Raw genomic sequence first — 120,446 nt, 5'->3', positions numbered from 1 at the left:
CTTACGAGCTAGATTACGTTGCTTGGAATTTCAAGTCAATGAGTTTATTTTTGTAAATAATCGAACACAACCTTTACGAGCTAGATTAAGTTACTCGAGATTTCAGGTCAATGGATTTTTTTTTTTTCCTCCAACACAACCCTTACGAGCTAGATTAAGATGCTCGGGATATCAGGTTAATGGGTTTTTTTTTTTTTTTTTTTTTTTTTGTTAATAATCCAACACAAACCTTACGAGCTAGATTAAGCCGCTCGGAATTTCAAGTCAATGAGATTTTTTTTGTAAATAATCGAACACAACCTTTACGAGCTAGATTAAGTTGCTCGAGATTTCAGGTCAATGATTTTTTTTTTTTGTTTTTTTGTTAATAATCCAACACAACACAACACAACTCTTACGAGCTAGATTAAGATGCTCGGGCTATAAGGTCAATGGGTTATTATTTTTTTTTTCTTGTTAATAATCCAACACAACCCTTACGAGCTAAACTAAATTGCTCGAGATTTTGTCTTTTTTTTTTTTCTAGAAAGAGAGGAAAAATGTGATAAAGCACAAACCAATAATTATGTCTTTTGAAATAAAATTGATTTTTCATTTTTTGGTCACATCAATACATTTTCATTATGGGTTTCTTTGAACCTAAACAAAATTACAAAATTTACACATCTAGAGAGAGAAATGCCTAGAGGGAGAGAGACCCATGTGACATACTTTTCCAACAAATCTATTAGGGTTTTGGATCCCAATGAAAATAATAATTAACTTTTTCCAAAAAGGTCATTTATCTTTTTAATATATGAGGGCTTTCCACCATGGTTTTGTAGGGTATTTGTGTAATTTCACATTGTAAAATCATCATTGCGGTACGTGTTAATCAACATAGGAGACTCGAACAGCTCACATCTACCACAAGGTAAATTACTGTTCGTTTTATTTGGAGAACGGAGGGATTATAAAGATTCTAACTTTTTTTTTAACGGATGAATCTTTCTTTGACTGATTAATGTGTAATGTTTCGAATTTTTAATATATCTTGGAACAGTCCTAAAACACTCACGGTATTGTTATGAATATGTAAAACATTTCTAGTAGATGCGTTTTAAAATCGTGAGGTTGACGGCGATACGTAATGGGCCGAAGTGGACAGTATTTGTTTATAGTAGGTTTGAGCTGTTACAACTGATATCAGAGTGTGATATCCCACATTAGTTGGGGAGGAGAATGAAACACCATTTATAAGGGTGTGGAAACCTTTCCCTAACAGACACGTTTTAAAGCATTGAGGGAAAGCCCAAAGAGGACAATATCTGCTGGCGGTGGACCTGGGCCGTTACAAATAGTATCAGAGCCAGACATTGGATTATGTGCTAGTGAGGAGCCAGACATTGTAAAATCATCATTGCGGTAAGTGTTAATCAACATAGGAGACTTGAACAGCTCACATCTACCACAAGGTAAATTACTCAAGAACGGAAGGATTCTAAAGATTCAACTTTTTTTTTTTAACGGTTGAATCTTTCTTTGATTGATTAGTGTGTAACGTTTCGAATTTTTAATATATCTTGGAACAGTCCTAAAACACTCACGGTATTGTTATGGATATGTAAAACATTTCTAGTAGATGCGTTTTAAAATCGTGAGGTTGACGGCGATACGTAATGGGCCGAAGTGGACAGTATTTGTTTATAGTAGGTTTGAGCTGTTACAACTGATATCAGAGTGTGATATCCCACATTAGTTGGGGAGGAGAATGAAACACCATTTATAAGGGTGTGGAAACCTTTCCCTAACAGACACGTTTTAAAGCATTGAGGGAAAGCCCAAAGAGGACAATATCTGCTGGCGGTGGACCTGGGCCGTTACAAATAGTATCAGAGCCAGACATTGGATTATGTGCTAGTGAGGAGCCAGACATTGTAAAATCATCATTGCGGTAAGTGTTAATCAACATAGGAGACTTGAACAGCTCACATCTACCACAAGGTAAATTACTCGAGAACGGAAGGATTCTAAAGATTCAACTTTTTTTTTTAACGGTTGAATCTTTCTTTGATTGATTAGTGTGTAACGTTTCGAATTTTTAATATATCTTGGAACAGTCCTAAAACACTCACGGTATTGTTATGGATATGTAAAACATTTCTAGTAGATGCGTTTTAAAATCGTGAGGTTGACGGCGATACGTAATGGGCCGAAGTGGACAGTATTTGTTTATAGTATGTTTGAGCTGTTACAACTGATATGAGAGTGTGATATCCCACATTAGTTGGGAAGGAGAATGAAACACCATTTATAAGGGTGTGGAAACCTTTCCCTAGTAGACACGTTTTAAAGCCTTGAGGGGAAGCCCGAAAGGGAAAGCCCAAAGAGGACAATATTTGCTAGCGGTGGACCTGGGTCGTTACAAATGGTATCAGAGCTGAACACCGGACTATGTGCCAACGAGGAGGTTGTTCCCCGAAGGGGAGTAGACACGAGGCGGTGTGTCAATAAGGGGGGTGGATTTGGCAAGGGTCCCACATCGATTGAAGAAAGGAACGAGTGCCAGCGGAGACACTGGGCCCTGAAGGGGGGGTGAATTTGGCGAGGATCCCACATCAATTGGAGAAAGGAACGAGTGTCAGCGGGGACGTTACATAAGTCTTGAGGGGAAGTCCGAAAGGGAAAGTCCAAATAGGACAATATCTGCTAGCGGTGGGGGTCTGGGCCGTTACATAACTAGTATCAGTGCTGGATATCGAGTGGTGTGCCAGCGAGAACCCTGGTCCCCAAGGAAGTGGATTGTGAAATCCCATATCGGTTGAAGAGGAGAACGAAACATTTACTATAAAGATGTAGAGACTTCTCTCTACTATACACGTTTTAAAACTGTGAGATTGACGTTTAACGTTTAGGCTTTTAAATCAGATTTAAATCTAAAAGTTATTATTTTCATTTTTAATTATTGTTCTTTAAAGAGGCCCAATAATTCATAATTGTTTTGGCCCAGCTTTGGTTAAAGTGGATTATGGGCCATTGAAATGCATGTTTACATAGAGGAGTAGGGGTATAATGGGAAATTGGCCGTTGCCATTCAAAATTTCAAATTGAATTTAGGTTAAATTAACCAATAATTAAAAAAAAAACACCTAAAATTTCTACTTTATCTCCAAAATACCCCTAAATTTTTAAAGTAGCTTTGTTAGATCGATAAGATATCAACGAACAAAACTAAATTTAAGAGATTGACTCGACCACTATTAGTCTACAAAACCCCGAACTTCTTTAATAGCAAATTAGTATTACAAATAATTAAAACTTGTCGAGAGCGTTCATTCCACGTATAGGTTCTTTTGGTATTTGCTCGGGTTCTGAAACTTGAAACTCAAAACGTATGTTTTTAAAACTATGGTGACGAACAAACAAATTAAATTAAAAACTTAGATTTCATAATAGAAAATTTGTTTATTTATTTTTAAATTTAACTTAAAATTCAAATACATCTATTTAAATCATAAATATTAAAATTAAAAAAAAAACTAAAAATTAGATATTCAATTAGACAATGTTCAGCCATACTCTTGGAAGAACCTACTCAGACAGAGTATAAAGAACATTTTTGACTGAGAATGAGATTATATTCGTCGTCCCATCTCACTTAATATAAATATATTAATTATATTAAAAATTAAATTAATTAATTTTGAGGGGATAATTATAATATTTAAATAAAAAAAAATTATGATATTAATTTATTAGAATATTTTAATAAAGATTATATAGAAAAATAAAAATAATTAGTTTTTTTTTTATATAAAAAATAATAATAAATAAATAAATAGGTGGCTCGGAAATTTGAAAATATGGATTTGTTGGGTAACCACCGTTCCTTCAACGTGTCTCCTCCAATGAAAGAGCCCAAAACTGCCAAATCATTCGACGTTTCTTATTCCTTCTGCGATGTTCGAGACTCCATTTCTTTTCCAAGTCTCTCGCGTTGTTTCTTCTCTTTTTCTCTCCTCCTCCTCCTCTCTGGCTGCGAGGAACCCATTTGAAGAATGCATTCATTTGGGTATCGAGCCAACGCTTTGGTGACCTTTGCGGCTACCATACTTGCTATCATTTGTGGTCTGGCTTCGTTTTCTGATACCCTTAAATCGCCTTCACCCACGGCACAAGTTCAGGTCTCTCTTATCTCTTTCTGGGTTTTTGTTTTCTCTCTTCCTTTTCGATCTGTGGCTTGAATTCTCTTGGATTTTGGTTGGTTTTTTATACTCATTTGGTGATTTGATTTGATACCCATTAGGTTTTGAGTATCAATTGGTTTCAGAATCAACCTAATGGAAACGATGAGGTATGGTTTCATTGGCTTTTCTCTTTGGGTTTGTGGAAATTTGTGTGAGGAGAGGGATTTTGAGGTTGATTGTGTAGTTGATTTCGTTTTGAGAACGTGCTGAGATTTACCATCTTTTGGAGTTCATGGTTTGTTCTTTGTTGTGATGAATTGGGAGATTCTTGTAGCTGAAAATGATTGAAAATGGCTGGGGAGAAGACCCAATAGGTTAGTGTGAGATCCCACGTCGGTTGGAGAGGGGAAGGAAACATTCCGTATAAGGGTGTGGAAACCTTTCCCTAGTAGACGTCGGTTGGAGAGGGGAAGGAAACCTTCCGTATAAGGGTGTGGAAACCTTTCCCTAGTAGACGCGTTTTAAAACCGCGAGGCTGACGGTGATACGTAATGGGCCAAAGCGGACAACATCTACTAACGGTGGGATTGGGCTGTTACAAATGGTATCAGAGCCAAACAGAAGACAATGTGTTAACGAGGATGCTAGACCTCAAGGAGGGTGAATTGTGAGGTCCCAGGTTGGTTGGAGAGGGGAACGAATGATTCCTTATAAGGGTGTGGAAACCTCTCCCTAACAGACACTTTTTAAAAATTGTGAGGCTGACGATGATACATAACGGGCCAAAATGGACAAAATCTACTAGTGGTGGGCTTGAGTTGTTACAAATGGTATCAGAGCCAAATAAACACTAGGCAGTGTGCCAGCGAAGACTCTAGGCCTCAAAAGATGGTGGATTGTGATATTTCACATGGGTTGGAGGGAGGAACAAAGGATTCCTTATAAGGGTGTGGAAACCTCTCCTTAGCACACGCGTTTTAAAAACCATGAGACTAACGGTGATACATAACGAGCTAAGGCGGACAATATCTACTAGCAGTGGGCTGTAGCTGTTACAAATGGTATCAGAGCCAAACAGACACCAAGCAATGTGTCAGCGAGGACGTTGGGCCTTAAGGAGGGTGGATTGTGAGATCCCACGTTGGTTGGAGAGGGGACGAAACATTCCTTATAAGGGGGTAGAAACCTCTCCCTAACAGACGTGTCTTAAAAACCGTGAGGCTAACGACTATACGTAACAAGCCAAAGCGGACAATATCTACTAACAGTGGGTTTAGACCCTTAAAAAGGGCCTCCTTCAGTTCTTCACAGCACTTTTTTCAACCAATGTGCTTAATAACTCGCTATAACCAAAGAAAAGTAGTCAATATTTGTTGTTGATAAGGGTAAATGAGATTCTTTGCTAGAGCAGCTAATGAGCTTAGAATGTGCCTTCTTGTTGCAGGTTAGCATGACTTTAAACATATCAGCAGACTTGCAGTCATTATTTACATGGAATACAAAGCAGGTGCAGTGGCAACCTATTATTCTCCTCTTTCTTTCTTGTGTTCTCATAGTCCTTAGCGGTCTGGTTGGTTAACTATGATTAGGCTCCTCTACTACTAAGTCATTCTCCCCCATTTCTCATACTTCTTTGTTTAGCTTGAAGTTAATAGTGTTTTAAGGAGCAATTAGATTAGATGACGATGTTCTTTCTCCAATTTCGCTCGCTTGGAATCAGGTTTAAATTCTAGGCCCTCCTCCCTTTCTCGTTTACTGAGCGAGGAAATGAACCTCTACGACAAATATATGATAAGGTAACACCTAAAAGGGACAGTCACCGTGTAGAGAGCAGCTGAAAGAGTTGTATTTTCCTCCATCTTTCTTTCCCATTTTGAGGATCGAAATTTCTTGTGTTGTGTCCGTGCCTAGTTAGATCCTAATTCGGCTACCTCTCCCCAAGGCCGAACACATTTTGCATAGGGTGATCACTGATCATTGGTGGCTTCTTGCCTTCATTTGTGCAACAGGTTTTTGTGTTTCTAGCTGCTGAATATGAAACCCCAAAGAACTCCTTGAATCAGGTCTGTCTCTATTTCCTATTACAATATGTTCCTAACCTGCTTTTGAGTTTCGTCTCTTTGAGCAACCTCGACGTGACCTTCTAAATTTCCGGAATTTCATTTACAGATATCACTCTGGGACAGTATCATACCCTCCAAAGATAGCGCCAAGTTTCGAATCCATACTTCAAACAAGTATCGGTTCGTCGATCAGGTTCGCACCTCCGATCCTTTAGCACAACTTTGCCAACCAATCTATGATGATTATAAGCTTTATCCTAGAGTGACAAAGTTTTATTTCTCCTTATGCAGGGGAGCAATCTAAGAGGTAAAGAGTTTAACTTAACACTGCACTGGCATGTCATGCCAAAGACAGGGAAGATGTTTGCAAACAAATTGGTCATGTCTGGATACCGCTTGCCACAAGAATATAGATGAGCAAACTTCTCCATTGATATGTAATTTCTGAACTAAGTTTAACACAGGCTTTAGCATCAGCTTACTCAACAACATTAAAGAACACTGAACATTTTCCAAGCCATGAGTTCATCAGAAAAAGAGTCAAATTTAGCGTAATCAAATGTCCATTGACCTTTGTTCATTAATGCTGTTCTAATCTTCGAATGCCTATGTTTAAGCTAATGAAGCAGCTCATATTGGCTCAATGATCTCTACAAAGTCTAGACAAGAAAGGGGTGATGCTATGTAAAGTACATTCTATGGAGATTGAGAATTGGATCTATTTTATTATCCATTGAATCAAAGGGAGGAAGGTAAATTACCAATATTCATGGCTGAAATTCTTTCATCACAGCTCCTTCAAGAATCCCATCGATGCCAAAGTTAACTAAGAATTGTTGAGGATCAACGGGGCCAGGTAGCTGAAATGAGAGTGAAAACTCTCCTGGTGGGCACAGGTTGTGGGTTACCATTTCAAACACTTGAGAATGCTTTTTCACTGTTCTTTCACCTGTTGTTGTAACTCCTTGTATCACTACTCTGCCATCCTTTTCAACTTCACAGTTAAATTCCTCTGAATCACAATGAATCAAAAGTCTTGTCAATTTATGACAGAAAAGAACGGAAGAAAAAAGGATTGAAGTTGTAAAATTTGATTTAAAACGATCTCAGTTACATCCTTGAAGTTGACAGCTAGATCGACTAAAGTGATATTCATCCCATCTATCAACCAAAAACGAAACATTGTCTCTATCATTTATCAGACATATCATGTCAAACATATTATCTAATAGACGTTTCATATCAACATTTTACTAACAATGTTAATAAAAGAAATAATTCAAAATTGAAAGAAGTCAACATAGCTAAGTGGTAATTAACATCTACTCCTTCCCTTGAGGTTGGAGGCTTAAATCCCGACATGCTACACTGCATTTGTGGGTACTAAATAAAATAAATGAATGAAAAACAATGATCGAAGTAAATATTATCAACAAGATTCATATATAGAGAGGAAGAAATGGTTCGTGCATCAATTTCCTCAAAACCAATTTTTTCCAAACCAATTTTTCCCCCTAAGATGTGAAAACCTTAACCAAACCAAGAAGTAAGAAAATAAGAAAATGTATTTTCAAACAGTAGAATCATGTAACAGCGCTAGCAGATATTGTCTTCTTTGAGTTTTTCCTTTTGAACTTTTTTTCAAGGTTCTAAACCACGTCCACTGGAGAGAGGTTTCACATCCTTATAAGGAATGCTTCGTTTTCCTCTCCAACCAACGTGGGATGTCACAAATCAACTTTCAAAGTAATTTCTAAAAGATATGTTCAAACAGGACTCATCGATGGGTAATGATGGATGCTCTTGTAAGATAAACTGAGCAGATGCAGTAGTTATATAAGAAGATTCAGAGCATCAAAAGAAACTTACTTCCACCTCTTTTAACGCCAGGAAGCGACACACGAAACAAGTACGAGTCTTCACATTCCCCAATGTCCATCAATCCAATTATCGGTCCAACGTGCCCCATTGCTGCAGTTCCAGTCAATGCAAATCCTGTATCGTTAGCAGCTACGAGACTCGCCCAATCTTCTTCACATGGTTGTCTGGGAAGAAATAGCATTGCTGGACCAAATTTCTTCTCCTCAAGATTACAGTCATATTTAGTTTGAGGAGGTGTCAAGCTACCATTATATGAACCACTACGAACAGAGTCATATTGCAACTCATCTTTAAGAGGAGAGAACTCTTTATTTGATGTATTATGATTATCTGTAGATTCAACATTGGGCGGGACCTTACGAACCGAAAAATTGTGCGACCTTGCTGCGTCTCTATCCAAAAGGAAGTCATTGAGCCCTGTTAGCCTCTTGAACCTTTCAACATCCTCAGAGTTGAGATAGCTGACATCTGGGTTATGGATAAATGAAAGGTTCTCGATAAACCTATACCAGTTCTTGGACCGAGAATGGGGATGGAGTTCGGGTGGAAACAGATCAGGAAACTGAGGAAAACTAATATCTCGTCCTTGCGCAGGGAACTTCCCTTGGAAGAACTGGTGCAGTAAAGACGTTTTCATAATAAGAGATTCATCAGCCTTCCTCAAAACATAATAAAAGATGCGCTCTACTTCCACCACCTTTATTTGAGATCCAGCAAGTTGATCAGAAGTATAGGGAGGCAATGCCGCAGCAAGCCTCTGCAGAACTGACTTCAATGGCCTTTCACCTTTGAGGTCAGGCCCAAAGTAGATACCAGCGATTAAATACAAGAGAAAATGTTGGTCACCATCTGGTGTTTTAGTTGGCATAACAGTTAAGGGAGATTTTGAATCCTGGGGAAAGCTACCATCCATTGCAGTAGCAGACGCCAAATAGAACCTACAAACAAGAAGAAGTTGCAAATTGAAATAACAGGTAAAAACAAGATAAATTGCAATCATCTGGAAAGAATGCCCCTTTTATGTCCCTCCCTTCCCACATCCTCATATGCATGGATCCATACTAACATACAGTAAAGGGCTAACCAAAAATCCACCCACCTTCTTGTTCTAAGCCTAGAACATGAATTTGATTCTAATATCAATGGAGGGTCAAAAGACGGGGTGAAAGACTAGACAACTTCAATAAAACCCACGAGCGCTTGCATATGAGGGGGGAAAGCCTTTTTATCGTATTGGATATCCAGAGTTATCATTGTTAAATCAAGTACTATATCGAGCGAATATATGGATTTGACTGGCAGAAGTAAGCAGCTATCCAATAACTTTCTAGGATCTAGAAACATTAGAGAAGACATCACCATGTTGTTGAGGATTGTTGGGCGGGAGTCCAATATCGACTAATTAAGGAGATGATCATGGGGTTATAAATAAAGAATACATCTCCATTGGTATGAGGTCTTTTGGGAAAGCCAAAAGCAAAGTCATGAGAGATTATGCTCAAAGTGGACAATATCATATCATTGTGGAGGTTCGCGGTTCCTAACATGGTACCAGAGTCATGCCCTTAACTTAGCTATGTTAATAAAATACTCAAATGTCGAACAAAGAAGTTGTAAGTCTCGAAGATGTAAAAAAGTGATTCAAGTGTCGAACAAAGGATGTAATTTGTTCGAGGGCTCCATAGGCATCAGGGGAGGCTCTATGGTGTACTTTATTCAAGGGGAGGATGGTTGGACGGGAGTCCCACATCGACTAAATAAGGGGATACATCCCCATTGGTATGAGACCTTTTAGGAAAAGCAAATGCAATGCCATGAGAGCTTATGGTCGAAGTGGACAATATCATACCATTGTGGATGTTCGTGATCCTAGCATGACAACTACCATTTTACAATTACAGATTTGTATTAACTCCTTCCCACATTTACTGACATCCCCATCCCCAAATTTTCTAGGAACTAATACTCAACCATTAAGCTATATTCATGTTCGTGTAGCAAAAGTGTTTAAGTCATGAACTCCTTTTGAGTCCAAAAGTTCAAATTCTCATCCCCGTATATACTAAAATAAAATGATTACAGATCTATTTTAACCACAAAGGCCACAGTAAACCTAATAGATAATAGAAAGTTCATAATTCATCTGTCATTACATAATTCAAACAGCCACGATTTAGGCGTTACACAGCCCGACTGCCATTCTATAAACTGCAATCAAATTACTCTATCTTACCAATCACTAGCAGTACATCAATTCTAAAATTCAACCTATACCAAGCTAAAAGTATAATTTGTATCAAAATTCATCCATACCAACGGCTTCCTTCCTTTCTTGGACAAAGAAAAGAGTATCTATCTACTAAGTTCTAGAATCAGCTTGAGCTAGCTTACCGAGAACATATTATCAAATTTAGCCGAAGTGGCTCCAAAACAATATTGTGAGATCTCAAATTGATTGGAGAGGGGAGCGAAGCATTCCTTATAATGGTGTAAAAATCCCTCCCTAATAGACGTTTTTTAAAACCTTGAGGGGAAGCCTTGAAGGAAAAGTCCAAAGAGGACAATATCGGCTAGCGGTGGGTTTGGTCTTATAAGGGTGTAGAAGCCTCTCCCTAGTAGACACGTTCTAAAATCTTGAGCGGTGGGTTTGGCCTTATAAGGGTGTGGAAACCTCTCCCTAGTAGACCATCTTCCTAGTAGACGCGTTTTAAAACCTTGAACGGTGGGTTTGGCCTTATAAGGGTGTGGAAACCCATCCCTAGTAGACGCGTTTTAAAACCTTGAACTGTGGGTTTGGCCTTATAAGATTGTGGTAACCTCTCCCTAGTAGACACGTTTTAAAACCTGGAACAGTGGGTTTGGTCTTATAAGGGTGTGGAAACCTCTCCCTAGTAGACTATCTTCCTAGTAGACACGTTTTAAAATCTTGAACAGTGGGCTGGCTTTATAAGGGTGTGGAAACCTCTCCCTAGTAGACGCGTTTTAAAACCTTTAACGGTAGGTTTGGCCTTATGAGGGTGTGGTAAGCTCTCCCTAGTAGACGCGTTTTAAAACCTTTAACGGTAGGTTTGGCCTTATGAGGGTGTGGTAAGCTCTCCCTAGTAGACGCGTTTTAAAACCTTTAAGGGAAGCCTAGAAGTAAAAGCCTAAAAAGAACAATATATGCTAGCGATGAGATAGGGCAGGGCAGTTACAAATATTCTCCCAGATGCATAGACTTTCCGATTGAAAATGTGGAGATTATACAATTTGGCCCTAATGTTAAACTAAGAACACACGGTGTTTTTTCCAAAACCCAGCAAGCAAACATGGCTCATAATAATCCAAAATGGGCTCAGCTCATCCACAAATCTAAACTACTTCCTATCCAATTATCAAGCCAGTATCATTCGAATTCAACAAGACAGTCATAGCTAAGACATTCGCAAGTTCAAAGACGAATGAGGGCATTCATTAGGTTCCATTCAAATTCCGCCAAACCTTACCTGATTGGAAGGAATCAAGACATGAGATAGCTTAAGCAGGCATTTCGAGGTCAGCAGATCGAAACACAGGCGCAATCAGTACCAGATCATAAAAATCCCCAAAAACTCCGAATTACCATCGATTCCAAGGCAAGACTCAAGAACAGAGCATCCGTATCAAAACCTACGGAGAAATGGTTGAGGTTGCATCAAACAAACAATAATAGAGCCGCACAATCGAGCAGTGGAAGATCGAAAGAAAACTTACAGACGAAATGTTGAAGAAAAGTTCAAGAATCCACCGGTGAGGAATCTTTCGATTAACCAACCACCGATTTTTCGTTACTAGATTTTGGCTACAATCAATCAATTAAAGACTAAATAACTCCCCACATCAAACCCATTTCACAATTTCACCTAAATTATCTCATTTCTTCCTTGTCTTCTCTTTTCTCTTTTATTTATTATGTTCTTTTTCTTCTCTCTCCTCTCTCATCTCACCATATAGCTTGAGAGCATCTTCAATACTATAATGATTGTTTGTCTACAATTAGTTCAATTGGTCTAACAAAACTACATTTGAAGTTGAATGACGTTCACAGTTTTAAAATGCGTTTTTCTAGAGAGATGAGGTTTTCACACCCTTATGTGGGGCCCAACATCTACGAGGGAAAGGAGGTGTCCACACTCTTATGGGGCCAGCGTTTACTAGGGAGAGAAGGTTTTCACACTCTTATGGGAGGACATTAGTGAGAGGAGGTGTCCACACTCTTATGGGGCAAGCGTCTACTAGGGAGAGGAGATGTTCACTCTAATGGGTCAGCGTCAAAGAGGAAAAGGAGGTTTCTACACCTTTATGGGAGGGCCAACGTCTACTAGGGAGAGGAGGTGTCCACACTCTTATGGAGGCCCGTGTCTACTAGGGAAAGGAGGTTTCCACATCCTTATGGGAGGGTTAGCGTCTATTAGGGAGAGGATGTGTCCACACCCTTATGGGGGCAAGCGTCTACTAGGGAGAGGAGGTTTCCACATCCTTATGGGAGGGCCAGCGTCTACGAGGGAGAGGAGGTTTCCATACCCTTATGGGACCAGCATCTACTAGGGAGAGGAGGTCTTCGCACCCTTATGGGAGTGCCAACGTTTACTAGGGAGAGGAGGTGTCCACACTCTTCTTATGGGGCCAGCCTCTACTAGGGAGAGGAGAGGAAGTTTCTGTTAGGATCGATACCAGTTGTTAGGATCGCACAACAACGCACACGCTCGATCTAGATGAACACAAAGAAAATGATAGAGAGAATTTGCAAGGAGAACTTGGCTAAAAGGATTTTGTATTGATGACTTCAGGTATGTACAACAAGAGAGAGTACAAAGAATAGAAAAGTACATTTTCAAAACTCTACCGGACCAGATATATATATGGTATAGTTTATTATATATAGCTTTACCAGATTTAGCCATCTACTATATATAGCTATTTACCATATATAGCTTTACCGGATTTAGCTTTACCATATATAGCTTTACTATATATAGCTTTACCAAATATAGCTTTACCGGATATAACCGTTGACCAAGCTATAAATAAGTATCAGGCTCCATAGCCTAACAATTCTCCCCCTTGGAGACTGATCTAGTCAACCAAGAATTTCACTCTCAAACGACCATGAGCATCCACTGCACCATACCAATTGAGGTTTTGCACAACCTCAATATTCCAACATCAATACATTTTGTCAACATGTTTGCTGGATTCTTTGCACCCTCTATTTTCTCAAAACACATCACCATCTTCAACTAACCTCCGAGTGAAATGGTATCGCCTTCTGTGTTTTGAATGATAGACCGGGTTCCTCGCCAACAGCATGAGTCTCAGGAGTTTCTTGAGTATCTGCTACAACATCACTATGTGAATCTTTTAGCAACTCAACCTCAACTCCCACTTGCTTCACCTCTGGTTTCTCAGCAAGAGTCTCAGGAGTTTCTTGAGTATCCGCTACAACATCACTCTGTGAATCTTTGAGCAACTCAACCTCAACTCCTACTTGCTTCACCTCTGGTTTCTCAGCAAGAGTGTCAGGAGTTTCTTGAGTATCCGCTACAACATCACTCTGTGAATCTTTGAGCAACTCAACCTCAACTCCCACTTGCTTCACCTCTGGTTTCTCAGCAAGAGTCTCAGGAGTTTCTTGAGTCTCCGCTACATCATTCTGTGAATCTTTGAGCAACTCAACCTCAACTCCCACTTGCTTCACCTCTGGTTTCTCAGCAAGAGTCTCAGGAGTTTCTTGAGTCTCCGCTACATCACTCTGTGAATCTTTGAGCAACTCAACCTCAACTCCCACTTGCTTCACCTCTGGTGTTTCAGCAAGAGTCTTCCGGCCCATGCAACCTCCTCTGGAGTTTCAGCGACGCTTCCAGCCGACGCAACCTCCTCTGGAGTTTCAGCGACGCTTCCAGCCGACGCAACCTCCTTTGGAGCTTCAGCGACGCTTCCGGACGACGCAACCCCCTCTGGAGCTTCAGCGACGCTTCCGGACGACGCAACCCCCTCTGGAGCTTCAGCGACGCTTCCGGACGACGCAACCCCCTCTGGAGCTTCAGCGACGCTTCTGGACGATGCAACCCCCTCTGGAGTTTCAGCGACGCTTCCGAACGACGCAACCCCCTCTGGAGCTTCAGCGACGCTTCCGGACGACGCAACCCCCTCTAGAGCTTCAGCGACGCTTTCGAACGACGCAACTCCCTCTGGAGCTTCAGCGACGCTTCCGGACGACGCAACCCCCTCTGGAGCTTCAGCGACGCTTCCGGGCGACGCAACCCCCTCTGGAGCTTCAGCGACGCTTCCAGACGACGCAACCCCCTCTGGAGCTTCAGCGACGCTTCCGGTACTTTTCTTCAATTCTCTTACGGTCTTTGTGAAGCTAACTCGTTTATGTTTGCTCATAACACAGTTCTCACAAAGACTCATAACAATCTCCGCATCAAATACACCTTGTTCATAGCCGACGGTTTTTCATACATATTTGACAGCGCCTTCATCAGATCTGACGTTGTCTTCTCCTTGATGATGTTAAACGCCACGTTTCTGGATAGCGTCAACCGGATCATCCCTAAGGCTTGTCGATCCTTGAGCTTCCACTGTTCCGTGGTCATGGTATCCGGCTTCACCCCCAACAGAGGTTCGTGAAGATCTTTCTGGTACAGATAATCTTCAATCTGCATCTTCCAGAAACCGAATCGGATCCATCGAACTTCTCAATTCCAATCTTTGAACTTTCCATCTTCACAGATCGTGGTGAATTTTGCCTTGCTCTGATACCAGTTGTTAGGATCGATACCAGTTGTTAGGATCGATACCAGTTGTTAGGATCGCACAACAACGCACACGCTCGATCTAGATGAACACAAAGAAAAGGATAGAGAGAATTTGCAAGGAGAACTTGGCTAAAAGGATTTTGTATTGATGACTTCAGGTATGTACAACAAGAGAGAGTACAGAGAATAGAAAAGTACATTTTCAAAGCTCTACCGGACCAGATATATATATGGTATAGTTTACTATATATAGCTTTACCAGATTTAGCCATCTACTATATATAGCTATTTACCATATATAGCTTTATCGGATTTAGCTTTACCATATATAGCTTTACCAAATATAGCTTTACCGGATATAACCGTTGACCAAGCTATAAATAAGTATCAGGCTCCATAGCCTAACAGTTTCCACACCCTTATGAGAGGGCCCGTGTCTACTAGGGAGAGGAGGTGTCCACATCCTTATGGGAGGGCCAGCGTCTACTAGGGAAATGAGGTGTCCACATCCTTATGGGAGGACCAACGTCTACTAGGGAGAGAAGGTTTCCACACCCTTATGGAGGCCGAGAGGAGGTTTTTCACGTTCTTATGGGAGGGTCAACGTCTACTAGAGAGAGAAGATTTTCCACACCCTTACGAGAGCCCAACATCCTTGGGCTTTGATCTCATTTGTAATAACTCAAACCCACTGCTAGTAGATATTATCCACTTTGGCCCGCTACGTATCGTCGTCAGCCTCGCAATTTAAAAACACGTCTACTAAGTAAAGATTTTCACATTCTTATAAGGAATGCTTCGTTCTTCTCTCTAACCGATTTGAGATTTCACACATACACACCTCCTATTATGTAATCATACCCCATAGTGCGATTGTAGTATGCACTCGTATTCACCCGATTTTAATTTGTTTTAGTTCAATAACCACTTGTTTTTAATACATTTTTTGTATGTGTTTTTTTTTCCGGATCACGCCTTTAACTTAGCAAAAATTTCAATAATTTTAACTTCTAATGTTTATATAAATTCAACTCCCACATAAAACTCATGAATAAATAAATAAATAAATAAATAAATAAAAAATAATATATATATATAACCGCGCGAGGAGGATGCGAAGGGACGAACTTGACCGTATTCATCTCAGCCCAATGCAATGCAATGTCGCTTATAAATTCATCTCCCATTGGCATTTCTCCTTGTCTTTAATACTGGATTTGTTGGCAGAATCGGAACTCCCTTTTCCGAAGTCTCCGGCTAATTTCCGATGACTTCTCCGGCTAGGTATATTCTTCTTCTGACGTTCAATGTAACTATGGTGTCTGTATCTCTGTATCAGTTTTTAATCATCGGTTATTGCTGCTGTGGGGATTTTCTCTTTTCTAATTACTGTCTTCCGTTTATTGGCACTTGAACATTCTATTGTTGAAGAAGATAGGTGTTAGGTCAAGGGTTTTTGGTGATAATGAGGAATGAACTGTAGTTACGGGTTTTAGAAGAGTTGATTGAAATTTTGTGTTCTATTTGTTTGCTATTGAATGTGTGTATGTGTAATGGTTATTTTTCTGTGTTCTTGATTTGAATTGGTGCTTAAGAGTGGAAATCAGGGGGAAATTTGTAGGAGATTTTGGCGATTTTAAAATAGTTGAGGTTCTCGGTAATGGAAGTTCGTGGACGAGCTTTAACTTTTCTCATCTATGGTTCTGATTGTATTTTGAGACGAGTTCTGTTCTTTGGTCGGTATGAAATCGGATTGAACGTAAGTGCTTGTTCATGGCTCTTCTTTTTGGACCTGAACTATGTACTTCACGGGTTCATGAGTTTTTCTTCTTCTTTTTTTCGGAGAAGCTGAATTTTGGTTGACTTAATGGTTGATTTGAGCATGTAATAATAAAGGATTTAAGGAATGAGTTCAAGTCATGGTGGCCATCTGTTTAGAATTTAACAAGTGGTTTCAAATGGTTGTCTCTTAAGATTTGTCAAGGTGTGCGCAAGTTGGCTCAAAGATTCATAGATGTGAAAAACGAAAAACACCTTAGTTATGTCCAACAATCTTACGTTTTTAGAAAAATAACACCGAGAGGAGAGGAAGAAGAAGAAAAAGAAGGGCCTACTTGAGTTGAGTTATTGCCAACACTCTTACGTTTTTAGATATGTTAACCTTTTCTTAATCACATGATAAACACCTTAGTTGTTGTGTGTTACACCTTCCTCCATCTTGAGAATTTCTGTTTGTTGCTGTCTCGTTCTCTCTCTTGGTCGTGTAAACTCTCCCAGATGTCCAAATTCACATAATATCCTATTGACAGCTTAGGCCAGGCATTACAGCATTTGATAGCCCAAGCACATGATTAACCTCGTGGCAATTTTTTTAGGCATGTGGCACACTCTTTTGTACCTGTCCTTGTAGTTGTGAGATCCCACATCGGTTGGGAACAAGAATGAAACATTCTTTATAAGGGTGTGGAAACCTCTCCCTAGCAGATGTGTTTTAAAAACCTTGAGGGGAAGCCCGAAAGGGAAAACCCAAAGAGGACAATATCTGCTAGTGGTGAGGTTGGACCGTTACAAATGGTATCGGAGCCAGACATCGGGCGATGTGCCAGTGAGGAGGCTGAGCCACGAAGGGGGGTGGACACGAGACGGAGTGCCAACAAGGACGTTGGGTCTCGAAGAGGGGTGGATTGGAGGGTCCCATATCGATTGGAGAAGAAAACGAGTTCCAGCGAGGACGCTCAGCCCCAAAGGGGGGTGAATTGTGAGATCCCATATGGGTTGGGGAGGAGAACGAGTCATTTTTTATAAGAGTGTGAAAACCTCTCCTTGGCAGATGCGTTTTAAAAACCTTAAGGGGAAGTCTGAAAGGAAAAGCTAAAAAAGGACAATATCTGCTAGGGGAGGGCTTGGGTCATTACAGTAGCTTACTATCGAGGCATTCATCTTTGTCTTCTTATATTAGTAACGTGAATAAATACTCTGGAAGAAACAAGTCCATTAAGTGAGTCCTCTCTGTGACATTTTGGCTTCAGTCTGAGAAAAGTTTATTTACGCTTGAGAAATTTATTTTTTTCAAAGAGGTTATGTTTGTCAAGAGAAATTGTTAGAAATGGCTGTCAAAATCTGCCCTTCGTTCTATCACAGCTCATCTTCTATCTGTTGTTTCGACCACATGAACTGCACCTCGGTGAAGAAAGGAAATCTTTAAGACTAAAATATCCTTTCTTTTTCTTACTATTTTTCTCTTGAAAATCTGTATGCATTGGAATAATTTGACCAAATAGGTTATGCCTAGATATTTCATGATATGTTAGCATACTTTCCAATCTTTTATTTTCTATTTATAATTATACTTTGGTTCATTATAAGTCATATATCTCATATCACGGTGGTGATATCTTTTATGCTCTTCTCCCCCCACCCCCGCCTTACATGATGAGCTCGTCACTTGCACATAAACACTATATCACATACACGCAAGAGGGTAGAAGTGTTAGATTGTATTAGATGTCTGTCTCCCTCCTCAAATGCCCATTAGAACACCTCCAAGACCATCAGTATTGGTTCAATTTGGAAGTGTTTGTTATATCTTTTGTAGCGTAGAGTTTAAAGAACCCCACCTCCAAGTGGTGGCCCTAGTTATATGAGCTTGGATGCTTGGAGATATCTTGGTGTCCCTAAATGGAAAATTTAGGCTCTGTTTATAACCATTTGGTCTTTGGTTTTTGAAAATTTGACTAAGAATTTAAATATTTTTTTTGAAGGAAAATTTGACTTGGACTGTTAGAGTGATGCTTTAGCACCCTTTTTATTAGGAAAAGAAAGGATCTTAAAGACTCATCCTTCATGTCTGTTCAATAAACGGTATAAAGGAAAGCCATCAGACTATGTTTTGATCATATTACTGTCTTGCAGGGCTGAGGACACAAGAAAAAATGAGGCAGAGCCATTAAGTCTTCGTAACCAGATTCTCGATGTGGCTCCCATCAATAGCATGCCATATATTGGTCCACCTCTACCACACAGCTACATTCCTTCTTCTCCGCAAGCAGAAGATCCTGAGGCTGTGGTGAACGTTGGGCCAGCTATGGTATATTGTCCTCTGACAACCCGTCAAGAGTGGGACAATATTGTATCTTCCACCAAAAGCGGGGTTGCCCTCACTGGCACTGCAGCCATGGGAAAAGTTGGACCAGTTATCGGACGTGTGGACATCGGTGAGGATGACAATTCGTACTTCTTCCGTGTCTCTCTTCCAGGGGTGGCTAGAGATCAAAGTGAGTGTTTGTTGAAATCAATCAGTTCTCTCTCACTTACTCTCCTACCATAATGTGCAGCTGTTAATGTTATCCTACCAATATCAGCACAAGATTGTTCTTATATCTGTTGTTACATCGTCGCAATCATGTCGATTCCTGTTTCGGTGCACATGAAAACTATCTATCTGACCAGACTATTGTTTTATGGCAGCAGACAGTTTCAGCTGCGACATGGACCCGGACGGGAAAGTGAAAATAATAGGAGTAACGACGACAGGCGAGAACATAGTATGTAAGAATTCACAAGTGTTTCGGATGCAGTCGAAAAATCTATGTCCACCAGGTCATTTCTCTATCACTTTTCAGCTACCTGGTCCTGTCAATAACCTGCAATTTTCTGGTGCTTTTGGGGCAGATGGGATTTTAGAAGGCAGTGTAGCTAAAGGGTGATCGACAGGCTTAAATAGGGGGGGTGAGGCCTTTCTGTTAAGGAAACAGGTCTATTAGGAAAGAACTTAATTTTTGCTCTGATTCCCTAGGAGATGCTTTGGAAGGACCTGCTGAATTTTCTCAACCAAGCTCCTAGAGAACACCTCAATGCTATCGAATTTGTAGTTTTGTTGAAAGATCTGCTGCATAGAGAACGAGTAGGTCAGGTCATTTTACATCTTGGTTCGAGGGCTTGGCCTAGCTTACTCAGCGCTAGTTCGAGATTGGCTAAGCAACCCCTTTGAACCTGGAGAAGGTGAGACGTCAGGTCATTTTACATCTTGGTCCAGGGGCCTTGGCCTAGCTTACTAAGCGCTAGTTCGAGATCGGCCAAGCATTCCCTTCGGACCTCATTCCTCTCTCTTACCCTCTCTCTCTCTCTCTTTCTCCCTCCCACTTATTGATTGATTGAGTACTATCATTAGTAGATCCATTTTGGATTATAATCAATTTCAAGTAAACCCATCATCAAATTGTGGTGAAAAAGGTGTATTGAAACCATTAGGATCGAATAGTTGACATTGAGATTGATTGACTAGTCTCATATGATTCAATTATTTTTTTTTATTTATCAATTTTCTTAGCTTGGGCTTGCACGTTTACATTCATTTAGTTCAATAACACATGATAGAGTAGATTCATATTTCAAACTTTGCTTGGTCGAGAAAAAACGACAATTTAAAATAATTTTTGTTTTAGGCGAATATTAGATCCTTACCCTACCAACCTTTACATAATTTTTATGTAATGTTCAATGTATGTGTTTATTTGGTCTTGGATTTTCTACTTTTGGTATTGAATTATATATTCTTGGTAGATATATATATATATATATATAAAATGAAAATTTTATAACGTAATAAATGAAGAATAAACAATTTGATTGCCTAAAAAAATTGAAACATTGGTCCCATAATTAATTTCAATATTACTTATCATAATTAATAAAAAAATCAATAATCTTAATAGTATTAAATGAGGTAGATAATCATAATTAGAGGGTAAAATGGTCAGAAAACATAACTAAAAAATTTAACAAATCCAAATGAATTTTTTAAAAAAATAAAGGTTTTTTTTTAAGGAAAAATAAAAAATAAAAACAGCACAATTAATTTTTGTAAAAATAACAATTTGTTAGGAACGAAAGAAAAAAAGGGGAGTTTTAACCTTTATTGAACCTCTTGTTTGGCAAGAAATTAGTATTACTTTATTTTATATGATCATCGACAGATGTTTGAGAAGAGCATTGAAAGTACTAGAAGTCAAGCTGTTAAATTAGCAGCTTTTTCAATTCAACGACGTGCTTCGCTCACTGTGCTGCCCGGAGCTGCGGCACCCAGAAAAGAATTGGAGCTTCTTGTACTGAATTTCATTGGAAAATAATGGAAGTCAAAGCAAGAGCTCCTGGGAAAATCATACTCGCCGGTGAACATGCCGTCGTCCATGGATCCACCGCCGTCGCAGCTTCCGTCGATCTGTACACTACAGCTTCAGTTCGATTGCCAAGTTCTTCAGGTATTCTCTCATTTGGGTTTGACTTTTATTTGGGTTTTTGATACTGAAATCTCTGATTTGGTGGGTAAATTTGCGGATTGTTAGATTCTTTTGTGTGGGTTATCTAATTGATTGATACCCATATGAACATTGATGATAATTCTATGGTTTTTCGATCAATCGCATTTCGTTTTATGGGTTTTAATGCCTGTTTTTGTGTAAATCTGGGTTGGAATCTGATTGTGTTCCTATTTCTAGTTTTCTGGGTGTTTTTCTTGTTCATGTTGTATTCATATTCACATTTCTGTGTTCTTGATTTGCACGTCTGAAAATTGATTGAAACTCCTCCTTAGTATTCAAGAAAAAGGAAGAGAGACAAGGAACTTAGATGCAGATTTAAATACTGTTGAAGATGTCCGAACAGCTCTACCTTTGTGATCTCTACTTCTTTGATCATTGCATATCAAGATTGTTTTTCTTATGATTGGAAAATCTTTGCTTGTGAGATCTCAAATTGGTCGGAGAGGGGGAACAAAGCATTCCTTGTAAGGGTGTGGAAACCTCTCCATAGTCGACGCGTTTTAAAACCTTGAGGGGAAGTCTAGAAGGGAAAGTCCAAAGAGGACAATATCCGCTAGTGGTGGACTTGGGCTGTTACAAATGGTATCGAAGTCGACGGTGTGCCAACGAGGATGTTGGGCCCCCAAGGGGGGTGGATTGTGAGATCCCACATCGGTTGGTTGGAGAGAGTAACGAAGCATTCTTTATAAGGGTGTGGAAACCTCTCCCTAGCAGACGCGTTTTAAAACTTAGAGGTAAAAGTTTAAAAAGGACAATATCCGCTAGCGGTGGGCTTGGGCTGTTACAAATGGTATTAGAGCCAGACACTGGGTGGTGTACCAACGATGGCGTTGGTCCTCCAAAGGGGGTGGATTGTGAGATCCCACATCGGTTGGAGAGGAGAACGAAGCATTCCTTATAACGGTGTAGAAACCTCTTCCTAGCAGAAGCGTTTTAAAATCTTAAGGGGAAGTCCAAAGAGGACAATATCTGTTAGCGGTGGGTTTGGGCTGTTACAAATGGTATTAGAGCCAGACACTGGGTGGTGTGCCAGCGAGGACGTTGGGCCTCCAAAGGGGGTGGATTGTGAGATCCCACATCGGTTGGAGAGGGGAACAAAACATTCCTTATAACGGTGTGGAAACCTCTCCCTAACAGACGCGTTTTAAAATCTTAAGGGAAAGCCCAAAAAGAACAATATCTGCTAACGTGGGCTTGGGCTGTTACATTAAGCATCTCATTAACTTAAGTGTTTGTGCTCACTTTTCCTCTTCCATTTACATGCTTTGTTATATCAGATAAGGATGATACTGTGAAACTCCAAATGAAGGATCTGGCTCTTGAGTTCTTATGGCCAACTAGTAGAATCAAGGAAGCTTTGGGTGGATTTGTTGGTTCAACCTCAACTCCCACATCATGCCCTGCAGACTGCTTGAAATTGATGGCATCTCTGGTTGAGGATCAAAACATTCCCGAGGCGAAAATCGAGCTCGCCTCTGGAGTGTCTGCATTTCTTTGGCTCTATTCTTCCATCCTAGGGTATGCATTTCATTACTGAAAGGCTTTATATATGTTAGCCTGTGCACACTTCATTTCACTTTCTATGCTTTCAGATTTGTGCCTGTTGATGTGACCATTACTTCTGAGCTTCCTCTTGGATCTGGCTTGGGATCATCGGCCGCGTTTTGCGTTGCACTTTCAGCTGCTCTGCTTGCTTTATCAGGTTCTGTAGATGTCGATCGGGAACATCGAGGATGGATGGCATATAAAGAAGATGATCTTGTGTTGTTGAACAAATGGGCTTTTGAAGGTGAAAAGATAATCCATGGAAAACCTTCTGGGATTGATAATACAGTGAGCACATATGGTATGCAAAATCCATTTTCTTTAACATAATCTCTCCACATTTTGTTCAATTGATTGTTTTATATTTGGTCACTACGTGAACTTCATTACTAGTCTTTGAAGTAAAGTGAACTGTTGCACTTGGTATGCAAGAGAAATAGAGACAATTTGTGAGATCCCGCCTTGGTTGGAGAGAGGAACGAAACATTCCTTTAAGGGTGTGGGAACCTCTCTCCAGTAGACGCGTTTTAAAACGTGAGGTTGACGACGATACGTAACGAGCCAAAGCGGATCATATCTGTTAGAGGTGGGCTTAGGCCATTACGAATGGTATCAAAGCCAGACATCGAGCGGTGTGCTAGCGAAGATGTTGGGTCTCCCTCAAGGGGTGTGGATTGTGAGATCCTACATCGGTTTTAGAGGGGAACAAAGCATGCCTTGTAAGGGTGTGGAAACCTCTCTCCATTAGACATGTTTTAAAACTATGAGGTTGACGGCGATACGTAATGGGCCAAAGCGAACAATATCTGCTAGCAATGGACTTAGGCCATTACAAAAGGTATCAAAGCCAGATACCAGACGGTGTACCAACGAAAACGGTGGGCTCCCCTCAAGGGGGGTGGATTGTGAGATCCCATATCGGTTGGAGAGAAAAAAGAAGCATTCTTTTTAAGGGTGTGGAAACCTCTCCCCAGTAGATGCGTTTTAAAACCATGAGGCTGACGACGATACGTAACGAGCCAAAGCGGACAATATTTGCTAGCGGTTGGCTTGGGCTATTACAAATAGTATCAGAGCCAAACACTGGACGGTGTGTTAGTAAAGATGCTAGGCTCCCCTCAAGGGGGGTGAACTATGAGATCCCACATGGGAAACGAAACATTCCTTATAAAGGTGTGGAAACCTCTCCCCAGTAGATGCATTTTAAAATCGGGAGGTTGACGGCGATACATAACAGGCCAACTGTGCTACAGGTTTTATTTTTTATTTTTTATTTTTCGAGTAAAATCATATCATACTATCACTTGTTTGTTCATTCAAAGTTGAAATAAACAACGTCAGAAACTCTTATGTATCAGGCAGCATGATCAAGTTCAGGTCAGGCAGTTTGACCCTCATTAAATCCAATATGCCACTGAAAATGCTCATTACAAACACAAAAGTTGGAAGAAACACAAAGGCTTTAGTTGCTGGTGTTGCAGACAGAACCATCAGACATCCTGATGCCATGAACTTTGTGTTTAACGCTGTCGATTGTGTAAGCAAGGAAGTATCGATCCTTATTCAGTCACCGGTCGATGACGACGTTTCCCTAACTGCGAACGAAGAAAAGTTAGCCGAGTTGATGGAAATGAATCAAGGTTTACTTCAGTCGATGGGCGTAAGCCATGCAACTATCGAAACCGTCCTCCGAACGACATTGAAATACAAGCTAGTCTCCAAATTGACAGGAGCTGGAGGTGGAGGCTGTGTTCTTACACTGTTGCCTAACCGTATCCTTTTTCGGCGTAAACGAAATCATAGGGATTAAATTGAAACGAAAACAAACTAGGTAGACGAAAATGATATCTTAACCGACATTCCATATGTTGCATTGTTGTTATTGTCATTACAAGTTTGTGTTTTCTTAACTTTGTGAAACAGTACTTTCAGGGAAAGTTGTTGATAAAGTAATTGCAGAGCTCGAGTTGTGTGGATTCGAATGCTTCATTGCTGGGATTGGAGGAAGAGGGGCGGAGATCTCGTTTGGTGATTCATCTTGAATTCTCGAGTTGTTCTTTGAATGAAATAAACTCTTTTCCTTTCGTTCCTTTTATTAAGACTCGTTAGTTGATTACTCCATGCATGTTACTTGAAGATTTTTCAAAATAATAGTTGCCTTTTCAAAGGGCTATATTTGGCCTAGGTTGGTCGAGATTTTTAATTGACTTGTCTTGAATTATTGAGAGGAACACAATCTCCATTGATACAAGGTTTTTTGGGTAACTAAAACCAAAGCCATGAGTGCTTATGCTCAAAGTAAACAATATCATACCATTGTAGAGATTCGTAGTTCCTAACCTTTCGATTTCAACTAAAAATGTGTTAAGTTTCTCTCTCAACATAACAACTGCTATCAGATTTAGGTTCTAATCGACAAGTTCTAGCTTTAACTCGAACAAATGAATTCTATCGTTTCAAAATCGAACTCTTTGAATTCGTAAACACAAGTACATGAGCATTATTCAACAAGGCGTTGGAGGTTCGAATTTCGTTCCTTGTATTACAAAAAGATCTTTAAATTGCTTTCATTTGGACCATTTGCTTTGATGAAATAACCAGGAACATATGCTTCAAAAGGCAAGTTCATCTCTTTTTTTCCTTTTTTAGGTGTGCTTGCCAAGATATGCCTTGACCTCAGCTTTACTAAAGCTATCCTTGTCCCTTCCCATTCTGGACATCTCAATACTCAAGGACATTTTTGTTCCATATCAAAGAATAAGATTTTCGATCGACATGTCAAACATTTCACAAAAGACGATGTTGAACTATCGACAAGATCGTTCTCCCGAAGACGAATCCATCTACAACGTGTCAAAATGAAGTAGATTGAGCATATAATATGTGATTTGACACAAAGAACAATATCAGTTCATCCATTTTCTTGATAAATCAATTGACAAAATCTAACTAAATGAACAAGTTAATCCGATATTCGAATGTTTACCTTTCGAGCTTCGAGTATCATTAAGGATGAGCCATTTTTTATTCTTTCTTGTTCTTGTTCTTGTTCTTTAACCTTTTTGCCGGGATCCAATGGCAGCAAATACGTGAACCAGTAGGGACCGGAATTTCAGTACCTTCACTGCCAAGGCAAAAACATAAAAGAAATGAAAAGAACAGCACAGGCAATACTCAGATATAAAATGATTGATTCTTTTATTTGTTTGCTCAAACTGCCATGGCTTTCCTGAAACATTGCCTCAGCCTCTGTGCTCTTCTGCACTGCTTGCTTTCTCTGTTGCATTTAGTGAACGGTGAAGGTTAGCTCTCTCTCTCTCTCTCTCTCTCTAAGTTTGTAAAACTCATTGACTGCACAGAAGTACAAAATCTGTGGTTTTTCCCATACCCTTTTCTCCCTGTCCGGGATAGTCCCTTGTTCCACCGTTCGGGTCTACTTACAATAAGCCAATTAAGAATTCGGGTCTACTTACAATAAGCCAATTAAGAATTTTCAGATGTACTAGTACTAGCAAGTGCATCTTTGATGCATTCATCGATTCTCCCGAGAGGTCACAATTACTGCACCCTTTTCTCTAGGTCCTGGATAAGCCTTTGTTCCACAGTCTGAGTCTATTTACAACTAGCCAATTAAGAATTCTCAAATGTATTAGTACTAACAATTGCGTCTTTGATGCATTCATTGATTCTCCCGAGAGGTCACAATTGCCGCACCCTTTTCTCTAGGTCTGGGATAATCCTTTGTTCCACCGTCCGAGTCTATTTACAACTAGCCAATTAAGAATTCCCAGATGTACTAGTACTAGCAAATGCATCTTTGATGCATTCATGGATTCTCCTGAGAGGTCACAATTACCGCACCCTTTCTCTAGGTCCGGGGTAATCCTTTGTTCCATAGTCTGACATTTACAACTAGCCAATTAAGAATTCTCAGATGTATTAGTACTAGCAAGTGCATCTTTGATGCATTTATCAATTCTCCCAAAAGGTTACAATTACCGAGAACAAACATATTAATGACGAGTAACACATTTTTGCTATTCTACTAATACATGTACTTGCTCTTTTATTCTGCCGAAGCCTGCATAAGGACGTCATCTTTCTAGGCACATTCATCAAAGAAATCAAAGAAATATAAAGTGTGAATAAAGTCGGTCAAACTTTCTTTTCATAATGATGAATGACCTTCTTTTCATAATGATGAATGACCTTTTTCATGTCTGATGTGATGTCCCACATTGGTTGGGAGGAGAACAAACCACCATTTATAAGGGTGTGGAAACCTTCCCCTAGCAGACCCGTTTTAAAGCCTTGAGGGGAAGCCCGAAAAGAAAAGCCCAAAGAGGACAATATCTGCTAGCGGTGGATCTGGGGCGTTACATCTTCATTAACTGATGAGTGAAACTTCAATACCTGTCTACCTGCAGTTGATTTAGAAGAGCTTTTCAAAGGCTTTAACATCTACAAAAACTCACAAAGCCAGTTGTATCTCAACAAAAACTCCAAAGCACAATGTATAGCAGAACAAATCGCGAAGAAATTGTACAACCAACTGCCTTGCAGTCGAACCATCGACGGTGACGCCCTTTTGCCATCGAACCAAAGCCAACTTCCATTGTTCACTCATTACTCAAGAAAGTGCCAAGTTAACCTCAATCATACACTAGACGCTGTTATTTTACCCATATACGTGCCTAACTCAGAAGCTGAGCTTGTGCTTGCTGGCTGCAAACATTCTCAGGCTTCAAAGTACTTGGGTAATACAACTTATACAAGGGTAGGCCTTGCAAAAAATAAAGATTGTTTGGTGATTGCTTTGGGTACTGATGCACTTGGTGGAAGCTATTCTGCTGGTGTCTCTCGGATTCAAAATATCGGTCGGGTTTATTGCTTGGGATTTATTGTTTTCGGGGTCATTTCTTTGTTTTGGTGAGGATCAATAGCGCTTGTTTCCTTTCATCTCCTACATGTTACGATTTACGTTCAATGAACGTCTCAAGGAGTCAGCAGACACCTTCACTTTATACAATATGGAACAGCTTGAAGAATTTATTTCTTTATCTTCTTCCTTTCTATTCTATAGCTGTACATCATTCGGTCAACTTACTATAATAGCCCAAGCCCACCGCTAGCAGATATTGTTCTCTTTGGGCTTTCCCTTTCGAGTTTTCCCTCAAAGTTTTAAAACATGTATGCTAAGGAGAGGTTTCCACACCTTTATAAGTAATGTTTCGTTCACCTCTTCAACCGATGTGGATCTCACAATCCACCCCCTAGAGGGCCCAACGTCCTCCCTGGCACACCGTCTAGTGTTTGGCTCTGATACCATTTGTAATAGTTCATCCCCACCGCTAGTAGATATTGTCCACTTTTGGCTTTCCCTTTCGAGTTTTCCCTCAAGGTTTTAAAACACGTCTACTAGGGAGAGGTTTTCACACCCTTATAAGTAATGCTTCATTCACCTCTCCAACCGATGTGGATCTCACAATCCACCCCCTAAGGGGCCCAACGTCCTCCCTGGCACACCGTCCAGTGTTTGGCTCTGATACCATTTGTAATAGTCCAACCCCACCGCTAGTAGATATTGTCTTCTTTGGGCTTTCCCTTTCGAGTTTTCCCTCAAGGTTTTAAAACGTGTCTGCTAGGGAGAGGTTTCCACACCCTTATAAGGAATGCTTCGTTCACCTCTCCAAACGATGTGGATCTCACAATCCACCCCCTAGAGGGCCCAACGTCCTCCCTGGTACACTGTCCAATGTTTGGCTCTGATACCATTTGTAATAGTTCAACCTCACCGCTAGTAGATATTGTCCTCTTTGGGTTTTCTCTTTCGGGTTTCCCCTCAAGATTTTAAAACGTGTCTGCTAAGGAGAGGTTTCCACACCCTTATAAGGAATGTTTCGTTCCCCTCTCCAACCAATGTGAGATCTCACACTTACAGAGCGGTCTCTTATCATTGGAAAATGGGGAATAGAAATGCAGCAGCCTAATAGAATCTGCTTTAAATCCCAAGAAAAACATCTTATGATAGAAAGCTGAACCAGTGCCCATATCGAGGAAGGAAGTAAAAAGTGAAAAAGTAAACAAAAGAAGAAACCCCAACTTCAGAAAAGAACCTGCTGAGCAGCCAAAGGGAAATAAATAAAACACATGGAAGGAAACACATGAAGAATCCTCCGGTACGATCATAAAACGATACTATAACGAAGCTTAGATACCGATAATCCCCCAAAAAAACAACCAGGAAGATCAAAATCATCAAAAGATAACGAAATCGAAAGATAAAATATGAATGCCTATTGATAGAAATCAGAACTACAACACAGTTTTGCTTGCTTGTATTGTGCATCACCTAAACTGTTTGGAATATTGTGCATAAAATAAATGAACTTGAAACACCTTGAGAAAAAGAAACCCAACACTCTTCCTTAATCAAATGAGCAAGAATATATCCCAGCAGGTCCACGTCTATACAGTTCATTGTTAGACGAACACGACTCTCCACAATGGTATGATATTGTCCACTTTGAGCATAAGCTCTCATGGCTTTGCTTTGGGCTTCCCCAAAAGGCCTCAAACCAATGGAGAGAGTATTCTTTGTTTATAAACCCATGATCATTCCTTAAATTAGCCGATGTGGGACTTTCATCATCCAACCGTAGAGAATAGTTAGAGAATAGTTCAGAAATGTCTTTGCAATTCCAAATCTTGAGACAATTTTAGAACTGAGGTAGGTGGGATTTCATACCTATACGCCTTTACAGGAATGACTAATGAACACATAAATTGTAATATGGAAAGCTTATACCCTTCACGAATAAAGCAAATCAATATTGCTAGAACAAGCAAATTCTAAAGAGATCAGAATGGAAGAACCCAAAAAAAAAAGGATAAAAAGAGACAAGAACCTCGTATTCTTTGTCCAAGCAAGCCTGATGCCTTCTCCTTGACCCTCCTGCAGCTGCATAATGGCCTTGCCCTCCCACAAACTTGGCTTCTTCCTCTACAGTGTTGCCCATGGCTTGCTGCTATTGTCGTGCTCAGTACATGGCGATGGACCTAATGGACCTAAAGACACACAAACATATATGAGCTTCATAGTTCCTTGTCTTTGATGGGTTCTTTCCTGTTGAGCTGTTTTACTGATAATTCCCCATTATCCATAGACATCATTTGTTATTGTTGAGGATTATTGGGAGTGAGTCCCACATTGGCTAATTTAGGGAATGATCATGGGTTTATAAGTGAGGAATACTATCTCCATTGGTATGAGGCCTTTTGGGGAAGCCCAAAGCAAAGCCATGAGAGCTTATGCTCAAAGTGGACAATATTGTACCAGTGTGGAGAGTCGTGATTCCTAACATGGTATCAGAGTCATGCCCTAAAACTTAGCTATGTTAATAGAATCCTCAAATATCGAACAAAGAATTGTGAGCCTCGAAGGTGTAGTCAAAAGTGACTAAAAGTGTCGAACAAAGGGTATACTTTGTTTGAGGGCTCCAGAGAAAGGAGTTAAGCCTCGATTAAGGGGAGACTGTTCGAGGGCTCCATAGGCCTTAGGGGAGGCTCTATAGTGTACTTTGTTCGAGGAGAGGATTGTTGGTTAATTTAGGGAATGATCATGGGTTTACAAGTAAGGTTCTCTATTGATATGAAGCATTTTGGGAAGCCCAAAAGCAAAGCAATGAGAGCTTATGCTCAAAGTGGACAATATCATACCATCGTGAGTTAATTTAGGGAATGATCATGGGTTTACAAGTAAGGTTCTCTATTGATATGAAGCATTTTGGGAAGCCCAAAAGCAAAGCAATGAGAGCTTATGCTCAAAGTGGACAATATCATACCATCGTGAGTTAATTTAGGGAATGATCATGGGTTTACAAGTAAGGTTCTCTATTGATCTAAAGCCTTTTGGGAAGCTCAAAAGCAAAGCAATGAGAGCTTAGCTCAAAGTGGACAATATCATACCATCGTGGAGAGTCGTGATTCCTAACACATAGTTCCTTGTCTTTGATGGGTTCTTCCCCGTTGAACTGTTTTACTTGTAATTCCCCATTAGCCATAGACATCATTTACTATATGCTATCTATCTCATAGAAACTCATACCTAAATCATCCATCATTTGCAGTGAAAGAAGACGTACTTTTCCAAGCCATGAACAGCTACAGAAAGTCCATAAAACTTACCCCCATGAACAAGAACTCCAAAGCAGGCTGCCTAGTCAAGCAAATCGCTTGGGACTTCGACGACCAGTCGCCCCTCAGCATCTTCCTCAGCGGCTCCACCATTGCACCAAGCAACTTCTCCCAACTACCTAGTCTACCCGACTACCTGTCCAAATGCAAAATCGAGCTCAATCACACAAAAAATGGCCTGATTTTGCCTCTCCATATCCCCACTTTGGCATTGAATCTTGTTCTCCATGAATGTACAAATTCCCAAATGGCTAAGTACTGGAGCAAACCAGAATTCACGTCTGTCGGAATTGGGTGTTTTGAACAATGGGTAGTGTTCGCTTTTGCCACCGATTCGCCTACCGGAAGCTTTTCTTCTGCCGTGAATTTGTCTGATTTGGGTCTTCGACATTTTTACTTGGTGTCATCCGTGCTGTTGGGGTTGCTTCTTCTCTCTGGTTGAGGACCGTTTTCCTTTCCATCTCAAACGACATGTCGGTCGCGTTCTGGAAATTTCAAGGCATTTCAAGGCATCCTACCACAATAATTACACTTTTTTCTTTATTTTGTGTTCGTTTTTAAAGTGTTTTTCATCAAATAATTGTTATCCTAAAAGGAAAAAAGACATTTTTTAAAGCCTTAAATTTTACTTCTCATACTAGGGGTGTACATTCAACTCGGACCAACCTAACTCGAACTATAAGAATTGGATTGGATTGGGTTGGATTAGCATTTCGAGTATGATTAGGTTCATTTTTCTGAACCCGAACCGAATAGGTTCAGTTTTGGGTTCGTGGGCAAAACTTTCGGGTTGACCCGAGCCAAAATAAAATATATTAATGGTGGATAAATAAAACTTAAAAAAAAAACTTGACAACCCAACCCGAACCCAACCTAAAAATAGAGGGTTGGGCTAGGTTACCAATCCAATCAACCCGAACTTTTGGGTTGGGTCAAAAAAATCCTTCAACCCAATCCAACCCAATCCAACCCGTACCATGTACCCCTATTACTTAATTTTAAAATAATTTTCATTTATTAATAAATATATTAAGACTTAAACTTAATTTTAAAATTAAAGCATTAATTAGACCGATTCAAAACTCAAATATCACAACTAAATACTCATATATATTATGTTAATATTTGTTCTAATAGTTTCATAGACATACAAATACAAAAAATTACATATTATAAAAAATGTAATGCTAACTCAAAACCATATATTACATAATTTGATAAGAGTAAAAAATAATATATGAGTACATAAATTCACAAAAATATTTTTCGTTTTATCGATAAAAATAAATTAAATAAATATATGATTATTTATTTATTTAATAATATAATCAAAGTTAATCCAATAAATAATTATAAATAATCAAATTATGATAGGATAATAATTAATAATATAATCAAATTTAATCTAAATTATGATAGGATAATGATGAATAATATAATCAAAGTTAATCCAATAAATAATTATCGTAATTAATTAACTAATTATATTTACACAGGTAATCACATTCCTTTAATTATTTTTTTTTAAATTTTTTACAAATGAATTAAGTAAATATCTCAATAAATTATTATTGATTTATTCAATTAAATAATTAATTATATTAACTTTTTTAAGGTAATATCAATTAGTTAATTACATTCAAAATATAACTAATAGACAAAATTAAAAGCAAAGAAAGGAAGAGACAAAAATATGGTGCATATGAAGTGTTGAAAACTGTGTAACAAACATGGGTCCGACTTCCATATGCTGAGGGTTGAAAATTGTGTAATAAACATGGAGTCGGCTAGCCTAGGCAAATGTTGAAAACGGTAAATAAAACCAAGGTTCGGCTTGCCTATGCAAGTGTAAGTGTTGAAAACTGTATATCAAACTTGGGTTCGGTTTGCCTATACAAGTGTAAAAACTATATATCAAACTTGGGTTCGACTTGACTATGCAAGTATTGAAAATTGTATATCAAATCTAGGTTCGACTTACCTGTGCAAGTATTGAAAACTGTATAAGAACATGGGTTTAACTTGCTTGTGCAAGTGTTAAAAACTATGTAACGAACATGGGTTCGACTTGCCAGTGCAACACACATGAGCTTAGCTAGTCTATGCACGTGTTGAAGACTTTGATGCAAGTGTTTGAATTATATAACAAACATGGGTTAAGCTTATCTGTGCACATATTGAAAACTATGTATCAAACATAGGCTCGACTTGCCTATACAAGTATTAAGAACTATGTAACACACGGGTTTAGCTAGTCTATGTAAATGTCGAAAACTGGTAACAAACATGGGGTTCGACTTGTTTATACAAGAATTGAAAACGGTATAGCAAACATGAGTCTAGTTAACCAAAACTTCAAACTAAACGGCTCTTCATAAATGAGAAAACTTCAACCTCCTAAATATGATATAATAGGAACAACATTAACATGGGTTCTGTTAGGGTATGTCTATTTCCGTCCAACAAAACTTCAAGCTAAACGGCTCTTCAAAAACGAGAAAACTCCAACCTAAATGTGATATAATTGGAAGATGGAAGGAATTGGAAGAATATGTGTGTACTATGTTTGGAATTTTGGATAACAAAATTCCTCCTCCACTGGTTGCCACATGTAATGTCCACAACAATTCCCGGAGACAAAACTTAAGAGAGTAACCTGCCCACTATTTTTGCTTAGTAAACAAGTAAATCAAGAGTCCAAAGTCCTCCTTCACTGAAGGCCATCTGGAATATCCACAGAAAAACCCGGAGACAAGAATCAAGGTCGTATCCTCTCCTCTACCCTTTATAAAGAATCAAACTCCCCAACACTCAGCCACTCACCACAGCACAAATCCACCAATGGCTTCTTCTTCTTCTTCTTCTTCCTACTCTCTCTTTGGCGTTTTCGCCATTGCCTTCCTCGTCTTCGTCTCCTCCCCTGTTCTCTCCTCCAAAGGTACACTTTCCTCTCCCTCTCTCATGCTTTTCTAGGTTCGTGTTTCTTTCAGTTTTTCATTTGGAAATTTCTTGTTGAAGGGTCACTAGTAGATACATGTATGAATAGATACACGTGTTGAAGGGTCACTAATAGATACATGTATGAGTAGATACACGTATGAATAGATACATGTGTTGAAGGGTCACTCGTAGATATATGACTAGATACATGTGTTGAAGGTCACTCGTAGATATATGACTAGATACATATGTTGAAGGGTCACTCGTAGATACATGTATGATTAGATACATGTGTTGAAGGGTCACTAGTAGATACATGTATGAATAGATACATGTGTTGAAGGGTCACTCGTAGATACATGTATGAATAGATACACGTGTTGAAGGGTCACTAGTAGATACATGTATGAGTAGATACATGTCTGAATAGATACATGTGTTGAAGGGTCACTCGTAGATACATGTATGACTAGATACATGTGTTGAAGGGTCACTAGTACATACATGTATGACTAGATATATGTGTTGAAGGGTCACTAGTAGATACATGTATAAATAGATACATGTGTTGAAGGATCACTAGTAGATATATGTATGAATAGATACATGTGTTGAAGGGTCGCTTGTACATGTATGAATAGATATATGTAGGTTCCATTAGTTCCTAATTAAATAGATGCATGACTTTTTGGATAATGAATGGTAACCGGGAATGTCCCAAATTACCTATATGTATGTTGGTATTGGTCGAAGAAGTAGAAAATCAATCAAGCATTCCTTCGTAGTTTTATAAAGTTCTCTTCTCTCCAAGAATTCTACCAAATTTCTCTGTTGTCACCGACATTTCTATATATATATATATCAGAATTTCTAACAGAACCAGAGCTGGGGATTGAAAAAACCCAGAAAAATGCATTTTTCTTTAGGAATTTATATGGAAATGACAGTCTGAGCATTGAAGCAATCAAAAACCTTCCAATTTTGGGAACATAACAATGAATTTGTTCCTTCATTGCTATCAATCTGTACAAAACTTGTAAGAATATCTTAGAGAATTGTTTTTTAATCCAATCTGATACAAAATACTTCTCTATTTCATAGGGATTGTTAGATGATCACGACTCTTTACAATGGTATGATATTGTCCACTTTGAGTATAAGCTCTTATGACTCTGCTTTGGGCTTCCAAAAGACTTCATACCAATAGAGATAGTATTCCTTGATATTATAAACCCATGATCATTCCCTCAAACAAAGTACGCCTCCCCTTAATCGAAGCTCGACTCCTTTTTCTTTTGGAGTCTTAGTCATTTTTTACTATGCCTTCGAGGAGGCTCGACTCTTTTTTCTTTTGGAGTCCTTTGTTCGACATTTGAGGATTTACCAATCTATTGGCACGACTAAATTTAGGGCATGGCTCTGATACCATATTAGATCAACGCGACTCTCCACAATGACATGATATTGTCCAATTTGAGCATAAGCTCTCATGACTTTGTATTAGGCTTCCCCAAAAGGCCTCGTACCAATCGAGATAGTATTCCTTGATTCTAAACTCATTATCATTCCCTAAACCGATGGGTGACTATATAAGTACTTCAAATGAAATTAAATCTTTTGATTAAGAAAATTAAAAACAAACAAACAAGCTCTTCAAACATGGAGGACAACAGTCTGCAAATGAATGCTCTGAAAAAAATTTGCCAATTACCTGACTGCAGTTGAAGAAGATAAAGAAAACCTTCTGCAAGGCCTAAACGGCTACCGACAAGCACAGAAGCTCCCGCCGTTTGAAAAGAACGCAAAAGCCTACTGCATCGCAGAAAAAATCGCCGAGGTAGACAAGGACCATCCCTGCAACATTACCACCGCTAATTCAACCGTCACCGCACGCCACCTCTCGCAGATTGAGAATTTCGAGCATTACGCCGAGAAATGCAAGGTCGACCTCAACACCACCGCCGACGCCATCGTGATGCCGGTGTGTGTACCGGATATGGTTGAGCCTATGCTGCTTGCCAACTACACGCAAACGCAGTACGCCCAGTATTTGAACAATTCCAAGTTCGTCGGCGCTGGCCTCGGCGTGGACGTTGACTGGATGGTGGTGATTCTCACCACCGCAGAGCACGGTGGGAGCTTTGCCGGCTCCGGCGCCGGGTCGGTGGTGGCTTCAATGGGAGCGCCGGTGCTGGTGGTTCTGTTAGGGCTTTTCCTTGTGGGAAATCTGTGAGATTGTGAAAGTGTTCTCAGATTTGGCGCCAATGTTCGTTTCTTGGTTTGCAGTTTGTTTTGTATGTAAACGACGTCGTTTCATTTTGAAAGTGTAATTTGATTTTTATTTTATTACAAAAAAAAATATATATATATATATATATATAATATTCGGTGTCTAATTCTTTTTTTTATTATTTAATCTCTAAACGAGTAATTTACAAAATTAACCCTTCAAATTTCAGAATTTTATTAAATTTAAATTTTAAAATTATATATAATAAATTATTTAAAAGTTTTAAATTTTGTATGAATTAAATTTATTGTTTACAAAATTAAAAATTAAAAATTCAAATATTTGTTTTTAACTAGAAAAGTGTATTTATTTACCTAATATATTTATTATTTTTTTTTATATAATTACTTTGGTTTGATATTTTTTTAAAAAAAAATAGTTGTTATTTTTAAAAATTGGTGTTTATTTTTTAAATTTAACTCGAAATTTTAATATTATCTAGAAAAATAATAAGATAACAATCTTAATTAAAATAAAAATTTAATAATTATTAAACGGGTACAAACTTTCAAGTTTATATTATTTTAATTTTAAGCTTAAAAAATTAGACGTATTGGTGCGTTAATTTAATATTTATCAATTTATAATATACTTACTCGTAATTATTTTACGAATTTTTTAAATAAAAATAAATTTAATTTTGAAATAATTGAGAGAGAAAAAATGAAATAAATCGAAATATTAGAAGAAAAAAAATTAATTTAAAGGCTAAATATAAGGTTAATTTAAGATTTATAAAAATATAGGAAATTAAAACGTAGAAATTAAATAAATGTAACGTAGGGGAAAATTATATTTTATAATTTAATATAATGGGTGGAAACAATGGAGCGCAGTTAGATTCACTCTGTATATTCCGGCTAAAATGCGCGGCGTGCGCATTTGTTGAGCGTCAAGCTCCTGAATCTCAATTCAACCGACGCCGACGGTGAGAACCGGGTAGACAAGGAGGGAATCGGAGGGAATCGGAGGGAATCGGAGGGGAGGTTCTTCGCTATGGTAGACGAGGAAGATGATGAGAATTTCGGCGACTTCAAATTCGGTATGAATCATCGCAATCAGATCAATAATCGAGCTTCTTCCACGAGCATCGATGATGATGATGATGATGACTGGGGCGATTTTGTCGACCATTCCTCTCAGATCGGCGTTGGTTTCGATCTCTCCGGTGGTGTCCCCCATGCCCATCCTTCTCCTAATTCGAACGTCTCCGACATGGGTACGAAGATTCAGTGGGCGAAGCCTCAGGGGGCTATTCCGCTTTCGATTTTTGGTGAGGAGGAGGAAGAGAAGGAGGAATCGGGATCCGGTGGGGTTGGGTTTGGAGAGGAGTTGTTCGTTGGAAAGGAGAGTGGTTTGGCGAAGAAAGGAGGGAGTTTAGGGGTTGGGGTTCGGATTGATGATCTGATTGCGAATTTGTATAGTTCTAATCAACAGATCGAAGCCGGAAGTCAGTTGAAATCGAACATGGCGTTTGATCCTTTGAACTTCAATGATTCCTCGAGTATGAAAGCTAATGGCTCTGATTTGAATGTCAATGGCGTTCATTCGTATGCGAGCCAAACGAACTTTGATGGCGATTCTTTGAATTTTGATGGTAATGGAGTGAAGTCTAATGGGTTCCATCCCGACTCGACCAACGTCGGTGAGAGCATTGAGGATGATGTTGAGGAGGTGGATGATTTTGATGGCTGGGAATTTAAGGCTGCAGAATCGATAACGCCAATGGAAGATCAGCAATCTAAGGTAATATCCTTTTTCCCCTTTCTAACGAGGTTTAAGGCTTTTGTTCTTGGCTTGATAACGAACAAAGGAAGTTGAAATTGAACTCCATGAATTGGTTTGGTATTCAATGTATGGGAATGGAAGTACATCTTTTTCTGGGCATCAATGTGTTAAACGTAGGAGCTAGTAAAAAAAAAGTTCAAAGCAAGCTAGAGCACCTTGGAGAGTCGAGTCGGTCCCTCTCAATGTTGGTTTTCCATTTGTTTTTTTTTTTATTACTTTTTGTTTTGATTGCTTTCAAATTCAAATGGCTTTGGACTCGAAGAAGGGGAGCATGGGACATAGTGGTGAATGGATTCAGGGAGGAGGAGATGAAGAAGGAGAAAAAGGCGTTATTCACAATCTACCAAGGAGTAGATGACGCCACGCTTGAGTGGATCGCCCTTGCAAAGTCTTGGTTGGTTGGGGTTGGTTCTTTCCCTAAAAAAGAACGAAAGTAGGATTCGCTAACCTTTGGCCGGAGTTATTCACACCAATGCCATACTTCTTCAGTCTCATGCTCCTATAAGACTTTTAGAGACTCCACCCATTGTAATAAAAAAGGAGTGCAGCCTATTCGTCATGTTCAAGCTTTCAAGCCCAAGAATAGCCAATTGGAAAGACGGTATGAAAAAGTGTTTCTAACTAGTAAGGAATAAGTTCATCTTGAAGGACCTCTATCTCAAAACCCCCAGATCAGATAGGAATTTCAAATTCAGAGTCAGAGTTTTGTTTTCATTCACTTGATTAACGTTAAAATAACCGTAGGAGCTACTCATTTCGGTAACTATACCGGGAAGAACTGGTTTTGAACCATTTTATCTGAAGATGGAGCCTGCAATGCTAATTGAAGGCGAAATTCACGCCGGTATTGTTAGAAATATACATAGTTCTGTTTGATTTTAGTTATGATATGGTATGAGCATAACTTTTAACTTATATTGAAGACTCCTAGTCCTTAGAGTCTTCCATAATATGTCTATATCTATGAACTGCTATGCGTATAAGAGAATGATACTTTAAGATTGACATTCAATAATCTGAAGGTTGTCTATGAACAGGCTTTTGAATTTGCAATCAATGGACATTACCACGGAAATTCAAATGTGCAATCAAATGGAGCTGTTAACAACATAGCCGAATGGGACTTCGGTTTTAGTTTTGATTCGCGTCCTGCAGTCCAGCATAGCAACTTATTAAACTCGCAAAATAAAAATGGTCAGAATGATCTAAATAATGGTTTAAATCCCTCTCCAGTTGATCGGAATGCCAAGGGTGATGTACGTGTGTGGGATTTCAAGGATGCCTTTTCTGATGCATCAGAGTATAAGTCGGTGAGTTGGTAGGAATGTTTTAGTATTGTATTGAGAAGGTTAAGGTATTTAATAAATTCAGTTATGCCGTACTTTTTATTTTCTTTGTAGGAAGCGTCAAAGCCTGTTGTCGTTCCTCCTTCTAATGGTGTAACTCCTGATGGGATTTCTCTCAAATCTAGTGAACGAAAAATTGACTTAAATTTCAATCATGATTGGGGGAAAGAAGACAGAAAGGTTTTGAATGGAAACCACGATGGCAACTTCCATGAAACCGGGAAAGATAATGAGAATATTTGGAATTTCAAGTCTGCACTTTCAGATTCTGGATCAAACAATAAGGTATTTTTGGCCTGTCATATTCATGATATTTAAGTTCCATTTTTCTCTCTAATCGAAATTGATGTTCCACGTCTTACTTTGGCTGTAGGGAGAGCCAGTTGAATCTGTCTCTGGTCTTGAAGCTCCTGCTTTTGGTTTCAATAATAGTAGTCAGGTGGTTGCTCATACCTCCTGCTGTATGATAAATTGCTATGGTGTTGTTTTGTTTCATGTAACGTCGGAAGTTTTTTTGTCATAGAAAAGGATGATTATGCTTCATAATGCATTAAAATTAGTGAGAAGCTGTCAATTTATTGTTTTTTTATAAGGGTGCTTCTGCACTTTGGGGCGGGTACAAACTTTTAGAGAAAAAGGGATTCTTCTGCTCTTGCTCAGATTCTTAAAGAGAAATTACTGATCCTATCATGGCAACGTACAGCGTGTGCTCGATGAATGTATATATTAATGTCCAAAAATATAGCTGCATATTCTAAATCTATAAACCATATTTTTTTTCCTTTGCATTCTAGATGGGAAAGTTTCTTCTAGTTTTTATTCTTGAAGTTTGAGGTTATTTCGTGTTATATCGATTATTGTTGTTGGGGTCGTTTTGTTGCCCCCCCAAACCTTGTAATAGTAAAGACTTTATATGGATGATCTAAATATTCATGTTCTAGTTCTGTGCACTTTACCTTCTATGTGGATGTAATATCCATGTCGAAATCCACAATCTTACTTTGTATTCTACCTTCATTGTTTTATATCTTGTCAAACCTTGAGTTTCCATGTTCGATTGTTTCTATAGACATATTGTGCTTTGGGCTGTAATGATCGGTTCCTTCTATTTTTTATTACAGAGGAATTCAGAATTACTGTACGGTCCCGGAAAAGCCTTGCCCTTGTCAATTTTTGGAGATGAGGGGCTGGAAACTACTGATGATCTCTCTTTGAATCAAGATGCTTCTACCTTTACCTCTGTTACCCGTGAAGGACATGATGCCAAGAATCCTGATTCTAGTGTATCTATCAATGACTTGATATCAAGTCTATATAGTCAAGCTGAGAAAAATGGTTCCATCAAATATTCCCCAGGAGAAAATGAGAATGGAACAAATTCACCATCAAGGATGTCACATTCAGATTTAGGCAATGAAGATGATGATGATTCCTGGGAGTTTAAGGATGCATCACTGGATGTTAACGTGCCAGATCAAACTTATGTTACTACTCTTGGAGATTTACCCAAGCAGTCATCTCCTAAACTTCAGTTCGATTGTTACGTGGATCTTTATCACAAATTAAATCTTGCTTTGAACCATGTTGTTCATGGCCTTCTTGAGAATCTAAAGGTTGGTAATCTTATGATGACCTTGCATGATATGTGTTCTTAAAGTTTTAACTTCTTTTTTTTATTTTTTTTTTAGAAGGCTCAAGATAATGCCTCTCTTTCTGATGAAGAAGCAAAATTAAAAGCCATCTATGAAGAAATTCAGGTTAGTAACGATGCATGCTTCTTTGTTTCTAGATTTGCCTTTATTGTGATCTCTTCAGTTTTGAGCCATGATGAATCTTTTTACTCGAACTTTCTCGAGATGTATACTTTCATTTGATTGTTTATGTAAACACTCATCGTTAGAACTTATTCTTTTTCCTTTTGCATTTGGATCTCTTTTCGTAATGATTACGAGTCATATTTGCTATGAGATGCCAATGCTGCGTCTTTCTTATGGAATATGTGGTATTTTCCTGTGAACTTCTTACAAAGTTTTCTTCTTCCTTCAGAATTTTATTGCCGAACTGTCTCAAGAGAACATGACGACGGATAACTTCTCATCAGATGTTCTCCTTCCAGGAAATAATTCTTTTAGTGAGCTCTTTGAAACGTTGCGGGATCCAAGGTTTCAAATTCTCAACGAAGAATTTCAGTTGTCAGAAAGGCTTCTATTGGTAAGACTCTCTTGCATTAGGACGATATTCGTTTATTTTTGGCATGAAACAACTTTTGCTATTAGCTTTTAGAAATTTGAATTTCCTAGAGGTCGAGGTCGTCCACAATCACTTGCTGTTGCCTAAAAGCTGAATGCACAAACCCAAATTTTGTCGAGTTCGTTCTGTTGCAAGCATGGATGTCTTTTTTAATTACAAATGATTTAGGAAAGTCGTGATTGCTGCATTGCACAAGGATGTTCTAGTATGGTATTTTACTTTTCTAGAATTTAGAATCTTATGGATTTTTTTACTTTTTAAGCCATCTAAAATAATGAGCAATTTCAATGCCACCTTTATGCTCCAAAATCTAGAAGTATTTGAATATTTTGTCATTGCTTATGGATATTAATTACTTGATCATGCTTCCTTGTTCTATTGATAGGCAGAAAATGATTTGAGATCAGCTGTTGAGCTCTTGAAACACGTCGTGTCAACTCTGAAGATTCTCAAACTTGTATCAGTGGAGGAGCAATCGAACTATGTTTCTGTATGGAACGAATTGCTTTTAATTTGCTTTCAAGAACTAAAACATGGTGCCTTGATTTGGAAGGAATCTGTTCAGAGAAATGTTGAAAGTTACATATTATCTGAACCTCAAGGTACTGCATCATTTAGCACCACGGTAATGTTCCAAGTTGCAAATTAGCTGACAGTTCTTCCCTACCATTGTTTCAGGAAAACGGTATATATGCGCCCTCGGAGAGATTTATAGGGTAGTTCAAGTGCTTAGAGCCTCGGTTAAACTTTACAAGCCATGGGTCCTGTTAGGTCAGGTTGATCCCAGTGGCTTGATTTCTCTTCTAAACGAGTGCTCCAATATTTGGTCGAGTTCAGGACTCCTTGAAGCTCTCTGCAAGATAGATGGTCCTATTGATTGCAATGGATTAATGCGTTCTATCAATTTTATACAGAATCTTGATGAATGGGGTCTGAGAAAGCATGTTCTCTTGGAACAACAACCTACTTGTTGTCTGTCACTCTTAAATGCTGAATCGATTCCAGGTATGCACCAAGTCTATTGTTCTTTCTTTTCATAGACTTCCTTAGAACAAAAAAATTATAGAAGAAGAGGAGAGGAGGCATTGAGGCATCGACCCGCCCGCAGATTAATGAGATAACAAGAAAGCTACTCCATTGTGCTTGAATATATATAAAAATCAAAATGAAAAGAACAATTACAAATGAGATACGAGGCCCTGTTACAATTATCATCGAAAACTTATGAGTTCTTTCCTTTCAAAACTCCCGAAGAATCCGTTTAAGCCTTTAACGCTGTTCATTCATATCATTTAGCCCTTTCTCTTTGTAAGCGAGGAGGAAATTCAAGAGTACTCTAGAAACTCCTTGTTTTGACTGACCTTTCATTTGATAGTTAGAATCCATAAGTTTTGGTGTAAAGTAAAAAACGTAGTCAATTCCCAAACTGTTAGTTTTCGTCTCGATTGCAAGTCCCCCAACTTCTCTAATTCAACGGTCATCCACCATGAAATCTTTGGAGATCGCTCAAACGAACCTGGGCAACTTAGTGCAAGTGTGGCTAGTTAGCATCCCATGATTTGGTCTTTGGAGTTTATACAGCCTCATTTACCCAACTAAAGGCAGAAAACTAATTTGATTCGAACCACTATTTATGAAAACTTTCCACATGCTGCTTCAGAGTAAACCTACCAAGACGATCAACAGACTGCCAAACCCGTATGGCATTCAGCACGACATTCTTTTACCTTAGATCCTGAACCCCTTCCTCCGTTGGGTTTGATAGCTATATCTAGTAATTCCTTTTCTCTTTACCGAAAAGCTACCATCATTCTGAAGGAAATGCTGAAGTTAACCTGTGCTTTTCTAGAAAGCCAAGCTTCTCTCCTTTATTCTTCGCTCATCCACAACTTAGCAAGACTACAGTCTACTTAGTTCCTCTTCCACAAAAGCCAACTGGTACGTAGAGATTGTTTGGCGGAGCCTTTCTCTATTCATTAGAAGTTTAAAGAGCCTGGCCATCGGAAAATTTGGTAACTTTTATTCAAGAATCATTCCATGACGAGGACCTTTCTAGTCAAGGCTTGAGTTCAATCTTGAGTGCTGTGTACAAGTTCAAAATTTAGTAAGCCCCAACTTTTATGGATTTTTTGGGAGTTCATAATGAATACATGTGAGATGCCACGTTGGTTTGAGAGGGGAACGAAACATTACTTATAAGGGTATGGAAACCTCTCCCTAGTAGACGCGTTTTAAAACCTTGAGGAGAAGTTTGAAAGGGAAAGCCCAAAGAGGACAACATCTGTGTGCCAACAAATAGTATCAAAGCCAGACACCGGGCGGTGTGCCTGTAAGGATGCTAGCCCCCAAGAGGGTGGATTGTGAGATCCCACGTTAGTTAGAGAGGGAAATGAAGCATTTCGTATAATGGTTTAGAAACTTCTCCCTAGTAGACGCGTTTTAAAACCTTGAGAGGAAGCCCGAAAGGGAAAACCTAAAAAGGACAATATCTGCTAGTGATGGGCTTGAACCGGTGCAACATACAACCAAATCAAGACTACGTATGTCATTGAAAACTTTTAATATTCCGTGCACTAACACCACCACCTCCACCCCCCCCCCCCCCCCCAAAAAAAAAAAAAAGACAAAAGGAGAGAGAGAGACATTCAATCTATAATATTAAATCCTATTTCTATCTTTTTGTCCCCCTTTGTACACTTCCATCTTCCTGAGATTTTGTTTTCGCATTAGGGCTGGATTTAGTGGTCTGGAATGGGAAGAACTACTTCTTGAAGCTCGCAAACTTATGGGCGAATCGTATAGGCCGTGATCCTCCTTTCATTCATCACACAAATAATAGGTGATATAAAAGAGGATCCAGAAATCCAGCCTTAACTGTTTTGTATAATACTCTGGATGATGCGGCTGTTGCCATTTTCTCCAAACACACAGTTTCATTGCCTTTCATCCCAGCTCTGCTGCTCATCCCTGTGGATGTTCAATAATAGGAAATGCTAGATGATTTCACACTTCTTGAGATGATCATGAAAGGAACACTTTCTGGGTTTTCAAGAAGATCAAATATATATATATATATATCCATCTGGGTCTCTTGGGATCCGATCCATACTCCGCCATTCTTTAGAAGAGCTACCGTGTAGCGATTCGACGACGTTTCATATTTTGTATCATATTATGCTGTCCAGAACTGGATGGATGCAGTACACAACATACATAGAGAGGAATCTTATCATATTGGAGGTCATTTTTGTTACAACGTTTTTTTCTTTTCTTTAAAATCCATTTTGGTTCTTGTTCAAATGCTATATTTCTAGTTCAGAATCCCAGAATTATCAGCACAATATCTGTTATTAGGGTGGAACTTCTTCTTGTGTACAATGAATGTATGTATGTATGTATATATTGGTATTTATATAGTATGTGAATGTAATTGATTTCATTGTTCCATTGTGTTCAAGTGTTCATAACAACATGTTATTATTATACCTTACTACTGCAATTCCTGGATTTGAATGGGTATAATCTGAAAGTTCTTCATCTATTGGATTTCTTTGCAAGTCTGTATTAAGTGCTTGATTGTTAAATTATTAGGTAGATTATTTGTTAAGAGCTGATTTTATGGGTTTTTAATTCATGGGTTACTCTTAAACTCTTGCGATCTTTAGATTTCTCGTCAAAAATACCCTCTCTGATATATAGCTCTTTTCATCATTTCGATTTCACTTGTTTCAGCCTGTGATTTATAAATGGCTTCTGCACAAAATAGGAAACGGTCTCTCCAACGCTTTAGTGGTTGGGAATTCACGTTTTCATCATCTTTGGTAAAAACAAGTCCACCGGGTAGACATTCATAAACCGCTCTACCATAATTCTTAGCGGATAATCCCAATTTTAGTTTAATAGTACATCCTAATAGAGGGTGACCATACTTGTTCAATTTATCTCTTTCAATCTGGATACCATGAGGCGGACCTTGGAAAGTTTGGAAAGATTAATCTCCAAGGTTGGAAAGATTAATCTGATTTTCTGATAGAGACCTTTCTAGTAATTATCTTGAAGTTCAAGGGTATTTTGGTAAATTATCATTTTTGGCATATTTCATTATTATTTTTTGTTTGAGTTGTTTCTTAGATTGAATTTAATCAATTTAAAATTATGGTTAATTTTAAAATATATATTTTAATTAGAGGTTTGAAAATAAGTGAATTTTTTTTTTATAAACTAACATTTTACTTTTACTACAAATAAAACTTTGAATAAACGACCCGAACACGTATGATTCCTTCCAAGCAAAAATTTATAGTCAATTTGAATTGGATTTATTATTTAATAATCATATCTAATAATGGCATTCTTATCTTCAATTTATTTTCCTATTTAATTCAAATTTTAATTTTATTATATACATTCAATGTATTTTTTGTTTCTTCACTATATTTGTGTGTCACCATCATCATCTCATTTCCAAATATATTATTATCCAAATATATTATTATCCAATGATTGTACGTACAATTAATTACCCAAGCACTCATGAACATTAGCCACTCAATCCAACATCACCCACATCTTCACAATCCAAAATTATGACCAGCAAGATGAGTCGTTTAAAGGTAATGAGACTCCGACAATGTTTACGAACATTTTCGGTTATTGGCTGAGGAGAGCAAGCATGGTTATAGTAGCAGAGGAGGGCGAGCAGTGGGTAGTGGCAGATGTTTTCGACGATCTACAGTTAGCGATCGAGGAGGACGAGCAGCAATTTGCAGTGAAGGAAGGGTGAGGGGGATAGGATAGTGGCAAAATGAAGGAAGAAGAAAGGAATACATGTGAGGAAGGATAGAATAATGCAAATGAATACACAGATTTTGTTTTCAACACCCCAATTCGATCACCGGAAAATGGCGGAAAATGGTTTTCGCTCGCGTTCTAGGGCGGTTTTGAAAAGCTACTTGACTTGAATTTCAAAGAGAGAGAACCTAAAACGAACCCTGGTTGGGAAACCCCAATTTGGTTTAAAACTGAGTTGCAATCGATATTTTTTGTGGATTAAAATTGAGTTACGGTCAATATTCCCTTGGAAAACATCACCAAGACTTGGATTTCGAGTTGTGCTCTCGGCTATTCCACACGCTGCCTAGCGGAGGCGTGGTTATCTAAAGTGGATTCTCTCTTTTCTAGTGGATGCCGAACCTGCTACCCCATTGACTAAGAAGGGGTAGGCATAGCAGCTACATGGACCCCTTCCTTTCTGTGGTTGCCCACGCTTTCACAAGCCAAGTCAGAATTCTTTATAAGAAAGGGTAGGCAAAGCCCGAAGACTGCTATCCTACCTAATAGGCTAACAGGCAGAACAAGGAGAGGGCCTGACAATCATACCACCACTTTCAAAAAAGCGTGTTCCCTTCAGATAAGACGCACCGTAAAAGAAATCCAATATCGATCTTCGAAAGCGTATTTCTTCCTCTCCCTTCGATATTTTTCAACAATATTGTCGTGAGGAATGCTCCAATTCGATGATTACTAGTCCCCCAACAGGCTTTAGATAGAATTTATGTAGAATGAAATGTATGGTTACAAACTAAGTTACTTTGTGCTAATTCAACAAAAATTCATGGCATTGGCTTAGTCTAATCAAAGCCTACAGTCATGTTCTAACTGAGCATATAATCCTCTAAACAAGATCCAAAGAGTAAAATTTATTTTGATAAAACCAACACTAACCTTGCATTATATCCATGGGAATGGAGCTTACTCCATCGTTATTGCTTCTTCTTCGTCTTCTTCTTCACATGTTCTTGGTCTTTATTGACAGTTTTCAGCTACTTTTTAGTCTATGCCTTGTGAGAAATAGATACCTTCTGGCTGCAAGTATTAAAACCCACGTAGTTGAAGTGATCTTCTCTTTGATCATCAAAAGCAGAGCTGAACTAAGTACAGTTTTCAAGATCTGTGCTTGCAATCCCTTGAAAAATCCTGGTATTCCTTCTCTTTTCCATATTGAATGGACGACACCCGGAACTGTTCGTTGGACCTTTGGACGGTTGTCTTTGGTTTCATCGTCGTGTGCTGCTTGGATCATCACCTTACACCTGCGAATCGAGAAAATCTTAATTGTTTGAACATGCCAGACGGGTAAGGAGAGGAGGAGGATTTCGATGACGAAAGAAAAATTAGGCACCTGATTGCAGGATATGTCAAAATGGTGGCAATACTTTTCGAAATTGCACCTAGTACAAAAGCTGTAAAGGCAGAAAGGACTACTGGAGATGAACCTTGTTCTGTTTTGTTTTGGTTTCCTTTGAGGAGGTTCTGCTTCAGCTGATCAAATACTGTATACTGCATTGAATCGAAGTTTGTGTGTTAAATTGAGAGAATGTTGCACAACTTGAATGCTTTCGGTCACGTCGAGTTCGAAGAAACGGATGACTGAAAATAAGCATAGAGAGGGTAAGTACCTGAATGGCAGGGTTTGAAGTCAGCAGCAAGGAAACTCCAAGGCCATCGAATGCATCACTCCAACTGCCCTCGGTCAGTGTCGTGAAAAGCCCTTTCGATTTTCCGAAGGCACTTGTCTGCATTCTAGAGGAGGCGGTATCCAGGGGCTATACAGTGGCAAACCAAGAGATAAATTCAGTAGAAACATTAAAATTCAGTATTTCAACAGGAGTTCTCAAAGAGGCTTGGAACTATATATAACGATGACGTTGATCAAACTTTGCAGCTCGATATTGTACACGATAATGCATTAAAAGAAAACTTCTCTTGCAACAAGCAGGACAAACTCAAACAAGATGTGGATGGACAGACTCAAAAAACAGGAGTTCTTTGCTTTCTTTCACTCTTTCTTCATCCATCATTCCAAAAAAAAGTAGCACACTGAATTGAGAAATTAAGCTAAATCCTTGTAAACAAGGACTTGCCCCCGGTCGATGTGATCCCATATCAGTTGGAAAGGGGAACGAATCATTCCCCTTATAAGGGTGTGAAAACCTCTCCCATGTAGACACATTTTAAAAACCTTGAGGGGAGGCCTGAAAGGGAAACCCCAAAGAGGACAATATCTGCTAGCGATAGGTTTGGGCTATTGTGAATGGTATCAGAGCCAGACATCGGCCAGTGTGCTAGCGAGGACGCTGGCCCCAAGGGGGTGGATTGTGAGATCTCACATCAATTAGAAAGGGGAACGAAACATTCCTTATAAGAGTGTGGAAACCTCTCCCTAGTAAACGCGGTTTAAAAACCTTGAGGGAAAGCCCAAAGATGACAATATCTGCGAGCAGTGAGCTTGAGCTGTTACAGTCTATATCATAGACTAATGACCAGACTACCAAGTATCAGTAGTATATTGATTGATCGTCTCTTATTTCGTAGCATCATGGAAAATAAAGTTAGAATCATTATAATTCATACCAAACTTTCAAGGTCGCCAAAAGCATGTGATATGTTAATTTCAACACAATAAGAGATAGAGATCAATTATTATCTTCCTCTTTTATGTGATTGTATCTCATTTTTAGAAATTTAAACATCAAAATAACATGTTTCACAGATCCCAAACAAGAATCTACTATTTTCCTCTAAGAACTCAAATTGAAAAATAATGTGTTTTCACCATATGGTTGACAACAGAGACATCCCAACCTGAGTTAAAATGGCATTGCAAGCTCCAGCAGCAGCAGCAAGTAAAAGGTTTGCTTTGGTTCCAATTGATTTAGCCCCAGTTTTTGCCAGATATAGTTTCTTGAAGTAGCTATATCCATAGAAGTACAGGAACTGAGAAACAAAAGATTGTAGATTTTTGGTTCCCAGTCCCTGGTACAGCGAAAGAACTTGATTCGATTTTATCGCTTCCCATAACACATCTGAAAGATACCTACACAATCCAAAATCGACTGAATCAATACCGATACAAAAACAAGAACTACGATACAAAATTTTTGTGGCATCGAATTAGATTTTGAACCACGAGGTAGTTCCATTCATTGGGCTGTGTTGTGTCAAAAGTGTTCATCAGAGGTACCAAGCAACAAAGTCCTGTCTATTACTTTGTTCTTCCACAATCATCATTTCATTAATAATCTAAACGCCGTGAAACCAAACAAGCCATTTGCATCCATACTTCAATAAAATCATGCCATCCAACTCACAAGAATGCTTTCAAATTACTAACAAGCGATTTTCCAGATTCCAATGATCTTGAAATTATGCCAAACTTCCCACAGCTGACCAGCCAACCACTTCAGAAGCTCTAAAATTCTATAGATCATTCGATAAGAAAACCCCTCAATTACGAGATAGATTTCCAACGATCATAAGATCGAGCTCCAAGAATATGTCGATTACATTCATCAGAAACTAACTTAATTTACTATACAAATTCCTAAAAAAACACAGTAACGATGGCGGAAATGATACTCCAGATCACGATTCGAAAGCAAAACAAGAAAGTCACCCAAAACAATCAATGCAACCGTCAAGAAAACAGGGGAAACACACAAACACAGATCAAGAAAAACAAAAACCAAGGCAAGAACAAAAGTGAGCAACCTGTATCTCCGTTGTCCATGGCTTCGAACCTCGGCTTGGTATTTGGACTTGCAGGTATCAAGCGGGTACAAGATGGTGGTGCTGACAAGCGAACCAATCGCACCAGAAGTGGCCTCCGAGAGCGATTCGAGATCAAAACTCATGGCTCTCTCTCTCTCTGCTCTGATGAATCAAATTTCGAGCAAATTCAAACGGTATTCTCTTGTTTGGGTAGGTACGAATTTATACGGAGACAAACAAAGGAAGAAGACGATGAATTGCCGAGTAAGAGAATTGAGCGCGTGATCCCGGTTACGTCTTTTTGAAGAACTAGCGCCACCGTTCGGCGTATTGGCCGTCCGATTAGGTTTGCGGCGATTGGATCAACGGAGGAGATCGCTCCATTTCCTAGCCCCAATTTGGTCATTTTATTTCGTCTGGAAAACAAACACATCTACCTTTTTTGGACACTAGTAAGTAATGTTTGTATGGCGTGCTGCACGTGCGCACGTGCGTAATATATATTTTCTTTTTTCTTTTCTTTTTTTGTGAAAAAATAATTTTTAATCAAAGTTTATCACTATTATTCCAAATTTTTTTATTTTAATAAGTTAAATATTCAAATTAAAATTTTTAATACTTTTATATTTTACATTTTTTAATTTTTATTTTAAATAATAATGTTCTTTTCTTAATGTTAAAAAATTATATTTTATTTAAGTAAATTCCTAGGTTAAAAATATTTTTTATACATAAATATAGATATATACACGTATATGTATATATATATATATATATATATATATATTTTTTTTTTTTTTTTTTTTTTTTTTTTTTATCGTTACCCTTCAAGTCTCTTTGCTATAGAGTATTAAAGAGGATTTCATTGCTCTCTCTCTTCTCCTGAATAAGAGAACAACTATGTATGTAAAGTAGCTAATTAAACACACATGTAAATCATTAACAACAACTCTTTAATAAACTAAAATCATACCGTCAACATACTTAAACTATATAAAACTCTCTCGGCTCCCCTATAAAGTTTAGCTCTCCATACAAACTGAATTAAACAGAGAAATCCGCATCTTCATCGTGTAAAATTGATGGAATAAGAAAAGAGAATAAGGAAATAGAGAGTTATCCCGGTTTGTTGCCGTTCGTCAATGGAAGTTCCCTTCTCTTGAGCTCTCACGTCCACCTCTTTGCTCTAATCAATCCTTGTTGGTCTCCTTTTCCTTGTGCTGTCAATAGTTCTGGATGAGAGTTTTCTTCTTCTTCTATAGTTTCACAGCAATTCACTCCAGCCAGTTGCTCCCCAAAATGTCGCTCCCTTTCTCTTGGTCTTCCTTTTCCTTTTATAGAGCATGGGTTACCCTTTCAGGCCGAAAAGGAATAAGTTGTCCACATAGGATGTTCTTCGTTGGATAATCAATGACCCACTTGAACGGCTAACGTGATTTAAAATTTTCATGTCATCCCCTATTTATTTCCAGATTTGCTAGTTCATCATAGTTCAGTATAAATGTCTGCAATTTTTCCACATAACTCAATTAAATGTACAATTAAGATCGATTTATGCTAAATCATAGTTTTTTCCTGTTAGACCAATAGACGATTTTATGCTCAGTAGAATAAATTGATAAATAATGAGAAAATTGTGAATAAGAGTGCCATATTAAATACAAAAAGACTTGATCTGACTCTACCTTTAGAGAGTTATTATATATATACACATATATATATATATATATACATGTTATGAATATTTTCCCCAACATTCCTTACAAGGGTGTGAAAACATCTCCTGTAACAGCCTAAGTCCACTGTTTGTCTTGTAGATAGAGGTTTCCACACCCTTATAAGGAAGGTTTCGTTCACTTGTTAAGATGTGAGATCTCATAATAACAAATCAAAGTGGCGTAGCGTAAACGTGGTGGACTCATAACCCACAAGTCTAGGGTCGATCAAAACCTATCTCTGATAACATTTGTAAGAGCTTAAACCTACCAGTCCAAGGATAGGATCCATTTGTATTAGCCCAAACGTTTGGGAAAGATATGAAACATTTTTTAACGACACGTGACCTCTTGAACGAGAGTACGTGTGTAGTAGCCAGTCTTTTTTTTTTTTTTTTGAAACCTGAACATTCAAAAAGGTTTAAAAAATACGTGTATAGTAACCAGAGTTAGAGAATGAACTACAGTTCGAGTCGACCCTCGATGAGCCTCGAAGGTATAGTAAAAAAATGACTAAGACTCCAAAAGGAAAGGAGTCGAGCCTCGATTAAGGGGAGACATACTTTGTTCGAGAGGAGGTGTTAGATGAAAGTCCCACACCGACTAATTTAGAGAACGATCATGGGTTTATAATCAAATAATATTATCTCCATTGGTACGAGACATTTTGGGAAAGCTAGGTACCTAAATGGGCCGAATGAGGCCCAATTTAGATCCGAAAACATCGAAACTCTGTGCACTTTGGGGTAAGGTTAGAGTGAGAGTACAATAATTCTTATTATTATTTTTTTTTTCATATTTTGAAAATTAAACCAAAGAGAACAATGAAGAGGAAGCTGCTTTGCCTCTCTGCGTAATCAAATACTTTTCTCTCTCTATCTTCTTCCCCATAGCCGCCGCGCTGCTGCCACATCCGCCACCAGCTCCGCCCATCGCCGTCGTATGTGCTGCTGACGCCTCCGCGTCCGGTGGCGCTTTACAACTTTTAAATAGAATAATCTCAAAGGTCAGTTTCTTCACCCTTTGGATTCCAGGTCGATTACCTTCAATACAACGATATCAATATCGCCTTTCATTCGTCGTTCGTTATCGTGTACTTTCACTGATTACTACTTGTTCTTACTCTCCCGAACGCTTTGGCTTCGATTGTATTTTGTGTTTTTCTCAGTCTATACGCAATTTCATAGGATTTGTGTGTGTGTTTTTTTTTGTCTTTTCTGAGGTGTTGAAGAATCTGGATTTCGATAAAGCGAACTGGATATATTTTTTTTTTTGTTTTTATGGTGTTTATGTTTTTTCTTGTCTGTTTCGATGAAATTCTCTGTCACTGAAGGTTGTTTTGGGATTTCGCTTATGCAGTTTATAAACCTCCAATGGCAAGGGCGCCAGCTGGTAATGTACACCCAGGTAAAAGGACCGGGGTTCGTATAGTTATTGCCGGGGACCGTGGTACCGGAAAGTCGAGCTTGATCGTAACTGCTGCGGCAGACAATTTTCCAGTGAATGTCCCCCCAGTATTGCCACCGACGAGGCTGCCTGAAGACATTTATCCAGATCGTGTTCCCACCACAATCATCGATACTTCATCACGGTAGTAGTTGCTATGTTTGTTTTTTTTTGTTCTATCTCGACGTTGATGGGAAAAGGATGTGCTAATGGAGGTATAGTTTCTGCCTTCAGCATTATGGGCTCGATATAAGTAGTTTCCAACTTTAACAGGAGAATTCTGCTACCTATGGCAAGATATCTGCATACCATTTTTTCCATTTTTTTCCATTTTTTTTTCTTTTTCCATTCCCCTTTCATGGGCGAAAATTTAATAGAAAAGAGAGACCAGAAAATTGGCATTGTTTTACTTTCTGTGGGAAATTTGATTGTTAAGAAACTGGAAGATTTATGAGGAATTCAGTGGTGATGGAAGGGGAGAACTGGGAATGGGTATGATTTCACTTAATACCTAGGCTCCCGATCTTTGTTATTTCTCATTTGTTTTGTTGTTGCTAGTTGGAGCACCGTTGTCTGATTAATGTAGCTTTATAGGTCTAATAAATCACATGAATTCCTGCTATATTGTCATACGTATTGGTTATTTCCTGTGTCCATAAGGTTTTCAAGGATGAATCTAGAAGGTCTCTAAGGTTCTGTTTTTGTTTGTTTGTTTGTTTCTCCCAGCACTGAAGATAGTGCAAAAGTTGCTGAAGAGCTTAAGCGAGCTGATGTAGTTGTGCTAACTTATGCTTGTGATCAGCCTCAAACCCTCGATCGGCTGAGTACTTTTTGGCTTCCTAAACTTCGTCAATTGGAGGTTAGTTAACTCTTACACCCTACTTGGGCATTGATGGATAGAAAGTGAATAATAACATCCTCGAGCTTGGAACCTAACAAGTTTATCTAGTCAAGACTCATTAATTTGAAAACCTTAGCATTTCCTTTGCTGAAATCGGCTCAGTATTTCGTAAGTCATCTTGATCATTTTATTGATGTTGAATATAATGGTTTAAACAAGTAGGTGAGGGTTCCAGTTATAGCAGTGGGCTGTAAGCTGGATTTGAGAGATGAGAATCAGCAGGTGAGCTTGGAGCAGGTTATGTCCCCAATAATGCAACAATTTCGAGAAATTGAAACATGCATCGAGTGTTCGGCATTTAAACATATTCAGGTATATTTATTGCTCCATTAATCAGGTATATCAGGTTGACTCATATGTGTTGTAATTTGTTTTCCTTTTCCCATTTGGCTAAAGTTTGCAATTGTGTCCAACTTGATTTATCGGTCCACGTTGATTCACCGCTGAGTAGTGTTTTCATGCTTATATGAAAACATTACCATCAATACCTCTTAGATGTGAATTTTCACTTCCCACATTTTTGTGTAGATCAGTATTAACGCAACAGAATCACGTGTTTTCAACATTGTATTGCTCCATTTGCAGATTTCTGAGGTCTTTTACTACGCCCAAAAAGCTGTACTTCACCCAACAGGCCCACTTTTTGATCAAGAAACTCAAACTCTAAAGCCTAGATGCATCCGGGCACTGAAACGGATATTTATTCTATGTGATCACAATAAAGATGGTGCTCTGAGTGATGCTGAGCTGAATGACTTTCAGGTCTTCCTTTCCATAGTCTACAAATTTTTTGGCAGCAATTCATGAAGTATTTATTTATATGTTAGTTACAGTGTCTGACATTTTAATATTAAAATGACCGATTTGACTCATATGGAGCCCTTACTATTATTATTATTTTTTTGTTAATTTTGTTATCAGGTCAAATGTTTCAATGCTCCTTTACAACCTTCTGAAATTGTGGGGGTTAAGAGGGTTGTGCAAGAAAAACTTCCTGAGGGAGTGAATGATCATGGGCTCACTTTGACAGGATTCCTCTTTCTTCATGCCTTATTTATAGAGAAGGGGCGTTTGGAGACAACATGGACCGTACTCAGGAAGTTTGGGTACAATAATGATATCAAACTTTCGGATGAACTTATCCCAGCTCTTGGAAAGAGAGCTCCAGATCAGGTAATGAAAAATCACATGGTGGCCGTCCTCAACTTCTGTAGAATAGGTCAACTGCCACCACACTGCCAAAGACTTGCAAAATCAAGCTTATCATAATATACGTTGAATTACTACAGTCTATACGATTTTGTATATTAGTTATCCCTTCTATATTTTTCTGGAAACAGTTACTTCTTACACATTATGGAGCAGGCTTTTAATTCAGAATGCATATGTGGGCAATGTTTTTTTGAATGGAAACAACTAACTTTTCATAGATGGATGGCTGACTTTGGGTCGTGAAATTCTTCACTTCAATTGGGGACGGAGTGTTTTGCTTGTTTTGTATTTTTCATTTTGAGGAATGATATAATTCTATTAAGAAAGATTTAGGATTTGGTTTTTTTTTTCTTTTATCAGGCTTCAGTTGGTTTGGTAGGATAGTATATTACACTTACAAATTGTATCCTTTTGTTATGTCATTGACTTTGTTTTCTAAGGTGTTCCGTATGATTCAAATTCTAGTTTCAATTTCTTATTTGACAGTTGTTCTTTCTGTAGAGTGTGGAGCTGACAAATGAAGCCATCGAGTTTCTAAGGGGAATATTTGAGCTCTATGACAGTGATGGTGTATGTCTTCGTCTCTAGTTTCCTGAATTATAAATTATTTGTTTATTTGTTGATCTCAACCGAGTTTAGTGCTCGAGGAATTGAATCTAGATTATAGATATGTTTTAATAGCCAAGTAGTTGTTACAAACTACCTGGAACTATTGATCACCTCCATATTTTTTTTTTACCCACCAGAATGGTGCCTTGCGGCCTCGTGATCTTGAAGAACTATTTTCTACAGCACCCGAGAGGTATTAAATATTAATTATTGGCTTCACTGCATTTGGCAGTTCTCTTCATATGTCATTTTGGGAATCATGGTTCTATTTTTATAAGCTAAAAATTGCATCCTTGTGCATTGAACCGAAAATAATCTTTCATTTGTCTCTCTTATTGGTTTATTTTTTTGAGATATGTTCCAAAAGTAGAAATGTTGGCGAAGCACTTGTGTAAATTTAACCAAATAGAAGCAAATAATGATTTTGAATGATTCTAAGCATGCCACTTAAACTATAACTATATAGAATTACAAAGAAGCTTAGCTTAGATTAAAAGAAAAGCACAAATGCTCTTTGTAATCCATTTTTCAAATCTATTATACAAAGACAACATACATGACTTTATATAGCCTCAAAATGAAACCCTTAACCTTCTATAAAGCATTTCAAGGGTGGTAACTTTCATATTATATAACTGTAACCTAAAAGTAAATAAAAAATCTTGAAACTTAAAATACATTAACGAAACACCATAAATCTAGATTTCAATCATCCATCAAGAATTTGTAACCATCTAAGAACAAATGTAACCGCACCTGAAGTATCTTGAAACCCTTGTTGCATAAATGATGCTTGATTCTTCTTAATTGCAACTGAACTTTATCTTGTTGTAGTTTGAACAACATTCTTCACAACTTTTTTGAAGTTCATATTGTATGATTGATATGATTTGATATATATCAATCGCTCTTTCAGCCTAGTCTTGTATTTATAGTCTTGACTCAGTTGTGAATGATCAATCATATTTAAGGTGCGGTTTTTTAGATCCTATGATCCTATGACTATCCTTACAAAACAGGGTATTGAGATCTTTTCCAACGTTTATTAGTTGAATATTTTGGCAACCATTATTCTGTCCACATGATTTTTTTTGTTGACATACTAATGTTCCATGATTTCATTGGACATGCAACTATCACTTTGAAACTCCAGTCCTTGGAATGAAGCACCATACAGAGATTCTGCAGAAAGAAATGCAATGGGAGGATTGTCGATTGATGACTTTTTATCACTGGTATGCTTGTAACCCAAGTTTTTCTATCAGTTTTCCTGAACCTGATATATTTCACATCTCCCTTATTATATCACTTAAGGTGCTTGTATATTCTTCTCATTTAACCCCTCCACCCTATCCAGCATTCAGTTTGAGACAGGATAGATTTTTCTTCTAAAAGAAGTGTATTATAGTTGTCTATTCTTCTTCAATTTCTGCAGTGGTCTCTCATGACACTCCTAGACCCAGTTTACACCATAGAGAACCTGATATACATTGGTTACACGGGCGATCCTGCATCTTCTGTTCGTATAACAAGGAAACGACGGTTGGACCGCAAGAAGCAACAGTTGGACCGAAATGTTCTTCAGTGCTTTGTGTTTGGGCCTAAGAAGGCTGGAAAATCTGCTTTATTGGATGCATTTCTTGCAAGGTTTACTATCAACACTCTGTAATTATCTAGTTGTTTGAGGCATTAATTCTATAGTACTTGTTATAGAGCATGTCATATGTTAATAAAAGGATTTGATGCACAGGCCGTTTTCTGAGACTTATACTCCTACCACTGAAGAACGCTTTGCAGTGAACGTTGTTGACCAACCCGGAGTAAGTGCTGCTATGCTCTTGTTTTGATAAAATTATAAAACATGGATTCAAATTTCAGTTTTCAAGGATTTAATATATCATGTGTTACACAAATTGTGAAACTGGAAGCCACTAAACCTGGAGGAGAGAGTTCAGGATGATTTTTTGGAATGGGATATGTTTCTTTTCTTCTTTTTTTGGAGCAAGAAACAACCTCTTATTGATATAATGAAAACGAAAATGTCCAAAGGATACGAACTCTCAAGGGGAGTGAAAACGAAAATAGGACCAAAAGACAAACAAGATACTTTTTGTAATTTTTTTTGGGGCGTGGTTAAGAAACAATTTCATTATGAGAATATTTTGTTCCACACTCAATAGGCATTATTGAATTTCCTAAAGGGACTGCCAAACTCCTGCTAGTCTACTTGTTCACCTTTATCGAGGATGCAGAAGATTTTATTTCTTTATTGTTCTTCACCATTGAAGTTGTTGCACTTCTGATTATTTTTCTTTACATGTATTCAAACATTAGTAAAATGATAGTTTTTATTGTTCATAAGCTATATGATGTTTGCTGTTATCTGATAATTTCTGTCTGTGTAAATTTCTTTCTTGGTTTAAAGGGAACAAAAAAAACCCTTGTTTTGAGGGAGATACCTGAAGATGGAGTGAAAAAACTGTTGTCTGTCAAAGAGTCTTTAGCTGCTTGTGACATTGCACTATTTGTGCATGACAGGTAACTTTTCTAATGGAAACGGCCATTGCTTATTAACAATGCGCTATAGTAGGATGATGATATCTTTTTACTTTGGATTGAAAATGGCATTTGTATTTCTTTTGTAATTATAATCTGTCGAGGATTATTAATGATTGACAAACACTAATGAAGCAGTTGTTGGGAGGGGGTGGTCTCTACTCTACCCCTGGCCCTTAGGCTGTATTTTCATTTTAAGAGCATGCAATTTTCGTAGATATGTGAAAAATTCAAAGGAATGAGATACTCACCCAACTTCTACGAAAGAACTTAGAGAGAGTACATGAGGAAGAGCTATTTGATGAATTCCCAAGAGTTCACAAAATTTTAAAAAATTAATTTCCAGTTCCTCTCCAATTGAGGTTTCTAAAGATCGGCCGTAACCTCCGATGCTCTAGATATGTTCGTCATTGTAAGTAGGGTATACTAGGTTGCTTAAATTATTAATCTAAGAATGGTGTGCCCCAAGTCTTCAGTAACAAATTAATTATAAAAAAATTTCCTTCTGTTCGCCTTTTCCATTTTTTCTTGTTAATGATTGGTTCGCTAGTTGTATGGACTAGTAGTCGTTCATTTTCTCTTTCCTACCAGTAGTTTTTTTTCTCTTCTCGTTAATGATTAGTTATCTAGTTGCATTGACTACCAGTATTCTTGTCTTTTCTTCTTGTTAGCGATTGATTATCTAGTTGCATGGACTGATTGATTATTACGGTGGGGAGCTTCTACTTGCACTCCACCTACTAAAATCCTTTCAGCACCCTGATTGATGGTTGGGATAATTGTTATTTGGAGTGTGGATATGGTGGGACTCAACTGGTTTATAGATAGAACATACCTTGAAATATTTTGATTATGAATTTTCTTGGATGTATTAGCAATTTTTATATATTTGTGCCAAGATATTTTTGTATTCCATTTGTAGAGCACCAACTTTGTTTTCTTTTCCAGCTCCGATGAGGCCTCATGGAAGAAAGCAACTGATTTACTTGTTGAAGTCGCGAGTCACGGTGAGAATACTGGTTATGAGGTGCCTTGTTTAATTGTTGCTGCCAAAGATGATCTTGATTCATTTCCCTCGGCCATACAAGATTCTACGAGGGTAAATTCTTTTCTCTATGTACCATACATATACAATGGTTTTAATAATATTGAAACATTCCACTGAGGTTACTGTATTGACGAAGAAAAGTAGAAGCTCATATACACTCCATCTTTCCCATAGAAGAAACTATTATTCATCAAATATATCTTATTAGTATTAGTTCAAATTCTGTATTTGAACAAAAAAAATGTCCTTTAGCTAGTTGCATACTTAAATAATTTCGTTCAGTTGAATGAAAGTTGGTTTCCTACTTAATAATAAGCAAAAAACAATACAATGCCGAATGTCCATAGCAAGTTTTTTTTTTTTTTTGTTTTGTTCTTTTTAATTTTTTTTTTATAAACCATAATCAACTTCTTAATGATATAATGAAGATGAAAAAATGTTTACGGGTTACAACTCCCGAAGGGAGTGAAAATGAAGGAATGTTAGGATCGATACTAGTTGTTAGCTCTGATACCAATTGTTAGGATCGCTCAACAATGCACACACTCAATCAAGATGAACACAAAGAACAGGAGAGAGAAAATACAAGGAGGAATATTGGCTAAAGGTTTTATTATTAGAACAGGAGAGAGAAATACCAAAGGACTTAGAGACGGTTACAATCTTTTTCCTCATGCACATTAATGAAAACTGAGCGAAGTTGAGGAATGGACTGTCTAGAGACCTCTAAAAGGTGACATTAACTATGTCTGGAAGAAATTTTTGACTTACCATTAATTGCCCCTAAAAACCTAGAATAAAAGCTTCATGGAACAATGCTTCTGCTAAGAATACCTTTTGAAATACGACTGACAAAATAAATATCGACTTAAACAATCCAAAACCTTGATGAGAAAGAACCATAAAAGCCTCGCAGATCTTCAAAGAAAACTACCACGATTGGACAAAAAAAAAAACTTCATCCAAGAAACCCTTTGAAAATCGAACTAATGAAATAAATGCCGACCAAGCAAACCAACGCCTTGATGAGAGAGGTTCATCATGTTCAAATGAAGTTTTTTCAAATTGGTGGAAAATTCCCATTAACTTACAAAATACATGATAAGAGAGGAATCAGCGAGCTAGATGCCAACAACTTCATGAGAGAGAATCATAAATATGCCACACATTTTCAACGGAAACAACATTATCATCCTCTATCCTCATAGATGAAAGATGCAAAGCGAAGATCAAGTTGTGCAAAATGTTATTAGTAATTAACTCTTCCAAGTCAGGAGGTCCCTCGAGAAATAACATTTTTGATATCATATTGGCTGCAAGTATTGAGTCTACAACTGGCACGTATTGACTCCGTTAATGGTTTTTCTTTGTAATTCATATCTTTTTTTTGGGTCCACTTTCTAATAATTGCTTTTATTGGCCTGTTAGTGACCACTAGAATGTAGTATTTTAGTTACGATTGCCATTGAAATCCTGAATCTGTAAATATCACTGTTCTCATGATAATAGTCTGGATGCAATTTGGTAGGTGAGCCAAGATATGGGTATAGAAGCTCCAATACCTATCAACACAAAATTGGGTGATTTCAATAACGTATTCCGAAGAATTGCATCTGCTGCAGAGCACTCTCATTTAAGCATCCCTGAAACTGAGGCGGGCAGAAGTCGCAAGCAGTATCACAAGCTCATAAACCGCTCTCTTATGTTTGTTTCAGGTATGATGATAGTTTCTGGAGTTTTGCCCTCCAGTCATGACCCAACATGTAAAACCTATATTCGAGAATTACTATTAGCTTATATTTCTCTATGTCTATGATATTTTGCTTCATTGGTTGGTTGCTTAGATGAGTTCATATGTTTGATTCACTTGATTTTGATTTGTATGTCCAGAAATGGGACTTTTAATTGTATGTCTCAATCACACTGATCTAATATTTCAAGTTATTTGATTTGAATCTTTGTGACTGATTTTGTAATGTGGTTGGTTCAGTTGGAGCTGCTGTAACGATCGTTGGACTGGCAGCTTACCGCGTCTATCTCACAAGGAAGAATTCTTCAAGCTAAAAATGAGGAAGGGCAATGGCAATGGCATCGTTTTGCTGGTTGGTACCCTAAATCTTTATACTTTCATCTCTTCAATGCTCAGCCCATCTCTGTCATATTTCTCTTGATTCTATTGGGTTTCCTGAGTTGGCTTCTTAGATAATATCATTATAGATGATGATAAGTTGCAATTTTCGATCAAAAAAACACTCTTCTAGTCTTAGCTCTCTGGTTTTTTTTTTTTTTTTTGTTTTTTTTTTGTTTTTTTTTTTTGTAATATAATTTAACAGTAAATTATCAAACCCCATTCTGCTATTGGTTTTTTTTTTCCCCCTCTTAATGCTAGGGTTTATGATTTTCAGACCAGTTATTCAAAGGAAATGATTCTTTTTTTGCTTTGAAAATATTCAATCTTTGCAAATGGTTGTTTTTTCTACAGTTTTATCTTCATTTTTGCTTGAACAATGTTCATTTATCTCGAGGTGGAAAGAACTTTTAGTCCTTATTTGAGAGTCTAATACGTCTCTGAATCCAAATATTAAATGTGTCATAGCTCATTGAACTTTAGAAGTTTAAACAGGTTCTTATACTTTTAATATTATGTTTATAGGTCCTTGTCAACATTTTACCTGTTGGACATAAGAATGAATTTTGTATCTAAAGGAACATTAAAATTAGATTTTATCTCCAATAGGAGAATGAATTTTTAGAAAATGTCGAACAGGTCTAACATTTAATAGGCATTTGAGAGTCCAAAAACTTGTTAGAACGCAAAATCGACACAATAAAAATTCAAGACATGTTTCGTATTTTTTTAATGTTCACCTAATTGATACAAATTTTTGTCAACCATGTGGATTAATATAGGATAGTAAAAAATAAATTTGAAGCTATTATTTATCATGTTCATTTTATGATTTTTCATATATACTTTTTTTTATAAATTAGCTAATATTATGATAAATGAACTTTTTTTAATTTTAATATTCTTTTACCAAACCAATTGTTAAAAATAAACACCGACATTTAAAGGTATAGCTATTTAGTGTTTGGTTAGATTTTTATAGATTTTATCAATTTTGGTTGGTTCAATTTGATTAATTTTAACATTTTCGTTCTAGAACAGAAACATAACTATTTAAATCTTCTTTAGACATTTATAAATTTGGCTGCAAAACAGATATGGCTATTTAGTGTTTCTAGTTCGACCCGAAACTCGAACTACATACCAAAGGTATCGTAAAAAACATAGCAAGTTTTCGAAGAACCCAAAAAACCAAATTCTCAAATAAATTAATCATATCATTAAATGATAAGATTTTGCAGTTCATCAGAAACATTTTCCATTGAATCTCTACAATACTATCATCCTCTTCCTAGTTGAAACTTTCTACTTTCTGCCTTTGGTTTAAAATTGGAGCTTAGATTCAACACTCACTAACCAAGAAAGCTAAGGAAGATAGATTTCCTTTCGAATGTTTAAACGGCTCTGCAAGTATAGCCTGCAATTTGAGGTAAACATTTAGCTCGAGTTTTGTTACCGGGTCGATGATCGATCGGGTTCTCCCCGAAACCTTCCTTTTGGAGCTGCAAACAATGAGCTCTGAAAGCATCTGCAGTGACATGAAGTCTGAAGTCCAAATTGGACAGAAATTCTATCTCCATTCTGTTCATTTCTTTTGTGCTCACTCCTCCCACTTTGGCAAAGAAAGTGTTGTTATGGCACCTGCACACAGCATAGCACAATAAGCTGTGTTATAACATAGATAAGATGTTCGATATCGGTTCAGCAGCATGACTCTAGTTTGAGCTGCACATTGATATCTTGCAAGCACTTTTTGAGTTGTTTTCATATTTCGTACCTAATCTTTTAAAACTTTCAATTATATCTTAGATGAATATCTTCATTCTATGTCGTGAATGTCACTATACTAGGAAATCGTGTACGTAGTATGCCATGTGAGGGTCTTTATGAAGTTTTCGATTCGTGGGTACATTTTCAAATGTCCGTTCCATCATATTAAATATAGGATATTTTCGACAAAAACAAACTTTCAAAATTGGACAAAATTGAAGAATGACCAAATATCAGGAACTAAATCATATGTTTATCCCATTTTCACTATCAAAAGTGTCAGCTATTCATATAAATGTTGAAACTATGGATTCCTCTTCATATGATCTCAAGTTAATGTATGAATGATAAGCCAACAAAGACAGAATATTAGCAGAGCTCAAAATCTTGTCATCTCGAGCGAATTATAAAGTTAACTAAGTGATATCGGAACTTACCCGGCATCGTTAAATTTCGCTGCAACCATGATGCTGGTGATCAGAAGGCGATGGACGTTCAAAGAAGTAAGGTAAGCATCCATCTTTTGAAGATATCTTTCAATGTATATGTAGGCAACAACTAAGCAAGGAGTGCCACAACATGTATACTTCGAGATACGATCAATATATTGTCCAATGCCCATGGTCGGTGCTCGGGAACCATGGAAAACCGTAACGTTGTCTTTCGTTTTGAGTTTTTTCAGTAACTTTTCATTTTTCTGAATCGACCTCTCGAAAACAGAGGAAAGAATCGACAACACTCGAGGTGAGCTCGGTATAGGCTTCCCAGATTCACCCAGTCCAAGAGGTGAATCTGTTTCTGCTAGAAAATCAATGTCACTGTCTGCCATTTTTCTTATGTTCATCAAGATCTGCACAATACAAAACAAACTTAATCACTCTAATTCATACAGAATCCTCAGTGAATGGTAAAGAAACAATCTAATAATACTGGTGGGTCCCTTCCAAATCTGATAATAAAATAGATTATTGTAAGGTATATACATTATTTTCCTACAGATTCAGAAGCCATGTTGTAAAGCCTTATATATTTCTCTAAAACATGTTCAGAAACTTGAATTATAGAGATATGGAAGAAGATGACAAACGATCAGCATCGTTTTTGGCCGTTCGGTAGGGAAATGAACGAAACGTCACGGTGCCACCAATTGATTCAAAGATTTCTTAGAGAATAGAAGGGGAAAAAAGTTTGATTTGGTTTCTGAATCTGAAATGTGCAGACCCACAGACAGGGTTGTGTTCTTAGAGATTTAAAGTATTCTAACCGTATCAGACAAGAAAACTCCTCGTTTAAGGATATTGAACTCTAAAGCAATAGCATATGAACAATTCATTCATTCCACCAGAAATCATCAAAAACTCACAAGGAAAAGAATCTAAATCTTACCCAGATGATCGAAATCGAGTTCTCCAAGCAATCGATCACGTACTTCGAAGAACGAAGCGGGGGCGATCTCAAAGAAAGTCTGAGGAAAACTGCATATGAAAGTGGCTCAAAGACCCTGAGGAGGCCAGTTTTGGGCAAAGATAGGGAAGAAAGAGGACATATAATGTCTGAAATGCATCAGAAAAAACGAGGCTTACAATTTAGAGCTTCTTGAATAACCTTCTCAATGTTCATTGCTTGAGCATTCTTGACTTGCACAAGCAGAAAAGCTAGGCAGTTCCTCATGAGCAGAGAAAGAAAAAGTTGGTTTCAAAACCTGTTTATTCATAACTTTGGCCTGTAGACAGCAGTTTCTCATGATTCTGGTTCGGTTCATACCTTAGGAATATGAATAAAGTAGCTTTAGTCTATTTTTATTCTTTCCTTTCAGACATAGTCATCAAGGACAAATAGTTTATGCCATTTGGGTCCATTTGAGTGCAAAGTTTCAAGGCTTCAAATTGTTAGGAATCACGAATCTCCGCGATAGTGTAACCCACGATCATTCCCATAATTAGTCAATGTGGGATTCCCTCCAAACAATCCTCAACAATCCTCCCCTCGAACAAAGTACACCATAGAGCCTCCATAGAGCCTCCCCTGAGGCCTATGGAGCCCTCGAACAGCCTCCCCTTAATCGATACTTGACTCCTTTCTCTGGAGTCCTCGAACAAAGTACACCCTTTGTTCGACACTTGAGTCATTTTTTACTACATCTTCGAGACTCACTACTTCTTTGTTCGACACTTGAGGATTCTATTGGCATGGCTAAGTTAAGGGTGTGGATTTGATACCATGTTTGCTTTTAGTTTCTCCAAAAGGTCTTATACCAATGGAGATGTATTATTTACTTATAAATTCATGATCATTCCCTTAATTAGTTGATACCGGACTCCCTCCCAACAATTCTCAATCCTCGAGACAAATCACAATGTGAAAGTGTTAAGCATCTGGAGCACTCTTCTAACAAATCCCTATTGGTATATGCAACACAGAGAGAAAATAAAGCAGAGCATAGAGATTCCATTCCTCCATCAGAATGTTAAAGTGAAAAGCACAGATCAATGATGAACCAATGGGATTTTGTTTGGCAGGGCAAAAACTCCAAGAAAATCACATAAAGCTATAAAGTTCCCTTTTCCATAGCAGTAATTTGCAGGATCTTACCTTCTGGGGACCCCAAATTTGAAACAAAATGTGGGGAAAATCATTACAAAACCGAAAGTGGGATGCAAAGTTCAAATCCAGAAGACAGAAAACATCAATAAGAATCATCGCATTGCTTCGTTTTTTAAACATATTGATCGCAATCAGACAGAACGCATTTGGATCTTGAAATGCGGAACGAAGAACTTACTTACAGATCGATGGATTCTGAGCTTTCTGATCGATATTTGACGGTTTGGCCTTGAAGAGCTTGGCGCCAAAAAGTTGAGAATCTTGTTTTTGGCTTCGATCGAAATGCAGAGAACAGGTTTAAAGATTCCATGGAAATGGGTGAGGGAGGTTGATTGTAGAAGTGGTGTTGGGCAGAGGAATTTTGTTTGTTTGCCCAGAAAATTGGGTGGAAAACAAACATTTTCACATGAAAAAGAATCGGGTGGAATGGAAAGTCTTGGGGTTTGATGGGTTTGTTTGGGTTTTCGAGTGTAGCGCAAGAAATGGGGTTTTTCTTTGAGCAAATGCATTACATGTCATCAAATCAGATATGGGTCTGAGTCTATTGCTTTTTGTAGCCTTTTCTCTCTCAAGTCGATGGGAGAGAGGAATGAGTGCTAGCGAGGATGTTAGGCTTCGAAAGGGTCGATTGTGGGATCTCACGTCGGTTGGAGAGGGAAACGAAATGTAAATGACCCAAGCACACCGCGAGTGGATATTGTCCTCTTTGGGCTTTTCCTTACGGGCTTCCCTCGAGACTTTAAAACGCGTCTGCTAGGGGAAGGTTTTCACACCCTTATAAATGATGTTTTTGTTCTGAGCTTGGGCCGTTATAAATGGTATCAGAGTTAGACACTAGACGATGTGCTAGCCTTCTCGCTGTTCCCCGAAGGGGGTAGACATGAGGCGGTGTGCTAGTAAGGACGCTGGGCTCCAAAAGGGTGGATTGTGAGATCTCACGTCGGTTGGGGAAGGAAACGAAATGTAACGACCCAAGCACACTGCTAGTAGATATTGTCCTCTTTGGGCTTTCCCTTACGGGCTTCCCTCGAGGCTTTAAAACGTGTCTGCTAGAAGAAAGTTTCCACATCCTTATAAATGGTGTTTTGTTTTGGGCTTGGGCCGTTACAAATGATATCAGAGCTAGACACCAGACGATGTGTCAGCTTTCTCGATGTTCCCCTGAAGGGGGGTAGACACGAGGCAGTGTGCCAGTAAGGACGCTGGGCCCTGAAGGGAACGAGTGCCAACAAGGACGCTGGGCTCCAAAAGGGTGGATTGTGAGATCTCACGTTGGTTGGGGAAGAAAAGTAAATATAACGACTCAAGCACACCGCTAGTGGATATTGTCCTCTTTGGGCTTTCCCTTATGGGGGCTTTAAAATGGTCTGCCGGTGGAAAGTTTCCACATCCTTATGAATGATGTTTTGTTCTGGGCTTGGGCCGTTATAAATAGTATCAAAGCTAAACACTAGACGATGTGCTAGCCTTCTCGCTGTTCCCCAAAGGGGGGTAGACACGAGGCAGTGTGCAAGTAAGGACGCTGGGCCCCGAAGGGAACGATGGCCAGAGAGGACGCTGGGCTCCAAAAGGGTGGATTGTGAGATCTCACATCAGTTGGGGAAGGAAACGAAATGTAACGACCCAAGCACACCGCTAGTAGATATTGTTGTCTTTGGGCTTTCCCTTATGGGCTTCCCTTTAGGCTTTAAAACGCATCTGCTAGGAGAAAGTTTTCACACTCTTATAAATGGTGTTTTATTCTAGGCCTAGCCGTTATACATGGTATCAGAGCTAGACACTGGACGATGTGCCAACCTTTTTGCTGTTCCCCGAAGGAGGGTAGACACGAGGCAGTGTGCCAGTAAGGATGCTGGGACCCGAAGGGGAGTGGATTTGGTGGCGGTCCCACATCGATTGGACAAAGGAATGGGTGTCAGCGAGGACGTTGGCCCCGAAAGGGGTGGATTGTGATGTCCCACATTGGTTGGGGAGAAGAACAAAACACCATTTATAAGGGTGTGGAAACCTTCCCCTAGCAGACCGTTTTAAAGCCTTGAGGGGAAGCCCGTAAGGGAAAGCCCAAAGAGGACAATAGAGGACAATAGAGAACAATATTTGCTAGCAGTGTGCCTCGGTCGTTAAACGAAACATTCTTTTATAAGGTGTGGAAACCTCTTACTCGTAGATATTGTTTGCTTCACAATCCACCCCCCGAGCTCCCCTCTAACCGATGTGGGATCTCACAATCTACCCTCTAAGCCTAGCATCTTCGCTGGCACACAGCTCAAACCGATGTGGGATCTCACAATCCACCCTCTAAGCCTAGCATATCTTCGCTGGTCTTCGCTGGCACACAACTCAAACCGATGTGGGATCTCACAATCCACCCTCTAAGCCTAGCATATCTTCGCTGGCACACAGTTAATAAATTAGCTTAAAATCGTTTTTTTTTTTCTTTTTTTCTAAACCTTCCCTTTTGAAAATTTATAAAATAATAAACATAAATATTTAATGTTCGAAAGAGTAAAAAATCCAATAATAATGTAATAAAGATCTTTGACCATTTGACTACAAATAAAAGAACCAAACTAATTTATAGGTACGAAATCCCATATTGAATTTATATATATTTATGACCAAATTTTTTTAAAAAATTATTATAATTTAATTGCCCCTGTCAAAAGCCTATCTTTTGGTGTATATGGGTTAGATTAGGTCCGAGAAATCTTTTAAAGTATCTCAAAATTTCAAGTTGGTTAGGTTGGTGACTCGAGCCACTTAAATAGAGTTTACAACCCAATCCAACCCTCGTTTTTAAAAAATCAAACTCGAAATTTCGTGTTGGTTAGGTTGGTGACCCGATCATGATTATTTTAAAAAAATTATATTTATCGACAATATATGATACATTAATAACTAAAATATCATAAAATTCACTAGTTGCAGTGAATTACTAACATCGGTTACAAATGTCAAATATTTTTAATGTCCGTAATAATATTAAAAATAAGGTAGGTCAGAGTTGGGTTGGATTGTAACCCAAGTTTCAAGTTAGTTAAGTTGGTTGAGTTGACCCGAAAAAAAATAGTCAACTCACAAGCTCCAAATATTCGATTTTAAAAAAATTCAACCTAATGGAAACATAAGAAGAAAAAAAGTCAACTCACGAACTGACACACATTTTCGATTTTCAAAAAATTCAACCCAATGGAAATAGAAGAAAAAAAAAGTCAACTCACGAACTGACCCAAATTTTCGATTTTAAAAAAATTCAAATAGAAGGTACGAATATATAAAATATTATGATTAAAAATATATAATATTATCAACTTGAACATAGCTCAATTAGTCAGTATTTAGCCAGTATATATGCAACCAAAGATTAAAAGTTCGAATTTTCGACCGTTATTAATGATTAAAATTATAAATATTTTAAGAAAAATAATAATAGTTGAAATTATATATGTATATATATATATATATATATATATTTATAACTTAATTAATTAAATTATTCAAAATTGTAATTATGTAATTTATTTAAATGATGGAATCTTGAGAAAATAAAAATTGTTTTTAGACTGATTCCTTCACAATTAAGAACGGCACTGTCGGCTTTTATTTATTTATTTATATATTTATTTATTTTTAGTTTTATTATTTATTTTAATGTTTTTATTTTAATTCATTTCCTTTTTTTGAAAATCTCTCTCCACTTTCTTTTCCCTCCTCTCTCTCTCTCTCTCTCTAGATTCTGATTTTCTTGCCGACCGCCATTAATCGGAAACTCTCCTTTTTCCCTGTTCTTCGCAGATTCTTCATTCCCTCAATCTCTCCCGATCACTCAAATGCAAGATATCTTTGCTTCTGTTGGCCGATCATTGGTGTTTCGTGCTCCTGTTGAGAATGAGGATTCGCATTCCCCGGCAATTGGAGTTGGAGCCCTAGTTGATAAGATTAACTCCAGTATTAGGAAGTCCAGAGTGTTTTCTAGACACTCGCCATCGTCGTCGGCTTATCATCCGATTCTCAAGGAAACTGAGCCTCCGATTCGATGGCGCAAGGGCGAGTTGATTGGCTGCGGCGCCTTTGGTCGGGTGTATATGGGCATGAATCTTGGCTCTGGCGAGCTTCTCGCTGTTAAACAGGTTTTCTGGCTTTGGAGTTCGATTTTGGTTTCTTGGTTACGTCTTTGTAATGTTTACTCATCTGTTATTGGTGAATTGTGCTTTTGAAGCTTGCTTTTGAGTTTCCATTTCTCTTGTCTGCAACCGATGCTTTGTTTGAGTTCTGATTCGATTTTGGATTTTCTTCATTTTTTTGGTTGTTTTTGTCGGGTGTAGGATCTCATTTTGATAATTTTCTTCGTTGTTCTCTTTCAGGTTCTGATTGCTGCAAATGGCGCTTCGAAGGAGAAAGCGCAGGTCTGCTTTTTAGTGTGCCTTTCGACAGCTGATTATAATTTTACAATTTTGTGATTCACGTCTGTGAAGTTATCAAATGTGATTTTCTAGTTTGGTTGAATTGGTTACTTGTTCTTTCATTACTCCAAACTAAGATTATACTTATACTATAGTCTATATATAGAGGTGCATACATAGTTGGTAATCTTGGATCACAGATGACTGACTATATATGGCATTTGCCACTAACCACATTCCTGATGCAGTCGCTAAAAATTGTTTGAATTAATTAATTTGAGTTTGTTTAATTGTAGATTTCAATTGATATGAGTTAGATACTTGAAAGTTCTAATCTTCCTTTTGTGTTGGTTAATATGACTTTTAAACAAGGCTTCATTGTTTTCATCTTTATTTTTTAATCTCGTGCTTCATAATATTAAGTTTCTATTGTTTTTACATATTATGTGGCTTGCTTTTAAGCTCCAAAAGGCTATAAAAATTTGTTGGCTGCTTAATGAATATTATATTAGTTTGATTTATGAGGAATTACGAAAGTTTTCAAATAGAACTGAAAAATGAGAAACAGCAAGAAATTTTGAACAAGTTGATGCATATTTCATATCTAAATGACCTTTATTTGTCAATTTTGAGTAGTTTTTGTTGCAACCAGGCTCATGTTAAGGAGCTTGAGGAAGAAGTGAAACTTCTAAAGGATCTTTCTCATCCAAATATTGTTGTGAGTATGGCCTTCTCTTCCATTTATATAAAGAAGCCCATTACTTTTCCCACTGAATACATTGTGTTGTTTCTCAGAGATACTTGGGCACGGTTAGTGAGGATGATTCTGTAAATATATTATTGGAATTTGTCCCTGGTGGATCAATATCATCACTTTTGGGGAAATTTGGAGCCTTCCCTGAAGCAGTAAGTTATTCTATATTCTACTTTGATCATTCTAGCGTCGTGTCTAATCCTTTATACCAACTGTATGTAGGTTATAAGAACATATACCAAACAGTTATTACTGGGACTGGAATACTTGCACAAGAATGGTATCATGCACAGGGACATTAAGGTCGGTGTTAGTTATGATCATTATTACTTGCAGACAATTTTCTCATTCCCCTGTGTCAGTTATAAATATGTCGTGTCTCTTGTATTCTATTGCAGGGGGCGAATATTCTTGTAGATAACAAGGGATGCATTAAGCTTGCTGATTTTGGTGCATCAAAACAGGTTGTCGAGCTGGTAAAGTCTGTGATCCTTGACTTTTATTTGGTTTGAAAGGTATCTGCCTTCTGATCAAGATTTCATTGTTGTAGGCTACAATTTCAGGTGCAAAGTCTATGAAGGGTACTCCATATTGGATGGCTCCTGAAGTAATTCTGCAGACTGGGCATAGTTTGTAAGAACTGACTGAAGTCAAACTCTACTTAGAATCTACATTCTCTTCGGGATATTTGATATCAATCATTAACTGCTAAATGTTGATTGTAATTTTTTTTTGACAAATTTTTTTGAAGCAAATATATTTTTAGTCAATGAAGCAGGTTCGAGCTCAATTATGATCGAATTTTGATAGTTGTTCTTTTAGAGAATCAATTATGTAGAAAACAAATAATTGGTCTTATGTAGCCTTGCCTTTGACTAAATATTAATTTGATGAGATGGATGATCGTAAGTATGTGATAATTATTCCTAGCTCTGCGGATATATGGAGTGTTGGATGCACTGTTATTGAGATGGCTACAGGAAAGCCTCCTTGGAGCCAACAGTATCAAGAGGTATCTTATTACTTGAAGATGTTTGAATGGTGGTGGATTAAATTATTCTTGTAAAGTAAACTAACAATACATTTCTTTTAGGTTGCTGCTCTTTTTCATATTGGCACAACAAAGTCTCATCCACCAATCCCTGAGCAGCTTTCAGTTGAAGCTAAAGATTTTCTGTTGAAATGTTTGCAGAAGTACGTTTCATTTCTTTGCATTTCTAACCCTGATCTTAAGAAAACTAATCATAAGTTAACAATGGTCCAACTTTGAGATTCGTTTGAAATATTTTTCTTTAGCTTCTCTTTGACACTATTTCTTATGGAAAGTCAAATTGATGTGGGCATAATTGCAGGGAACCCAACTTAAGACCAGCTGCATCTGAACTCCTGAAGGTGATTTTTTACTTGATTAAAATTTTTGTTTTACTTGACAATAACAAATTGTCAGATGCATAGACTGACAGAAATCGTGCCAAAGGAGCGATTGTTTTAACTATCATCTAACCTTCCGGCTTTGTTGCGTGCAGCATCCTTTTGTTACTGGGAAGGACCCAGAATCCCTACTTGTTTCACGTGATGCATGCACGGTTAGAGGATTAAAGAATCAGAATAATTTATTCATGATTATTTGTCTTCCTGTTTGTAACGGTAAATTTGCCATCTTCAGGAGCCCTTGGATACCCATTCACTTTTATATACTCCCAACCTTGAAATGAGGTGAAGTTAAAAATTCAGCGACTAGAAGAATTGTGCATTCACCTGCTTGCAATATTAAGGTTTTTCACACTTTTTTTTCTTGACAGCAAAACTCCAACGCATCCTGGATCAAGTGATATTTGTAATTTGGATAGTCTGAGCTGCTCAAAACTATACACCGCAAACAAACTAGAAAATGATACGTGGGGAACAAACAACAGTGATAATGAAATGTGTCAGATTGATGACAATGATGATTTTATGTTAGATGAAGTAAAACTCAGGTCTTCTATGACATCTGCGAATTTCAAGGTGAGGAAAATGTTTGGATCCATTTTCAGTTCTCCGTCCAGAGATCTCTGGAAATTAACTTTACTCTTTCTTTCTTTTTTTGGGTGGGGTGGGGGTGGTTTATATAGAGTTATAACCCAATTTGTGAGCCGTCGGATGATGAGGACTGCAAATTTGATCAAAGTTCAGTAGTAAAGCAAGGAAGCGATTTAGATGAGCAAACTCTTGCACCTGGCAGCTGTTCTGGAGTTTTTGATGATGACCAAAACTTCTCATTTCCTAGTGGACGATCACTTTCTGAAGATGAGGATGAGCTTACTGAATCAAAAATTAAAGCATTCTTGGATAAGAAGGTTTGGATTTTCAGTTTGATAGCAACTAGTTCGCCTTTCTAATTATCCCCTTCTCTGCAGTTTTATTAAATGAACCTGTTTGATCTAAATTGTTGTACATGATTTCAATGCCTCAGGCTCTTGAATTGAAGAAACTGCAGTCACCACTATATGAGGAGTTTTACAATAATAGTTTGAATGCATCCTGCTCTCCAGTTTTTGTAGAGAGTAAACAAGATGAAACTACTCCTAAATACTTGAAATTGCCCCCAAAAAGTCGGTCACCAAGTCGAAGTCCCGGTCATCTATCCCCAGCATTCGATGCCTTTGGCACTGGGACTCCAGGGAGTGATAGCAGCAGCAGGGGTAATGCAAATGATCAGAGGTCACAACTCAATGATTGGAAAGGACTTCTAGTTGATGGTCAGCCCGAAGCTGGTAGTCCGAGGTTTGAACTTTTGGATGTTCTTTTAGCAGGCTTAGTATCATTAACATCTGTAGCATTCTTGATATCTGGGTGAGTAACGTGTTTTCTGATCTAGCAGTAAACACTATTCTGAAATACAGAGGAAGTGGAAAGAAGAGCTTGATCAAGAGCTCGAGAGGAAACGAGGTAAATAACTATTTTTTATGCCTCTTAAATAAGAAGATAGCAATCATACGATCAATGCCTTTATAGAAGTCCGAGAAATATATGGTAGATATTTATATATAGTAGGTGGTTATATCTAGTAAAGCTATACATAGTAAACTAAAACTATATATATACCCATTAGAAGTACTTTCTATATTCTCTATATTTTCTCGGTATATACCCGAAGTCATCCACACAAATGCTTTAGCCAATATTCCTTCTTGCATTTTCCCTCTCCTATTTCTTTGTGTTCATCTAGATCGATTGTGTGCGTTGTTGTGCGATCCTAACAATTATTACATATGACTATGCAACTCTCTTGTTTATAGAGATGATGCGTCAAGCTGGCACGGGAGGCAAAACGTCATCTCCAAAGGATAAAGCCATCGGCAGGCCGAGAGAGAAAACACGATTTGCATCTCCATTCCGGTAGATATCTACGTTTCATTTTGTCTTTACACAGTATATATTCTATCATGGCAATATGCACAATTGTGACGAATTGTTGACAGGGATGACGCGTCGGGTGCGGGGAGGGAAAACAGGAAAAATTCATCTCCCGAGGAAGTGAGGAAAGATTAGCATAGCTTCAAACTACTTCAGCTGAGTTTATCTTCTCATTTGTCCTTCCCTCTGCAGTCCTTGTGGAGTGTATGAAGTGAAGAAGCCCCCTAGCTGGGTAAGAAGCATGTTCATGATCAGATTCTCAATGAAAGGGGGAAAAAGAGGACAAAATGAGGTATTTGCTAATCATCTGTCTTTGTTCTTTGTTCTTTGTTCTTATATTGATTTCGTTGGGGTGGGGGAGGTTTTAAAAGGATGCATGTTTTTACAATTTTGTATCCAGTGGTGAATAGAAAAGTGTATGATTATTAGTGTGTACAATATTATGGTTTGATGCTATAAAATGGCACAGGTTTTCGTGTCCAAGTCTGTGTATCATTTTTCCTCATGTAATTCTCTCATCAAACAACACAAACAAAATGTTGTTTGATTTTACTACACATTTTGTAAAAGGGTCATTCGTTTTTCTAAGTGACCAAAACTTACCTTTTTGTCAAGCAAAGCAGAGTTGTTTTTGAGCAACTACTGTGGACACTATGAACATTGAGAAATATCAAACCAAATGATGTTTGATTTTTTTTTTTTTTTTTTTTTTTTTTTTTTCTTTTTTTGGTTAAATTCAAGTCTTTTGTTGGTAGATAATGTTTTTCGAGTAGCGTCTCGTAAGAATCAAGTTTTGAAAGGTATCTTTGAATTTTGAATTTTATTTTGATAGTTTTTTTTACATATTCAACATTTTTTTAGTTAACGAATCTATTAAACATAAAGTTGTTTTTGTGCCTAATACGATAGGGTTTTAAATTATAATTTATGTTCAATAGATTTGTAAGTAAAAAAATAAAATAAAAGTCAATAAATAATTGACACAAACTTATAAGTTTAAACACTGAATTTGTAATTTAATCTTAGTTCTTTTTTTTTTAAAAAAAAAAAATTGATCATAAACTTGCGAGGTTGTGACCCTAAATAAATATCAAAATGAATCTCGATATCGAGATCGAAAATTAAATAAATGAGACTTCATATCGATTGAAGAGAAGAATTAGTACCAGCGAAGAAGCTAGGCCCTGAAGGGAGGGGAACAATGAGATCTCACATCGATTGGGGAGGGGAACAAGTGTCAACGAGGACGCTGGGCCCGGTTGTGAGATCCCACAGGGAACGAAACACTTCTTATAAGAGTAGGGGGTAAATTGTGAAATCTCACAGGGAACGAAGCACTCCTTAGGGTAGGGGGTGGACTATGAGATCCGACAAGGAATGAAGCACTCCTTATAAGAGTGAAAGTCTCTCCTAGGGTAGGGGGGACTGTGAGATCCGACAAGGAACGAAGCACTCCTTATAAGAGTGAAAGCCTCTCTCTAGTAGAGGCATTTTAAAAACCTGGAGGGAAAACCCGAAAGGGAAAGTCCAAATAGGACAATATCTATGGTAGGCTTGGTCCATTACAAAATATCATATCAAGATGAATTATGATATCCTCCTCAATTCAATTTTGAGATGAGTGATTGTTCGGTATCTAGAACGTTAAGTTGCATGCATAAGCTTGAATATGGTGTTCAACAGCCCTTCGTTGCACGAAATCCTATTGAGAGAGGTTGTAAATGATCGACGAGATGTGATGTCTTTCTACACACAAGGTAGTACCATGCTTACGTTCTCAAAGGATGAATTGCTCGAATAAAACGTGTCGGTGATCGTTGGGTACATGTCGGTAAAGAACCGAGCAACACAAACGCTCAGAGGAAGTAGAGGAAGGAGAGAAAGAGGAATCCTTCACAGCATTGCCTCCAAAAGGATATGGAAAAAAAACAGTAAATTTCTGTTCTCTAAAGGATAAAGAATACAAATCTAAACTTGACTTTGTGTTTCTTGAGACTTCATTTGGTAAGCCAGAAGCATACAATTTAGCTGTAAACACCCTATAAAAAGAATTGTTATTATAGTAGTAATCACAGAGAACATGCTATAGAGAGGGGGGAGGTTAGAGAAGAAACAGACCAGTTGTACCATATAACGTTCAAGACGATATCGTCATTGGGACTCGCTCGGTAGGAGATCGAGACGGGGTCGGTATTAAAGATGGCCTACTGCAAGTTCTGAGCGAGAGGACTCCACATTTGATGGCTTTCTTTGCAGAGCAGTGGGAAGGTGGTCGAGACGAAGGCTGTATATCGTCATTGGAACTCCGTAGAGGAAAGTCGAGACGGTATTAAAGATGGCCTCCTGAAGTTTCTCAGCTCTCTCCACTTGAGAGGACTCCACACTACTGGTTTTCTTTGCAATGCAATAACTTTGGGGACACCTTGAGTTGGAGGGCTCCCCATGAACTTGCTACTGCTCCTCATGGCAATTGGTGTTGCCTCTACTGATGCTTGGAACTCTGGTAATGGAGAGAACAACTTTGAGTATCTTGCTTTCCTTGTTGCAAATTCTTGTGGCCCCAAAGTGTGAAGTGGTGTTGTCATGTGAGAGTTCAGCTCCGGACGAAGCGTAGCCATTGAAACCCGTCTCTTGGGTTGAAAAACCTGCGTCGTTGTCGTTGTCGTCGTTGTTGTTGGAGTTGGTCTAACAGCAAGTGAACGTCGTCTTGGTACCAGTAGGCTTCTTGTGTTTGCTGCTGCAGTTGTCATCATTCTGTGGCCATTTTCTTTGCCTTCTGTTGGAGGAGGAGGAGGAGCAGTATTTATGAACGACGAGACACGCCTTTTCTTGGATGGTATGGGGGTCGACGTCGTAGGAGGCGGCATGAAATTGGTTATCTTTCTTAGGGGTAGCCTTAGTTTAGAAGGACCTAATGGTGGCTTCTTTTCTGAAACAGTTTTGGGAGCTGCCAACTTTGGAAGAGAGGCAGCGGTAGAAGTAGCAGCAAGAGCTCTACTTTCCTGTTTTAGTCTGGCTTTCCTCTCATCTGCTAGTTGACTCTCGAGATCTCGAACCTGTTGGTATGAAGCCAATAACGAAAATCTTTTCTTCGTAACGAAAATCTTGTAAAAAAAATTGTGCAAGAACTTCAAAATCTTGTAGATTTATTACAAGAACATGGTTAGAAACTTGAATCTATTACCTTTTCTTGAAGATTCCTGCAATTATGTTCCTTAGCAGTGAGTCTCAACTGCAAGGATTGCACATTATCTTGTAACTTCTTCATTTCCTTCTCGTCATGCTTGGATTTTTCTGCCTGTATGTTAAAAAAACTTGTTAAGAACAAGGTCAAAGCGCTGAAAGAACCAAACTTTCCAGTGTTTGGATACCATTTGCTTGAACTTGAACAGGTCTGTGAGATCTGTCTGTTTGCGAGCAGGGGCGTTCTCGATCCCTCGAACTCGACTAGCGAAATTCAACGAGCAGAGCGTCTCTCCAACGTCGGCTGAACTTGGACTAACCTGTACAAACATCAGGGTTTTGCAATCTCCTCCTGAACATAGAATTTCCATTAATGTCTAAGCAAATAAGCAATACCAGAGAGACCACTAATTTTAAGCTCAGGGAAAGAATAAGGATCAAAATATTAAGGCAATGAAGCCCACCTAATGAACTTTGCAGCAAATGAGTGAGTTTAGAGTTTCTGTTACAAGAAAAGTAAAGAAAACTCAGTCAGATATGCCAAAGAACACATTTCCTGGTCAAATAAGAGAGTTGGATGGAGAAATGCCTGTAAGGAACGTGAGCGGTTTTAGAGGCAAGGGCGGAGATGACATCACCGAGAGCGGAAAGTGATTTATTAATGAACTGAGATTCCTTTAATCTTTCGCCATCAACGTCGATCCTCCCCACACGCTCGCTACCAGCCAAGTCGACCAGCCAAAGATGACTCTTTGTCCTCTGTCCATTTATAAGACTCTCTCCCTTGACAGTGACTCGCAACAAGCTAACATGATGCAATGGTAATTGGTGTGCATAAGTATATCTATTTGTTGAATCATCTTGTAAGAACAGAATTTACTTGACAAATTTTGTTTAAGAAAGATCTGGCATAAAAAAAAGTGTCTATTTATTTAACACATGGTGTTTGGACAAGAACTTTACCAGTGGGATCGGCTGCTTAGCTCATTAGCGCTGGTGGATCCAACAGATCTTGCCCGGCCGCCAGACTTGAGTAGTTCCCACACTTGTTCAGTTCCATAAACTTGAGCTTCAACCAATCCAGGGACTTCCTGTGTTCCTTCTGCTGCTTGCTTAATCTCCAACCTTAAAACGTACCTCATATATTAACAATCTCTTCCAATATTTTTAACATTATTAATGTGTTTCATTTGAAGTGGTCATTAGTTGATTTTTCAAGTCTAGGAGAAGAAATCTTGCAATAAAACGAGTAAATATCTTAGAACACTAATGCAAGCATTAGCTTAATATGATAATTAAATTTCTGGAACCAAAAGCATTTAACTCGCAGATATTGTTTTCTTTGGACTTTTCCTTTCGGGCCTCTCCTCAAGGTTTTTTAAACACGTCTGCTAGGGGTTTCCACACTCTTATAAAGAATGTTTCGTTCTCCTCTCCAACTGATGTGGGATCTCACAATTCACCCCCCCCCCCCCTTTGGGACCCAACGTCCTAGCTAACACACTGCCCGGTGTCCCCCTCCTTCGGGGACCAAGTCCTCGCTAGCACACCGTCCGATGTCTGGCATTGATACCATTTGTAACAGCCCAAACCCACCGCTAGCAGATATTATCCTCTTTGGACTTTCCCTTTCGGGCTTTCTCTCAATGTTTCAAAACATGTCTACTAGGGAGAGGTTTCCACACCTTTATAAAAAAAATGATTCGTTCTCCTCTCCAACAGATGTGGGATCTCATAATCACCGTATCCAAATATTCCATGAAAAATGATCAGAAATAGAAAAACAAAAACTCACTTCTTCAGATTTGGGTTGCAGTTGTCAGCCAAGAGGTCCCTTATCTTCTCATTATAAACCTCCAACATGCTGACATACAATTCATATTTCATAACACCATCTCTCTCTTCGGAAATCTTAAACAGTTCCTTCAGAGTCCGGTAGTTGACTCCTCTGTTTTCAGGTGTTCCCTCCATAGTAAATGTCTTCCCCGTTCCAGTTTGTCCATAAGCAAATATGCAGACATTATACCCATCCATCACTGAAGCTACAACAGGCTTAGCTTGACCGAAAACAGTTTCTACACATTTTGAAAACTCATCATCAATATATGGATTAAGAATTTACAGCAACTTCAAAATTAGCCACTAATTCTTACAATTACCTTGGCCATCCTCTGTCTTGAACACATGATCAAATTTAAACTGTTTTTTTGAAGAATCAGAAGAAACAACTTGAATCTCATTATCCTGAGATGAATCAAATTCAATCACAGAGGTAGCCCCATTGGTTAATTCGCCTTCCTTTAATGGTCTACATCTGCAGAAAACTCTAATATTCCCTTTCAGTTCAATCACTTCATTGTAAAGTCTCTTTCGCTCAGTGACCTCTCCAAGGTATTTCTTCTTTAAAAGTTCATGTTCTGTACCTTAAAGAAAACAAGCAGCCGAGGATTAGTCGCTCAGGAGCGATTAATAAGTCGAAATGATGGAAAGTGGTTGGGTGGTAGAAGAAAGCTACCTAGAAGTTGAAGAGTTTTTACAAATTCAGGGCCTGGAAAAGCATCAGTGTCTAATTTGAATCGTTCAGTTAGGAGCATATGTTCATTCTTCAAATTCTGGTACCAGAAATGAACAAGTGATTCGTCATATCAAATATCCTCACAACATAGAGTACAAAAAATGAACTGGTGATGCTAATTGGGAAAAACAAGACTTCAATTACTTCATACCTCTACTTTGCTGCCCAAGTCAATGACCTTTTGAAGGATTGGAAGTATCTGCGCTCCATCTGGTGATGCTAATTGGGGTTCATCGCTAGATAATCTGCTCTCCATCTTATCCGCATGTTCAAAAGATTCTCTCAAAGCAATGTCTGGACAACTGAGAACTTTAGTGAAAATACTACCAACCAGTAGGATCAAACAAGTTTACAGAAAAGATCATCATAAACATTTGAATTGGTCGTGAAGATAGCCAATCCTTTCAATCCTCAGTTTCCAAACCGAAATCAAGATAAACACAGATGATGGTGTGCAATTAGGAAATTAGCAGGAAGAAACATACAAAGAAAAACAAAAATGTCTCCACAATAGAAAATCCTATTGCTCTAACTGAATGTAAATAGGTCAACTTGATTTCTTATAAAAAGAACGAAAACAAAGCCATAGATTCCGGGTCGAAACAGATCCATGAAAACAAAAATTATTTTCAGATCGAGACCGAGAAAGAATCGTTGAAAATTGAATAATTAACGAACCTGAACCGGATAATGAAGGCAGAGGCCTCGGATCACAACTAGGAACAACCGGAGGGCATAATTCTGATGCGAATTCCACCGTTGCATCTGAAATTTAAACAACAACTCTTCAAATTAAGAAATCAATCAAATCAACAAACCAATCCGCTCCTGTCCCCCACAAAAGCCCGCCCCAAAGAGAGAAAGGGTACCATCCATGGATTCAAAGAGAATGAGGACGTGAAATTTCGAGAGAGATGCCAAGAATTTTGATGAAGAAGAAGAAGCAGCAGAAGAAGTAGCAGAGCTGAGTGGAGAGAGAGAGAGAGAGAGAGAGAGCAACGGTCACGTAGGGTTTGAGACTGAATTCGGAGAGATTTCAAATGGCTACCGACGCTGTTTCAAACGGCTATATATTATTTAAAATGACGTTTTCGGAGCTCCGCTTTTTAAAAATCCGACCCAACGGAGCCCCGACTCATTTGAATTATTATTGTTATTTTTTCAATTAAATTATTATTATTATTATTATTATTTTGGTGGTTCGAACCTCAAATCTCATGAATTTCAATATACTTATATTCACCCCGGACAAATGTGTTCAAGCTTTCCCCCCGCCTTTCCCAATTCGAATGTTTCCATGAATAACATCGTCTTACCTAATCATGGGAAAGCTAATAATTGTGTAAGAGCCTAATCAACATTTTCGTTTACCTCCATATAACTGTTGAATGAAAGTCCCACATCAGCTCCATGTAGCTGTTGGATATCGGTTAATTTGAGAGAAGCCCAAAGCAAAGCTATGAGAGTTTATGTTCAAAGTTGACAAATATCATACCATTCTGGCCAATTATTTATTTTTACTCCCTCTTCCATATAAAAAAAAATAAATAAAACCTTTTTTTAAAATAATGATTATTCAACCCCTTCACTCTCACCGCCATCCTATGTCGAGTTCCTGCAAAAATAAAAATAAAAAATCTTAAACACAAATAAATAAATAAACAAATATATATATATATATATCGACCAAAACACTTTTGCCCCCAAAAGTGGAGACCGGACAACCGCCAAGTTGTCGAGGACATGTCTGAAGAGGAGGCGGGCGCCCTATCTATCAGTTTACCACTCTACCCACTAACGGACTATGAGGGAGCGGGCAGGCGAACGGGAACCTGTCGAGAACCCGAACTACTTGACTGATTGGAATACTCAATTTCATTAGGGTCGAGGATGGATGAAACCAATCATCATTGCGCAAGCAAAGCCGGGAAACAGACCGCTGCGCAACGACTAGGACTCGTGTACGAGGAGTTTTGAGCGTGAGCTACCACTCCTGCAGAAAGACCCGCAACTCTCGAAAAGGAAGAGGACATCAACCGCCCGAATCACTGTAGCAAAACCTCCCTTTACTCAATGGATAGCCCTTATTTCAAAGAAAGGAAGGAGAAACTATATATATATATATATATATATATATATATATATATATATAATTAGCTTACCTAGAGCCACACCTTAGCATACAAACTATGTTATAGTAGCTATCGAGGCATTCCACTTAAAATATGTATTTTAATTATAAAATAATAATAATAAATTTGTTACAGAAGGATGCCTAAGATATATACAAATCTAAATCTAAAACATTTAAAGAATGGAAATGATCCCATTTGGTGGGTAATAAACTAACCCACATATATTTCTTTAGAGAACTTAGAAGATATTTTGTCACCTGTATTGGTTTCTTCTTGATTCAGTTCAACACGAGACGGTAAAATCAAGATTTCAATACCAATCGACTCGTTCGGTCGACGTCTTTGGCTCCCTCTTCGGCTTTCTGTATCGATTATTCTCGAATTTTGATTTCACTATAAGAGAATATAGTAAATCTGCCTCTGCTGAATTATCATATGGCACATCCAAGGCACTACACAAACAAAGATGAACTAAAGTCACCAAAAAGCTATGTGGTAAGAACCTACTTTAACGAGAGTACTCTTTCCATTCGGAGCTTCGCACAGCCGAACTAGGCTACTTTCCTAATTAAACTAATAAAGTAAAGGTAAGAACCTTTAATAAATAATGTAAATTCAGTATAAAATTCAAGTTTAGGGGTTGAGATTTCTAGTCTTAAGGTTTCTATAACGACCTAGATCCACCGCTAGCAGATATTGTCCTCTTTGGGCTTTCCCTTTCGGGCTTCCCCTCATAGCTTTAAATGCATCTGCTAGGGGAAGGTTTTCACACCCTTATAAATGGTGGTTTGTTCTCCTCCCCAACCAATGTGAGACATCACAATCCACCCCCCTTTGGGGCCCAGCATCCTCGCCGGCACTCTTTCCTTCCTCCAATCGATGTGGGACCGCCCCCAAATCCACCCCCCTTTGGGGCCAGCGTCCTTACTGGCACACTGCCTCGTGTCTACCCCCTTCAGGGAACAGCGAGAAGGCTAGCACATCGTCCAATGTCTGGCTCTGATACCATTAGTAACGACCCAGATCCACCCACCGCTAGCAGGTATTGTCCTCTTTGAGCTTCCCCTCAAGGCTTTAAAACGCGTCTTCTAGAGGAAGGTTTCCACACCCTTATAAATGGTGGTTTGTTCTCCTCCCCAACCAATGCGTGACATCTCAGTTTCGAACATGAATCTAAGTTGGAATATTTTTGTACCTGTCAAGTAGCTCTTCCAGAATGATTCTTTGCAAAGGTGTTACATAATGTATACAGCTTCTGGGGCATTGGCCAACTGCAATTTGAACCTGATAATCTTCACCGTGTCCTAGTTTATCGAAAATAAATCAAGAAATCGTCGTAGGAATAATACACATTTCATATGTCACTCGAAATACTGAAATTATAATTGCATATAATCACTCGAACGAACCTTGAGAAGTCGCCCGGGCTGTCCCGGTGGATGAAGCAAAAGTGAAGACATGGGGAGCTCTGTCTACACACGAATACGGGCAGCCTGCATATTGTTATGACACAACACACGTAGATTGTTGTATTAGAACAAGGAACTTAAATTGTAACATTCATAAGATGGAGCAAAGATGGTACCTTTTCCAACGCACAGAAACTCATTAACAAAGACATCAAATGCATCACATTCTGGGTTCTCAAAAGGATCTAAACATTCCCTGAGTTCATATGTTTAATTGTGAGAGTTCCATAGAAATATGAACAATAGATATCGCCAAATAGAATGATAAAAATGAACGAGGAAATGAAACTTGAAATCATAAAACCGCATCGAATTATAAAATGTCAATAATGGACCTTTAATCTTCCCTAATATATAGTAGATTTTGAGTAAAAAGTAATTCTGGGTTCTCAAAAGGATCTAAACATTCCCTGATGTTTATTGTAACAGCCCAAACCGACCGCTAGTAGATATTGTCAAGGTTTTTAAAACGTTCTGCTAGAGAGAGGTTTCCACACCCTTGTAAATATGCTTCATTCTCCTCCACATCCGAGGTGAGATCTCACAATCCACCCTTCAGGGCCTAGCATCCTTGCTGGCACACCGCCTCGTGTCCACCCCTTCGGGGCTCAGCCTCTTCGCTGGCACATCGCCTGGTATCTAACTCTGGTACCATTTGTAGCAGCTCAAGCCCACCGCGGACAGATATTGTCCTCTTTAAGCTTTCCCTTTCGGGCTTCCCCTCAAGGTTTTTAAAACACTTCGCTATAGGGAGAGGTTTCCACACCTTTATAAAGAATGTTTCGTTCTCCTCTCCAAGAGGTTTCCACACCTTTATAAAGAATGTTTCGTTCTCCTCTCCAAGAGGTTTCCACACCTTTATAAAGAATGTTTCGTTCTCCTCTCCAAGAGGTTTCCACACCTTTATAAAGAATGTTTCGTTCTCCTCTCCAAGAGGTTTCCACACCTTTATAAAGAATGTTTCGTTCTCCTCTCCAAGAGGTTTCCACACCTTTATAAAGAATGTTTCGTTCTCCTCTCCAAGAGGTTTCCACACCTTTATAAAGAATGTTTCGTTCTCCTCTCCAAGAGGTTTCCACACCTTTATAAAGAATGTTTCGTTCTCCTCTCCAAGAGGTTTCCACACCTTTATAAAGAATGTTTCGTTCTCCTCTCCAAGAGGTTTCCACACCTTTATAAAGAATGTTTCGTTCTCCTCTCCAAGAGGTTTCCACACCTTTATAAAGAATGTTTCGTTCTCCTCTCCAAGAGGTTTCCACACCTTTATAAAGAATGTTTCGTTCTCCTCTCCAAGAGGTTTCCACACCTTTATAAAGAATGTTTCACTCTCCTCTCCAACCGAGGTGGGATCTCACAGTTACCTATTATCTATAAATAAGAATTCCCCTGCACTTTCCAAGAATATGGTAATTACACAATTTATTCTATGATGAATGCTGCAAGAGTTATAACCAGCTCTATACACATTGAGAACAACACCAAAAGCACAACGATACCTCTCAATGAACTCGGTTCGGCTGCAACTGGATAACATCTGCATATTGTAGAAAGCATAATGATTGTTGAGTTTCATAATTGACTATAACATAGATGATAGAAGTGAACAAGTTCTTCATCAGAACACAAATAGTTCCAGCTTGTTACAGTCTCTTGTGGTGTCAGCATCGAAACAAGTACTAATGGCTTGTGTTAGACGAACACGACTCTCCACAATGGTATGATACTGTCCACTTTTGAGCATAAGCTCTCAGACTCTCCACAATGGTATGATATTGTCCACTTTTGAGTGTAAGCTCTCAGACTCTCCACAATGGTATGATATTGTCCACTTTTGAGTGTAAGCTCTCAGACTCTCCACAATGATATGATATTGTCCACTTTTGAGTGTAAGCTCTCAGACTCTCCACAATGATATGATATTGTCCACTTTTGAGTGTAAGCTCTCATGGCTTTGCTTTGGGCTTCCCCAAAAGGCCTCGTAACAATAGAGTTAGTATTCCTCACTTATAAACCCATGATCGGAGTTAGTATTCCTCACTTATAAACCCATGATCGGAGTTAGTATTCCTCACTTATAAACCCATGATCGGAGTTGGTATTCCTCACTTATAAACCCATGATCGGAGTTGGTATTCCTCACTTATAAACCCATGATCATTCCCTAATGGAGTTGGTATTCCTCACTTATAAACCCATGATCATTCCCTAATGGAGTTGGTATTCCTCACTTATAAACCCATGATCATTCCCTAATGGAGTTGGTATTCCTCACTTATAAACCCATGATCATTCCCTAATGGAGTTGGTATTCCTCACTTATAAACCCATGATCATTCCCTAATGGAGTTGGTATTCCTCACTTATAAACCCATGATCATTCCCTAATGGAGTTGGTATTCCTCACTTATAAACCCATGATCATTCCCTAATGGAGTTGGTATTCCTCACTTATAAACCCATGATCATTCCCTAATGGAGTTGGTATTCCTCACTTATAAACCCATGATCATTCCCTAATGGAGTTGGTATTCCTCACTTATAAACCCATGATCATTCCCTAATGGAGTTGGTATTCCTCACTTATAAACCCATGATCATTCCCTAATGGAGTTGGTATTCCTCACTTATAAACCCATGATCATTCCCTAATGGAGTTGGTATTCCTCACTTATAAACCCATGATCATTCCCTAATGGAGTTGGTATTCCTCACTTATAAACCCATGATCATTCCCTAATGGAGTTGGTATTCCTCACTTATAAACCCATGATCATTCCCTAATGGAGTTGGTATTCCTCACTTATAAACCCATGATCATTCCCTAATGGAGTTGGTATTCCTCACTTATAAACCCATGATCATTCCCTAATGGAGTTGGTATTCCTCACTTATAAACCCATGATCATTCCCTAATGGAGTTAGTATTCCTCACTTATAAACCCATGATCATTCCCTAATGGAGTTAGTATTCCTCACTTATAAACCCATGATCATTCCCTAATGGAGTTAGTATTCCTCACTTATAAACCCATGATCATTCCCTAAATTAGCCGCCGATGTGGGACTTTTGGCATCAACAGCTTGAATATTTCATTGTTAATCTTTAATGGAGATCTTTTCCATTCGTAGATTACTCTCTATTCACTTTCTCTCGAAACAACAGAACAATAGTTTTGAATTCTACAATGTAATAAAGGACGCGGAGATAACAATCAAATTAAGGTCATCATGAATGATGATTGCCATAATGTTCATCCTATCAAAGAAACACCATTTACCAATGAGATAAAAGCACCACGCAATTTTCTTCTTGATACTATAGATGAATAGCTACCTCGTACGCCTGAATTACACGACGAATCATAGAATCGGAATAATTTCCATCTCTATTCACGTCTGGATGGAATTGCTTCACCTGCACGGCCAGAAATCCGAAGTCGAATTGAAAATCGGTACAGAAAACCAAAAATTCTACAATCAACCTAAGTAGCCAATCACTTAATCGCTTCCCAATCATATTCCGAAAACTCAAATCTAGATTCTACAATTCGATTTTTCATCGCAACGAGAGAAACGTACGTACTTTAGCTCGAAAAGCGGCTTTGAGCTCGGATTCGGAGCAGGTCGGGTCGACGCCGAACAATCTGTAAGCATCCATAGCATTGGAGAGAGGCGTATCTTCTCCATCAATTCTTTGCCTGCAAATCGTTGCGAATCGAGACTTTGATGAAGAAGGGAAGAGAATCGAGGATTTTGAAATGGTTCGAGAGCCAACGGTTTTCCGAAATGGAAGAACGGTTGGTGCTGAAGTGGAGAGATACAGCGCCTCCATTGTCGGCGTTCGCGGGAAGTTGATTTCGTTCCAAATGGATAAATGATATAATATTTTTAAAATCCAAATGGCTAAATGATATATTATTTTTTAAAATATTAAAATATATCTCTTCAGAATGGTGTAAAACCTCTCCCCGGAGGCATTTTAAAATCGTTAAAATTGTGAGGCTCGACACAAAACGTAACGGTTCAAAACAGACAATATAACTTCTCCCCATAGGCATTTTAAAACCGTTAAAATCGTGAGGCTGTGAGGCTCGACAAAACGTAACGGTTCAAAACAGACAATATAACTTTTCCCCATAGGCATTTTAAAACCGTTAAAATCGTGAGGCTGACGACGATACATAACGAATCAAAACAGACAATATCTACATGCGATAAGGTTACTATTAAAACTAAGGCTAACAACGATTTGTAATGGGTCGAAGCGGACAATACCTACTAGCGATTTGCAAATGGTATCAGAACCAGTTACCATACGGTGCGAGGCACTGGTCGGAGGAGAGCTAGACCCTCTCAATAGTAGACACGTTTTGAAACCTTGAGAGGAAGCCCAAAAAGGAAAGTTAGACTTGAACTGTTATATATTAATTATGGTTTACGATATTCGTTTCAACGTACAAAAATAAGAAAACTAAGCTTATTCCCTTGTTGTTCATAATTTTCATACGAACAGCTTCAATTATTCTAAAAAACAATCGTAAAAGTAAACTAAAAACCTTTAAAAAACAGTTCTACAAACAGTGTAGTAAGGAAAAAAGAAAATAGAGGTGGAGGCTAAAGCCCGACTCCAAAGAATTCTCTTAGCTAATCAGTTTGGCATGACCAATAGGGAGAGGAACGAAACAGCTCGACTGTAAAGGATAGGGAAAGGAACAAAGCAGAGACTATAGGCAGAGATGGAGAGTACATTTTGATTGATACTTCACTGTGTGCTTGCCCTACCACAGAATGAAGACGGGCTTGTCGAAGGAAGGATTAATACATCGAAGTCTGATTGGGATAGATCATTCATACCTTTGTACTTATCCGAGCCTTATCCGAGCCTTATCCGAGCAACCTTAATGCTTATCCATACTAGGATTGATCATCTTAATTGCTATAAAATACTCGGACCTTTTAAGTTCAAACCCATTTCAGCATTACGGTGTAGAGAGTACATATCATTTCTACATCTGATTCAATGGCCATAAATTACACAGCATTCATACATTATGTCAAACAAAAGCAAAGAATCAGGATTTTGCAATCAGCCGAGTGTTGTTCCACAGCCATTGGCGAGCAGAACCTTCGAGCAATGGAGAAACCTGTACAGACCATATATGAGTAGATTTACTTTGAGAAGTGAAGCCGTTCTCATAATCATATTAAAACAGTGAATCCCGAATCCCGAAGCTTCTACAGTGGTATAATTTTGTCCCCTTTGAACCGTATCTAATTTAAATTTGTATAGTTTTTGTAACGGTCCAAGCTCACCGCTAGGAGATATTGTCCTTTTTGGGCTTTTCCTCAAAGTTTTTAAAACATGTATGCCAGGGAATGATTTACACACACTTATAAAAATGTTTCGTTTTCTTCCCCAACCGATGTGGGATCTCACAATCCACCCCCCTCCGGGCCCAGCGTTCTCGTTGGCACTCATTCCCTTCTCCAATCGATGTGGGACTCCCAATCCACCTCCTTTGGGGCCCAACGTCCTTGCTGGCACACCTCCTCATGTCCACCCCCCTTTGGGGCTCAGCCTCCTCACTAACACATTGCCCGTTGTCTGGCTCTTATACCATTTGTAATGGCCCAAGCCCAGCGCTAACAGATATTGTCTACTTTAAGATTTCCCTTTCGGGCTTTCCCTCAAAGTTTCTAAAACATATTTGCTAGAGAGAGGTTTCCACACCCTTATAAAGAATGCTTTGTTCTCCTCCCCAACCGACGTGGGATCTCACAGTTTTACTTTCAATTCTATCCAAAAGGGTTCACACCAATAAAAACAACGTCTTTTGATTGTTTCGTGCTCTTCTTCACCTCTTGAGGGACTACTTGTCACGACTCTAATCTAAATTTGCATAGTTTTACTTTCAATTCTATCCAAAAGGGTTCACACCAATAAAAACGCCATCTTTGATTGGTTCATGCTCTTCCTCGCCCCTTAACAGACTACTTGTCATGACTCCTAACAAACTTCAGATGTTCTTCCCATTTTTTGTAAATTTTGATTTCAAGTAAACAATAATCTTAATCTATGATCATTGTTCTTAAAAATACTTTTACAAACAGAAACAAAAAACTGTTTTGTAAGCTCCAAACAATCGATGCGAAATTAGACAACCAGGATAACTATGGTGGTATGAATGTCAAACCTTTTCCCAGACTTGTGAATGGTAATCATTCAGCCAATTAACTTCCGCAACAGAGAGCAAAGAGATATCAACCATTTTAGTCTGCATAAGAAAACAGGCAAAAAGAAACGTTCAAAACAGGGCACATAGAAGCCTTCAATCAACAGACTGGAGGCAGGCCACATAGAAGCCTTCAATCATTTTAAACTACAATGATGCAAGCGATTTCTTCTCTTTTTGTAAGAAGAGGAACAAATTTGATTGATGAATGAAACAACGGAGTAGAAACTCCGACCACCGAACACCTAGAGGTGAATTATAAGGGAGTTCTCCAATTTGTAATCTACAAAGTAAGACTATAGGCAGAAAAAGGATGTTTGCTTTTACATGCATGGCATGAAAGAAAATTTAATCCATAAAACTGTCAAAAGTAGAGAAAGAGTTTCAAGTTCGTCCATTCATCTCGCCCCAATGATGATGCAAGCATTGTTTTCACTAAGAAACAAAACCATATCGATAAATTACGACTCAAAATCATAAGAGAACAATGAGGTTTCCTTTAATATCTGATTCCAGTGTGTTTTTTTAAACAAGATATGAACAACTTTTAATGTTAAGTCTCAGAATTAATTCAGAAGCCTACAACTCAACGTGCAGTGAATATGGTGAATGCATTATGCCTGCTAACTGCTAAATCCTAGTTAGAGGCAAGACAACAGCATAAATCCAGATACATCGGACCGTCCACGTTCTTATGTTTTTATTATTTTGCCTTCAACATTATACCTTGCAGGCCAAGTATAGATGCTCCTATGTTGATTCCTAGAACAACATTGTCATATTCCCTAGTTGTTTTTTCTCATCTATTACACATCTGTATAATTTTCATTATTTATGACCAACTTGTTTACCTGAATGGGTACAAACGTGAGTTTTTCAAATCCTAAATATCCAATGCCTCCAAAACAGTTTGGAGTTTTAGCGTCCCTCACGACAAGGAGATTCTGCAGAAGAACACCAAGATCACAAGAAGAACAATGAGAAAAAACGTATGCAGAAAGCTACAAAAGACCATAAGAGTATGAGGGAACGTAAACTCGAACATTTTGTTTCTCTACAGCAATCCAAGTAAACAAGATGTTGAAGATGCAAGGATAATAGAAAAGAGTTTATGCATCAATTCCAATTAATTAGTCTAGTCTACACACCTAAACATTCTCATTTCATTAGTTTTACCTCAATTCTAATACCAAAAGAGTGGTCTTCGTAGTAGCCTGGTTCGTTGCTAACGATCATTCCATCTTGTAAGCCAGTCATATTTCCAAATCGGAAGCTTATACTTTGGGGTCCCTCGTGTACATTTAGTGCAGCCCCTACACCATGGCCAGTCCCTGAAAGACAAGGGGGAGGGAAAAAAATAAAAACTAAAATACCTAATCTATATTTCTAATCAAGTCAAACTACACTTAAGTGTTTTGCACACAAGATCATTAATCAACAGAAAGAAATACCATGCCGATAATCAAGCCCGATTTTCCAGAGAGAGGAACGAGCAAATGCATCTAATACGAAACCAGGGGTGTGCTGAGGAAACACTGCTTGATCTAAAGCTATATGGCCCTGCAATTGTTTAATATTTCAGAATGAAGCAAGAAATGCCAATGATATCATACACAAAAATGAAACAAGAGGTGGGATGGGAGGTAGGCAGTATAAGATCCATGATAATTTTGTTTGAACAGCAGAAATGATGAGCATTTTTTGGTTGACTAAGTAAGTGAATAAATGTTTTTCAACATCTAACAGAGGTTTTTCGGAAAATAAACAGCCATAATAATAAGTCCTCCATGGAAATCCATTTGGTACAGATGCAATTTCATACATTATTACAGAAAAGTGGCAAATGGAGATTTCATACTTGGAGGACTCTCGTAAAGCACTCTTTTTGATAAGTGGTCGGTTCACCAAAATGTACTGTACGAGTTATATCGGTTGTTCCATCAACATATTGCGCTCCACTATCCAACAGAAAAAGTTTATTTGCATCCACAACAGAACAATCACTAGGTTCTGGTTTATAGTGTATGATTGCACCATTTGCACCAGAGGCTGAAAAGGCATTACAATAATGAGTAATGAAACTGAAGAAACTGAGAACAGGACCATTTAATCAAACAACAGATTTGCAAAAAAAAAAAATGCATAAGGAATTTTATATACCACTAATAGTATCGAAACTCGTGTCAACAAAACCATCTTGGTTTTTACGAAATTCCAGAAGTTTGTCAGCAACTTCTACCTCCGTTAGTTTGACACCATTGAGAATTTCCTCCTCCAACCAGGACCAGAATTGAGCAAGAGCAGCAGCATCTCTACACAAAATATTGTACCACATATTAACTAAACAAAATAACTAGTTTTAAGTACATTAAGAGCATTTGCACTATATGGTGTTCAAAAACAAGAATGATTAGCGAATAGTGCATATCCAAAATGGAGAAGTTGTAGGCTAGCTGTGACATATTTATTACAGTATTACACAATCAAGGGCAAAGGAAAATATTGATGACAGAACACAATGTAACCTCAAATGAGAGTTCCGCATCCCTTCTAACTCAGCATGATTTTTTAAGGCCTTCGCTATTGAAACAGGAGATGACTTATAGACTCCAGTAGGTCCAACATGACTATTTGAGGTCTCAGAAGTCTTATCCTTGCCTTTTCTTTTATTCCCAAGGCGTATAAAGTACTTATCACATGCGTTCCTATAAGCATTTGCAATTGCAGCATTGACTGATACTGGGTCCAGCCAGAGATTAGCTCCCTTTTCTGCCAAACTGAAAAGAATTCAGTCAATCATTGAAATAAAGGTATGACCATATACAAGAGCAATAGGAAGCATTCTGATTGCTGCAACATTAAAAATTGTACTTGATAACCAACACATAAAGGGATATCTCCATTCACAATGTAAATCATGGAAAGAATGTGAGATTTCATATTTCATTCTTTTTCCATGGCCCTAAGAATATCTGATAGTGAAACTTGCTCATGAAAGTTTCAAGATATTTCATATTAAAACGTAAGCTCTGTTTAATATAGTGCGGATGCAACTTCCATGTAGAAAATATATCAGAAAGCTAAAATTGTTTAAACTAATATAGAATATTATCCCCATCCGATAACATACTCAGAGGAAAAAGTTTCAATCGACCAAACTTACTTTTCAATTTCCGAAATAATAGAATCATATGGTCTTAACTCAACTCCTGCACTTTTCAAGTGATCCATCACCTCTGATGAGACTTTCGAAGTATCTACAAACAGTTTTGCTCCATCCATTTCAACTATCAGGTATGCATACATAACAGGTGAGTTTGGAACATCACTTCCTCTCTGCAAAGTTATGGAAAAGTTACAGAGATATTCTACTGAATACCATTCATTGTAAGTAGTAATAGAAAAAAGACAGAATCACATTCTTCGAGTTCGCTAACTTGAAGATTAGAAGATTAAAAAAAATTAATGAAAACATGAGGAATTGTAGATTGCAGTTAAAATTTTGGAAAACCATAAAATTTCACCTTTAGTTATTTTAGATTTTAGTAACAATAAGTGTAACGGCCCAAGTCCACCGCTAGCAGATATTGTCTTCTTTGAGAATTTCCCTTTTGGGCTTCCCCTCAAAGTTTTTAAAACGCGTCTGCTAGGGAAAGGTTTCCACACCCTTATAAAGGGCGTTTCGTTCTCCTCCCCAACCGATGTGGGATCTCACAATAAAATTATCAAATGAAAAGGTCAAGAACAGATAGAACTTTACCAAGTTCAACAGCCAGGCAATTTCATCAAGCATAGATATAATGATTGCAGATGAACCAGCTTCTCCAAGCTCAAACCTCAAAGAAGCCAACTTTGATGCAACATCTAAACCAGCATATTTAAGATCATGCACTCTAATAGGCCCTTTGGGTGGCTTTGGTCTTGATTCTTTCCATATTTCATCCACGAGATTGTAATCATATAGGTAAACCAGCTTGTGATTCTTCCTCGAAATGGTCTCCTTCAAATCTTCTGCAGCATCGGCAGAAAACAGAAACTGCTCCCTTCACGAAATCAATAGGTGGCATTAGATAGAGGAAGAAGTAGACAAAACTAAAACATTATGTGGTTATAGAATTGTGTGAGATCCCACATCGGTTGGGGAAGAGAACGAAACACCCTTTATAAGCGTGTGGAAACCTTTCTCTAGCAGACACGTTTTAAAAACTTTGAGGGGAAACCCGAAAGGAAAATCCCAAAGAGGACAATATCTGCAAGCAGTAGGCTTGGGCCGTTACAAATGGTATCAGAGCCAAACACCGGGCGATGTACCAGCGAGGAGGTTGTTCCCGAACGGGGTAGACACGAAGTGGTGTGCCAGTAAGGATGCTAGGCCCCGAAGGGGGGTGGATTTGGTAGTGGTCCCACATCGATTGGAGAAAGGAACAAGTGCCAGCGAGGACGCTGGGTCCTGAAGGAGGGTGGATTATGAGATCCCACATCGATTGGGGAGGAGAATGAGACACCCTTTATAACGGTGTGGAAACCTTTCCCTAGCATACGCGTTTTAAAAACCTTGAGGGAAAACCTAAAGAGGACAATATCGGCTAGTAGTGGGCTTGGGCCGTTACAAATTGAGAAGCAAAATTCAAAACCAAGTTAAATTTGGAAAAGAGGACATGAGAAAACATCTTAAAAGAATGCAAAAGAAAAATTTCTCACAGGATCAATTCCAACTACACCACCAGGAGCTAGAGTATCAGCAAGCCATTCACTTGGGGTCGGCACGCCATGATTTCCAGCTCGCATGAGAATCCAACTGGAGCTTAGCTGCTTCTCTGCCTAATCATCAATAACAGGGAAATTATTCTCACTATCTATACATGGCCAAGTAACAAGAAAGTATGAAAAGTTCAATCTTCAACCTGAAGAAAATACCGTCCATCTGTCCAAAGTGCTGCTTGGTCCTTCGTGACAACAGCAGTTCCAGCACTGCCGGTAAATCCAGATATATAAGCCCTCCTCATGTAACATTCTCCAATGAATTCACTCTGAAAACAGCAACAAAATAGAACGCTCGTAAAAATTCAAACAAACATGGGCCAATTGAGTAACACATCCAAACAATTTTTTCCACAACACAGCATAAGGAGGACGGTTAGATGAACACCATTCTCCACAATGACGGCATGATATTGTCCACTTTGAGCATAAGCTCTCATGGCTTTGCTTTGGGCTTCCCCAAAAGGCCTCACACCAATGGAGATAGTATTCTTTGATTATAAACCCATGATCATTTCCTAAATTAGCCGACATGGGACTTTCATCCAACACCTCCCATCGAACAAAGTACGCCTCCCCTTAATCGAGGCTCGACTCCTTTTCTTTTGGAGTCTTAGTCACTTTTGACTATGCCTTCGAGAAGTCTCGACTCCTTTCCTTTTGGAGTCATTTGTTCAACCTTTGAGGATTCTATTGACATGACTAAGTTTAGGGCATAGCTCTGATACCAAGTTAAATGAACACCACTCTCCACGATGGTATGATATTGTCCACTTTGAGCATAAGCTCTCATGGCTTTGCTTTTGGTTTCCCCAAAAGGTTTCACACCAATGGAGATAGTATTCTTTGATCATTCCCTAAATTAGCCGACATGGGACTTTCATCCAACACCTCCACACTTTCATCCAACAAGGACATCGATTTAAAAAAAAACAGCAGCATGAAGTCTTAGTTACTCGAATTTCTCCTAATCAAAACAAAAATACCAGGCGAAGCGAAATTACAAAACCGACCTGGTGAGCGTCCTGCGAGGGGATTACATAGGCGTCGATATCAATGCCAGGTTTCGAGAACAACTTGCGGAGAGCCTGAAGCTTGGAATCGGACTCATCCTTCGAGCGGGTGTTTCTGAGGTCCGAGGAAGGCTTGGCGGTGATGAAGGAGCAGCTTCTGATGGTGGAACGTCGTAGTCGGCGGGAAATGGCGGCGAAAACAGGGGATTGAGGATTGAAATAAGGGGAAATTGGGAAGGTTGAAGAGATTAAACGGAGGTAGAGAGAGGTTGAAGATGAAGAAGAAAAGGATGAGAATGAAAGAGGACGAATCGCTTGCGATGGTAGCGAGTGCATCGTTTGAGAGAGAAGATAAGGTCACTCCGCCCTGCAAGCAACTTCGTCCCGCCGGTCCGGCCACCAGATTTTATCGATTTTCTTTTTTCTTTTAATTAAATAATTAAATTATATATTTTAATATTTTAATGAAAAATCATATTCGAAAAATCTTAAAATTAATTATAAAATGAAATAAAATATCACTCTATATATTAATAAATAAAAGGGTTAAAACTAATAATTTAAAATAAAATAAAATATCACACTCACAAATCATTCCAAAACAATATAGAATTCGTGATCCGAACGGAAATTCTCGTGTACACGTGCACGAGCTTCACAACACTCGACGTGATTTTTAGGTGACGACATTCACATATATAGTAAGGTGGGACACATTGCTACCCTAATTTGCGTGCATCGTACGTGTGACCTGCACGAGTACCATGTGCACAAGTTTCGTAGCATTTGACATGATTTTTAGGTGACGACATTCACGTATATAGTAAGGCGGGTCACATTGCTACCCTAATTTGCATGCATCGTACGTGTGACCCGCACGAGTACCATGTGCACGAGTTTCGTAGCATTTGACATGATTTTTAGGTAACGGCATTCAGTTATATGGGAAGGCGAGTCACGTTGCTACCCCTAAATTACATGCATCGTACATGTGACTTTAACATAACTCGTGTACCACGTGCACGAGTTTCGTAGCATTTGACATGTTTTTTTAGGTGACGACATTCACTTATATAGTAAGGCAGGTCAAATTGCTACCCTAATTTGCGTGCATCGTCCGCACGAGTTTTGTAGCATTTGACGTGATTTTTAGGTGACGACATTCACTTATATGGCAAGGCGGGTCACGTTGCTACCCCTAAATTGCATGCATCGTACGTTTGACCCGAACATAACTCGTGTACCATGTACACAAGTTTTGTAGCATTCAACATGACTTTTAAGTGACGATATTCACTTATATGACAAAGGCAGGTCACATTACTATCCCTAGTTTGCGTGCATCGTACGTGTGACTCGAACATAACTCGTGTACCACGTGCACGAGTTTCATAGCATTCAAAATACTTTTTAGGTGACAACAGTTACTTATATAGCAAGGCGAGTCACATTGCTACCCCTAGCTTTCATCCATCGTATGTGTGACCCGAACATAACTTGTGTTCCACGTGCACGAGTTTCGTAGCATTCAACATGGTTTGTAAGTGATGACATTCACGTATATAGTAAGGCGGGTCATATTGCTACCCCTAATTTGCATGCATCGTATGTGTGACCCGAACATAACTCGTGTACCACGTGCACGAGTTTTGTAGCATTCACCATGATTTTTAGGTGACGACACTCACTTATATAGTAGGCGGGTCACATTTCTACCCTTAATTTGCGTGCATCGTATGTGTGACCCGAACAAAACTCGCGTAACACGTACACGAGTTTTGTGGCATTCGCTTGACCATCTTCATTTATATAGTCAAGCGTGTCACGTTATTCACATACCTAGTATCCACATTACATCTTACATGCAGCCTTCAAAATGTTATATTATTAATAAATTAATAGTTGAATCAAACAATAATGATTATGAATACGACAAAAACAAAACAACTCCGTATACAAAATTTACTGGAATTTGGAATAAAATTTATTTATAATTTAGAAAATCTCTTTGAAAATATATTTATATTGAGACAGGTACGATGAATATAATATCGACCCCGACCTCAGTTATTTAACAGGGAGAAATCTATACCTACTCTCTCTCCCATTCCCGGAATACCCGTTAGGAAGTGAGTCCCTACAATTTTTTGATACTACGGGTTAAATAAATATCTCTGATTACTATCTTTATAAATATATTCTAATAATATATATATATATATATTATTATTTGTTAAATGGACGATTATAGCCCTAAGTTTGAACATATTCTCAATCCTACCCCTGATCATCCAAGAAGTAATTTGATCCAATAAATAAAGACTTAACTAATAATAACCATTCGTTTCTCTCTCTCTCTCTCTCTCTAAATGGGGTGCTGTTGCGACGAAGATGACGACGTTGAGATCCTGAGGCATCTTCATCCCTCACCGACCGTTCAGTCTCCGCCGCAGCAGCAGCCTACGCTACCGGATTCTTCCACTGCCGTACTGTCTCCGATGAACTCTCACTTCTTCGCCCTCTCCTGCCGCGACATCCTTCGCCTCATCTTTGAGAAGCTTTCCATCCCCGACTTGGCTCGTTCCAGCTGCGTTTCCCGTCTCTGGAACTCTGTTGCTTCCGATCAGGAAATTGTTTCCGGTGCTTTCAAAGCGCCGTGGAAGGTTAAGGATGTAATAGGGAAGCCGAGCTCCGGGAGCTTCTGGAGAGATAATTGCCTTGGAAAGTTCGCGATCTCTCATCGGATTCTCCGCGGTGATAGCTTGGCTAGTCTTGCCGTTAAGTATTCGGTTCAGGTATGCGCTTCGAAAACTGTTTAATTCATATGAAATTGACTGGAAACAGTAGGACGAGTATAATTTTTGTAGAGTTTTTTAGTTTTGAGGAGTTGCGATCATCAATTTTCTTTGATTGTACTTTCCATCTGGCTGGAGTTTAATCTTGTTCGTTTGAAGAACAAGATTGTCAGACGGTTTTATCGCTGTTCAAACTTCAAAAGTCCTCTTACTGAGTCCTTTATTTGTTGAAGGCGAAACCAGGCTAACTGAAAGTAAGAAAATTCGATTGTAGTGAACATTTTGAACATTCACTATTCTGTTAGAGATGAATGATTTATTGTAGCAATGTAGCTTATTGTTGTTCATTTTCTTGAACATTGATCTTGAAGAATCACTCGTGCTCTGATCATAAATTGAAATCTGTCTTATCTTCCACAACAATACATAGACTTAACTGAAGAGTTGATTAGTATTTGATACTCTGTAGCTTGTGTTCCTAAAACTTGAAGTCCTTGTAAAATATCTATTAAGAAGGAAGATCATGTTGAATTGTTAAAATCCAACTCTTTTCTATGACTATGGACTACGATGTATTGTTGAACTCTCTAGTCGTCTGTGTTAGACGAACACGACTCTCCACAATGGTATGAGATTGTCCACTTTAAGCATAAGCTCTCATGGGTTTGCTTTGAGCTTCCCCAAAAGGCCTCATACCAATGGAGAGAGTATTCTTTGATTATAAACCCATGATCATTCCCTAAATTAGCCGACGTGGGACTTTCATCATCCAACACCTCCCCTCGAATAAAGTACGCCTCCCTTAATCGAGGCTCGACTCCTTTTTCTTTTGGAGTCTTAGTCATTTTTTACTATGTCTTTGAGGAGGCTCAACTCCTTTTCTTTTGGAGTCCTTTGTTCGACATTTCAGGATTTACCAATCTATTGACACGATTAAGTTTTAAGGCATGACTCTGATACCATGTTAGACGAACACGACTCTCCACAATGGTATGATATTGTCCACTTTGAGCATAAGCTCTCATGGGTTTGCTTTGAGCTCCCCCAAAAGGCCTCATACCAATGGAGAGCATTCTTTGATTATAAACCCACGATCATTTCCTAAATTAGCCGATGTGAGACTTTCATCATCCAACACCTCCCCTCGAACAAAGTACGCCTCCCTTAATCAAGGCTCGACTCCTTTTCTTTTGGAGTCTTAGTCATTTTTTACTATGTCTTCGAGGAGGCTCAACTCCTTTTCTTTTGGAGTCCTTTGTTCGACATTTCAGGATTTACCAATCTATTGACACGATTAAGTTTTAAGGCATGACTCTGATACCATGTTAGACGAACACGACTCTCCACAATGGTATGATATTGTCCACTTTGAGCATAAGCTCTCATGGGTTTGCTTTGAGCTTCCCCAAAAGGCCTCATACCAATGGAGAGAGCATTCTTTGATTATAAACCCACGATCATTCCCTAAATTAGCCGATGTGAGACTTTCATCATCCAACACCTCCCCTCGAACAAAGTACACCTCCCCTTAATCAAGGCTCGACTCCTTTTCTTTTGGAGTTCTTTGTTCGACATTTGAGGATTTACCAATCTATTGGCACGACTAAGTTTTAGGGCATGACTCTGATACTATGTTAGACGAACACGACTCTCCACAATGGTATGATATTGTCCACTTTGAGCATAAGCTCCCATGGCTTTGTTTTGGGCTTCCCCAAAAGGCCTCATACCAATGGAGAGAGTATCCTCTGATTATAAACCCATGATCATTCCCTAAATTAGCCGATGTGGGACTTTTATCATCCAACAGTCGGAACAAACACTTGAAACTTCGGAACAAACACTTGAAACTTCTGTCTTTCACCTTAATACATGATTTACAACAATGAAGAACGCATTTGTTGTTGTAGTTCGTAGTTTTTTTCCCCAGCTCCCTAATCCTTGTAAATTGTAAAATATCAATTTAGAAGGATCAAGTATAATTGTTGAGATCAACCTTTTTGATATTGTTCTCGATGGCTATGGACTCTGGTGTAATTTATTTCACAATATACTGTTCTTGATGCTTATGACCTTTCTTGTATTGATTTCACAAACGTATTGTTCTTGATGGTTACAGACTTTGGTGTGTCAATTTTGTAAATGTATTGTTCTTGATGGTTACAGACTTTGGTGTGTCGATTTCGTAAATTTATTTCTCTTGATGGTTACAAACTTTGGTGTGTCAATTTCGTAAATGTATTGTTCTTGATGGTTACAGACTTTGGTGTGTCGATTTCTTAAATGTATTGTTCTTGATGGTTACAGACTTTGGTGTGTCGATTTCGTAAATGTATTGTTCTTGATGGTTACAGACTTTGGTGTGTCGATTTCGTAAATGTATTGCTCTTGATGGCTACAGACTTTGGTGTGTCGATTTCGTAAATGTATTGCTCTTGATGGTTACAGACTTTGGTGTGTCGATTTCTTAAATGTATTGTTCTTGATGGTTACAGACTTTGGTGTGTCGATTTCGTAAATGTATTGTTCTTGATGGTTACTGACTTTGGTGTGTCGATTTCGTAAATGTATTGTTCTTGATGGTTACAGACTTTAGTGTGTCGATTTCGTAAATGTATTGTTCTTGATGGTTACAGAGGTGTGTTGATTTCGTAAATGTATTGTTCTGATGGTTATGGACCTTGTTGTTTTGATCTCGTAAATACACTGTTCTCGTAGGTCATAGACATAAAACGTCTAAACAACATGATGAGCGACCATGGCATATACTCAAGAGAAAGATTGCTAATCCCCATTGGCAATCCCAATATACTTATAAACAGTATATGCTACATCGAGATGGACGCTATCGCGAAACGGGAAGTTGCGACGTTGTATTTGGATGGCATCCCCACGACCCATCATTTATATGGTAAGGAGACAGATGATCATGGTATGTCCTCTGTTCAAGTGAAGAAACGAGTACTCCATTCATTGAGTCGGAGCATGATGGTCGACGATGAAACCGCTCAATATTACTTATCCATTTCCGATGGCGATCCTCGAGCTGCTCTCACAGAATTCGCCGAAGACATCAGGTGGGAGAGGCATATGGGCATGGCCTAGTTTCAGAAATACAGATTGTTGCTCGGAGTAAAGATCACCCGTAAACTAGCATGGAATTCGGTTGCGTTCGACTGGAACGTGTTTATCTTCTCGACCTCGACAAAGAAGGATCAGCCAAAGAATTCATTTTCAGCCCCATTTCACTAATTGGTATGTATATCTTGTTGCTCTATTTCGCAACTGTATGAATCATTACCAGTAATATAATAGTGTGAATATTAGTATTGTTCTCCACCGAGAATGAATGCTTATAAGTTACTGAATTCATAGCCTTTTATATGACTTCACCATTATCTCTTCATACTCTTCATTTATTCATAGTTGTTTTATTTCTAGATTATTGGGAAGGTTTCTACCCGACTCGACACAAATTAAGATTGGGTCGTATAGATAAGAAAACTCCATGGCATGGGTCTTTTTGAATAAACCGTCAGCATCAACGACCTGTCTCACAAATGCGTTTATAATAAACATAGTGCCCTTGTAAGGAAGGATCGTAAGGAGGAACGAGTATCTTATAAATTCGATGAAGCACACTCAATTGTTTAAGCCTTTCAAATTGTTAGCATAATATGTGTGATCAAAACACTCGAGAGTTTGAAAATTTTAGATTTTTGGTAAATAAAAATTTTAATATTTATGCACAATTGTTATAATTTTATTTAATTCCACAATTATTTTTTAAATTATTCATTCTACAATAACTTTTAAAAATTAACGAATTTAATTTTTGATTATGAAAATAACTATAAAAAAAACATATCAACATTATGTTTTTTTTTTTATTAAATACAAAAAATTTTAATCAATAATCCAAACTAACTTCGACCCAATATTTTTATGATTTAGTACGTTATTTAATAATAATTAATCATTTACTTGTGTTAAACAGTTTACAACCGAAACGATTGAGATAAGTTTAACCTGATCCAATCCATAAACACTCCTAATAGTGATATAAAAAGACATGACGTTGACTAAAACAAACAACATTAAAAAAAAATTCACTTAGTTGGGTTAAGACCGTTTACAACTAGAACAATTCAGCCAAATTTAAATAATGTCTCGAGTCAACCTGATCCAATCCATAAACACTCCTAATAGTGATATAAAAAGACATGACGTTGTCTAAAACAAACAACATTAAAAAAAAATTGACTTTTCATCTAACGTTCTATAAAATCACTCCACGATATTGTCCATTTTGAGTATAAGCTCTCATGGCTTTAATTTGTGCTCCTCGTGGCTTTAATTAGTATTTTTTATTATAAGCCCGACTTTAATTTGTGCTTCCCCAAGAGGCCTCACACTGATAGTATTTATTGATTATAAACTCATCATTTTCTAAATTAGCTGAGGTGGGACTTTCATCATTATTATTTTTTATATACTAATTATTATATAATGAGATATAAAATTTTATTTATATATACTCATTATTATTTTTTAATTCGAATATATCCAGAGTAAATAAAAGTATAAAACTAAATTTGTAATTTATTTATTTAATTTTTTTTCTTCCACAAATATAGGATTATTTATTCTCTTTTTCACCAGAGAATTCAAAATTCGGCGGTCCTCTCATCCGCATTTGAAAAAGCCGCCGGATCTTCATCATCTTCCGGGAGAAACTTCCCCAATGCTCCACCGACACGCATTTAGAGATGGGCGGTTAAAGAGTTAATCGACGGACAAGCCAGGTATTTCCGCCATGTTCAGTCTTGATTTTCTTGCGTTTGTACTTCATCTTGAAAGCTGCATTGCGTATCTTGTTCTCACTAATTGCTTTAGCGGCTTACAGATAAAATTCAATGGCGCCTTCAAAGAAATCCACGAGTCGAAACAAAAGAATCCTTCATTCAAATAATCCCTCGGCTGAAAAAAGTTATACGAGCTCGCAAAGAAGCAAGAAACGAGTAATTCTGTCCCGTCTCTTATAAGTTCTGAAATTATCCTGAGCTTTTTTCTTGCTGTTCGACTAGATTTTAGTTGCGAATGTGAATTTCTATTGTTTCGATTAGGAATAACGACTCTCCACTATGGTATGATGTTGTCACTTGGAGCGTAAGCTCTCGCGACTTTGCTTTGGGCTTACCAAAAGGCCTCGTACCAATGGAGATGTATTTTTTACTTTTTAAACCCATGATCATTCCCTAAATTAATCAATGTGGGATTCTCCCCCAACAATCCTCAGCAATCCTACCCTTGAACAAAGTACACTGTAGAGCTTTCCCTGAGGCCTATAGAGCCCTCGAACAGCCTCCCCTTAATCGAGGCTCGACTCCTTCTCTAGAGTTCTCGAACAAAGTACATCATTGGTTCGACACTTGAGTCACTTTTGACTACACCTTCGAGGCTCACAACTTCTTTGTTCGACTTTTGAGGATTCTATTGACATGACTAAGATAAGAGCATGACTCTGATACCATGTTAGGAATAACAACAATGGTATGATATTGTCTACTTTGAGCATAAGTTCTCATGGCTTTGCTTTGGGCTTCCCAAAAGGCCTCATACCAATGGAGATATATTTCTTACTTATAAACCCCATCATTCTCTAAATTAGCAATTTGGAACTCCCTCCAACAATCCTCAACAGTCCTTTCCTCGAACAAAGTACAATATAGAGCCTTCCCTGAGGCCTATAGAGCCCTAAAACAACCTCCCCTTAATCGAGGCTCGACTCCTTCTCTAGAGCTCTCGAACAAAGTACACCATTTGTTCGACACTTGAGTCACTTTTGACTACACCTTCGAGTTTCACAACTTCTTTGTTCAACTTTTGAAGATTCTATTGACATGACTAAGTTAAGGGCATGACTCTGATACCATGTTAGTAATAAACGACTTTCTACAGTGGTATGATATTGTCCACTTTGAGCATAAGCTCTCATGGATTTGCTTTGGGCTTCCCAAAAGGCCTCATCCCAATGGAGATGTATTTCTTACTTATAAACTCATGGTCGTTCTCTAAATTAGCCAATGTGGGACTTCCTCCCAACAATCCTCAACAGTTTCTCTCAATTAGATTAAGTTTGGAGACCGAATACAGAGAGTAGGCCGTCTATTTCAATTTTGATTTTAGCTGCAGGACACCCCGAGAGTATCTGTCAGTAATTTACACCTTTTAAGGGGTATAAGAAACAGTGCAGATGTTCGTACGTTGATATACTACAAAATACCTCATTAAAAAGGCAGGATTTTATCTTATTTTTTTGATGATGGCGGTGGTGGTGTGTGAACTTTTCATTAAAAGTTGTTCAATAAAGGGTTCTTCACCATTTCTATCTATTTCAAGGTTGAAGAATCTAGTATCTGTGGTCCTGATTGTTATATTGCCTTTATAACCTTATGACAGAAGAAGAACTTGTGTGAGAAGTTGGGACCTCGATGGAGCACGAGGGAAATTGAGATTTTTTATGAAGCGTACAGAAAATATGGACAAGACTGGAAAAAGGTATGTCTGTTTATAACACTTCAACTAGTTCTCTCAATATTTTGTATTCTGTTGTGCACCATATCTCATAAATCTTATGTTCTTATATATTTTTAATAAATTTTTTTCCCTCTTTAACGTTTTCAGGTGGCTTCTTCTACGTATGGTAGATCAATTGAGATGGTAGAGGCTCTTTACAATATGAACAGGGTATGTTAAGTCCTTCTATGATAGCAAATTCGCATGGTTACCTTTGTGATGTGCTTTCTCCCCCTCAGCTTACTACACGAGCAATAGTTTAATATTAGGCAATTTAAGCGCATAATGCTGCAATGTTGCTCTTTTTTTTTTTTCTTTTGCATAAGTTGACTTCTTCCTTTTTGTATATGTACATGTAGTGACTATTGGCTTTCTTCTCACTGATCATTGTTGTTTCGTATGCTACTTCCTCAATGGTACACAGAATTTTGATAGAATAGTGCCGGTTCATTTACTCAGTTATTATGATTGAATTGCACTGCTTGTCAACTTTGCATTGGTAAGTGCCTAACTTTTGGGTTTTCTTCAATGGAGAGCCTTCAGGCAAAATCACAAGCTTCAGGGGCTTAGATAAGTGTCTCTTTCTTATCTTCTTGTTGATATCTTCATCAAGGGGGCTAAGGGAAAAACGTAATTGAGGATAACTAAATGTGAGGGTAAGGTCTTACTCATTTCTGCTTTGAAAATGACAAGATTTATTCTTGGTATTGAGTAGATATTTGAAGCTCATGAAGATTATTTTTGTGTTCAATCGTTTTATGGGCTTGGATTCGACAATTCCTTCTTAGTTTGTCTCGAGTTGTGATTTTGAGTTGATTGGTGATTTAACAGGATTATTTCTCAAGAGGAGTTTTAAGGTTATTTTAATCAATATGGTTTATACTCCAATGATTGGAACGCAAAAGTTGTTGCCTTGTTGGAATTTGCTTGACTTCCTTAGTTCAAGCTTTAGTTTCCCTCTCTTTTGATGATAGGAAGCATTTTCTCTTCAGGAGGATAAGTTCATTGCTGCCTCCCTCTTTCTTAGCAGTTTTCCCTCGTCTTTACTGTCCTATCTCATTGAAATGGAAGCCTATTATCTCTTTATCCTATCCTTTGATCAATTTGAATTTCAAAAGTAATAAGGACTTCCAGGTTGACTTTCCTTTTGCTATTCCTCAATTGGCTTCATTCTAATCTGGTGGATAAAAGAGTTGGGGTTTTAATACATTTTGTTCTTTTACTTTTCCTTAGGACTAGTTGATTGCCTTTCTTCACAATAATTTTCCTTCTCTCTTTAAATGGTGAAGTTTTCTTAGTAACTTATAAGCTATGCAATACAATTTTCGTTGGTCCTTAATTAGCTGCTTTTGATTTTGTTATGCCTTTGCTTTCCAGGCATATCTTTCCTTGCCGGAGGGGACTGCATCTGTTGTTGGTCTCATAGCGCTGATGACAGATTACTATAATGTTATGGTGAGCGTGTATTATGTTTTTATTGTCGTAAACATAAAATCTTTACTGAATGTCTTAATTGGGCCTTGTTTGTGTCTCTTTCACGTCTTTGGTTTGTTGTTTTGATTAAAAAACAGATAGGTTTATGTCTAGTTCCATTAAATAAGTCCTGCTACCAAAGCAATCACGTATATGTAAGGTAAAAGGATGGACGCTTCAAAACTAGTCTTTATTGCACTTTCCATACATTACGCGCAAGCTCAACTTAGAATATGAGCTTCTATTTATAGGGAAAAGTTCCGAAGGGCTGAAGTAATAAGAACCATGTGAGATCCCACATCGGTTGGGGAGGAGAATGTAACACCATTTATAAAGGTGTGAAAACCTTTCCTTAGTAGACGTGTTTTAAAAACCTTAAGGGGAAGTCCGAAAGGGAAAGCCCAAAGAGGACAATATCTGCTAGCGGTGGGCTTGGGCTATCACAAACCATTTCTTTAAATTTTTCGAGGGAGAAGCCCAAAACAATAGATTTCTTCAAGAGTATATTAAGACTAGAGAAATTCTCAATGGAGCTAAATAAAAGATAACTCTAAATTTCAGATATTTCTAGAATAGTTTTAAATGTTTTCTAAGATCATCTAATATAGCTCTATTGTTAGTATACCTTGAATATTCCCTTGTCAACAATGTTACACTTATTTACATTTCCTTCAGCAAGTTGTCATTGAAACTCTACAATTTGATACATTCAATCCTTTTGTGAATGCCTACTCAATTTGGTCTTGCACCTTCCAGCATTACCTCTCGTTTCAAAATTCTCACCAAGGAGTTGCTTTAGATGGAAAGGAAAGTTGGAGACTTCAAGTGTAAAAAACCTGGTGTAGCTTTCAAGGATTTTTTTCTTATTGTTTATGACGTGTGAACAGTAATGGTTGAGAGAATGAGAATACTCTACTCCATTCACTAAAGAGATAAATATATACATGTGTTCAAGATTAACTTAAGTAGGAAGGACAAACACAACTAATATACTAACAAAATTATAAATTTACTAATATGAAAATTATAGCACTCCCCCTCAAGTTAGAGCATATATATTCATCATGCCCAACTTGGTAGAGAGATAATCTATTTTGGCTCCATTTAATGCTTTTGTGAAGATATGCCCTAATCGTTCAACATTCTTCACATATCTTTTGATTCCAAACCTTGTTGTATCTTTTCATGTATAAAATGACAGCTGACCTCGATGTGTTTAGTTGGTGTTGTAGATCAAATCCCATTTCAATAAGAAGTTGACGTATCCATAATAATTTACATATAAGTTGTGGCATCCCTTTTTATTCTAATTCAATGCTCGAAAGTGACACCACTTTTTGTTTCTTAAACTTCCAAGAAACCAAGTTACCACCCACAAATACACAATATTTTGAAGTTGATCTTCTATCCTTCTTAGACCCTGCCCAATCAGCATGTAACAACACTCTATCTGATGATCTTTGTTTATAAACTGCAACTGCAATGTAACAACACTTCGTTCAATTTTTTTGTCAATTCATTTGCTTAGAAATTTTAATATAGTCAATTGGTAAATTGACAGGAAGGTAGAGATAGTGAACGTGATAATTATCATGCTTCAGGTTTTCAAGAATCTCCAAAGACTAATCAAGGAAAAGTTCAAATGAGTTTCTCAAATGAAGACTATTGTACTAGTTCCGTTGCAGCAACTGGTGGATGTCTGTCTTTGCTTAGGAGTTTATATCATGGTAAGACAATATTGAAATGCTATTGTGCATGAGGGGCTGTTTTCCATGTTTTTGTTTATGATTTTATTGGTAACTAATATATTTATAGGGCCTGCATCTCATGGAGGCTTGAAAATCTATGTTTTCTCACCTGAAGAACTCTAAAAACATCCTAAAATAAGCAATCAGTCCAAATACCATGAGGTAGCTTAAACAGCTATGCACCGAAGAGCCTTAATTCTACACTTGTTTTTATGATCAAGTAGGAGAAGACTGAGGGCTCCATTAATGGAGATAGGTTATCTATAAAGTTCAGGAAAGCCAAACAATTTCCCTCTAAGAAAGGTGGAGAAATTGTACAGGATTTTTCTTGATAAAATGAAAATTAGACATAAAGTTGCAGAAGCTTCCCTATGAGGAACTTATTCGAATGAACCTTATAACTTAAAACTTAGGTGAAAAACTGAAAACTGAGCCCACAGAACAATAAAGATCAATGAAGGTAAACAATCCCAACAAATCTCAATCAAGAACAGCCACTGAACCTTTTCAGCCATATGATAGCCCTTTTCAGCCGTACGTTGTCAGCGGCCATAATTAAGTTAGTATATGCAGAGAGTTGATGACAATTGTTCTAGTACTGCAATGTTGGAGGCCGTACTTGCTGGGACAAAAGTTTGTGGTGTGAACTGACCAAAAGGCCCTTTGTAGTTTGTTAGAGCAAAGGGATGTGGAAATGAAATACCAACTATGATTGGCAAAGCTTTTAAGGATTTGATTTTGAAATCCATTACTGATCTGGGCTAGAAAACTAAGTTGCTGATGTTTTATCTCACCAACCTATAGTGGTTTAATTAGCAACATTGACTGGCCCTCCTATTCAAGTTTTCCACAATTGGTAGTCACGGATCACGACATGGTCTTCCTTAGTATTTTTTGGAGTGAACAAGGTTACATGGAACACAACATAGATGAAGTATGACCTATCATCTCCAAATGAATGGACAAACCAAGAGGGTCAATCGGTGTATGAAAACTTGTTTATGCTCTATCTGTGCAGAAAGACCAAAAGCATCGAATGAGAGGGTGGCTTAGGCAGAATATTGGTAGAGTACCAAATACCACATCACCATTAATACCACTCCTTTTCATGTTGTGTCAGGCGAGCACCTCTCCTTTAATAAATTGTAGCAACAAAAACTTGACTAATGCAATGTTGGAGCAATAGCTAACTAAACAAGACATGACCTTAGATGTGTTAAAAAACCATTTGGCTGCTGCTCAGAATTGTATGAAGAAGCTAGCTGATCGAAAGAGGAGGTAGGAAGAGTATCCAATTGTGGTGTGGGTATATCGAAATTCAGGCTGTACCACCCATTATCCTTAGCAAGATGAAGAAATGAAAAGCTGTCACAACGTATTTTGGACCGTTTCAAGACCTGAAGAATGAAGTATTTGGAGAATGGGAAGTCTTGATTCAATGGAATGGTCTGCCAAAATATGAAGCAACTTGGGAAACGGTCGTCATGATGCAGCAACAATTACTAGTACCTAAGATAAAAAGAACGAGGATGGGCCAGATATGTAATAGCTATTGAGCTTATTTTCATGTTTTACGTTTTGGGGGGAAGGTCAATAGTCATGTTTAGAGTTATTGGCCCTTAGTTATCCTATTTAATTCTACTTTGGAGTGGGAAGTACACATCTTTTGGAATTGAAGTACAAACACATAGTTCTTTGGTGAGACCATCCCTCTCGAATTGGTTGAAAAATGCCAGAAGTTTGATATTTTTCCATTAAATTGTCCCTTTGTAAGTTTATACTTTACAAATATGTAGAAAAAAAAAGCATGAAATTAGTTTGAATATTAACTATTTCTATACACGTCGATGACTGCCAATAAAAAATGTTTTTTTTGTAGCTAAAACCTACATTCTGATAAATGTTTTCTTGGCAGTAAAAGCATTGCAAAAATATTTTTTACAATTGTCCTATAACAAGATTAACAGGACCTAATTTTTCTTAAACCTTGGCTGTGACAATCTTCATATAGGTAGCCAGCCTCGTGTCGTGCAGAAAAGGACACCTCGTGTTCCTATTTCATATTCAAATAAAAGAAATGAATGGAAAAACCATGCTTCTGGTAATAAAAGTTTGAAGAAGTCAGAATTTCACGTGAGCAGTGATGAAGTTGCACATGGTGCCACATTAGCTTTGGCTGAAGCCTCACAAAGAGGGGGCACTTCCACAACATCCATGCCTTGCAAAATAAAAGAGAACTTGAAATCCTCATACGAGGTGAGGGGAAGAATGGAATTTCAGTATTCATTGAAGTTTCCTTCAGTAACATTATTGTTTGCTAGTAGTGTTATGCCTAATGTTATAATTGTTTATGCAATTAGCACCCACACTCTCCTTTCTTGCTCTTTGGAGATAGTTGGAAACAGTTGAAGCTTCGGATGTTAACTTGTACAGGACTGATTTCAGGTCAGCGGTGGACGTAAAGGAAGACCAATCGAACAATTTGGTTATGATCCTAGCTTGATAGTAGATATAGAGTCTGCAAGGACAGTCAAGGCTCACCGCAAGATGAAGAAACGGTACAGAAAGGAGAAAGTTTTAGATGATAAAGACCGGCAGTTTCATCAAAGTGTCGATTATTTAACAGAAAATAGACCTGAAGCGCCTATTATGGATGGCGTAGGCAGTCTCAGTGTTCCAGAAGGAAAAGTTGATTCTGAAATTTCAAATGCAGATTGTGAGCTATCATTTCCACTAGTTCAGCGAAAGAAAAGCAGGAAGCAGTCACGTGGAGGTAATTTTGTTGCTCTAGTTTCAATCTGTAGTGTTGTATGCAATGATTGTTATACATATTAGTTGATGAAAGAGTCAACCGTTCAATTGCTCAACTTGTGGTTGGTTAATTTTCATGATTATCATTGGTTGAACAGAGTTGTATATTGTTCTGAACTCTTTGGTTTTTTTCATTAAAAAAGTTGCTAATTTGTGGTTTTTCTGAATAGATGGGAACATTGCTGTAGATGCTTTGCAGACCTTAGCTGATTTGTCTTCCGTGATGCCAGTTACTGCCATGGAACCAGGTAAATAGATACTTGTTTGTTCTAATTTATCATAGTTTTGGAGTGTGATATGATGGTTTGATATTAATAATAAATTTACATTCTTGGTTGGGCAACTAAAGGTTTGACACAAAGCTTAACATTATTGAATTTGAAAACTAAACCACTCTGGCTATTCTTAACATTATTCATCCTTTTTTATGTCAACTAACTTTTTATATTCCTCCCATTTCCCCTATTTTTCACGTTTCAAATTTAACCCAAACGTTTATAAAACAACAAAGATTCTAAAAGGATGGCACAATCAGCCACAAATTAAATTTAATTGCATCAACTGTTCTTTTTTGTGCTGTTGGTATGCTCTTTGTCTGCGTATTGAAATTGTTGTTCCCGATGGATGGTTGAACACATAATTCTGTCAAGCAAAATCTTTTTCTTGTAACAAGCTCTTTGGAGTACTGCCTTTCAATATCATTAAAATACGTTATGTACTTAGTGTAATAATTTGCCATCTACATTTGGTAATCGATCAAGGTGCTTTTACTCCTAATTGTTCATTACTTTTTTGATAATTCTACTAGTAGGAAAAGGGGAGTTATATGGATGAAGCTAAAGACACAGGCATACTCACTAGACAGTCTCAATGATATCTAAAAACTTTATTTGCCTCCCTAGGGTGAGAATGATGATTTAGCAAACCTAAAACTTTCGATCGGTTCATGCTTTCTTCCAATATTAGTTTCATTATTGCGGTAAAAATAAAAATATAAGCTTCCTTATTGTGTTTACATATGATGGTTTTTTTTATTTTAGTTTATTTTATATGATTCATCTATTACCTATGTCCTCTAAATATAAGCTTCCTTATATTTTATCATTGTTGATCTGCACCAAGAAGCATCTGTTCAAATTGTGGAGGAAACTGACTCTTTCAATTTGGAAAACAAATCTTGTATTGAGGATAAAGCAAAGCAAATCATGGTCCCTGAAACGTTCAATATTGAGGATAAAGCAAAGCAAATCATGGTCCCTGAAACGTTCAATATTGAGGATACAGGTTATGGGAAATCAAAACCTGGAAGTGACTTGTCAATTGTGGTATCACACTGATCCATAAAGCTAGTAATTTTCAATGTGAAAGCTCCTTTCTTTTGGAAGTTGTCTCTTGATTTTGCTAGTTTTTATCTAATGTATAGAGTATACAGAAAACTATTTCTTTTTCATTATTCATTATTCACTATTCATTTGCAGATACCTGATACAAAAATTCCCGTGGATGCCCATTTACGTGAAAATTTGAAGACAGTAAGTGAACATTTTAGCTGAAATTCTTGCAGATTCTTGCTATACAAAATGATACGATGAAATGGAGAAAGGATGCAATGAAGAAAATGCCATTATTTGTATTTTTGTAGAATTTTAACTCATAACATACGGATATCCTCTACTCTGTAATTTCATTATAATAAATGAACGCTGGCTTCTTTTCCCAAAAAAAACAAGAAGAAAATGTAGGTCGAAGTTTTGCTTCTTTAAGTAAACATAAAGCATGTTCATTTTATGAAGTCTAAAGGATTTCGTTTTAATAAATTGTAGTGGAAATATCATTAACATAGTGACATTTATTCACTTTTAACTCCCTGCTGGTTGTTCATGTCTTTCAATTGAAATTAGGTGTAAAGTGCCTTCACTTTTAAATGCATGGTTTGTCTGTCATTTGAACTTCTCTGCACTGCATTTGAGGTATTTGTTCATCAGTATGTTCGGTATAGTTGCGTCCTGCAAGAATGATTTCTTTTTTCCTTTAAAAAATGGCATTTGGTTGTGTTGACAATGCAGTGTTTTGATTCGGTTTTTTGTGCCTTTCATATGGTTGGGAAAGATAAGTTTGATGCCATGTTTCTGCTGCTTCTGATGAGCCATTTTCTTCTAATGCAAAATCATTTATCAATGATGCCTTCGTCTTTTTTGTTTTTTTTTTCTTTTTTCCGTGAAAGGAAATTACTTTTTATTGAGAAACTTACTCCAATGGGTAATAATGAAAGAAGTTTAGAGAAACTTACTCCACAATTGGTAACAATCAAAGAAGAAATGCAGCTACACAAAACTGGAGAAAGAGTACACCACAAGGATCCGAAAGTTTGATCTATTCTGTATATCCATCCAATTCTTACCCTTTTTTATTGCTTCCTCCCCTATCAAATCTTCTGATCGAAAAGCCTTATAGCATGCATATCTAGTTTCTTTTTAAAGGAATTGCCACAAAGGACTTTTTGGATGAGAATGAGGAATCTGCGACATACCAATTCAAGCCTTAACTTTAAAATTGTCCCAGAAATGCCTAATTGCTTTGCTATTGAAGACGAGATGGTTGGCATTCTTTAGGGAGTCTTCAGAGAAAACACAGTTGAAGAAAGGCAACTCAATGATTTGTGGAGTTACTTTTACAATATATCACCTTTCCTTATTGCTCGTGTATCTTTCTTTTTTGCAGGCCACATCTGGGCATACTAAACCAATGAATAACGGTAAACAAGTTTGTTATGACAACTTTTGCAATGAAAAATATTGGAAATAGATCATTATATTAGAAGATATTTGGACATTGATTAGAAATGAAGGAATTGATATGTCCAATTAATTCCATTTCCTGTAGAAAATCAAGTCACTCTACCAATTAAGCAGGGGAGTCGAAGTAGATGTAAGATGGGGCTTCGGAGATTGTTGACCCATCAAAAGACGAAGCCCTGTGACGAAAAATTGGAAAAAGAGCTCAGGAAATATTCCCCCTCTGTTCAAGACAGAGCATTCTTCCTCAAAGTAAGATCGTCAGTTTCTTCTTTATTTGGAGGCAATCGTCTCTATAGCACAATGTTAAAACTATCTGCCTTTGCTTCGAAAATTCAGGACAAACTTTCTAATTGCATGTCGTCCACTTTGGTGCGTAGATGGTGCATTTTTGAATGGTTTTATAGTGCAATTGATTATCCTTGGTTTGCAAGAAGGGAATTTGTCGAGTATTTGGATCATGTTGGCCTGAAAAACATCCCAAGGTTAACACGTCTTGAATGGAGTGTCATAAGAAGGTATCTTTTGTAAATTTATACTTACTCGAGAACGCCATGAACTGAAAGTCTGAAATGTGTCTGTTTATGCAGTTCCCTCGGTAAACCTCGGCGGTTGTCTGAATGTTTTCTTCATGGAGAAAGAATGAAACTCAAACTTTTCCGAGAATCTGTAAGACAAATTTATGCTGACCTCCATGCTGGCAGTCGTGAAGGGCTTCCTACAGATTTGGCGAGACCTTTAACTGTTGGGCAGCGTGTAATAGCTTTGCTTCCAAACACACTAAAAGTTCTTGATGGAATTGTCTTAACGGTTAATCATGACAAGTACAGGATTCAGTTTGATACTCAGGAGATTGGAGTCAAATTAGTGATGGTAGCTTTTCTCCTCCTTATCTTGGGTTAACTCATATAGGATACTGTTACTCTTCCTTTGGGCTTAAAATCTTGTTTAATTAGTGTAAGTTGTTTAAAGATAAAAAGCACATATCATGTAAAAGAGCAGGATAAAGCTATCTATTCTATTCTATTCTGATGGAAAAGGACTATAGATCCATGAAACTTTTATGGTATTAATCCATATTAGTAGGGGTTCTAAAATTCGTCTGGTACTTGCACTCGGTCATAAGTACACGTATGCTTCGTTTGCCACTTGGTGAAGATATTAGCCTGTAAGATGTTATCTTGTTAACCAACCTAAATAGTATGTTAATTACTATTTCATATGCTTCTTTTTGTCACATGGGTCCATAACATTTGTTATCTTGTTAACTAATAACCTAAACGGTAGATTTAATATTATTTCATATTTTTACCACTCATTTGTGAGCTTGGAAATTAGTGTAAGATGCAACAAGTAGTTAACTAAACAGAAAATGGCGTTACTACCGAACCCAAAAGCTTAGGATAAGTTTTTTTTTTCACTCCTTTAGAGAGTTTGTATCTTTAACAATAGTCTTTTTTCATTACATACAACAAAAAGTTTCATGCCTTGTTAAAGATGTTACAAGAGGGATATAGTTTTGATGCTAATATTATCTAATTTGTTGCTGCTGAATCCAGAAGTTGTCTTTCAGCTAGTCATTATTTATTTACTGACATAAAAAAGTTCCACTTCAGGATTTTGATTGCATGCCTTTCAATCCAATGGATAATCTTCCAGTGGCTCTTAGATGTCAGAGCCGTTCCATCAACGCACCATCTCTCGAATGCAAAGAGCCAAAAGCAAATAGCCATCCAAATCTAAGTAGAGAATTGGAGAAAGCATCCAACCCATACACCATTGATACCTTGGTAGCACACTTGAGTTCTTAGTATTTTTAAATTAAAATTATTCTGCATGTTATTAACATTTTGGTTAATAAGATTTCGGCGTAGTTTCAAATCTCATTTTTTATATGTTGATGGATAGATTAGCATATTTCTTGTGGATTTTAATTCAGATCATTAGTTCGATAACTGATAAGACCAGAGTGATACATTCAAGAGCTAGCCACACGCTCGATACTTGGATCCTCAACATCTCTTATTCTCAACAATTGGAATCATTTTTCGTAAATTTATATCATTGTAGTCAGTTCTGTATGTATAGGCTCCTATTTCTTGCATAAATATATAAGCGTGCTTTTATGCTGGTGTTATTCTTTTAGCTTTTACAGGAAGCTAAAGCCTAGTTAAGCCTTCTAGCCATGGTAGGAAGAGATTTGTGCTTATGAACCAATGAGACTTAAGTGAGATGGCATCTTACATTGAGGCACACAAGTCTAAAAAACATGAACTTTCTTAGTTTCTTTGCAAAAAGGCTACTGAATAGCCTACAGTTTGCTTAAAGTTTCATTTCCGAGAATTGGTTGGATCTGTCCAACCTTGGTAATAAAGAATGAATGTTCTAAAGGAACGTGAATAATGCAGAAAATTGCATGAATGTAGGATAGGGTGAGCTCAAATACTGCATTATTTAAGAGATTCCTTGAAATAAGAATTGAAGTGAACTGTTCTTGAAGAGTGAGCTCAAAAACTATAGTTGGATGATATGCATGATTATGTTGGCATCTATCCAATTAACTATAGAACCAAACTAATCAAGAACACTATAGAAAACGAACTTTGAAGTGGCCTAGGAGATGTGTATTTTTACTTTGTACCTTCAAAATCTATTAGCTATCGTTGTGTTGGATCTGTTATTTGTTTCAACTTCAAACAACATCTTAATTGATTGTATGCATCTGTAGGTTCCTTCCACCACATTTAACCTGGCGCAGCATAATACTTTCCCTGGGAACTCATTGCCTCCGTGGTCGATGTCTCCGTCTCTAGCTAATACCAGAGCACCTAGTGGTATCCCTCATTCTTTAAATGTTTCTCATGAATCAGGATGTGGGGTTGTTGATATTGTCAGAGGTTCGAGGGAAAAGGCACAGTTGATGGTAAATGTTGCTATTGAGGTACTTCTTTCTCTCTCTCTCTCTCTCACACACGCTCGTCAAACAACATACGTGCACACGTGCACGCATTCTGAAATTTAGGTGGAGTTTACTTGATTAATTCTTATTGTTATAACTAGGCTTCCTCCTTAATCCTTATAGCATTATATATGGTGAACCCATCAGATATGAAACAAGCTCATTTATTTGCAACTTCAATGAACAAGTTGATCCTTGAACAATTGATTGGCAATTTCCTTGAGTTTAGGCTCCAAATTTTCTTTACTCATGTCTTAGTGGTGTAAAAACAGCCAAACATGATTGATGGTGCATGAGTATTTGTGAAGAGAGATTTCATGATACCATTTTGTTCAGGTCATGTTGAGCACGAGCCAAGGTGATGATCCTCTGACAATTATTTGTGGTGCCCTGCATTCTTTTGAGTCGTTTGAGTATCAGAAACCTTTAAGCAAGTCTCAAGAGTATATAAATGACAGTTTGGGCCCCTTTAACCAATTATGCTCATTGGAACACCTTTCTACTAGTGATCTAATCAGTCCAAGATCGAGACGTTCCGATAAAGATTATGGAGGAATTCCTTCAAATCTAATCACTTCATGTGTTGCTACTTTGCTTATGATCCAGGTAATTGCTATGAAACTAAGAACACCTTTATTTCATGTCTATTCAGATACTACGCAGTCTGCAGTGCATCCATCTGTGCAAGGCTTGAACCCGTCCACTGAATTTTATGTCTGTTGTTGCTTTGTTTGGTTTTGTCCTACTACTCTTAGAAACATGAACTTCAGTAGGAATAGTGTTGGGCATGGTATAAAATCATTGTGACTGATCTGAAGTACCAACTCAAATCTACACCTAGCAGATATTGTTCTTTTTGGACTTTTCTTTCGGGTTTCCCCTTGAAGTTTTAAAACACGTCTACTAGGGAGAGTTTTCCACACCCTTGTAAGGGATGCTTCGTTCCCTTCTCCAACCGACGTGAGATCTCACAATCCACCCTCCTTGGGGCCCTAGCGTCCTTGCTGGTATACCGCCTGGTGTCCGGCTCCTAATACCATTTGTAGCAGCCAGCTCTAGTCCACTGCTAGAAGATATTGCCCTCTTTTGGGCTTTTCCTTTCGAGTTTTCCCTCTAAGTTTTAAAACGCGTCTATTAGGAAGAGGTTTACATACCCTTTAAGGGCTTTGTGTTGAGAATTGTTGGGAGGGAGTCCCACATTGGCTAATTTAGGGAATGATCACGACTTTATAAGTAAGAAATACATCTTCATTGGTATGAGGCCTTTTGGGGAAGCCCAAAACAAAGCCACGATAGCTTATGCTCAAAGTGGACAATATCATACCATTGTGGAGATCCGTGATTCGTAACACTTCGTTCCCCTCTTCAACTGATATGAGATATGACATGTTTAGAGGAGAATTTAGTGGTTGCTAGACTTAATGTATCTTACTAAGTTCATTCATTACTTGTTTCCATGCTACCATAACGTGCAGGCGTGTGTCGAGTATCCATATCCACCAGGGGACGTGGCTCAAATCTTAGGCTTAGCAGTTAAAAGTTTGCATCCAAGATGTTCTCAGAATCTGCATTTTTATAAGGAGATTGAAACTTGCATGGGAAGAATCTGTTCCAACTTGAATTCAATTTGATTGATCCCTCCCTGTTTCATATGTACACTAAATCTGTAATCCTCACTAACTCTCCAGGTTTTACCATTTACTTTTGTTTCTTTTACTTTTACCTCAAAAGTTAACTTTTTTTTTATTTTTTTATTTTTTTTTATGAATTTTTCGTGACCACTTGATTGATGATATATATATTTATTTGCTAGTTATAAACTAGTTGATATTTATTAGTATCGGTGAGAAAATTATATATTTTGTTGTCACGTTATAATTAAAAAAAAAAATTGACACAATTTTAAATAAATAATTTAAAAAAAATATATATTTCTTGATTTAAAATTTAAGAGAAAATTGATTTTATAAACAGAGATTATGGTTTTTTTTTTTTTTAATTAAATGGATCCAAACTAAAAATTGGAAAGTATATAAATTAAAATATATTGTATTTCATTTTTAAAATATAAATAAATTTTAAACCTATATTATTATTAGATTTTTAGTATAATAAATGGAAATTGAATTGAATTATTAGTTTATGAAATATATATATATATATATTTGAATTTTATCTCATTTAAAAAATATGTTTATCAATATTTAAAATTATCTTAAAATAACGTGACAATGATTAAGTTTAAAAATTAAAAATAAAATTGATTTTGATATTTAGAAATAATATAAGTATTTTGTTTAAAATAAGCTAAAACAAAATTAATTATATAAAGTAAATTCGACATGTCGTCCTTCGCCTGTTTTTGTTGAAGGAGCAAGCGCCAAGCACCGAAGCCAAAAGCTTGGGATTTCAAGTTCGTAGTTGCTTTCATGGCGAGCTTGTTCAGGTTGCTATAATTGATCTTCCCGTTTTGTTCTAGCTTTATGAAATCGAATGCGTTTTATTGTTTTGCATAACGCTTTTCGGTGGACTATTTCGGGGCGGATTGTGTTTCGGTTGGACATTTTTGTTTGGATGCTTGAAAAGTGTTCGGTGATTGATTGTCTGAATTTGAATATCATTGAAAAATGAGTTTCGCTGATTGAATGAATATTTGATTCACAAAACGTGTTCTTCTATTTTGGTGTAATGATGAAATAGTGAGCAGATTTGATACGCTTCAAACATAGTCTTTGGTCTTTGGCGTTTCATCTTCGAAATATCAGTTCATGTGCTAAAATCTTTTTCTCAAGCTCGGTTGTTCATCCTAAAATCTTTTTCCTTCTCTTTCGTACCGTCAAGAAACGTCACAAGGAAAACTGGCTAGAGTTACAGTAGTTTCAAGCCGGGCAATTACTAGAATAGGTTGCATTCTTATTTTCTTTAAAGGCCTATAATTAGTGTGACCACGGTTGGATGAAAGTCTCACATATCGGCTAATTTAGGAAATGACCTTTTCGAGAATCCCAAAGCAAAGTCATGAGAGCTTATGCTCAAAGTGGACAATACCATTGTGGAGAGTTGTGTTCATCTAACACGGTATCAGAGTCATGCCCTAAACTTAGTCATGTCAATAGAATCCTCAAATGTCGAACAAAGGACTCCAAAAGGAGTCGAGGCGTACTTTGTTCGAGGTGTTCGGATGAAAGTCCCACATCGACTAATTTAAAGAATGAGGCATTTTGGGGAAGCCCAAGGCAAAGCGTAAGAGCCTATACT

General features: G+C 37.9%; 16 protein-coding genes and 1 long non-coding RNA gene across 45 annotated transcripts; 10 read left to right on the top strand and 7 right to left on the bottom strand.

Annotated features, from left to right (window-relative positions):
* Positions 1-3,969: 3,969 nt before the first annotated feature.
* LOC111785119 (signal peptidase complex subunit 3B-like) lies at positions 3,970-7,274 on the top strand. Of its 3 annotated transcripts, XM_023665585.2 has the most exons (7): positions 3,970-4,163; positions 4,286-4,333; positions 5,611-5,673; positions 6,176-6,229; positions 6,336-6,422; positions 6,521-6,666; positions 6,847-7,274. In XM_023665585.2, exons 1-6 carry the CDS (start codon positions 4,038-4,040, stop codon positions 6,644-6,646), a joined length of 504 nt encoding a protein of 167 aa, XP_023521353.1. In that variant the 5' UTR covers positions 3,970-4,037; the 3' UTR covers positions 6,647-6,666; positions 6,847-7,274. The 3 variants fall into 3 exon arrangements, with proteins under 3 accessions (XP_023521353.1, XP_023538075.1, XP_086981660.1); XM_023682307.2 differs by lacking the exon at positions 6,847-7,274 and having other exon boundaries at positions 6,521-6,784; XM_087125534.1 differs by lacking the exons at positions 4,286-4,333; positions 6,847-7,274 and having other exon boundaries at positions 6,521-6,784.
* Positions 6,754-12,044, bottom strand: LOC111798950 (increased DNA methylation 2-like). The gene is made up of 4 exons (XM_023682305.2): positions 11,843-12,044; positions 11,596-11,758; positions 8,099-9,048; positions 6,754-7,241 (listed from the first exon to the last, which is right to left on the bottom strand). The coding sequence occupies exons 3-4, from the start codon at positions 9,021-9,023 to the stop codon at positions 6,997-6,999; spliced, it is 1,170 nt and encodes a 389-aa protein (XP_023538073.1). The 5' UTR covers positions 9,024-9,048; positions 11,596-11,758; positions 11,843-12,044; the 3' UTR covers positions 6,754-6,996.
* A 3,961-nt stretch (positions 12,045-16,005) lies between these two features.
* Positions 16,006-20,982, top strand: LOC111798417 (alpha-crystallin domain-containing protein 22.3). 5 transcript variants are annotated; one of them, XM_087125129.1, is made up of 4 exons: positions 16,006-16,173; positions 18,802-19,163; positions 19,357-19,488; positions 20,865-20,982. In XM_087125129.1, the coding sequence occupies exons 1-4, from the start codon at positions 16,157-16,159 to the stop codon at positions 20,870-20,872; spliced, it is 519 nt and encodes a 172-aa protein (XP_086981255.1). In that variant the 5' UTR covers positions 16,006-16,156; the 3' UTR covers positions 20,873-20,982. The 5 variants fall into 5 exon arrangements, with proteins under 5 accessions (XP_086981255.1, XP_086981254.1, XP_086981253.1 ...); XM_087125128.1 differs by lacking the exon at positions 20,865-20,982 and adding an exon at positions 19,685-20,242 and having other exon boundaries at positions 19,360-19,488; XM_087125127.1 differs by lacking the exon at positions 20,865-20,982 and adding an exon at positions 19,685-20,242.
* A 32-nt stretch (positions 20,983-21,014) lies between these two features.
* Positions 21,015-24,957, top strand: LOC111798415 (mevalonate kinase). The gene is made up of 5 exons (XM_023681539.2): positions 21,015-21,149; positions 22,487-22,727; positions 22,802-23,055; positions 24,113-24,526; positions 24,678-24,957. Exons 1-5 carry the CDS (start codon positions 21,017-21,019, stop codon positions 24,794-24,796), a joined length of 1,161 nt encoding a protein of 386 aa, XP_023537307.1. The 5' UTR covers positions 21,015-21,016; the 3' UTR covers positions 24,797-24,957.
* Positions 24,958-25,053: 96 nt separating this feature from the next.
* LOC111798418 (uncharacterized) lies at positions 25,054-35,739 on the bottom strand. 2 transcript variants are annotated; one of them, XR_015421583.1, is made up of 6 exons: positions 35,602-35,739; positions 30,942-31,464; positions 29,663-29,822; positions 26,964-27,175; positions 25,741-25,878; positions 25,054-25,597 (listed from the first exon to the last, which is right to left on the bottom strand). It is a non-coding gene; the product is annotated as an uncharacterized LOC111798418 (long non-coding RNA). The 2 variants fall into 2 exon arrangements; XR_015421582.1 differs by lacking the exons at positions 25,054-25,597; positions 25,741-25,878 and having other exon boundaries at positions 26,675-27,175.
* LOC111798416 (putative GPI-anchored protein At5g19250) lies at positions 25,885-31,489 on the top strand. Of its 2 annotated transcripts, none has more exons than XM_023681540.2 (2): positions 25,885-26,056; positions 30,884-31,489. In XM_023681540.2, exons 1-2 carry the CDS (start codon positions 25,975-25,977, stop codon positions 31,390-31,392), a joined length of 591 nt encoding a protein of 196 aa, XP_023537308.1. In that variant the 5' UTR covers positions 25,885-25,974; the 3' UTR covers positions 31,393-31,489. The 2 variants fall into 2 exon arrangements, with proteins under 2 accessions (XP_023537308.1, XP_023537309.1); XM_023681541.2 differs by lacking the exon at positions 30,884-31,489 and adding an exon at positions 27,182-27,812.
* Positions 33,731-36,286, top strand: LOC111798176 (putative GPI-anchored protein At3g06035). The gene is made up of 2 exons (XM_023681177.2): positions 33,731-33,888; positions 35,612-36,286. Exons 1-2 carry the CDS (start codon positions 33,792-33,794, stop codon positions 36,121-36,123), a joined length of 609 nt encoding a protein of 202 aa, XP_023536945.1. The 5' UTR covers positions 33,731-33,791; the 3' UTR covers positions 36,124-36,286.
* Positions 36,287-36,995: 709 nt separating this feature from the next.
* Positions 36,996-45,011, top strand: LOC111798468 (uncharacterized). Of its 4 annotated transcripts, none has more exons than XM_087125576.1 (10): positions 36,996-37,926; positions 38,991-39,278; positions 39,369-39,599; positions 39,688-39,753; positions 40,436-40,927; positions 41,006-41,071; positions 41,361-41,525; positions 41,950-42,166; positions 42,243-42,569; positions 44,295-45,011. In XM_087125576.1, the coding sequence occupies exons 1-10, from the start codon at positions 37,177-37,179 to the stop codon at positions 44,405-44,407; spliced, it is 2,715 nt and encodes a 904-aa protein (XP_086981702.1). In that variant the 5' UTR covers positions 36,996-37,176; the 3' UTR covers positions 44,408-45,011. The 4 variants fall into 4 exon arrangements, with proteins under 4 accessions (XP_086981702.1, XP_086981701.1, XP_086981703.1 ...); XM_087125575.1 differs by having other exon boundaries at positions 41,003-41,071; XM_023681632.2 differs by having other exon boundaries at positions 36,997-37,926; positions 39,006-39,278; positions 41,003-41,071.
* A 2,070-nt stretch (positions 45,012-47,081) lies between these two features.
* On the bottom strand, positions 47,082-50,388 carry LOC111799259 (peroxisomal adenine nucleotide carrier 1). Its single transcript, XM_087125781.1, has 5 exons — positions 50,115-50,388; positions 49,209-49,440; positions 48,023-48,169; positions 47,746-47,903; positions 47,082-47,656 (listed from the first exon to the last, which is right to left on the bottom strand). Exons 1-5 carry the CDS (start codon positions 50,255-50,257, stop codon positions 47,383-47,385), a joined length of 954 nt encoding a protein of 317 aa, XP_086981907.1. The 5' UTR covers positions 50,258-50,388; the 3' UTR covers positions 47,082-47,382.
* Positions 50,389-52,640: 2,252 nt separating this feature from the next.
* Positions 52,641-61,911, top strand: LOC111798861 (mitochondrial Rho GTPase 1). The gene is made up of 15 exons (XM_087125371.1): positions 52,641-52,835; positions 53,189-53,420; positions 54,002-54,134; positions 54,339-54,488; positions 54,762-54,938; positions 55,098-55,349; positions 55,890-55,958; positions 56,135-56,190; positions 57,151-57,232; positions 57,433-57,644; positions 57,748-57,817; positions 58,423-58,535; positions 59,502-59,652; positions 61,130-61,316; positions 61,592-61,911. Exons 2-15 carry the CDS (start codon positions 53,203-53,205, stop codon positions 61,663-61,665), a joined length of 1,944 nt encoding a protein of 647 aa, XP_086981497.1. The 5' UTR covers positions 52,641-52,835; positions 53,189-53,202; the 3' UTR covers positions 61,666-61,911.
* A 998-nt stretch (positions 61,912-62,909) lies between these two features.
* Positions 62,910-66,546, bottom strand: LOC111798250 (cyclin-P3-1). 5 transcript variants are annotated; one of them, XM_023681282.2, is made up of 5 exons: positions 66,282-66,546; positions 65,083-65,263; positions 64,886-64,974; positions 63,937-64,349; positions 62,910-63,370 (listed from the first exon to the last, which is right to left on the bottom strand). In XM_023681282.2, exons 2-5 carry the CDS (start codon positions 65,168-65,170, stop codon positions 63,124-63,126), a joined length of 837 nt encoding a protein of 278 aa, XP_023537050.2. In that variant the 5' UTR covers positions 65,171-65,263; positions 66,282-66,546; the 3' UTR covers positions 62,910-63,123. The 5 variants fall into 5 exon arrangements, with proteins under 5 accessions (XP_023537050.2, XP_086981499.1, XP_086981498.1 ...); XM_087125373.1 differs by having other exon boundaries at positions 66,286-66,546; XM_087125372.1 differs by lacking the exon at positions 66,282-66,546 and having other exon boundaries at positions 65,083-65,513.
* A 3,224-nt stretch (positions 66,547-69,770) lies between these two features.
* LOC111785774 (mitogen-activated protein kinase kinase kinase NPK1-like) lies at positions 69,771-75,247 on the top strand. Of its 5 annotated transcripts, none has more exons than XM_087125310.1 (18): positions 69,772-70,233; positions 70,468-70,509; positions 71,159-71,224; positions 71,302-71,412; positions 71,483-71,563; positions 71,659-71,736; positions 71,811-71,893; positions 72,191-72,272; positions 72,354-72,454; positions 72,613-72,652; positions 72,787-72,846; positions 72,927-72,976; positions 73,063-73,267; positions 73,375-73,599; positions 73,716-74,026; positions 74,121-74,191; positions 74,542-74,641; positions 74,725-75,247. In XM_087125310.1, exons 1-18 carry the CDS (start codon positions 69,934-69,936, stop codon positions 74,792-74,794), a joined length of 2,076 nt encoding a protein of 691 aa, XP_086981436.1. In that variant the 5' UTR covers positions 69,772-69,933; the 3' UTR covers positions 74,795-75,247. The 5 variants fall into 5 exon arrangements, with proteins under 5 accessions (XP_086981438.1, XP_086981436.1, XP_086981439.1 ...); XM_087125311.1 differs by having other exon boundaries at positions 69,773-70,233; positions 74,124-74,191; XM_087125314.1 differs by having other exon boundaries at positions 70,094-70,233; positions 71,143-71,224.
* Positions 75,248-76,575: 1,328 nt separating this feature from the next.
* Positions 76,576-82,023, bottom strand: LOC111798336 (kinesin-like protein KIN-14S). 4 transcript variants are annotated; one of them, XM_087125309.1, is made up of 13 exons: positions 81,972-81,989; positions 81,789-81,833; positions 81,096-81,182; positions 80,569-80,711; positions 80,358-80,454; positions 80,002-80,265; positions 79,638-79,917; positions 78,806-78,967; positions 78,432-78,647; positions 78,307-78,344; positions 78,031-78,194; positions 77,844-77,957; positions 76,576-77,715 (listed from the first exon to the last, which is right to left on the bottom strand). In XM_087125309.1, exons 4-13 carry the CDS (start codon positions 80,671-80,673, stop codon positions 76,954-76,956), a joined length of 2,202 nt encoding a protein of 733 aa, XP_086981435.1. In that variant the 5' UTR covers positions 80,674-80,711; positions 81,096-81,182; positions 81,789-81,833; positions 81,972-81,989; the 3' UTR covers positions 76,576-76,953. The 4 variants fall into 4 exon arrangements, with proteins under 4 accessions (XP_086981435.1, XP_023537180.2, XP_023537179.2 ...); XM_023681412.2 differs by having other exon boundaries at positions 80,569-80,719; positions 81,789-82,023; XM_023681411.2 differs by having other exon boundaries at positions 81,789-82,023.
* Positions 82,024-82,038: 15 nt separating this feature from the next.
* LOC111786062 (Chaperone DnaJ-domain superfamily protein) lies at positions 82,039-87,902 on the bottom strand. 2 transcript variants are annotated; one of them, XR_015421633.1, is made up of 8 exons: positions 87,605-87,902; positions 87,356-87,436; positions 85,518-85,555; positions 84,138-84,217; positions 83,962-84,045; positions 83,748-83,856; positions 82,810-83,004; positions 82,039-82,465 (listed from the first exon to the last, which is right to left on the bottom strand). XR_015421633.1 is itself a non-coding variant. In XM_087125315.1 (7 exons), the coding sequence occupies exons 1-7, from the start codon at positions 87,851-87,853 to the stop codon at positions 82,863-82,865; spliced, it is 783 nt and encodes a 260-aa protein (XP_086981441.1). In that variant the 5' UTR covers positions 87,854-87,902; the 3' UTR covers positions 82,630-82,862. The 2 variants fall into 2 exon arrangements, 1 of the variants encoding a protein (XP_086981441.1); XM_087125315.1 differs by lacking the exon at positions 82,039-82,465 and having other exon boundaries at positions 82,630-83,004.
* A 1,073-nt stretch (positions 87,903-88,975) lies between these two features.
* On the bottom strand, positions 88,976-96,439 carry LOC111785608 (Metallopeptidase M24 family protein). The gene is made up of 13 exons (XM_087125712.1): positions 96,029-96,439; positions 95,159-95,284; positions 94,956-95,075; positions 94,015-94,290; positions 93,418-93,590; positions 92,780-93,031; positions 92,415-92,566; positions 92,113-92,303; positions 91,706-91,814; positions 91,431-91,585; positions 91,106-91,198; positions 90,216-90,296; positions 88,976-89,165 (listed from the first exon to the last, which is right to left on the bottom strand). The coding sequence occupies exons 1-13, from the start codon at positions 96,362-96,364 to the stop codon at positions 89,094-89,096; spliced, it is 2,136 nt and encodes a 711-aa protein (XP_086981838.1). The 5' UTR covers positions 96,365-96,439; the 3' UTR covers positions 88,976-89,093.
* Positions 96,440-98,367: 1,928 nt separating this feature from the next.
* On the top strand, positions 98,368-102,215 carry LOC111798339 (peptidoglycan-binding LysM domain-containing protein). The gene is made up of 2 exons (XM_023681415.2): positions 98,368-98,823; positions 101,542-102,215. The coding sequence occupies exons 1-2, from the start codon at positions 98,398-98,400 to the stop codon at positions 101,926-101,928; spliced, it is 813 nt and encodes a 270-aa protein (XP_023537183.2). The 5' UTR covers positions 98,368-98,397; the 3' UTR covers positions 101,929-102,215.
* A 1,270-nt stretch (positions 102,216-103,485) lies between these two features.
* LOC111798112 (protein ALWAYS EARLY 2) lies at positions 103,486-119,000 on the top strand. Of its 6 annotated transcripts, none has more exons than XM_087125727.1 (19): positions 103,486-103,628; positions 103,730-103,844; positions 105,286-105,384; positions 105,511-105,573; positions 106,780-106,857; positions 108,437-108,602; positions 110,635-110,879; positions 111,069-111,396; positions 111,605-111,682; positions 112,557-112,759; positions 112,913-112,966; positions 114,156-114,189; positions 114,318-114,481; positions 114,569-114,747; positions 114,820-115,102; positions 115,846-116,019; positions 116,958-117,170; positions 117,525-117,794; positions 118,664-119,000. In XM_087125727.1, the coding sequence occupies exons 2-19, from the start codon at positions 103,740-103,742 to the stop codon at positions 118,817-118,819; spliced, it is 2,892 nt and encodes a 963-aa protein (XP_086981853.1). In that variant the 5' UTR covers positions 103,486-103,628; positions 103,730-103,739; the 3' UTR covers positions 118,820-119,000. The 6 variants fall into 6 exon arrangements, with proteins under 6 accessions (XP_086981853.1, XP_086981854.1, XP_086981855.1 ...); XM_087125728.1 differs by having other exon boundaries at positions 103,720-103,844; XM_087125729.1 differs by having other exon boundaries at positions 112,560-112,759; positions 118,664-118,999.
* Positions 119,001-120,446: the final 1,446 nt, after the last annotated feature.

The sequence above is a fragment of the Cucurbita pepo genome, chromosome 7, assembly GCF_057944985.1.
Source record: "Cucurbita pepo subsp. pepo isolate OVF chromosome 7, ASM5794498v1, whole genome shotgun sequence".
In the NCBI taxonomy this organism is placed as follows: Eukaryota; Viridiplantae; Streptophyta; class Magnoliopsida; order Cucurbitales; family Cucurbitaceae; genus Cucurbita; species Cucurbita pepo.
This window is presented reverse-complemented; position numbering and strand designations above follow the sequence as displayed.

What these genes read in the sequence shown, in the direction of transcription:
- LOC111785608 (XM_087125712.1), bottom strand. Translation starts at nt 96,364, where the DNA reads ATGCACTCGCTACCATCGCAAGCGATTCGTCCTCTTTCATTCTCATCC. An exon ending in TTGCCTGGCTGTTGAACTTG is followed by an intron (nt 93,591 to 94,014) that starts GTAAAGTTCTAT and finishes ATAACTTTGCAG; the next exon opens with AGAGGAAGTGATGTTCCAAA. An exon ending in ATGCGGAACTCTCATTTGAG is followed by an intron (nt 92,567 to 92,779) that starts GTTACATTGTGT and finishes TATTTTGTGTAG; the next exon opens with AGATGCTGCTGCTCTTGCTC.
- LOC111798861 (XM_087125371.1), top strand. Translation starts at nt 53,203, where the DNA reads ATGGCAAGGGCGCCAGCTGGTAATGTACACCCAGGTAAAAGGACCGGG. An exon ending in CTGAGCTGAATGACTTTCAG is followed by an intron (nt 54,939 to 55,097) that starts GTCTTCCTTTCC and finishes TTTTGTTATCAG; the next exon opens with GTCAAATGTTTCAATGCTCC. An exon ending in GAAAGAGAGCTCCAGATCAG is followed by an intron (nt 55,350 to 55,889) that starts GTAATGAAAAAT and finishes TTCTTTCTGTAG; the next exon opens with AGTGTGGAGCTGACAAATGA.
- LOC111799259 (XM_087125781.1), bottom strand. Translation starts at nt 50,257, where the DNA reads ATGAGTTTTGATCTCGAATCGCTCTCGGAGGCCACTTCTGGTGCGATT. An exon ending in CATGGACAACGGAGATACAG is followed by an intron (nt 49,441 to 50,114) that starts GTTGCTCACTTT and finishes TGGATTGTGTAG; the next exon opens with GTATCTTTCAGATGTGTTAT. An exon ending in GCAATGCCATTTTAACTCAG is followed by an intron (nt 48,170 to 49,208) that starts GTTGGGATGTCT and finishes GCCACTGTATAG; the next exon opens with CCCCTGGATACCGCCTCCTC.
- LOC111798468 (XM_087125575.1), top strand. Translation starts at nt 37,177, where the DNA reads ATGGTAGACGAGGAAGATGATGAGAATTTCGGCGACTTCAAATTCGGT. An exon ending in ATTCTGGATCAAACAATAAG is followed by an intron (nt 39,600 to 39,687) that starts GTATTTTTGGCC and finishes CTTTGGCTGTAG; the next exon opens with GGAGAGCCAGTTGAATCTGT. An exon ending in AAATGCTGAATCGATTCCAG is followed by an intron (nt 42,570 to 44,294) that starts GTATGCACCAAG and finishes TTTTCGCATTAG; the next exon opens with GGCTGGATTTAGTGGTCTGG.
- LOC111798950 (XM_023682305.2), bottom strand. Translation starts at nt 9,023, where the DNA reads ATGGATGGTAGCTTTCCCCAGGATTCAAAATCTCCCTTAACTGTTATG. An exon ending in TGGCGTTAAAAGAGGTGGAA is followed by an intron (nt 7,242 to 8,098) that starts GTAAGTTTCTTT and finishes ATTGTGATTCAG; the next exon opens with AGGAATTTAACTGTGAAGTT.
- LOC111798112 (XM_087125727.1), top strand. Translation starts at nt 103,740, where the DNA reads ATGGCGCCTTCAAAGAAATCCACGAGTCGAAACAAAAGAATCCTTCAT. An exon ending in AGTTACTGCCATGGAACCAG is followed by an intron (nt 111,683 to 112,556) that starts GTAAATAGATAC and finishes ATCTGCACCAAG; the next exon opens with AAGCATCTGTTCAAATTGTG. An exon ending in ACAGAGCATTCTTCCTCAAA is followed by an intron (nt 114,482 to 114,568) that starts GTAAGATCGTCA and finishes TCGAAAATTCAG; the next exon opens with GACAAACTTTCTAATTGCAT.
- LOC111798339 (XM_023681415.2), top strand. Translation starts at nt 98,398, where the DNA reads ATGGGGTGCTGTTGCGACGAAGATGACGACGTTGAGATCCTGAGGCAT. An exon ending in CCGTTAAGTATTCGGTTCAG is followed by an intron (nt 98,824 to 101,541) that starts GTATGCGCTTCG and finishes CTGTTCTCGTAG; the next exon opens with GTCATAGACATAAAACGTCT.
- LOC111785774 (XM_087125310.1), top strand. Translation starts at nt 69,934, where the DNA reads ATGCAAGATATCTTTGCTTCTGTTGGCCGATCATTGGTGTTTCGTGCT. An exon ending in CTGTTGAAATGTTTGCAGAA is followed by an intron (nt 72,455 to 72,612) that starts GTACGTTTCATT and finishes GCATAATTGCAG; the next exon opens with GGAACCCAACTTAAGACCAG. An exon ending in CTGCATCTGAACTCCTGAAG is followed by an intron (nt 72,653 to 72,786) that starts GTGATTTTTTAC and finishes TGTTGCGTGCAG; the next exon opens with CATCCTTTTGTTACTGGGAA.
- LOC111798417 (XM_087125125.1), top strand. An exon ending in AGGGGTGGCTAGAGATCAAA is followed by an intron (nt 19,164 to 19,356) that starts GTGAGTGTTTGT and finishes GTTTTATGGCAG; the next exon opens with CAGACAGTTTCAGCTGCGAC.
- LOC111798336 (XM_023681410.2), bottom strand. An exon ending in GCCTTCATTATCCGGTTCAG is followed by an intron (nt 80,712 to 81,095) that starts GTTCGTTAATTA and finishes TCAGTTGTCCAG; the next exon opens with ACATTGCTTTGAGAGAATCT. An exon ending in TGCAACCCAAATCTGAAGAA is followed by an intron (nt 78,968 to 79,637) that starts GTGAGTTTTTGT and finishes GTACGTTTTAAG; the next exon opens with GTTGGAGATTAAGCAAGCAG.
- LOC111798415 (XM_023681539.2), top strand. Translation starts at nt 21,017, where the DNA reads ATGGAAGTCAAAGCAAGAGCTCCTGGGAAAATCATACTCGCCGGTGAA. An exon ending in TCGATTGCCAAGTTCTTCAG is followed by an intron (nt 21,150 to 22,486) that starts GTATTCTCTCAT and finishes TTGTTATATCAG; the next exon opens with ATAAGGATGATACTGTGAAA. An exon ending in TAATACAGTGAGCACATATG is followed by an intron (nt 23,056 to 24,112) that starts GTATGCAAAATC and finishes CTTATGTATCAG; the next exon opens with GCAGCATGATCAAGTTCAGG.
- LOC111786062 (XM_087125315.1), bottom strand. Translation starts at nt 87,853, where the DNA reads ATGGAGGCGCTGTATCTCTCCACTTCAGCACCAACCGTTCTTCCATTT. An exon ending in GTGTAATTCAGGCGTACGAG is followed by an intron (nt 85,556 to 87,355) that starts GTAGCTATTCAT and finishes TACAATATGCAG; the next exon opens with ATGTTATCCAGTTGCAGCCG. An exon ending in AGCCCGGGCGACTTCTCAAG is followed by an intron (nt 83,857 to 83,961) that starts GTTCGTTCGAGT and finishes TCGATAAACTAG; the next exon opens with GACACGGTGAAGATTATCAG.
- LOC111798176 (XM_023681177.2), top strand. Translation starts at nt 33,792, where the DNA reads ATGGCTTCTTCTTCTTCTTCTTCTTCCTACTCTCTCTTTGGCGTTTTC. An exon ending in CCCTGTTCTCTCCTCCAAAG is followed by an intron (nt 33,889 to 35,611) that starts GTACACTTTCCT and finishes ACCTGACTGCAG; the next exon opens with TTGAAGAAGATAAAGAAAAC.
- LOC111798250 (XM_023681282.2), bottom strand. Translation starts at nt 65,170, where the DNA reads ATGAGGAACTGCCTAGCTTTTCTGCTTGTGCAAGTCAAGAATGCTCAA. An exon ending in TATTCAAGAAGCTCTAAATT is followed by an intron (nt 64,975 to 65,082) that starts GTAAGCCTCGTT and finishes TTTCATATGCAG; the next exon opens with TTTTCCTCAGACTTTCTTTG. An exon ending in ACTCGATTTCGATCATCTGG is followed by an intron (nt 64,350 to 64,885) that starts GTAAGATTTAGA and finishes TGTATTGTGCAG; the next exon opens with ATCTTGATGAACATAAGAAA.
- LOC111798416 (XM_023681540.2), top strand. Translation starts at nt 25,975, where the DNA reads ATGGCTTTCCTGAAACATTGCCTCAGCCTCTGTGCTCTTCTGCACTGC. An exon ending in GCATTTAGTGAACGGTGAAG is followed by an intron (nt 26,057 to 30,883) that starts GTTAGCTCTCTC and finishes CATCATTTGCAG; the next exon opens with TGAAAGAAGACGTACTTTTC.
- LOC111785119 (XM_023665585.2), top strand. Translation starts at nt 4,038, where the DNA reads ATGCATTCATTTGGGTATCGAGCCAACGCTTTGGTGACCTTTGCGGCT. An exon ending in CACCCACGGCACAAGTTCAG is followed by an intron (nt 4,164 to 4,285) that starts GTCTCTCTTATC and finishes GATACCCATTAG; the next exon opens with GTTTTGAGTATCAATTGGTT. An exon ending in CAAAGAACTCCTTGAATCAG is followed by an intron (nt 6,230 to 6,335) that starts GTCTGTCTCTAT and finishes TTTCATTTACAG; the next exon opens with ATATCACTCTGGGACAGTAT.